General features: G+C 39.0%; 3 protein-coding genes across 5 annotated transcripts; 1 reads left to right on the plus strand and 2 right to left on the minus strand.

Moving 5' to 3' along the window:
* Positions 1-50,799: 50,799 nt before the first annotated feature.
* Positions 50,800-52,035, minus strand: LOC107537278 (spindlin-2-like). The gene has a single exon (XM_016213259.2). The coding sequence runs from the start codon at positions 51,994-51,996 to the stop codon at positions 51,163-51,165; it is 834 nt and encodes a 277-aa protein (XP_016068745.1). The 5' UTR covers positions 51,997-52,035; the 3' UTR covers positions 50,800-51,162.
* Positions 52,036-68,206: 16,171 nt separating this feature from the next.
* On the minus strand, positions 68,207-111,496 carry LOC107537279 (spindlin-2). Of its 2 annotated transcripts, none has more exons than XM_016213260.2 (2): positions 110,506-111,496; positions 68,207-69,348 (listed from the first exon to the last, which is right to left on the minus strand). In XM_016213260.2, the coding sequence occupies exon 2, from the start codon at positions 69,344-69,346 to the stop codon at positions 68,570-68,572; it is 777 nt and encodes a 258-aa protein (XP_016068746.1). In that variant the 5' UTR covers positions 69,347-69,348; positions 110,506-111,496; the 3' UTR covers positions 68,207-68,569. The 2 variants fall into 2 exon arrangements, 1 of the variants encoding a protein (XP_016068746.1); XR_001603221.2 differs by lacking the exon at positions 68,207-69,348 and adding an exon at positions 109,275-109,627.
* Positions 111,497-111,918: 422 nt separating this feature from the next.
* Positions 111,919-113,784, plus strand: LOC107537284 (spindlin-2). Of its 2 annotated transcripts, none has more exons than XM_016213269.2 (2): positions 111,919-112,153; positions 112,820-113,784. In XM_016213269.2, the coding sequence occupies exon 2, from the start codon at positions 112,841-112,843 to the stop codon at positions 113,615-113,617; it is 777 nt and encodes a 258-aa protein (XP_016068755.1). In that variant the 5' UTR covers positions 111,919-112,153; positions 112,820-112,840; the 3' UTR covers positions 113,618-113,784. The 2 variants fall into 2 exon arrangements, with proteins under 2 accessions (XP_016068755.1, XP_016068754.1); XM_016213268.2 differs by lacking the exon at positions 111,919-112,153 and adding an exon at positions 112,254-112,517.
* The last annotated feature ends 28,849 nt before the right edge of the window (positions 113,785-142,633 follow it).

Genomic DNA, 142,633 nt, shown 5'->3' on the forward strand with positions numbered 1-142,633 from the left:
CTGAAGTCAGAGAAAAGGGGGACTTGGAGACAGGTTCAGGGGGTGAGCCCAGGACGAGCTGCTGCTGCCCACCATTTCCCTGGCTGCAAGTCTCCTGGTACCCTTAGAAATAAAAAGTTCATGCCAGGGAAGGGGCATGGGCATGCTCTAGAGTGAGCCCACAGTGAGTCTTTGTCCTGAGGGTTTTTATCCTTTATTTTTTTCTGCAGGCTAGAATCTTAGTGGAGGGTTTCAGTAGAATATTCATCAGCACTCCATGTATATTTTTAATATGCTGATGCATTAAAATGAGCCTACATGGGAGTATATGGGAGTTTGGGATTATTCTTTGGTATGTTTTACTGCTTTACTTTTATCTTAGGTTTTTTTGGCTCTAATGGAGTTTTTTGTTATTTGTTCCCCAACTTCATCTGTTCTTGGGTTTAGCTGGCACACATGTCATTAATTGGGTCTTTGTTCTCTATCTTCCCAGGCCAGGGTGATTTAAACTATGTATTTTGTATTTTATATTTTTGAAAAAGAAAAGACAAAAAGAAATTATGTATTTTCTGGTTAGGGAGGAGGGTATAAACCATTTGCTCTCAAGTGTCCTTGGTTGGTCTTGTTTAACTTTCTTTTCTCAGTTTCCCCATTCAAATTGTCCAGGGATTTTTCTAGCTTCTTACTATCCTGCCATAACTATACTATATTTGACAATATAAACTTTAAAGAAAAGACATCACAAGAGACAAAGAAGGACATTATATAGTGATAAGTGTCAATTATCTACAAAGATATAAAAATTAAAAATATATGTGCAACCAACATTAGAGCATCTAAATATATAAAACAAAAATGGACAAACTAAGGGGAAAAATAGAGAAGTTTACAATACTAGTGGGAGACTTTAATATACAACTGTAAATAATGGATAGAACATCCAGACAAAACATCATCATCATCAACAACAAAAGGGAAGAGTTAAGCAACACTGCATACCAAACAATCTAACAAACATATACAGAACATTCAATGAAATAATAACAAATACAAATTCTTTTTAAGAACATTGCTCAGAATAGGTCACAAAACAGGTATGTACAATTTTAAGAAGATTAAAATCACATCATATGTATTTTTCAATCAAAATGAAATAAAACTAGAAATCAGAGTTATAGGAAAAAAAGGAAAATTCACAATGTGAAAATTACACAACACATTCTTGAACAAATATTGAGTTAAAGAAGAAATAAAATGTGAAATTAGAAAATATCTTGAAACAAATGAAAATTAAAGCACAACATACTAAACTTATGTGATGCAGCAAAAACAAGACTAACTGGCAAGATTATAGTGATACATATTTATATTAAAAAGTAAGAAAGAATCTTAATTACACCTCAAGAAACAAGAAAAAGCCCAAAGTTAGCAGAAAGAAAAATAAATAAATATTAGAGCAGAAGTAAATGAAACAGTGACAATAAAAACAACAGAAAACAAGACAACCTAATAGTTGTTTTTTAAATAATTTTTAAAAATGACAAAGTATTAGCTAGACAAAGGAAAAGAGAGAGAAGACTCAAATAAATCAGAATGAAAGAGGGGACATTCCAATTGATACCACAGGATAAAAAGGGATCATAAGAGTGTACAAACAAATTGGAATTTATTGCAAATGAATAAATTCATATAAACAAATAAACTACCAAGACAGCATCATAAAGAGATAGAAAATGTGAACAGACTTATGATTAGTGAAGAGATTAAATCAGTAATTAAAAACTTCTCAACAAAATAAAGCCCAAGACCAGATGCTTTCTGCTGGTGAATTCTCCCAAACATTTAAAGAAGGATTAATACCAATCCTAAAAATCTTCCAAAAAATGAGTTAGGAATACTTCTAGACTCATTCTTTGAGGCCAGTAATACCATACTACCAAAGTCAGAGAAGACAACAGACCAGTATCCTTCTTAAATATTAATGCAAATTCTCAGCAAAATACAAACAAATTTCATTGAATAGCATATTAAAATGATCATACACTATGACCCTGGGACAGAAAATGATGGTGCAACATGCTAAAATCAATCAATATCATATACCACATTGAAGAAACAAAATTAAACTCACATGATCATTTCAATGGATGCAGAAAAAGCATTTAAAAAATATAACGCACTTTCATAATAAAAACAGTCATCAAACTAGTTACATCAACACAATAAAGGCCATATATAAAAAGCCCAATTATACTCAGTGGTGAAAAACTGAAAGCTTTTCCTCTAAATCTAGAAACAAGACAATGATACCCATTCTTGACACATGTATTCAATACAATACTGAAATTCCTAGCTAGAGAAATAAGGCAAGAAAAAAGCAAAGATATCCAAATATGAAAAATGTAAAATAATATCTAATTATGGATGATGATGAGATCTTATATGTAGAAAACCCAAAAGACTCCACAAAAAAACTGTCAGAAATTTTAAATAAAACTAATAAATGGATAAATAAAAATCAATATACAAAATCCATTGTGTTTCTATATACTAACAACAAACAATATAAAAGAAAATAAAGAAATAATTCCATTTATGATAGCATCAAAAAGAATGAAATACTTAGAAATAAACTTAACTAAGGAAGTGAAAGACTTGTACACTGAAAACCACTCAACTCACTGAAAAAAGAAATGAAAGAGGGCACAAATAAATGAAAAGACACTCTATGTTCATGGATTGAAGACTTAATATTCTTGAAATATACTACCCAAAGCAATCTTACAGATTCAGTGCAATCCTTATTAAAATCCCATTGGCATTTTTCAGAAATATAAAAAAAAAATCAATTCTAAAATTCATTTAGAAGCACAAATGACCCCAAATAGTCAAAACAGTATTGAAAAAGAAGGACAGAGCTGGATCCCTCACATTTTGTTATCTCAAAACATATTACAAAGCTATAGTAATCAAAGCAGTATGATACTGGCATAAAGACTGATATATAGAGCAATGGAACAGAATAGAGAAACCAGAAATAAACCCATGCATACATGGTCAATTGATCTTCAACAAAGGTCCAAAAATACATAACAGGGAAATAATAGCCTCTTCAACAAATGGTGTTGGAAAAATTAGACAACAAAGTACAACGCATAAAGGTCAACTGTTCAGCAGGGGAAGATGGTGGCACTGTGACAAGGAGCAGAGAGTCCTTACTCCCAGCCACAGACTTAATTTACCGCTAAAATACTGTGTAACCAGCTTAAAAAAAAAACAGAGAATATACCTGAGTGGACACTTAAAAAACATTAAGATTGTCTAAGGGAGCTTTGGGACAACATTTGCATCATAGGAGTTCCAGAAGGGGAGGAAAGAGAGCAAGGGATAGAGAACTTGGTAGAGGAATTAATGACAGAAAACTTCCCTATGCTGGCAAGGGAGAAAGCCACACAAGTTCAGGAAGCACAGAGGGTTCCAAACAAGAAGGACCCAAAGAGACCCACTCCAAGACACATCATAATTAAAAAGGCAAATGTCAAGGACAAAGAGAGAATATTAAGGGCTGCAAGAGAGAGACAAGCAGTGACCTACAAGGGAACTCTGACAGAAGATTTCTCAACAGAAACACTTCAGGCCAGAAAGGAAAGGCATGAAGTTCTCAAAGTAATGAAAAGCAAGAACCTGCAACCAAGATTGCTTTATCCAGAAAAGCTATCATTTAAACTTTAAGGTGAAATAAAAAGCTTCCCAGACAAAAGAAGGTTAAAAGAGTTCAGTACCATGAAACCAGCATTGCAAGAAATGCTAAAAGGACTGCTTTAGGAAAAAGAAGAAATATTGAGAAAAGGTACATGAGCATAAAAGAAGAAAATGGCATTAAATAAGTATATATCAATAGTAACCTTAAATGTAAGTGGAATAAATGTTCCAGTTAAAAGATATAGGGTAGCTGAATGGATAAAAAAACAGGGCCCAAATATATAGTGTCTACAAGAGACCCACCTGAGAGCAAAAGATTCACACAGGCTGAAAGTGAAGGGATGGAAAAACATATTCCATGCAAGTGGAAATGAAAAAAAATATCTGGAGTGGCAATACTTATTTATGACAAAATAGACTTCAAAATAAAGACCATAACAAGAGAGAAAGATGGTCACTATGTAATACTAAAGGGATCAATCCAACAGGAAGAAATAACCCTTAAAAATATATATGTACTAAATATAGGAACACCTAAATATATAAAAAATACCTTGCTGGACTTTAAGGGGGAGATAGATAGCAACACAATCATAGTGGGGGAATTTAACACTCCACTGTTATCATTGGATAGATCATCAAACAAAAAATTAACAGGGAAACAAACATTAAATGACACACTAGATCTAATGGATTTAATTGACATTTATAGAACATTTCATCCCAAAGCAGTAAAATACACATTTTTCTCAAATGCCCATGGAACATTATAAAAAATAGACCACATGTTAGGGCACAAAGCAAGTCTCTACAAATTCGAGAAGACTGAAATCATATCAAGCATCTTCTTGGATCACAATGTGATGAAACTAGAAACCAACCACTATAAAAAAAACCCTCAAAAATATTCAAACACATGGAGGCTAAATAGCATGTTATTAAACAATGAATGGGTTACCAATGATCAAGGAAGAAATAAAACACTTCCTGGAAACAAATGAAAATGACCAGACAACAACCCAAAATCTATGGGACACAGCAAAACAGTCCTGAGAGGAAAGTTCATAGTAGTACAGGCATAGTTCAAGAAATAAGTAAAAGCTCTACTAAACCATCTAACACAACAACTAAAAGAATTAGAAAGAGAACAGCAAGAAAAGCCCCAAGGAAGTAGGAGGAAGGAAATAATAAAGATCAGAGCAAAAATTAATTACATATAGACTAAAAACACAATACAAAAAAGTCAATGAAACTAAGAGCTGGTTCTTTGAAAAGATATATAAGATTGATGCACTTTTAGCCAGACTACCAAGAAACAAAGAGAGAAGACCCAAATAAATAAAATCAGAAATGAAAGAGGCAATATAAGTACTGACCTAACAGAAATACAAAGGATCGTAAGAAAATGCTGTGAGCAACTATATGCCAACAAACTGAACAACAAGCATGAAATGGACAAATTCTTAGAAGCATACCACCTTCCAAAGCTGAATCAAAGACGCAGAAAACCTGAATAGGCCAATAATAACTAATGAAGTCGAAGCATTAAAAAGAAAAAAAAAAAACAACTCCCATCAAACAAAAGTCCTGGACCAGATGGATTTACAGACGAGTTTTACCAAACATTCAAGGAAGAATTAACACTTATTCTCCTCAAATTACTCCAGAAAATTCAAGAAGAGGGAAAACTCCCAAACTCTTTTTATGAGGCCAGCATCATCCTAATCCCAAAACCAGATAAAGACACTACAAAGAAAGAAAATTACAGACCAGTATTCCTGATGAACATAGATGCTAAAATCCTCAACAAAATAATAGCAAACCGGATACATTAAAAAGATCATACACCATGAAATTGACGTGTGGAAATCAATGGCATTTTTATACACTAACAATGAACTCTCTGAAACAGAAACCAGAAAAACAATACCATTTACCATTGAAACTAAAAAATAAGATACCTCAGAATAAACTTAACCAAGGATGTAAAAGACTTGTACTTGGAAAACGGGGACACTGAAAAAGAAATAGAGGAAATGAACAAGTGGAAGAATATACCATGTTCATGGATTGGAAGAATTAATATCATCAAAATGTCCATAGTACCCAAAGCAATCTATAGATTCAATACAATTCCTATTAAAATACCAACAGCATATTTCACAGAGCTAGAACAAACATTCCAAAAATTTATGTGAAACCAAAAAGACCCCGGATAGCCACAGCAATCTTGAGAAAGAAGAACAGAGTTGGATTGATCACTTTATCAGATATCAAACTATACTATAAAGCCATTGTATCAAAACAGCCTGGTATTGGTACAACAACAGACATATAGATCAATGGTACAGAACAGAGACTCCAGAAATAGACACACATCATTAATATTTGACAAAGGAAGCAAGAGCATACGATGGAATAAAGACAATCTCTTCAATAAATGGCACTGAGATAATTGGACAGCTACATGCAAAAAAAATGAAACTAGACCACCAACTTACACCATACACAAAAATAAACTCAAAATGGAGAAAAGACTTAAATGTAAATCACGAAACCATAAAAATCCTGGAAGAAAATATAGGCAGTGAAGTCAAAGACATCGCACATAGTGGAATTTTCACTGATACATGTCCTAGGGTAAGAGAAACAAAAGAAAAAATACACAAAAGGGACTACATCAAACTAAAAAACTTCTGCACAGCAAAAGAAATCAGCCTCAAAATACAGAGGAAACTCACAGTATAGGAGAACATATTTGCCAAGAATGCATCTGAAAAGGGGCTAATTTCCAAAGTGTACAAAGAAGTCATACAACTCAACAATAGGAAGACAAACAATCCAATTAAAAATGGGCAAAGGACCTGAATAGAAACTTCTCCAAAGAGGACATACAGATTGCCAAGAGGTGTGCAAGAAAATGCTCAATCAACGTCACTAAACTTCAGAGAGATGCAAATTAAAACCACAATGAGGCATCACTTCACACCTGTCAGAATGGCTGCCATCAACAAATCAACAAGTGACATGTGCTGGCGAGGATGTGGAGAAAGGGGAACCCTGATACACTGCTGGTGGGAATGCAGACTGGTGCAGCCACTATGGAAAACAGTATGGAGGTTCCTCAAAAAATTAAAAACGGCCCCACTGGGTGTGGCTCAGCGGTTGAGCATTGACCCAGGATCAAAGAGATTGTCATTCAATTCCCAGTTAAAGCACACGCCTGGGTTGGGGGCTCGATTCCCAGTTGAGGGCGTGCAGGAGGCAGCCAACCAATGACAACTCTCTCATCATTGATATTTCTATCTCTGTCTCTCTCTCTCCTTCTCTCTTCCTCTCTCTGAAATATTTTTTTTTTAATTTAAAAAATTAAAAATGAAAATGCCTTTTGACCCAGTGATCTCACTTCTGGGAATATATCCTAAGAATCCCGAAACACTAATCAGAAAGAATATATGCACACCTATGTTCATAGCAGCACAGTTTACAATAGCTAAGATCTGGCAACAGCCCAAGTGCCCATCAGTAGATGAGTGGATGAAAAAGCTGTGGGACACTTACACCGTGGAATACTACGCAGCTGTAAAGAAGAAGAATCTTGTACCCTTTGGGACAGTATGGATGGACCTGGAGAATATTATGCTAAGTGAAATAAGCCAAGCAACGAAAGACAAATATCACATGATCTCGCTTGTACCTGGAATCTAAAGAATTTAATAAACTGATGAACAGAATAGATTCAATGACATGGAAGCATAGATGAGACTGATGAATGTCAGAAGGATGGAGAAGGGTGAGTGGGTGGAGGGGGAGAGAGTAACCAAAGAATTTATATGTATATATGCACAACCCAAGGACATGGACAATGGTGGGGAAAGGGACTGGGGAGGGGGAAGGGATGGGGTGGAACGGGCCATTGGGGAGAAAAAGGGACATCTGTAATATTTTAAACAATAATAAAATTTTTTAAAAAAGCTGTGGGACATTTACCCAATGGAATACTATTCAGCAGTAAAGAAGAAGGTTCTCGTATTGTTTGGAACGGTACAGATGGACCTGGAGACTATTATGCCAAATGAAATAAGCCAGGCAGAGAAAGACAAACATCACATGATATCACTTATATGTGGAATCTAAAGAACTTGATAAACTGATGAATAGAATAGATTCAATGACATGGAAGCAGGGATCAGGCTGACGAATCTTAGAGGGAAGTAGGGGGCTGGGGGGAGAGAGATTAACCAAAGAATTTATATGCATGTATGTATAACCCAAGGGGAGGGGTGAAAGGCATCAATGGGGAGAAAAAGGTACATCTGTAATATTTTGAACAATAAAAATAAAGTTAACTATGTTACCCTATATACAAATATCAACCAAAAATGGATGAAAGACACAAATGTAATACTTGAAACTGAGAGGCTCCTAGAAGAAGATATAGAAAAAAAGTTTCATGACATTGGTCTTGGCAATGATTTTTAAGATATGACACCATGCCCGGCCAGGTGTTGCTCAACAATTGAGCGTCGACCTAGGATCCAGGCGATCAGGGTTCGATTCCTGGTCAGGGCACATGCCCGGGTTGCGGGCTCGATCAATGACTTTCTCATCATTGATGTTTCTATCTCTCTCTCCCTCTCCTTTCCTCTCTCTGAAATCAATAAAGATGAAAAAAAAAAAAAAAGATATGACACCAAAAGCACAGGCTACAGGAGCAAAAATGGACAAGTGGGACTACATCAAACTAAAAACCTCCTGCACAGTAAGGAAAATAATCAACAGAGTGAAAATGCAACTACATTTACTCATCAGTAACAAAACAAAACAAAAAAAAAAAAAAGAAGAAGAAATAAAAAAACAAAAAACCTAAATAATTTGATCTAAAAATGGGCAAAATATTTAAATTGGCATTTCCAAAGAAGGCATACAAATGGCCAATAGTTATATAAAAAGACACTCAACATCAATAATCTTATATTTCAGTAAAACTGAAGGGGAATAAAAGCTGATTTCACAAAAACAGAGAATAGAGTGGTGGTTGCCAGGAGCTGATAGGAGAGGAAAATGTGGTGATGTGGGACAAAGGTCACACATTTTTAGTTATAAAAATATAAGTTCTAAGGATCTAATGTATAACATTATAATGACTGTAGTTAATAATATGGTATTATATACTTAAAATTGCTGAGAGTTGATCTTAAGCATTCTCACCACAAAAAAGTTACCTACATTAGCTATGTGAGGTGATGAATGTTTTAATTATCTTTATCTTGGAAAGCATTATACAATGTATATTCCTATCAAATCATCACACTGTACACCTTAAGTATACAATTTGTCAATTACTCCTCAATAAAGTTAAAATAAAGAAAGGTGTGCAGAACTCAGCACACCAATCTATTTATTCTGATAAGCTGTCCTATATCTATACTCTTACATAAAAAACTGAAGTACGTACACACTTTAGACAAAATTAAATTAAATTCACATATACATGTTTCTGTTAAGTAAGATATGCATTATTATTTTATTTTATGAATTGTCACTTTAACTGGATTTTCCCATTACTTCAGATTGTATCAGGGAAGAAGCTTCTACTGTTCTTTCAAGAGAGTCCTACGTTGTGGTGAGGACGATCTGGTGTCACTGAAAAAATCTGAAGACCAAATTGCTCTGAAATGTATCATGTGAAGATAAATGAGCTACTTTTGAGCTAATGCAGTGATTCTAGACCTCCACTGTTTTTGAATCATCTGAGGAGCTTTAAAAAACATTGATGGCTGAAGTACAAAATGATAGTTACAAAATTGTCATCGGGATATAAAGTACAGCATAGGAAATATAGTCGATAATATTGTAGTAACTATGTATGGTGCCAGGTGGGTGCTAGAATCATCGGGGAGATCATTTTGTAAATTATATAATTGTCTGACCACTAATATAAAATAATATTGAATGTCAACTGAAATTGAAAAATAAAATTAAAAGAAAGAAAGGAAGGAAGGATGGAAGAAAAATCACCTATGCCTGGGATTGATCCCAAGAAATTTGATGTTGTTGCTGTGGAGTGCATCCTAGACCTCAAGTCTTTTAGAAGTTCTCTAGGTGATTCATTTTTTAAAAATTAAATTAATTAAATTTAATGCAAAATTAAATTAAAAGTATATTCAAAGGGCAGCAGCACTTCACTTATCTAGAGGTGATTAATACAGTAACCTTGGTTATTTGAAACACTCTCAGAAACCAGAAAAGGAACAAAATAAACAAAAAGCAAAAACAAATGAGAAAACAAAAAAGACTCTTCACAGCCAAAATAAATGTCACAGAATTCATCCCCTACAGCTTATATATTTACTCACAGCCAAACAAGACCTTCCTTCAGAGCTCATTTACTGCAAGGTGGGACAAAAATAGGTTTGCTGTTGTTCATATAGAAAAGAATACAATAATTAATGAATAATAATACAAGAATAAACTTTGTGTTTTGCATTCTCACAACTGTAAACCTACTTTTGCTCCACCCTGTATTTGTATAAACACAATTCAAGGGACAATTTGGGTGAAGAACTTTCCATTTCACAGCAGATTTGAAAGTGCACCTTAGAAGAGTAGGTGGGAAGGTTGCTGAAGACTTGACACTCTGATCAAAATGAGAGATGGCTGTTAGTTTGTGTTAAAGGCAGAGGCAAACCTAGAATAAAAAGTAGACAGGAGACCCCTGGCCAACGTGTCTCAGTTGGTTAGGAGACATCCCATGAACCGAAAGGTTTCTGGTTCCATTCCCAGTCAGGGCACATGCCCAGGTTGCAGGCTCCACCCGCTTTCACACTGATGTTTCTCTCTCTCTCTCTCCCTCTCCCCCCAAAATAAAAATATTTTTAAAAATAGACAGGAGAGCACAGCACATCCTCTGAGCCCAGTTAGTGTAATAGGAACAACCCTGTGTCCAGTCCAAGAATGGGGAAGGGGGTGAAAGGGTGGGGAGAGTATGTGCTATGGTCTGAATGTTTGTGTCTCTCCAGTCTTTTTTACTTTCAGTTTTATTTTGTATTGGTTTCAGGTGTACAGCTTTGTGGTTAGATAATCATATAATTTATATATTGTTACCCCGATATTTCCACTACCCACCTGGCACCATACATAGTTATTACAATATTATTGACTATATTCCCTGTGCTGTACTCTACATCCCCATGTCTATTTTGTAACTACCAATTTGTACTTCTTAATCACTTCATCTTTATAACCCAGTACCCAACACTCCTTGCCAATGTCACTATTGAGAGTGGCTTATGACCACAATTCAGACACAAGCAGAAAACCTCAATTAAATGAAAGAAAACCTAGCATCATCTAAATATAACCAGGTAGAATCTTGCTCAGTTTCCCTGTCAACCAGAGATGCAGAGGAAGATGTTAGACAGCAAACAAAATGGAAATGTTACATATTAAAATTTATGGAATGCAACAAAAGCAGTTCATAGCAATAAGTGCCTACCTCAAGAAACAATAAAAGTCTCAAATAAACAACCTAAATTTACACAAGGAACTAGAAAAAAAGGTTATAGAGAAATAAATGAAATAGACTAAAAAGACAATAGAAAAGATCAATGAAACTAAAAGCCAGTTCTTTGAAAATATATTTTAGATTTACATATTATTGTAGCTATAATTATTTTAATACTTTTTTCTTTTAAGTTTGATACTAGAGTTAAAAATTATTTACATACCACCATTACTGTATTAAATATTCTTAATTTGACTATACTTGCATTTACTAGTGAGTTTTATACTTTCAGGTGTTCATGTTACTAATTAAAGTTTGTTCTTTTCAATTTGAATAGCTCCTTTTAACATTTCTTGTCAGGCGAGTCTAGTGGTGATAAATGACTTCAGTTTCCGTTTGTATAGAAGAATCTTTCTCTCTCCTGCATTACTTAAGGATAAATTTTGTGGGTAAAGTAATTGAGGCAGGATAGTAAGAAGCTAGGAAAATTCTGGGTAAGTGAAATGAGGAAACTGAGAGAAGATAATTAAACAAAGCCAAACAATTTGAACAACTTACAGCCACCTAGTGAATGGTAAGACCTTATTGTTCCTAATCAAGGACACTTGAGAGCAAATGGTTTATACCTCTCCTCCCTAACCAGAGAATACATAGCACAAGTCACCCTGGTCGGGGAGATGGAGGACAGAGACCCAATTAATGCCATTTGTGCCAGCCAAACACAAGGACGAAGTCAGGGGAACAAATACCAAAAACCTGCTTAGAGCCAGACAGACCCAAGATAAAAGTAAAACAGTAAAGCAGACCAAAGAATAATCCCAGACTCCCCTATATGCTCATTTTGATGCATCAGCATATTAAAAGTGCACCTGGAAAGCTGATGAATATTCTATTGAACCTTTGCTCCCCTGTAAGATTATCACCCCCAGAAAAGAGATAAAACCCTCAAGAAAAAGAATAGCAGTGCAGGCTTGCTCTAGAGCATGCCCATGCCCCTTCTCAGGGATGAACTTTTTAGTTCCTCCTAAACTCTAAGGGTCCCCACAAGACTTGCAACTGTAGCAGGATAGTAAGAAGCTAGGCAAATCCCTGGGCAAGTGATACAGGAAAACTAAGAAAATTAAACAAGGCCAAACAGTTTGGGCAGCTTGCAGCCAGCTTGTGATTTGTAAGACCTTATCTTCCCTAACCAAGGACACTTGAGAGCAAACGGTTTATACCCTCCTCCCAAACCAGAAAATACATAGTTTAAATCACCCTGGCCTGGGAAAATAGAGAACAAAGACCCAATTAATGTCGTTTGTGCCAGCTAAACCCAAGGACAGATGAAGTTGGGAAACATAACGAAAACCTCATTAAAGCCAGACAGACCTAAGATAAAAGTAAAACAGACCAAAGAATAATCCAAAATTCCCATATACACTCATTTTGATGCATCAGCATATTAAAAATGCACCTGGCAAGCTGATGAATATTCTACTGAAACCCTCCACTAAGATTTTCGCCTGCAGAAAAAAAAAAGGGATAAAGGTCCCCAAGACAAAGACTCAATGTGGGCTCACTCTAGAGCATGCCCATGCCCCTTCCCAGGCATGAACTTTTTATTTCTAAGGGTCCCAGGAGACTTGCAGCCAGGGGAGCAGTGGGCAGTGGCAATTCAACCCATGCTCACCCACAGATCCTGTCTCCAAGGCCCAGTTTTTCTCTGACTTCCCAGCGAGCTAAAGCACCCCCACTAAGATCACTTCTTTCCTATAACATTTCTAGAGAGCAAAGCAGAGCACAGCCTAGGCTCTCCCCTGTTTTTTCTACCCTAATTCTTTCCTTTGTCTCACTGTTCCCAGCTTTAATAAACATACTCTCAAACCCATCTGGATTCATGTTGGGCAATCTTTCCCACACACTATAGGTTGGCTTGAGGCAGACCTGTTCTGGGCCTGTCCCTATCCAGTAACCCAAACAGGGGAGCAGGGGGCAATGGCAGCTCAACTCAAGCTCAGCCCCTGATTCTCTCTCCAAGGCCCCATTTTTCTCTGACTTCCCAGTGAGCTAAAGCAGCCCCATCCAGGCTCATTTCTATCACTGTGACCTTTACTTCCCAGTGAGCTAGGAGCAGCTCCACTGTGGCTCACTTCTTTCCTATAACATTTCTAGAGAGTCAAAACAGAACACAGCCTAGGCTCTCTCCTGTTGCTTCATTTTTTAATTTAATTTTTTTCTTTATTTTTTCCATCACCATTTATCCCCCTTATACCTTCTTCCACCTCCACACATCCCCTCTTCCTGCAGTCACCACAGTGTTGCCCATGTCCGTAAGTTCTTTCTCTTTTTTGCTCAATTCCTCCTCCCTCCCCCAACACTCCACCCCATCAGAGCTGTCTGCTTGCTCTGTATCTATGGATCTGTCTCTATTTTGCCTGAATTTTTCTACTGGACTCGTGGACTCCCCAAAAGGTATTTTCTTCTGTGGATGATTGTCAAAATTTATGTTCCATTGAGGGTGACGGTAGGCAACTGTTATTCCATCATCTTTTTTTTAATATAAATATATTTTTATTGATTTCAGAGAGAGAGGCAGGGAGAAGGAGAGAGAGAGGAACATCAATGATGATAGAATCATTGATGGGCTGCCTCCTGCATGCCCCCTGCTGAAGATCGAGCCCTCAACCCGGGCTTGTACCCTGGCCAGGAATCGAACCTCAGTTTCTTGGTTGGTGCTCAACCACTGAGCCACGTCAACAAGGCTATTCCATCATGTTTTTGATGTCACTTGCTTGTGTCAATATTTAGCTTCATTCACGTTTGTGGATGGAATAATTAGTCGCTTATCAGTTCTGTGAAATGTCAGAAATGGCAGTTGGATATTCCTTTCTTGTCCTACCACATATCACTTTGATTATTTAACAATGATAAAGTTCTACTGCAATTTTCTTAGCTCAGGGTTTAGATTTACTTTCTTTGAATGAAAAGAAAATCTTTCAGCCACTATTACCGAATGCTAAATGTCTTTGAAAATTCACTTTTGCTGCAGACTCCATAAAGTTACTTAATATCAGCCTAAAACTACAAGTGAAAACAGTCCTCATATATGCAAATTATACATGACAAAGTCATTCCAACAACTAACTTTGCTTGAATCACAAGTAATGCTAGTCTCCTTTGAATACTTCTTGTGCTGTGAAAAGTTACAACAATAACATCTCCACTACCCCACAAATTTCAGCAGATATATTTTCTGAGCTTAAAGTATACATGAAGCAGGATTTTTTTGTACCTTGCTGCAAGTGCAAAGTATATTTTCATATTTTAAAATCCATTTAACTATAAAATTGAGGAGCTTCTACCTAAGTTTCAGTTGGAAGTCACTAATCCAAAATGTAGTAGCATGCTAAAATCAAATATCAAGATAATAGTATAATAAATGTGAGGGTTTTTGTATTTTTATGAGTAATGAATATGCTCAATTAAAATTATGTGGACATAAATTAATAGAGTTTGGCAGTACTTGTCTGTGTAAAAATACCTTTTTAAAGATTAAATATATAAAATCTCAATATAAATCAGCATTAACAGATTAGCATTTGACATCTATTTTGATGTTAAAGAACACTAACTTTGAACACCACTTGACCAAGGTGTTATCTCAAAATGAATAATTCCATTCCTCTCAGTAATAAACCTAAATTACAAAAAATGTACTCAGATGTTAATCCACTTTGGATTTTTATTAATATCTATTTTAATTTTATTATTAATTTGTGACAATTTTCTCCTTGTTATGTAGTAACTATGGTAATAGCTTCAATTTAATCTCTTGAACCAAAAATTCTAACATTTACTATCTGGCCCTTTACAGAAAACACTTATCAACTTTTGTTTTTAAGATATATATCTTTTACTTGTTATCTTTTCTAAATACACCCAGGGATTTTAAACAGTAATTGAAATCTCAGGCAATGGCAAGAAATGAAATATATGTGAGTGTGAGTGTTTGTGCATTTAGTGATCAGAATCCTTTCCCTTATTGAGGAAGAAATTCTGGATCTTAGGGAAATAAAATCTCTAATAGATTCATTTTCATAAGCCCTTTGTCAGCTCTTCTTTGGGCCAAGCCTATGCTTTGTATTGTGTTTTGTTTTGATTTTTAATTTTTAGGATCTCAGTTGAGAAACTGCACCCACCATATCCTTCCAGGTATCTTACTTCGCTTGTCCTTCCTGTGAGAGGTATGTTATAGCATTTTCACTGCTAAAATAACACACATCAAACACAGGTAATCAAATTTTAAAAACTATTTTATTATATCAAACTGCAATAAATTCAAAATGTAAGCACATCTATTAAGGTTCAATGTGTGTAAATTCTGGAATAATTTTTGAAAAAGTTGCAATTATTTAAGAATCCAAAGAATTTGTGTGTTGTTTAAACTTTAGACCTCATGGATATAACAGCAGTGAATATTCTAAGAAGTTAGCCCAGAATATCTAAAATTATATCAAAAAATATCTGTTTTATTTGCACATAGAGTTAATCATGCATGCACTCATTCTTAAAAATGTAATAAAGATACAAAAGCAGGTCATTGTCTCACTTAATGAGACAAAGTGTGGTGGGTGAACGGGGAGGATGTAAAGGTGGGAATAGGAACAGAGGCATGAAATAAGTAGTAACTGAGAAGTGCTATTTTTGAAATATTTTAAAGTGAAGTTTTAAGAGAATAGTCAGAAAGCTCTGAAGTTGAGTTGCCAGACTTAACAGATGAAGTTACAGAATGCCTAATTAAATTTAAACTTCATATGAACAACTAATATTTTTAATAAGTACCTTTCAAATATTGAAAGAATGGTTATGCTCATACTAAAACATTCTTCATTGTATATCTGATATTAAAATTTAAGTGGGTGTATTTTATTTTGTCTGGAAACCTTGCTTTGAAGAATTTATAAGGAAATATCAGTAACAAAACAAGTTGTTAGGATGCCCCCAGGACCATAAAGGACTCCGGCCAATGTTACAGAAGAAGAATTGAAAGAAAAGTGTTCTCTCTCACATTTTGTTCCAGGAATTTTGGAGCTCAGCAAGCAATTACACCACTATGTACTGGGATTTTTTTAGAAAGGTCTTCTTTATAATGTTTATAATATGTCATCCTCTTTAAAAATCAATTAATTTAGTAATTTGTAAAGACATAGATTCAGCCAAAAGAAAGATCATTAATATCTTTTTGTTCAAAGAAGACTCCTAAGTTGGTTTCACATTTCCAAGCATATCATACATATGGAAACTTTCTGGAGATATGAAAGTACCCTATATTGGAAAAGGAGATCCTGCTCACAAAATTTATTTTCTATGCCCCTAAAAGAATGCTTGAAGGCATTCCAGAACCTTCACTTTTAAAAAGTGTTTTGATTATAATCTCTGTAGCTTTTAACACTTCTTTCCTACTCGAACTCTAACCCAAGAGATAGAACAATTTCTGTTCTTACACAGGGGTTAATTGCTATGTAGTTCACACACAGAGTAAACATTAAGGTCTTCAGACTGTTGAGTCAAACTGTTTGGTTTCAAATCCCATTTCTCCTTATTAGTAATGTCGTCTAGGTTAAAACAATGATTACTCTGTATTACAATTCCTGAGTTGTTATATGGAGATAATAATAACATCTACTCCACAGGGTTATTATGAGTATTAAATAAGTTAACTCAGAGGGAAAAACAGAAAATTTAGACCAGCCTTCCCTGGGTTGAAACTGGAAGACAATTCAAAACGCAACTGAAATCTTTAAAATCTTTTTAAAATTAAGAAAGAGCCAACTAATTAGTAAAATATTATTAGACAAAGATCCTTAAGAAAATAGAAATTTAGTGCTGAACTCAGCACTTGGGGTTGACTTGACTTAGCCCCAAAGGAGGGAAACAGTTGCTTTTCTAAATCCATGGCTGAGAAGTGAATTGTACTTTGGGTTATTTCATTGTGTTGTGTGGATAAAATTCAGAGTCTACAATCCACCAGAGTAGATGTCTTTGATCTTGATCCACAGTGGGCTGAACCCTATTAATAAGGGTAAATATGAACCAAACTAGAGCTCTCATGGACTATAGTCCGCTTAAATTCATTATGAAAGCCCAGAAAACATTAATACCTAAATTGATTTTAAAATAATACCAGATTTCTAGTGACTTAAGAAAGTTATATATTAAAAAATATTTGCAGGAAATTCCATCATCTTAGGCCTCAAATTTCTACAAATAATTTTAGAAAAACAAAGTCTAGTATAAATTCAAAGAAAAACAAAACAAAAACAGACACACCAAAAGAAACAAGAAACTATGAACAAAAAACCAGGAGAGAAAGTCAGACAACAAAAGCAAATCCACAGAGACTGTAAATGCCGGCACTGTCAGGCACAGGGTGTAAAACAACTATGCTCAGTATGTACAAGGAAATAAAAGCCAAGCCAGAAATTTTTAGGCAAGCAGTTCAAAACTATAATAGGGAACATTAACAACTGGGAAAAGTACTAAATTGAACTTATAGAAATGGAAAGAACAAAATAAAAGACTGAACATATGGGTTTGTTTATTAGTTATATCTGAAACTCTATTTGTGAACTAGAAGACTGGTAAGAAGAAAGAATTCAAATAAATTTGAAAAAAGATGGAAAATAAAGATGATAAACAAAATATAGAAGAATACGATAATTTTAAATTGGAGTCTCAGAGGGACAGGAAAACGAAAATGTAGCAAAAGCAATATTTGAAAAGATAAAGCCTGAGACTTGCCCATAACTCATTCCTAAAATGAGTTAATACACATAAAGCTCTGAGGACAATGCTAGACACATATAAAGTACTCAATAAATTCAAGATATTATTTATTCTATCTCATAATACTTTCTTGATGCTTCTTTGATATGACCTTTCCCCAAGTTCACAAACACTTCATTTCAGTATTTCTAAGCCATGTGTCATGCATTGAAATTTGCAAGAGAGGTTATGCAAAAGTTGGAAAAAGTGAGAACACTGGATGCTGTTGAGTGAAAGGTTTGGGTGGAAAATGAGTTAAACCCAGGAGGTTGATAGATTGATTGGGAGATCAGCATAGATTTGGGGAACTAGAAGTCTCCATTAGGTCACAGAATAGTTTTGTATGTGAAGAGGAGACAAGGTAAAAGATAAGAGCTTGGGATTATAATGTAAGATCTCTAATCATAAAACTTAGAGGTTGAACAGTATTAAGGAAGTCCAGTTCCATGGTACAACCATTGTTGTGGTTTGCCGAATAAAAGTGAAGGTAAAATATTCAATTTACATAAAGCCTTATTCACAGGGACATTGATACCACCCAAGATGAAAGCAAGAATAAGGTGAAATGGATAAATATAAGGTAAATGAATAAGCTCTTGATACAAAAGAATAAACTGACACTCACTAGATGATATACTATGTTGGGTAGCAAGTTTAAGCAAAGTGGCAGCTCTGGGGAAAGTAAGGTTTTGGGTGTGATAACAATGGGCTGCCAGGAAAAGATCAGAACACAATCTAGGTCTCTAAAGAAGAAAAGTGTGCACATGTAGCTTGGAAAGCCTGAGATACTGAGTTATGAAATAGTACTCATGCAGTACCAGAGCTTCCAGGTATTACATTGGCCCTTTGTTTCTCTTCCTGCTTCCCTTCACTGATACCCTTTTCATCAGGCAAATGAGAGATAAATCACACATCAAAAAAGAGTAAAACTATTTAATCCCTGAGCAGCAACACGGGTATATTGCAGTCCAGTTTGATGGATGAGGAAGCCTAAGTGAGGCTTAGCCCTTCATAGGGAAAGGAGGGTGTTGAGATTGGTCTCAAAGTTTTGTAGAGTAAGTGCTAGGAGCCCTGGCAGAAAGGGCACAACGAGGCCCTTTTTGATGACCCCAGGCACATAGTATGACATCACAATTATCTTCATCTTCTTTTTCACTCCCTGAGGAGCTTTCACCAAAGGCCACACAGCAGAATTCTGACCCAGAGGAGGGGTCTGAGTGGTTCACACAACAGTGAATCTCTTAGTCTGATTACTCTCTGAAAGGACTTTTGGGGAAGAGCAGGGTGGCAGCCAGGCAGAGTGCCCTCAGAAAGAGGAGCGATCCTCTCCAACTTTGTTGAAGAGGAGGTCCCCCTTCCCCAACCCATGGAATGGTTCTGGCCTGGAAATCTGCACCTGTGCAGCTGGTCCTGGCTGAGTGGGGGATTCAGGTATCTGGCCTGGAGGGAGCCTGAGCAGGAGGCCCAACCAGAAAGAGCCGGCCATGATGAAAGTTTAAAGAACCAAGGAGAGTGGTTTTTTAAAATATCCCCTCCTGCTAGGGTGGTGACAAGGGGGTGCCAGTGACTCAGGCAGAGCTGAGGCATTGGAAGGAAAGGAGTGCCCTCCCACCCCTCCTACAAGCTATGGGCAACACCCCCAATGAGAGTCTGTTTAAACCATCCCGATCAGGACCTGGATATCCCCACAGAGCCCAATTCCATGGGAGAAAGGAGAGCTGCACAGAACAAGGACATTCAAGATGTGAGTCCCAAGGCAGACCCAGCCTCTGGGCTAAGGAGGACTGCCCACTGTACTACTTGAGTTTCTGCCTTGCAGGGCGTAAGTCAGGTTGTCCAGGGCCAGGCAGGGACAGCTACTCACATTGGTCTCCACCAGAGAACTTCCGGGGAGGTGAGGGACCAACACACCAAAGGGCCAGATTCAACATCAGAGCAAAATCCATTGAGCTCCATAAATGGCAGATCCAAAGGGGGTTTTTTTGTTGTTAATTTATGTTTTGATTAATTTTTCTTTCTTTTTTCTCTTTTTTCTTTCACATTCTCTTATTTCTATCTTTCATTTTAGTTTATTTTTTCTCTTTCTCTTTCTTTTTTTCATTTGTAATTTATTTTTTTCAACTTTTTCTTTTCCTATTCTATATATTATATTATTATTTTTGAAATTATTATTATATCTGTTATTATTTATTTTTATTATTATTATATCTTTTTTTACTTTCTTTTATTTTTATACTTACTCTATTTCTTATCTCTTCCTTATTTTCTTTCATATTCTCTTTTTTCACTTCTTTTTCTTTCTCCTCTAATTATTTTTGTCTCATGTCCTTTAGTATTTTTTGTGTGTTTTGTGTTTGTTTGCATTTTAGTCTTTTTGTTGTGTTTGTTTTTATTATTGTTGTTGATTTGTTTTTTCCTTTTGTTTTTGGTGTGATATGGTTTTGCCTTGTTTTGTTCTATCAGCACCTGTGAACAGTTAGCATGATGTGCTCAGGGCTGAAATTCACAGTAAACAAGCCTGAGGGCTGAGCCCATCCAAAATGGGACAACATAATCAAAGCCAAAATTCAACAGTAGAGCCCACATAACCTACACAAGGGACATTCGTAGAGCACCCAGCTCAGAAGATCAAGGAGACTACAACATTGGGTCCCAAAGCAGGACACCACACCAAACTGGGAGGCATAGCAGTCTTATCCAATACACAAAAACACACACACACAAACAAAACAAACAAAAAATGGGGAAACAAAGAAACAAGCCATAAATGAAAGAACAGGAGGAACCTCCAGAAAAAGCTAAATGAAATGGAGGCAAAGAGTCTATCAGATATAGAGTACAAAGTAATGGTTATAAAGATGCTCAAACAATTCAGTGAGAACTATAAGAAACTTAATGAGGACTACAAAAAACTTAGTGGGAACTACATCAGGATGAACAATGATATAGAAACCATGAGTAAGAGCCAGTGGGAAATACAGAATGACATAGCAGAAATAAAGAGTACCCTAAAAGGGGAAAAAAGTAGATTACAAGAAGCTGAGGAATGAATCAGCGAATTATAAGACAAGATAAAAAAAATCCTATTTAAAATGTCCTACTTAAAAGTCATGAGGAAAAATGTAGGTGAATTGTTGGACAACATGACATGGAGCAACACCCACATCATAGGAATAACAGAGGGAGAAGAAAGTAAGCAGAGGATAAAGAACATGTCTGAAGAAATAGTAACAGAAAATGTCACTAACCTGGTGAAGGAAAAAGTCACACAATTTCAGGAAACACAAAGAGTCCCAATCAAAATTAACACTAGACTCACAGCAAGACACATCATAATTAAAACAGCAATAGTTAAAGACAAAGAAATCATTTTAAGGGCAGCAAGAGAGAGACAGTCAGCTACCTACAAGGGAGCTCCCATAAGGCTCTCAGCTGATTTCTCAACAGAAACACTACATGCCTGAAGGGAATGGCAAGAATTATTCAAAGTGATGAAAAGCAAGGACCTGAACCGAAGACTACAATATCAGGCAAGGCTATCATTCAAAACTGAAGGTGAAACAAGGAGCTTCCCAAACCAAAGAAAAAGGCTAAAGGAGTTTATTACCACCAAGTCAGCATTACAAGAAACGTTAAAGAGAGTGCTGTAATAATAAGAAGAAATATATAGAGAGAAGAATAGGCACAAAAATAAAAATGGGAATAAATAAGTACAAATCAATAATAACCTTAAATGTAAATAGATTAAATGCTCAACTCAAAAGACATAGGGTAGCTGATTGGATAAGAAAACATGACCCATATATATGTTGTCTACAAGAGATCCACCGAAAAACAAAAGACTCTCACAAGATGAAAGTGAAGGGATGGAAAACATTTTCCAAACAAATGGAATCAAACAAACAAACAAATGAAAGCTGGGGTAGCAATACTCATATGTGACAAAATAGACATAAAAATAAAGGCCATAACAAGAGACAAAGAAGGTCACTGCATAATATCAAAGGGATTGGTCCAACAAGAGAATATAACCCTTCTAAACATATCTGTGCCCAATAGAGGAATAACAAATATATTTTAAAGCTCCTAGAGGATTTTAAGGGAGAGATAGACAGCATTACAGTCAGAATAGGTGAGTTATCACCCCACTGGCACGACTGGATGGATCTTCCAGGTAAAAAATCAGCAAGGAAACAGCAACCTTAAATCACAAAATAAATGAGATGGATTTAAATGATATTTACAAAACACTTCACCCCAAATCTACATAATATACATTCTTCTCAAATACACATGGAATATTATCAAAGAGAGACCGTATGTTAGGACACAAAATAAGCCTTTACAAGTTCAAGGAGATTAAAATAACAACAAGCATCTTCTCAGATCACAATGGCATAAAACTAGAAATCAGCTACAAAAAAACCCCAAAAAACCTCAAAAACATTCAAACTCATGGAGGTTAAATAACATGTTATTAAACAATGAATAGGTATCAATGAGATCAAGGAAGAAATAAAAAAACACCTATAAACAAATGAAAGTGACAACACAAGAATGCAAAATCTATGGGACACAGCAAAAGCAGTCCTGAGAGAGAAGTTCATACCATTATAGGCCTACCACAAGAAACAAGAAAAAGCTCAAATAAACTATCTAACCCTACAAATGAAAGAATTAGAAAGAGAAAAACAAGAAAAGCCCAGGGTAAGTAGAAGGAAGAAAGTAATAAATATCAGAGTGGAAGTAAATTATACAGAGACAAAAAAAAAACCCCACAAAAATACAAAAGATCAATGAAGCCAAGAGTTGATTCTTTGAAAAGATAAACAAGATTGATGGAAACTTAGCCAGATTCATCAAGAAACAAAGAAAGAGGACCCAAATATAGAAAATAAAAAATGAAAGAAGAGAAGTAACAAATGACACCGCAAAAATACAAAGGATAGTAAGAAAATACTATGAACAACTATATGCCAATAAAATGGAAAACCTGGGCAAAATGGAAAAATACCTGGAAACATGCAATTTTCCAAAACTGAATCAGGAAGAATCAGAAAACCTGAATAGGCTGATAACAACTAATGAAATTGAAACAGTAATAATAATTTTAAAAAACTCCCAGCAAACAAAACTCCTTTACTGGATGTCTTCACAGACAAGTTTTACCAAACATTCAAAGAACTTAAACCTATCCTCCTCAAACTATTCCAAAACACTCAAGAGAAGGGAAGACTTCCATGCTCTTTTTATAAGGTCAGCATTATCCTAGTTCCAAAACCAGATTAAGACACTACAAAGAATGAAAATCACAGGCCAATATCCCTGATGAACATAGATACTAAAATCCACAAGAAAATATTAGCGTATCAGATCCAGCAACACATTAAAAAGATCATACACCATAATCAAGTGGGGAGTTTTCTGGGGATGCAAGGCTGGTACAATACTCACAAATCAATAAATGTAATACATCAGCTAAACAAATAAAGGATAATAATCACATGAGCATATCAATAGATGCAGAAAAAGCATTTGACAAAATCCAGCACCCATTCTTGATTAAAAAAAAACAACAAAAAAAAAAAACGAAAAACAAAACAAAACAAAAAACTCTCATCAAAGAGGGAATAGAGGTACCAAAACTCAACATAATAAAGGCCATATATGACATACCTTCAGCCAACATTATACTCAATGGGCAAAAACTATAAGCATTTCCCCTAAGAACAGGAACAAGACAGGGATGTCCACTTCCTCCACTGTTATTCAACATTTTACTGCAAGTCCTAGCCACAGTGATCAGACAAAAAGGAAAAAACAAAAGGCATCCAAATTGGAAAAGAGGAAGTAAAAAAGTCATTATTTGCAGATGACATGATATATTGTACATAGAAAACCCTAAAGACTCCACCAAGAAACTGCTAGATTTAATGAATGAATTCAGCAAAGTAACAGGATACAAAAATAACATCTAGAATTCAATAGCATTTTTATGCATGAATAGTGAAGTTTCAGACAGAGAAACTAAGAAAATAATCCCATTTTCCACTGCAACAATAAAAATAAGATACATAGGAATAAACTGAACCAAGGAGTAAACACCTATACTCAGAAAACTAAAGGACTTTGAATAAAGAAATAGAGGAAGATACAAATAAGTGGAAGCATATACCATGTTCATGGAATGGAAGACTTAACACTATTTTTTTTGTTTTGATTTATCTCTATTGTCGAAAGTATTAAACATGTCCCCTTTTTCCCTCATTGATCACCTCCACCCTGAACTCCCCATTCCAGGTCATCACCATACTATAGCCTGTGTCAACGGTTTATGCACATATGCATGTAAGTTCTTAGGTTATTCTCTCCACTCCCCCCCTACTCCCCCCTTCCCACTGAAATTCATCAGGCTGCTCCATGGTTGTATGTCTGTGGATCTGTTTTGTTCATTGACTTATTTTGTTCATTAGATTTCACATATGGGTAAGATCATGTGATACTTGTCTTTCTCTGGCTGGCTTATTTCACTTAGCATAATACTCTCCAGGTCCCACTATGCTGTCTCAAAGGGTAAGGGATCCTTCTTTTTAACAGCTGCATAGTATTCCATGGTGTAAATATCTGAGATGTTTGCTATGATTTCAATCTTCTTGAATTTGTAGAGACTAGTTTTGTGCCATAACATGTGGTCTGTCTTTAAGAATGTCCCATTTGCACTTGAAGAGAATGTATATTCTGCAGCTTTAGGGTGAAATGTTCTGTAAATGTCAATTAAATCCATCTGATCTAGTGTGTCATTTAGAGTCACTGTTTCCCTGTTGATTTTTTGTCTGGAAGATCTAACCAGTAAAGTCAGTGGGGTGTTAAAGTCTCCTACTATGACAGTATTGCTCTCTATCTTTCCTTTAAAGTCCTCCAGAAGTTGTTTTTTGTTTTGCTTTTTCAGCTTGTGTGTGTCTTTTGTTCTGAGGTGGAACTCTTGTATGGAGCATATATTTGGGCCATGTGTTCTTATCCATTCAGCTACCCTATGTTTTGACTGGGAAATTTAATTCATTTATATTTAACTACTACTGATAAGTACTTATTTATTGCCATTTTATTTCTTCGTGTCTATGTCTCTCATTCTCTCTATTTCAACTTCTTGTTACAGCAGTCCCTTTAACATGTCTTGCAATGCTATTTTGGTGGTTATAAACTCCTTTAGCCTTTTTTTGTCTGGGAAGCTCCTTATTTCACCATCTGTTTTGAATAATAACCTTGCTGGATAGAGTACTCTTGGTTTCAAATCCTTGCTTTTCATTATCTTGAATACTTCATGTCATTCCTTTTTGGCCTGTAGAGTATCTGATAGAAATCAGCTGACAGGCTTATGGGAGGTCCTTTGTAGGTAACAGATTGATTTTCTCTTGCTGCCTTTAAGATTCTCTCTTTGTCTTGAATTTTTTTTTTTTTTTTTTTTTTAATTCTGATGTATCCTGGAATGGGACTCTTTGGGTTCTTCTTGCTTGGGACTCTCTGTGCCTCCTAAACTTGTGTGATTTTTCCTTTAGCAGGGTAGGGAAATCTTCTGCTATTATTTCTTCAAACAGGTTCTCTAACTCTTGCTTACTTTCTAAATCTTCTGCCACTCCTATGATGTGAATATTGTTACATTTCATGTCATCCCACAGCTCCCTTAGATTGTCTTCCTGTTTTTTAATTGTTTTTCCTTTTTGGTTCTCTGATTGAGTGATTTTTTTTCTACCCTGTCTTCTAATTTGTTGATCTGATCCTCAACTTCCCCTAATCTGCTGTTCATTCTTTCCTTTTTTTTTTTTTTTTAATTTCTCCTATGTCATTCTTAATTTCCTTCATAGTTTCCATTTCTTTTATTCTTTCACTTGGGTCTTTTTTTTTTTTTTATCTCCCCATTTTGACTGCCTATTTGGATTTGTTTCTATGTATTAGATAGATATGCTAGGACTCCCAGTCTTTTGGATGGTCTCTGATGCAGGCCAATGTCAGGCACTCTTTGTAACTGGCCTTTAGTACCCTGTTTGAAACATTCACAGAACTTCACAGCTTGTGGTTCCCTCTGCTGGGGCTGGGTGAATTTGAAAAGGACCAAGATGTGCACCAAGGTGTGCATATCCAAGCTTGGGTCCAGAAGTAAACCAGGCAAAGACTCAAAGCACCCAAAAGCTGATTGCTATTTAGACTCTTATTGAGTCTCAGGTTTTAGAAACTCCACAGGGTGGGTTGAGAGGTTTTCAATGTGTGCGGCAATTGCTTCTTCCCAGGCAAAAGCTGCTTGGATTGTAAAAGTCTGCCTAAGAAAGATGTCCTCTACAGTATGGGTGAATGACTCAGCACAGGCATCCAGATGGCTGCCCCTGAGCTCCATCCCTCAAGCCAGTACCCACATCCTCTCCCCACATAGCTGCAGTCCACTCTTCCCTCGCTCTGCCAGAGCCCAAGGTCAGTGGCTGCACATGAAACTTTCTGTGTTGCCCCTTTAAGAGGGTGCCTGCATTTCTAGTTGTCTCTCCCTGGCAGACAGAAATCCCACTGATTTTCACAGCCAGATGTTATGTGGGCACCTTTCTCAGTTCTGGTGCACTGGACTGGGAAGCCCACTTTGGGGTCCCAGAGTTCTCAGTGGGAAACTCCCATAGCTGGGATATCCCTCCAGAACTTCAGCTGCTGCCTGTGGGAGCCCAGCCAGCCTTCTTGAGTCCCCATACTTCCTGCCAGTTTCTATGTGGTCTCCACTTTATGTCTTTGGTTATGAGGGTGCTCTCCATTTTGTCTTTGGTTGATTATTCAGGATAGTTTTTCTACATTTTAGTTGTAATTCCAGTTTCATCCTGGGAGAGTGTCACTGTAGCTTCCACTCAATCTGCTGTCATCTTGGAACCTCTCAGAATCAACATTATTAAAATGTCCATACTACTCAAAGCAATCTATAGGTTAATTTAATCCTTATTAGAATATCATCAGAATATTTTGCAGATCTAGAACAAATATTCCAAATATTTATATGCAACCCAAAAATACTCATAATATCAGCAGCAGTCTTGAGAAAGAAGAACAAAGTTGGAGGGATCACTATACCAGTTATCAACCTATACTACAAAGCCACTGTAATCAAAATAGCCTGGTACTGGCACAAGAACAAGCATATAGATCAATGGAACAGAACAGAGAACAGAGAAATTGATCCATACCATTAAGGTCAATTAATATTTGACAAAGGAATCAAGAATATACAGTAAAGTAAGACAGTCTCTTCAACAAATGGTGTCAGGGAAATTGGACAGGTACATGCCAAAGATAAAACCAGACCACCAACTTACACCATACACAAGAATAAACTCAAAATATATAAAAGAATTAAATGTAAATCATGAAACCATAAAAGTCCTAGATGAAAACCTAGGAAGTAAAATCTCAGACATCTCATGTAGGAGAATTTTCACTGATACATCTCCTAGGGCAAGAGAAACAAAGGGAAAAAAATAAACAAGTTGGACTTTATCAAACTAAAGACTTCTACACAGCAAATGAAAACATCATTGAAATGTAAAGGAAACCCACAGTATGGGAGAACTTATTCAATGATACATCTGATAAGGGGTTAATTTCCAAAATATATAAAGAAATCATACAATTCAACAAATGGAAGACAAACAATTCAATTAAAATGTGGGCAAAGGACCTGAATAGACACTTCTCCAAAGAGGACATACAGACATGTAAAAAAAATGCTCAGTGTCACTAATTATAAGAGAGATGCAAATTAAAAGTACAATGAGGTATCTATCACCTCCCATCTGCCAGAATGGCTACCATCAGTAAACCAACAAACAAGGGCTGACAAGTATGTGGAGAAAAGGGAACCCTAGTACACTGCTGTTGGGAATGCAGACTGGTGCAGCCACTGTGGAAAACAGTATGGGGTCTCCTCAAAAAATTAAAAATGGAACTGCTTTTTGACCCAGCAACCCCACTTCTGGAAATATATCCTAAGAATCCTGAAACACCAATCTGAAAGAATATATGCTCCCCTATGTTCATAGCAGCACAATTTACAAAAGCTAAGATCTGAAGGAATATATGCACCCCTACGTTCATAGTGACGTTATTTACAAAAGCTAAGATCTAGAAACAGCCCAAGTGCCCATCAGTAGATGAATGGATAAAAAGCTGTGGGACATTTACACAATGGAATACTATGCAGCTGTAAAAAAGGAAGGATTCTTACCCTTTTCAACAGCATGGATGTATCTGGAGACCCTTATGCTAAGTGAAATAAGCCAGTCAGAGAACTACAAATGTGACATGATCTCACTTATATGGGAAATCTAATGAACAAAATAAACTGATTAATAAAATAGGTCTAGAAGTATGGATGCATGGACTAGACTGAGAGATCTCAGAGGGGAGAGGGGTGGGAGGACAGGAAGAGATAATCCAAAGAATTTATAAGCCTATATGCATAGTCCATGGACACAGAAGAGTGTGGTGAAGGCCTGGTGTCGGGGTGGGGTGTGAGGTGGAGGGAAGGAAATGTGGGAAAATAGTGGATATCTGTAATAATGTCAACAATAAAAAATAAGTGTAAAAAAAATTAAAAGTATAAAATGGAAAAGAATACTTTGATATTATAGGTGGTCATGAGTCAGAATGTAAGGCAGAATTAAATCTCACAAGGGTCAGGGAAGAAGCCTGAGCAAGGGAGTTAAACAGAGAACAACCCAATAGCCCAGAAAACAGTTATGCCTAGATTCTAGATGGTCTCTTTTACACACGTACCCACATAATGGTAGGCTCCATCTGGTCTTTCTGGTCTTATTTGAGTCCTCCATTCTTAGGAGACCAGTCTCACTTTTGCCTTTTACTATGCTTGTTTCCATGACACTTAGGAGACACAAAGAAGGGTGTGTTTCCATCTCCTAGGAGACCTGACTATGAGTAGTAAGTGGCCTTGAGAACTACTGCTCCCCAAAGTTCCTTGTCCCATGAGGGATCCAGGTGTCTAATTAACTAACATTGGTGTCAGGTCTTTCAAATTCTTTTTTTAAAAATATATCTTTATTGATTTCAGAGAGAGGAAAGGAGAGGGAAAGAGAGAGAAACATCAATGATGAGAGAGTCATTGATCGAATCTGCAACCCGGGCATGTGCCCTGGCTGGGAATCGAACCCTGATCGCCTGGATCCCAGGTAGATGCTCAACCGCTGAGCCACGCCCTGCTGGGTTCAAATTCTTATCATTGTGTGGCTTGCTAGAGAATTTCCTTTTCATTTCTTAAGAAATATATCTTTATTGATTTCAGAGAGAGGAAGGGAGTGGGAGAGAGAGAAAGATAGAAACACCAATGATGAGTCATTGATCGGCTGTCTCCTGCACGCCCCCAACTGGAGATGGAGCCAGCAACCTGAGCACGTGCCCAGACCAGGAATTGAACCTCGATCTCCTGGATCTTAGGTTGATGCTCAACCGCTGAACTATCCTTTTCATTTTGTATGTGCCTACTAGATTTGTTGTTCTCAAATTTCGGTGTACATCGGAATCCCTTAAGAAACTTGTTTAAAATACAGATTTTTAAATCCAATCCAGAAAGATTAGAAATCAAACATGGTCCAGACATCTGACCTTTCACAATCTGTAAATGTGGTTTTAAAATGGGTTTTAAAACATTCTGTGGACCAATATTTTGTTTGTCAAACAAAAACATATCTGTAGCCAAAATTTAGTTATGGGCCAGCAAAGTCCTAATCTAGCCTAGGACCTTCAATTTTTTTTTAATTTATAATCTTCACCTGAGGATATTTTTTCCATTGCTTTTTCAGAGAGAGTGGAGGGGAGCGGGGAGAAGGGGAGAGAGAGAGACAGAGAAAGAGAGGGAAAGAGAGAGTGAAACGTATATGTGAGAGATATCAATTGGTTCCCTCCACCATGCACTCTGACAGGGGCAGGTGATTGAGCCTGCAACCTAGGTACATGCCCTTGGCTGGAATCCAACCCAGGACCCTTCAGTCTGTGGGCCAACGCTTTAACCTATGAGCCAAACTGGCTAGAGCAGGGCCTTCAAATCTTATTTAAATCTTAAAAAAAACACTATGTGGGAGTGACTTTTATTTTTCCTTTTTAAAACTATGTTTAAATAATTTTAGAAGCACATAAACTTTTCAAAAATAGTATCATTCACCTACCTTCCCCCAATGACATCTTACATGGCTATAATTGATCAAATCCTCATTATTAATGTTGATAACATACTGTAACTAAACAATGCAGCATATTCAGTTTTTACATAGGTCTATTAGCATTTTTTCCTGTTTTTGTGCATAGTTCTCTAAAATTTTACCATAAGCCTAGTTTTGTGTAATCACCATCAAATCAGGATACAAAATCACTTTATCACCCCCAAAGAAATTTCTTCTTGCCAGACCAGGCATGGCTCAGTGGTTGAGCATCGACTTGGGATCCAGGCAATCAGGGTTCGATTCCCAGTCAGGGCACATGCCCGGGTTGTGGGCTCGATCAATGACTGTCATCGCTGATGTTTCTATCTCTCTCTCCCTCTCCTTTCCTCTCTCTGAAATCAATAAAAATATTTTTTTTTAAAAAAAGAAAGAAATTTCTTCTTGCTAATCTTTAATAACCATATTATTTCTCTTTGTTCCAACCCCCAGCAAGATAAACTGTTCTCAATCAGTATAATTACATCATTTTGAAAATGTTATATATGTGGAATTATAGAATATGTGATATTTTGAGGTGAACTTTTGTTTTTCACTGAGACTAATGCCATTAAAATTCATCCTAATTTGTTTATTCAATCTTTTGTTATTGATGAGTAATGTTTCATTTACAAATTACTATAATTTGTTCATCCATTAACCTGTTGAAATATATTTCAGTTGTTTCCATCTGGGATTATTGTAAGTAAAGTTGTTATGAACATTTATGTAAAGCTTTATGAAAACATTTTATCTTATCTCTAGAATAAATGCGCAGGAGTACCATCACTGAGTTGTCTAACTGTACATAACTTTATAAATAAATTACAAACGTGTTACCTCAGTGACTGAACCATTTTATATTCCCATCAACAATATTTGAGGGATTTAGTAGCTATGCATCTTTGTCAGCATTTGGTATTGTCAGTATTTACAAATGTTAGCCATTCCAATATATGCACAATAGTATCACATCATGGTTTTAATTTTCATTTCCCTAATGGATAACAATATTGATTACCTTTTTATGTGCTTGTTTGACATCCATCATCTTCTTTGGTAAAGTGTTCATGTCTTTTGTCTATTACTTTATTCTGTTGTTTGTTTTTTGTGTGTTTTTTTTGTTTTGTTTCGTTTTTTGTTTTTTAATATATCTTTATTGATTTCAGAGAGAGTTAAGGAGAGGGAGAGAGATAGATAGATAGAAACATCAATGATGAGAGAGTCATTGATCGAGCCTGCAACCCGGGCATGTGCCCTGACCGGTAATCAAACCCCAATCGCCTGGATCCTAGGTTGACACTCGACCCCCGAGCCACGCCCGGCTGGGCTGTTGTTTGTTTTTTTAATACTGAGTTCAGAGACTTTTTTATGTAATGTAGATAAAAATCCATTTTCATGAATGTGATTTCCATATATTTTTACCAAGTTTAGGGCTTACCTATCCCATGTTTATTTATTTATTTATTTATTTATTGGTTTGTTTTGTTTTTTAAGAGAGATCACTTTCAGAGCAAAAATAATTAATTTTGGTGAGGTTGTTTTAAAATTTTTGTAATCATGATTTTCGTATCATGTTTAAAAATACTGTATAAGCCCAGGTTTTGAAGATTTTCTTCTTTGTTTTATTCCAAAGTATATATTAAGATCAAGATTTATTAAGTTACCTATGGGTTCCACTTTCCCAATATCATTTGTAAAAAAACTATCCTATTTCCAATGAATTACTTTTCCACCATTGTAAAAAATGATTGGCTGTGATCTGTTCTTAAAGAGCCTATAAAGCACCAGAACTTAGGTTCTCCTTCTAATGGTAACTCCTTCTGCTATTTACTTTTACCTTGATTTTAAAGAGACAGCAAAGAATTCCACGATGGCTGTAGAGTAGCTGGAGGCTGTGTCTACTTGCTCCCAGCTTCAAACTGGATTTACAGCTAAATTATAGAGCAGTCAACTTGGAAAACAAATTGAAATATAGCTGATCTGAAATATTATAATCAAGGAGCACAGAGGAAACCATGTAGAGACTGGGCAGAGACACAGAAAGGGAGAGCCTTTCACTCAGGGGCAGCTGAGAAGCCCTAGGTTTATCACCGCTGCAAAACCCCCTCCCTCTAGGAGCATAGAGTCCCAACCCAGAGCAACAGAAACAGTAAGAGGAGCCCGAGTAGCATCAAGCTTTGGGAATCAGTGGGGATTCTGTACACCTGGGAGACTCGGTGGGCACCATCCCAGGGAAGGGGCACTCCCATTGTAGCATCAACCTGGATAGTTTTCTTCAGACTCTGACTGCTAGAAAGGCCTGTTTTGGGGTCTGCTGGATACACAGCAGTGACTTTGAGGGGTCTTATGTTCAGTGGACAGAAACCTAGTCAGTGACTAAACTGTGTGGTTTGGTGGGGAGGAATGGTCTCTCTCACCTTCGGTGCCCGGTTGGTGCCCCTCTCCCCACCTGTTAAGCTGCTTGGCCTGTCTTGTCCTGCTGTTTTCTGTGACACGGTGGAACAGCACAATACTGGGATTTTTCAGTCCATGCTGCTGGTTTTGATGTTGCAAGGGAGCAGGAATTTTGGCCCATTCTGCTGGATTAGGAACCTGAGCGGAGCTGGGAATTTTCGCCCCGCCCTGCTGAGACAAGCTGTGCAGAGATCCGAGTGCCACGCAGGCCTGATTTTCAGCTCCCTCCTGCTTGGCCTGGTGGTGCAGGGATGTTGGGGAGCCACGCAGAGCTGGTTTTTTTGGACTGTATCCCCTGGGGAGGCTTCTGTCCAGGAGCCAGAGGAGCAACTGCTGAGCTCTGGGGCTGCATTGCAGGGAAGTGGATTCAAGCTCCCCTGCGAGTCAGCCCATGTTGCCCTGGGACAGAGAGGAAGTGCCCACCCCCCTCCTACATGTTGTGGCACCATTTCCATTGGGAGGCTGTTTGGATCAGTCCTGCCAGGTTCCAGATACCACCACTGGGCACAGTTCCATGGGGAAGGGAGAGCAGCTCAGAGCAGGGACATTCAAAGTGTAACACCTTTGGAGGTTATTGTCCGGGACTGGACTGGAAACATCCTCAATAGGAGACTTTTTTGATCTATCCCCTGGAGCCCAGGGTGTCTGAGCTTCCTCCTTCAGAGGAGATGGCTGCTGTACCCAACCTGAACCTTCAGCGAACCCCACTGGTGAGGGAAAGTAGAGTTGGAGATTCTGGCAGAGACTGAGAGATTTGGCTTTGAAGCAGAGACTAATTACCCTCTTTGAGTACAACCTCATGGGGGAGATGGAGTAGCTGACTGGCGGAGGTGGCAGAGAGCCTCAACTATCACAGATCTGCTCTCAGCTCTAAGCTGGAAGACACCAGCCTTTTTACACAAACTGACCCCTCACATGCACGCACAGTTCTAGTAGACGCAGACACAAACAGTGACTGACAGTGACCTGCACCTGAAACCAACCCTTGTAGACCCAGAACCAACAAAACCAAAGGTGGGCTTCAGACCACACTAGAGCTCATCCCAGCTAGCCACACAAGCAGCACACCCAAAGGGGAATTCCAACAGGTACCATTCCCTGCTGAAAACAACCCAGTCTCAGGAGGCAGCTCCTGCACAGTGTCTCATACATGATGGTTGAGGTTTACCCCTGTAGTAACTCAGCCTGATGGGTTAACTTCAACAACAAAAGGGACAACAGTGATCAAGCCCCTACTACAACAGGAGGTGCACGTAACCCATAAGACACATTCCTGGAGCACAAAGCTCAGGTGATCTGGAAGACTGTGCAACTGAGCCCAACAGGACACATCAAGAATGCACCTGCACAGGAGCTTGCACACTGTGGTTGGGTTTGAGTCTCACAGTCAGCAACCCTGAAGGTTAATCCCACCCACAAACAAGCCAAGAGCAATCAAAACCCAGTTACAAAAGAATGGCCTACATAACCCATACGAGGGACATTCCTAGGGCACTCAGCTCAGGACATCAAGGAGACTGCACCACTGGGCCCCACAAGACACCTACCACATATGGGCACCCCACAAAGACTGGGAGTCATAACAGTTCTATCTAATACATAGAAACAAACACAAAGAGATAAACTAAATTGGAAGACAAAGAAACAGGCCCCAAATGAAAGGAGGAATCTCCAGAAAAAGACCTAAATGAAATGGAGGCAAGAAAATTATCAGATATAGTGTTAAAAATAATGGTTATAAAAAATGCTCAAAAAACTTAGTGAAAACTACAACAGCATGAAAAAAGACATAGAGACCATGAAAAATAGCAAGTCAGAAATGAAGAATGACATCAAGAATACACTGAAAGGATTAAAAAGTAGGTTCGATGAAGAAAAGGATAGAATCTGTGCTTTAGAAGACAAAGTAGAAAAAAATACCCAATCAGAGCAGGAAAAAGGAAAGATAATTAAAAGCATGAGGATAGCTTAAGGGAACTTTGGGACAACATGAAAGGTAACAGCATCTGCATCACAGGGATACCAGAGGGAGAAGAAAGTGAGCAAGGGATAGAGCAACTGTTTGAAGAAGTAGTGACAGAAATTTTGCCTAACCTGGTGAAGGAAAAAGTCACACAAATTAAGGAGGCACAGAAAGTCCAAATTAAGATGAACCCAAAGAGATCCACACCAATTCACATCATAATTAAAATGCCAAAGGTTAAAGACAAAAAGAATCTTAAAGGCAGCAAGAGAGAGACAGTTACCTACAAGGGAGTTTCCATAAGGCTGTGAGATGATTTCTCAACAGAAACAATTCAGGCTAGAAGGGCTTTGCATAAAGTATTCTAAGTAATGAGAAGCAAGGACCTGCTCCCAAGACCATCTATCCAGCAAGGCTATCATGAAAGAGAGAGAGAGAGAGAGAAGTAGGTATAAAAATGGCAATAAATAAGTACCTATCAATAATGACCTTAAATGAAAATTAATTAAATACACCAATCAAAAGACATAGGGTAGCTGTCTGGCCAGTGTGGCTCAGAGGTTGAGCATCAACTTATGAACCAAGAGATCACTGGTTTGATTTCTAGTCAGGGCACATGTCTGGGTTGCAGACTCAATCCCAAGTAGGGGGCTTGCAGGAGGCAGCCTATCAATGATGTTTCTCTCCCATCTATGTTTCTCTACTCCTCTCCCTTCCTCTCTCTCTAAAATGAATAAAAACATTTTAAAAAGATATAGGATAGCTGAATGGATAAGAAACCATGACCCATATATATTCTGTCTACAAGAGTCCCACCTCAGAACAAAAGATTCACACAGGCTGAAAATGAAGGGATAAAAAAATATTCCATGCAAATGAAAAAAAAAAAAATCTGGGGTAGCAATATTTATATCCGATAAAATAGATTTTTAAAAAGGCCATAAAAAGAGACAAAGAAGGTCACTACATAGTACTAAATGGATTGGTCCAACAAGAGGAAATAAATAACCCTTGTAAACCTATATGCACCCAATATAAGAGCACCTACTATATATTAAAAAACAAACAAACACCTCTTGGTGGATGTCAAAGGAGAGAACAACAGCAGTACAGTCATAGTAGGTGTCTTTAATACTCCACTGCACCACTTGTTAGATTTTCCAGACAAAAAATCAACAAGGAAGCAGTGACCTTAAACGACACACTAGATCAGATGGATTTAATTGATATTTACAGAACATTTCATACCAAAGCAGCAGAATATACATTCTTCTCAAGTGCCCACGGAACATTCTCAAAGATAGGCCACATGTTATGACCCAAAATAACAAATTCAGTAAGACTGATATCATATCAAGCATCTTCTTGGATCACAATGGCATAAAACTAGAAATCAACTACAAAAAAACCCCACCCTCCAAAACATTCAAACACATGGAGGCAAAATAGCATGTTATTAAACAATTAATGGGTTACCAATAAGATCAAGGGAGAAATCAAAAAGTACCTGGAAACAAATGAAAAGAACACAAACAACCGAAAATTTATGGGACACAGAGAAAGCAGTCCTGAGAGAGAAATTCAAAGCATTACAGGCCGACCTCAAGAAGCAAGAAAAAGCTCAAATGAACAGTCTAACCCTACACCTAGAAGAATTAGAAAAAGAATAACAAGCAAAGCTCAGAGTAAGTAGAAGGAAGGAAATAATAAAGATCAGAGGGGAAATAAATGGCATAGAGACTGAAAAGAAAAATACAAAAGATCAATGAAACCAGTAGCTGGTTCTTTGAAACGATAAACAAGATTGATGAACCTTTAACCCAACTCAACAAGAAAAAAAGAGAAGACCCAAATCAATAAAATCAGAAATGAAAGAGGAGAGGTAACAACTGACTGCACAGAAATACAAAGGATTGTAAGAAAATACTACTAACAACTATATGCTAAGAAATTGCACAACCTGAGTGAAATGGACAAATTCCTGGAAACATACAATCCTCCAAAACTGAATCAGGAAGAATCAGAAAACCTGCAAAGACTGATAATAACTAATGAAATTGAATCCATAATTTAAAAAAAAAATCCCAGCAAACAAAAGTCCTCGATCATATGGCTCCACAGGCAAATTTTCCAAACATTCAAAGAGGAAATAAAACTTATTCTCCTCAAACTATTTAAAAAATTCAAGAGTAGGGAAGGCTTCCAAGTTATTTTTATGAAGCCAGCATTATAGTAATTCCAAAGCCAGATAAAGACACTATAAAGAGCCCTGACCAGTATGGCTCACTTGGTTGGGCATTGTCCCATGCACTGAAAGGTTGTTGGTTCAATTCCTGGTCAGGGCACATGCCTGTGTTGTGGGCTCAATACCTGGTGGGGGGCTTGCAGGAGGCATCCAATCAATGTTTTGCTCTCACATCGATGTCTCTCTCTCTCTCTCCCTCTCCTTTCCTCTCTCTCTAAAAGCCAATTAAGAATTTTTTTAAAAGGCATTACAAAGAAAGAAAATTATAGGCCAAAATCCCTGATGAACATACATGCTAAAATTCTCAACAAAGAAAATTAGATCTGGCAATACATTTAAAAGATCATACACCATGATCAAGTGGAACTTATTCCTGGGATGCAAGGTTGGTACAATATCCGCAAATCAATAAATATGATACATCACATAAACAAAATGAAAGGTAAAAATCACATGATCATATCAATAGATGCAGAAAAAGCATTCGATAAAATCCAGGACCCATTTATGATAGAAACTTTCAGCAAACTGGGAATATAGGGCCCATACTTCAACATAATACAGGCCATATATGACAAACCTACAGCCAACATCATACTCAATGGGCAAACACTAAAAGCATTTCTCTTAAGAACAGGAACAAACAGGTATGTCTGCTTTTACCGCTCTAATTTAACATAGTACTAGAAATCCTAGGCATAGCGATAAGACACGAAGAAGAAATATAAGACATCTAAATTGGAAAGGAGGAAGTAAAACAGTAATAATCTGAAAATGACATGATATTGTATATAGAAAACCCTAAAGACTCCACCAAAAAAAACTACTAGACCTAATAAATGAATTTGGCAAAGTAGCAGTTTGCAAAATTAATATTGAGAAATCAGTGGCATTTTTATACACCATTAATGAATTACCAGAAAGAGAAACATAAAAAACCAGTCCCATTTAATATTTCAACAAAAAATAATGTACCTAGCAATAAATATAACCAAAGTGATAAGAGCGCTGTACATGGAAAACAATAGGACAATGAAGAAAGAAATTGAGGAAAACACAAATAAGTGAAAGCATGGATTGGAAGAATTAACATCATTAAAATGTCAATAATACCCAAAGTAATCTATAGATTCACTGCAATTCGTATTAAAATACCAATGGCATATATCACAGTTCTAGAACAAATATTCCAAAAAATTATATGCAACCAAAAAAAAGGCCCCAAATAGCCTCAGCAATCTTGAGAAAGGAGAACAAAGTTGGAGGATTCACAATACCGATATCAATCTATACTACAAAGCTATTGTAGTCAAAACAGCCTGGTACTGGCACAAGAACAGGCATATAGATCAATGGAACAGAACAAAGAGCCCAGAAATCAATCCATATCACTGGTCAATTAATATTTGACAAAGGAGGTAAGAGCATGCAGTGGAGAAAAGACAGTCTCTTCAATATACAGTGTTGAGAAAATTGGACAGGTACATGCAAAAAAATGACATTAGACCACCAACTTGCACCAAAAATAAGAATAAACTCAAAATGGATAAAAGACTTAAATGTAAGTTGCAAGACCATGAAAATCCTAGAAGAAAACATAGGCAATAAAATCTCAGACATCTCTTGTAGCAAAATTTTTACCAATACATCTCCTAGGGCAAGGGAAACAAAAAAATAAACAAATGGGGCTACATCAAACTTAAAAGCTTCTGCACTGCAAAGGAAACCATTAACAAAATGAAAATGGATCCCACTGTATGGGAGAACATATTTGCCAATGATAAATAGGATAAGGTGTTAATTTCCAAAATATATAAAGAACTTATACAACTCAACACCAGGAAGACAAACAATCCAATTAAAAAATGGGCAAGGGACCTGAATAGACACTTCTCTAAAGAGGACATACAGATGGTCAATAGACATGTGAGAAAATGCTCAATGTCACTAATCATCAGAGAGATGTAAATTAAAACCACAATGAGATATCACCTCACACCTGTCAGAATGTTCCATCGATAAATCAGCAACAAGTGCTGACCAGGATGTGGAGAAAATGGAACCCTAGTGAACTGTTGGTGGGAATGCAGACTGGTGCCCCCTTACATACGGCTCTGTGATTACTAGACATTGAGTCACTCACTCCAACAAAATCCTGGGGTATTAGAGATCTATGTAGTGTTTGCCACATGTATAATAAAAAGGACTTCGATGCTGTCTTGGATATTCTTTTCCATCACAGCTTCATGCTGAGTGGTAGCCTTGTTAGGAACTAAACATATGATTAGACAGTCCACAGGCACACATTTTCCCAATGGGACTTACTACTGAATGCAGTGCACACTTATTACATCTAGACCAGTAATCCCCGCTCAAGACAGTCGTTCAATGGACAGCTCCACCAAGTGTCAGCAATCATGAGGAGTTTCCCCTGTTTCCCAGTGCAGCAAATCAAGGAAAGTGATGAACTCAGTTTGGTATGACAAGGCAATGAGAGTGTTTTAGATATCAACAAACTTTCCCCTTTCTTAGTGATCATTGTAACTGTCCCCTAAAATCTTTTGCTTTAGAGGTACAGTTCCAGTCCAGTGACCAAAAACCATAGATGTGGCATAGTTCTCGTATTCTTCTAGATTGAGTTTGTACCAAGCAGCATGGAATGTCACTATACATGCTCAGCTTGATGAACTTAACTGGAATGTATTAATAGATGAATGATCCAGTTAACATGTGGAAAATGATGATAGTGCTGTGGAGTTATAAAGATTTCTGGGTTAATCTGAGGTATAATAACTGTGGGTTTTTTTTAAATTACCTTTATTGTTGAAAGTATTACAAATGTCCTGTTTTTTCCCCCATTGATTCCCTCCACTCTGTACCCCTCCCCCAGGCCTTATCCCACTATTGTCTGTGTCCATGGGATATGCATATATGCATATAAATTCTTATGTTAATCTCTCCCCACCCACTCCTGCCTTCCCTCTGAGATTTGTCAGTCTGTTCCATGCTTCTATGTCTCTGGATCTATTTTGTTCATCAGTTTATTTCATTCATTAGATTCCACATATGAGTGAGAGCATGTGAAACTTGTCTTTCTCTGACTGGCTTATTTCACTTAGCATAATACTTTCCAGGTCCCACCATGCTGTCTCAAAGGGTAAGGGATCCTTCTTTTTTTACAGCCACATAGTATTCCATTGTGTAAATGTCCGAGAAGATGCTTGATATGATTTCAATCTTCTTGAACTTGTAGAGACTTGTTCTGTGTCCTAACAAGTGGTCTATCTTTGAGAATGTCCCACGTGCGCATGAGGAGAATGCGTATTCTGCAGCTTTGGGGTGAAATGTTCTGTATATGTCGATTAAATCCATTTGATCTAGTGTCATTAAGAGTCACTGTTTCCTTGTTGATTTTTGGTATGGGATACCTAACCAGTAAAATCAGTGGGGTGTTCAAGTCTCCTACTATGACTATATTGCTCTCTCTCCTTTAAAGTTCTCCAGAAATTTGTGGCGTTTTTTTGTTTGTTTTTTTCCAGCTTGTGTGAGTCTTTTGTTCTGAGGTGGGTATCTTATAGACAGCGTATATCTGGGTCTTGTTTTCTTATCCATTCAGCTACTCTATGTCTTTTGATTGGATCATTTAATCCATTTATATTTAAGGTTATTATTGATAGATACTTATCTATTGACATTTTATTTCTCTATGCTTATGTTTCTCATTCTATTTCAACTTCTTAATACAGTAGTCCCTTTAACAGTTCTTACAATGCTGGTTTGGTGGTGATAAACTCCTTTAGCCTTTTTTCTTTGTCTGGGAAGCTCTTTATTTCACCATCTATTTTGAATGATAGCTTTGCTGGATAGTGTAGTCTTGGTTTTAGATCCTTGCTTTGCATTACCTTGAATACTTCATGCCATTCCCTTCTGGCCTGTAGAGCTTCTGATGAGAAATCAGCTGACAGCCTTCTGGGAGCTCCTTTGTAGGTAACAGCTTGCTTTTCTCTTGCTGCCTTTAAGATTCTCTCTTTGTCTTGAATCCTTGGCATTTTAATTATGATGTGTCTGGGTGTGGGCCCCTTTGGGTTCTTCTTGTTTGGGACTGTGTGTGTCTTCTGAACTTGTGTGACTTTTTCCTTCACCAGGTTAGGGAAGTTTTCTGCCATTATTTCTTTAAACAGGTTCTTTAACCATTGCTTACTTTCTAGATCTTCTGGCACTCCTATGATGCAAATATTGTTATATTTCATGTTGTCCCACAGCTCCTTTAGACTGTCCACCTGTTTTTTAATTGTTTTTTCTTCTTGGTTCTCTGAGTTATTTTTTCTACCCAGTCTTCTAATTCACTGATCCTATCCTCAGCTTCCCTGAATCTGCTGTTCATTCCTTCCAATGTTTTGTGTATTTTTTTAATTTCTACTATGTCATTTTTAATTTCCTTCATAGTTTCTATATCTTTTGTCATGCTGTTGAGCATCTTTATGATCAGTATTCTGAACTTTACATCTGATAGACTGCTTATCTCCATTTCATTTAGATCTTCTTCTGGAGAATTCTTTTGTTCTTTCACTTGGGTCTTGTTTTTTTTGTCTCCGCATTTTGGTTGCCTGTTTGGATTTGTTTCTATGTATTAGATAGATATGCTAGGACTCCCAGACTTTTGGATGGTCTCTGGTGCAGGCTAATGTCAAGCTCTGTTTGTGACTGGCCTTGAGCACCTTATTTGGAGTTTTTCACACTCCACAGCTTCTGGTTTCCTTTGCTGCAGCTGGGTGTGTTTGGACAGGACCAAGATGTGCAACAAGGCCTGCTTTTCCAAGCCCTTGGTCCAGAAGCAAATCAGGCAAAGATTCACAGCATGCAAAGACTGTTATTCAGTTTCTTACTGAGCCTCAGGTTGTAGAAACTCCTCAGGGTGGAGCCAGAGGTTTTTAAGCAGGGTGAGGCAAATGCTTCCCCCTTAGGCAAAAACTGCTTAGAAGGTAAATGTGTGCCTGAAAAAGATGTTCTCTGCAGTATGGAGAATGACTAAGCACTAAGGTTTAGATTGGTGTCCTCTGAGTTCCATTTCCCCAGCCCCACCCCCCCCCGATTCTCCTCACACTGCTCTAGTCCACTCTGCCTTCTCTCTGCCAGAGTCCAAGGTGAGTGGCTGCACACAAAATTTTGTGTGTTGGCCCTTTAAGAGGGCACCTGCATTTCCAACGGTCTGTCTCTGGAAGATAGAAAACCTGCCGCTCTTCACAGCCAGATGTTATGTGGGCATCTTTCTCAGTTCTCGTGCTCTGGACTGGGAAGCCCACCTTGGGGTTTAGACTGCAGAGTTCTCAGTGGGAACCCCCTACAGCTGAGATATCCCTCAGGACCTTCATCTGCTACCTGTGGGAGCTCAGCCAGCCCTCTCATCCCTCCGCACTTCCTACCAGTCTCTATGTGGTCTTTGTTTTATGTCCTTGGCTATGAGGGTGCTCTCCAGGTAGTATTCAGTTGATTATTCAAGATGGTTTTTCTATATTTTAGTTGTAATTCCAGCTTGGTACTGGGAGAGTGTCACTGTAGCTTCCACTCAATACATCACCATCTTGTATAATAACTGTTTTAAAAGAGGACAGGAAGCCTGCAACTTTTGGGTAATGGGATCTCAAAAGCAAATGGCAGGATGTTGGGGTAATTTTGAGAAAATGATAAGCAAGGCCAAGACAAAAGATAAGATAGCATATGATAAATATATATAACCTTTAAAACTTTGTAGTTTGGAAAAGGCACAAGACGGAAGGAGTGAAAACAGTTGACACAGGTAGTCCTTCAGTGGTCAATATTTAAAGGGCCATTCTTACACACTGCATAGTTTTTATTTATTTATTTATTTTATTGTTCAAAATATTACAGATGTCTCCTTTTCCTCCTATTGTCCTCTTCCACCCCACACCCACTCCCCTCCTCAGGCCTGCACCACACTATTGTCTATGTCCATGAGTGATTGAGTGATGCATATATGCATATAAATTCTTTGGTTTATCTCTACTCCCACCACCACCTTCCCTCTGAAATTCGTCAGCCTGATCCATGCTTCCATGTCACTGAATCTATTCTGTTCAGTGGTTTATTATGTTCTTTACATTCCACATATAAGTGAGATCATGTGATGTTTGCCTTTCTCTGCCTGGCTTATTTTGATATAGAATAAAATTAAAACCCTCCCTTTTACTTTGTTTATGAGAAGCACCTGGCTGCTGGCTTCTCTGTTTAGAGTGGAGTGAGTTAAGACTGCATTCTTCCTTTCCCTTTCTTCCTCCTCCTGTTGTCTATTAATTGGTTTCAGGGTGATTTAAGCTATAAATCCCTTTTGCCTCCTGCCCCCTATCATCCTATCACTCCCTGTGCACCAACCCCCATCCTGTGTGCTCAGGCATGCTCAACTAGGAGTATCCGAGTAGAGATAAGACTAGCCTGTGACTATGTTTAGAAAGCCTCTTTGTTCTGTTTTAAACTCTGAACCTTTATAAACTGTAAACTGTCTTGTAGAAGGGGCTCAGACTTTAGAGTTGGACTCCTCTGGGCCCGCCGGCATAAAATAAACCTCCTGAACCCCCAGCCTCCAAGTGCAGCTTGGTCTTTCCGTAAGGTGAACATCTCTGGTTCTGCAACAATATGTGGGATATAAAACTGAAACTTATGGAAACAAACAGCAGTGCGGTGGTTGCCAGAGGGAAGGGGGTCAGAGATAAAGCTGGGGTCTTAATATATGGTGACAGGAAAAGATTTGACTTTGGGTGGTGGGCACACAATGCAATATACAGATCTTGTAACATAGAAACCCACACCTGAAACCTATATGATCATATTAACCAATGTCACCCCAATAAATTTAATAAAAAATAAAAAGAAATGATTCAAGGCTTCAGTTAGCTAGCAGCTTTACTACAGGTGGCAGAGTAGTTAATAGAGTTTCCCTGAAATATGTAAAATACACTTTTTCATTTAAAGATTGCCCTGTACGGGTGGCTCAGTTGGTTGGAGAGTCATCCCACACATCAAAAAGTTGGTGTGTTTGATTCCTGGTCAGAGCACATACCTAATTGTGGGTTTGATCCCTGGTCAAGCAAATAGGGGAGGCCACTAAATCCATTACCAAAGAAAACACTTTGTTTATCCAAAGAAAACAAAAACACTAACTTAAAATGATACATGCACCCCTATGATCACTGCAGCATTATTTACTATAACCAAGATAAGGAAGACAAATACTGCATGATTTCACTTACAGGTGGTATCTAGATGCTGAAGCCTTCCACAGGTCCTGTAGAATAGTGACTGGGGTATCCATCTAACAGAGCCATAAAAGTTTGGTTCTCTCCCCTCACCATGATTCCTCAGCCTACTTAGATGGATACATATGGCATTTGATCTCCACTGTGGACAGAGAGGACTCAGCTTCATCTCTAATCATTTTTCTCCTCATAGTGGTAGCTGTGGTTGAGTTAAAGGAGAGGGAAGGTTCAGGAAGCAAGAAGGTAGAGAGTAGTCCTGTAGTATTAGAAAGGCTTTGCATTATATGTAAGATGTGAAACCATAAAATTCCTAGGAGAAAATATAGGCAATAAACTCTTTGATATTGCTTTTAGCAATATCTTTTTTGATATGTCTCCTCAGGCAAGGGCAACAAAAGTAAATAAATGGGACTACATCAAACTAAAAAGCTTTTGCACAGTAAAGAAAATCATCAACAAAACAAAAAGACAGCCTACTTTAATATCCGAAGTATATAAGGAACTCATAACACTCAAAAAGCAAACAATCCATTTAAAAATGGGCAGAAAACCTGAATAGGTATTTCTCCAAAGAGGACATACAGATGACCAAAAGACATGAAAAGATGCTCAAAGTCACTAATCATCAGAGAGATGCAAATTAAAATCACAATGAGATATCACCTCATACCTGTTATAATGATTGTCATCAATAAACCAACAAATAACTAGTGCAGGCAAGGATGTGGAGAAAAAGGAACCCACGTACACTGTTGGTAGAATTATAAATTGCTGCAACCACTATGGAAAACAGTACAGAGCATCTTTAAAAAATCAAAATGGAGCTGCCATATGACCCAGCAATTCTGCTTCTAGGTACTTATCCAAAGAAAACAAACACTCTAATTAAAAATGATACATGCACCCCTATGTTCATTATAGTATTATCTACTATAACTAAGATAAGGAACACAAATACTTATAGGCAGTATCTAAAAAACTAAGCAAAACATATGAATAAATAAACCAGAAAAACAGACCCATAACTATAGAGAACAAGTTGACAGTTACCAAAGGGGAGGAGGTTAGGTGGATGGGTGAAATAAAAAATAATAAATAAATGAAAGAAAGAAGAAAGAAAGGAAGAGAAGAGGAAGGGAAGGAGAAAGGAAGAAAGGAAGAGAGAGAGAAGAAAGAGAGAGGGAGTGTTCCAGTGCCATAGAAGGAGAGAGCAGCTCTGTACCTTTAGGAAGGCTTTCCATTTGCTTTCAATTCCGTGTGACATAGTGGCTGCTTGTGTCTCATGCAATCTCAGTTTCCATGTTTTCGGATGACTCAATGATCTATATCAGGTGGCAAAATCCTCATGGCTAACATCATCTATTTTAGCCTTAGACAATGTTTTGACTCAGCAAGCACAATAACATTATTTTTTCAGTAAAAATGGGTTTCAAAAGCACACTGGCTGACTTGGCTCACACAGCAATAAACTTATGTGATAAATTCACAATAACCTAGAGTGTCTGCTACCTCATTAGTAAAATAATATCTCTTATTTTCTCACATGATTTCAAGATAAGAGAAAGGGAAGTTTTCCAGGGCTATGGGATTGATTAACAAGAATTTATCTACTTTCTTTGATTCAGTTTCTTATTCTTTGGTAGTTAACTTCATTAGTAAAATCTTGGGCAGTAAGAGCCCAAATACTATTTAATGACTCATATATGATATACATAGGAGATAGGTTGTCTTAGAAAATCTCTCCAAGAGGGCCAAAATTACCTTAAGCGGACAGTAACCACTACTAAAACCGACCAGACAAACAAAAAGTAATTGAGTGATTTGCTGTCATCTCTGAAAGTATTTAAGATTTGTATGATCACGTGGTAGATGGGCTGAGTAATGAGACAGCCCTACTGTTTAAATTCTTCACTTATAAGCATTTTTTGCCCAATCCTCACATCTCCAACTTCAACTAGCAAAAGTTCTGCCCGTGGTTCTTGTGATTTAAGTTCCTTTAACTCGCAGTGTCATTGTGTGTCTCTCACTGTTATCTGAAGACAGATAAAAAATTCTACTTACCCAGGATCACTCTTAGCACTATTTGTTACAATGGAGCGAGCCTGAGGTTAATGAACAGATGGAGGCCTCACCAAGAGTTGAATTTGCAACAAACAATGCATAGTTCCAGAGTCTGCCTTTCAATCTACTCCCTGGTATGCATCCTGCAACCACTTCTTCAATTCTTCCTTCCTTAATAAGAATTTATTATTCACAGCAACAGTGATAGCCAGAGTATCAGCAATTTCATCCTAAATCCCTGAGCCCCACTTACCATAGGGTGATGCAAAATGGACCCCTGACATATCTGTATAATAGATAGCATTAGAGGAAAGGAAACTTTACTTTAATTAACCTCATCTTTTATAATGGGCAGTAAACATGCCTTCAGACATTATGGTTATTATATTGTGACAAGCATTCCTGACCATTGTTACAAAGGGAACCACTATCTCATCTTACAAAGATGTTTGTTATCCAAACATTCTTCAAAGTAAGGCAGCAAACAAGACATTCATCGGTTGCTTGCAAAATGTATAGAAACATGAAAGATCCATACAGAACTGTCTTCCAACAATGTAAAAAGTAAAATTGCTGGAAATATCCCATCTTCAAACTCACTATATAATGGCAAATTTATCTCCATATGATCTCCTAACAACAATGTATAGATTCTTCCATTTGTTTATCTATTGACAAGACATTTTCAAACTTCATACATGTTGCTAATCTGATGCATATGAAATTGCAGGTAATTTTAATTTCCATTTTTCTGATTATTGGTGAGACACATAGAGTCAAGAAATATTGCTGAGCACCAAATATGCACCAGATCTTATTTTAAGTATCTGGGATACATAGGTGAAAAAAAGAAGGAAAATCACATACTTACGTACTTTATATTCTGACAAGTGTAAAAACAATACACTTATTAACAAAGTAAATTATATAGTACCTTAGAAGATGACATATGTTATGGAAAAGAGATAAGGTAACTGGGAGCAGATTAAGATAAGGCATGTTAATTGACAATATGATGTATTTTTTGAAATGTCTGTTAATATTTTTGCTAAATTCTCTATAATCTGTTTGATTCATTCTTACTGAATATATTTTTATTTACTTCACTCATTTTAACAATTGAAATTTATAGTCTAATCTTTTTTTGCCCAAATGTTTTCTGGGATGAATTTTAAAATGAGATGGGTTCATATATTAGTGTAATCAAATTTGTCAAAAATTTTATCAATATCTATGCATTTTGTCCCTTTAAGAAATTTTCCACATTCCCATTAGAAAAACTATAAACAGTCTCTTCCATTTTAACCTAAAAATTTTATAAATGTTTCTTTCCAAATTTAAATATTAACCTTTATCCACTTGGAATTTATTTTTTGTACAAGGTGTGATGAAGAGCTATGTTTACTATTTGGCCTATGAAAAACAGATTAATCTAGCACCATTTATTGAATAAAAAGAAATTTCTCATTCATGTGAAATGTTACTTATTATGATTCCAGTTTCATGCATGCCAATCAGTTTCTAGGTATCTCCTCTGTTTCACTGATATATGAGTCCTGCCTGTTTTAATCCTTACAATCCACACAAAATAGTCTCTAGAGTTTTCCAGAAGGATCTGGTTAAAATGTGAGAAAAATCACGTGACAACTCTTAAAAATACCCCCCCCCCCAATCACAATCAATGTAAAAGTCAAAGTCATTCCAGCACCTCCAAGGCTCTAAGCTATCTGCTTCTCCCGGATCCCAACCACCTCTCTGAACTCACTTCTTTTTTTAATCCTTACCCAAGGTTATTTTTTCCATTGCTTTTCAGAGAGAGTGGAAGGGAGGGAGAGAGAGAAACACTGATGTGTATCCTCGAATAGGGCTGCAACCAAGGTACCTGCCCTTGATCTGAATCAAACCTGAGACCCTTCAGTTCCAGGGCCGACTCTCTAACCACTGAGTTAAGCTGCCCATGACTGAACTCACTTCTTGATATTCTCTACCTCGCTAGCTCAGCTTCAGCCATGCTAGTATCCTCAGTGTTTCTGGAACATGGCAGGTCACAAGTGTCTTGGGAGCTCACCACTCGCATCCCCCTGCCTGGAATGCTCCTTCCCCAGACATGCACAGGGCCAGTCCTCTCATTGCCTTTAGGTCTTTACTCAAAAGCCATGTTCTCAGTGAGGCTCTCCTGGCCTCCCTATCTAATCAATTTCACACTCCTGTCTGGAATTTCCATTCCCCATTCTTGCTTTCCTTTTTTGCCTTCTTAACACTTATCAACTTGAAAATGCTTTACATTTACTCACTTTATCTTGGCTACTGTCTGGTAAATGAAAATGAAAGTTCCATGAGGGTAGGATTATTTTGTTTCTTTTGATCATTACCACATCGTAAGTGCCTGTGCCTAGAAGACTGCCTGACAGAGCGTTACCTGTAGTGACTATTGATGCGATGAAAATAAAATAATCAAATTAAAAACAAACTCAAAATAAGCCCAAAGGGGAGCTAGGCAGTTTTCCCTGGGCCTCGCCTCAAAGCGATACACACAAATGACTCTGGGGGACAACTGGGCATTTTATTTATTAGAGTGAAGAAGACCAGCTGTGGGCTCAGCCAACTTGAGAGAGCATTCTGAGTCTATAATGGGCTGAGCCCTTCCTCAGACCCAGCTGCTTGTATCCTTGTAGGAATGTGGACCATAATCCTTAGTTTGCTGTTGTTTTTTTACAGGTGAGCCAGAAATAAGAAATCACCCAAAAGTCTAAGTAGCTATATAAACATAGCAAACTATGTTAGTAGAAAACAAAATCAGGAAGATCAAATGAGGCATGACAGCTGGCTGAAATTGGCTCATGGGTGTCCTGCAGGTGATTGTCACACTAAACTGAGTAATATATGAAAGAAAATAAATCCCTGCTATGGTGAGGTGGGCTTGCCTTGTGTCATTCTTGAAGCAAACAGCTTCAGGTCATGTTGGGTGCAGAAGGAGCAGGCATTACTAACTTCTTTCAACATTTGGAAGCTCCCGCCTCGCCCTCCCACTGCTATGCATGGAGTTAAGTTGAATCTGGACAGTAGGGAGTAACCAGAACTCTACCGTTAAGGCGGGGGTATATTTTGGTGAAGTGTGAGATGTGTAAACCACAGAGAGGGTTCTGAGGGGAACCTCCATGGTGGAACTGGGGAAAGGCAAGGAGGAGAGGAAGAGAAGGGCCCATGTGTCCGGACACCATATCTCTGAGGGACTTTAGTGCGGTTACTGCAACCTCTCACCAACAACCACTACACCTCTATGTGGCAATAGTGTCCAAGGAGTTAGTTAAACCAAGCCACAAACCCCAGCCTGACTTCCCCATGCCATCTATCTCACCTGGAAACACAACTGCACAGACTTCCATCACTGCTCCCCATGTGCTTGGGGTGGGCAAATCTGGCCAGGAGTTCCCTGTGAAGAGTCAGTAGCCACCTTGTTGGGATACAATAAGCCAGCTTGTTCGGATACAGTCAACAGTGGGGCTTCTGGGGGCAGCAGACCTCAATTTGGTGGAGCACTGGCTGGAGCCACCTGTCGTTTCAGGCTGCTACTGAGAGAAGCATGGACTGTCATGCTCCACGCCCTGGAGAGAAACAGTAGGTGCAATCCTCTGATGCCTCTCCTCTCTGTAGGGAGGTAAGGTACAGCCCAGCCAGGGACAGGACAATGAAGGGACTGATGTACATGGCTTCTGCAAGGTTCATTTTTTGTGCATAAAATACTTTCCAAATGCAGTGGCCCAGCTTTTAAGTTCTGAGAGCCCCACTGACCCAATCCCCACAGAAACTGTTTATACGGTGTAGGGTAAAGGAACGAAGACCTTCAGGTCCCTGATTTACTACACCTGGGTCCTCTGGGAAATGTGAGGCCACCCACAGCCACATGCTTAAGTGCGCAGCGTCAGTGTGTTTAGGCTGAGGGTTGGGGGCTCTGCTTTGCAGTTGTGGCATGAATTCCCTGAAATAAAAGTTTTAGGTATAACCTTGGCTCCTGCTTAACCCTTGAGTCATCCCTGTCAAAATACCCTTCTAGGGAACCTCCAATCCATCTGGTTTCTTTGAAAGTTGCCACATCCTTTGTGCACAGAGCCAGGGACAGCGATGTGGATACTGTCGGAAGTCCAAGTTTTTCCTGGGCCTTGCCATCTCTCATGAGTCCCACTCCCCACACCTTTTTCTGTATTCTCACTGCCTTGGTCAGTCTTTCTTCTTAGAGTTCCTCCTTCCTCAGTATCCCTGGCCCTTGGCCCCTCATACATGCATAGGCTCTCCCTTAGAGTATCCTTTAGCCTCTCCCCAAATCCCTGCCAACTTTGTCTTTCTCCCTTGCTCTGGACCCCTTCTGAGCTTTTTTTGTGCCCCTCTCTACTCAATTTATTCTGTCTGTTTTCCTCTAAGCCCCAAGGTCTCCCTCTCCCTCTGTTATTCTTCACCACCTCCCAGTTGGGTGCCTCCCCCTCCTAAGACATCCCTCCTCCCAGGGAGCCCCTCCATTTCTGGCCCCTCCCCACTTCTTCCTAAGCAGTCACTTCTCCTTTCCCCTCCCCCCACAGCCCATCTCTGGTTTCTTCTCCTCCCTCCTCCCTAGACTAGGCCAGCTAAGTCTTATTCCATTTTTAGATGACTGATTAGATACTAGCTGAACTTTATTCACAGCCTGAATTTACAGCTGTCCCTTCCTTTCATGCCCCATCCACCAAACACACCCAATCTGTTCAACATGATAAAGTCCTTACACACAGCAAGTCATGTCCACACACATTTGTATTTTTCAGAACAAAACAACAGTTATGCTGGCAAAGATGCTGAATTAACGGGGACCCTTAAGCTTCCAAAACACTGAAAAGCAACATTATTTTGCATGTCCACAAAGTATACATCTGTTTTCACAAATGTGGCAAAGTGTACCCTAACAGTTAGGACTTTTTCACCAAATCATAGACATAGATATGGAAATCATCATCAAACTTGATGAAGTACACAGAGGGTTTGGCTTCCACTTGGTGAATGACCATGCCAATCCGTTTGGAGCCATCTTCTTTGGTATATTCCACATGTTTGCCTATCAGGCCATCTACAACTCCTCCTGTTTCCCTTTCTGCTGGAGGAGACTCGCTGGACTCTGGCATGATACGGAGGTCTCCTTCTTTATAGTCATCTAGAAGCTGGTACATGTACAAGACAGGATCTTTCTCATAGGTAATATAAAACCAGGCTTTCATGATTGGTGCTTGCGCTAGGACCATCCCTCTCCATTCATCCTTAGAACCATGCTCGCCCTCAAACATATGTTCCACGGCTTTACCAACTATGGTATTTGCAAGGTTTGCATCAGTGATTTGAGATGATGCCACCCTGTCAGAAAGAATTTTAAGAGACAAAACTCTTTCATCTCTGTGAAGTTCCAGTCCATAGACACAGTCAATTCCATCATATTTCACCAGATAAAGAGAGGGATTTATAGGCACCTGATCCAGAACGGTTCCTTTCCACTGGGTGATGGGCTCGTCCCCTTCCTTCCATCCGTGTGAAATTCTGCAGCCCACGATGTTCCTGCGGGGCTGGGATGAAGGTCTGCCCCTCTGTTTCTTTTGGAAGGTTCTTTTCTTCGTCATGTTTGCAGACCCAGCGGCCCGTCCCGCTGGTGCCCTGGTTTGTAGCCCTTCAGCTTCCTGTGCATTGGGGGTCTTCATGCCTGCAGCCAGCGGGAGCAGAGAAGATAAGAGAGAAGGTAAGAAGACATTCAACATGCCATAAGGCGAAGCTCTCCCCACAGCGACATCTCTACGGACCCAGCGCTGGCAACAAAATTTTCCCTATGAGCCTGTAACCACTGCTGGAAATCCTGGCTGCATGCCTGCAAGTGCTCTCCCTCCTAGGTTCCTTTAGGCTGCAGAAAGGGCAGCAGTGGCAGTGGTGCTGGCTGGAGTTAGGAACTCAGCAGGAGGGGACAGGCTACCTCCCCGTTCAGAGTCCCTCGCCTCCACCGCCCACTACTGGTGCCCACTCTAAATCCCCTGCAAAGCGCCTATCCCTCCCCTGCTTTGACCCGCGGGCACTCACTGTCCTCCAGCCGTGGGCACCCCAGCCTCACTCGGAGTCAGCCTCCATCCCCTATCTCCTGCAGGAGTCCACCCCGTCTCTCTCCTCCAACCAGCTACCTACCAATGGCCTTGCCTGCCTGCCGTCCACCTCCCGAGATCGCGGGCTTCACGTGCCCAAATCGGACTCCTCGCTCCTGCCTTCGCTGTGAGTCTGTGTGGAAGGAGAATTAGGGGGCGGCGAGCGGCGAGCTTGCAAGAGCTGGTTAGAGAAGCTCCGTAGATGAGGAGCGTGTCTGGGAGGGCGTGCCGGCAGGCGAAGAGGGTGGCGGCTGTGTCTCCAGCACTGTGCTCACGGACCCTCTGCCTCCCAGTCGGCGGCAGAGGCCCCTCTGCCACATTGGGATCCCACCAGCCGCTACTGCTGCAGTGGTCTCCTCCCCCACTCCGTAGCTCAGCTTCCTGCCAGGAGAGAGGCCTCCTCTTCCTGCCAAACACAGGGTGCCCCCGCCCCCAAGTCTCAAACCCACCCCTGCATTTGGCAGGGGAGGTACTCCTGATCTCCTGTCCCCGCCCCTTTCCGAAATCAGTAGTTGCTGGGCCGAGGACTCTTCCCGTGTTCTGTTCACTTCAGGGCTCTTTAGCGCCTGTGCTCACCTCTACACCCAACCTCTCAGTCCCCTTGCCTAATCTGCTTTTCATCTTCCAGGAATTTGTCTTGTCTTTTTTTTTTTTTTTTTATTGCCCTTATGTAGTTATCCTTTATACATAAATCTGCCTTTCCTGTCATTTGTAAGGATTTGGATAGGAAGAGAGAAATGTGCTAATTCTCAGTCTGCCATCTTGACCCAATCTCTACCTAATGTTTCCTGAGTGGTCATTCTTGGATTTACTTCTTAAGAATTACCCCTGCCTTTCTTTTTCTTTTCTCTTTTTCTACTTTATTGCAAATGAAGTGCACAATGTTAACACTGCGTAAATTTCAAAAACTGATATGAAGAAAATAACCAACTGAAATTCCAATTCCCATTCCCTGGAGCTCACAGCAAAACATTAATACTCATTATGTCTTTTGCCCTTTTTTCCTAGGCTGTCACAAAACTGGTATATTTTGCATACATAAGTTCCTGCTCTGTTTTTTTCCATATAGAATAAGCATTTTCTCAGGACATTTAAAAAAACAAAAACACAAAAAAACATTATTTCCCTTCTCAGTCCACAAATACTTCTTGAGCACTTATTACATATCTGACCATTTGTCTATAAAATTCAATTTTACAATGACCACAATTTAACTTTTCCCTCATTACTGAACATTTGGAAAATGTATCCGCAATAAATGGTAATGTGATCTATTTATCAAAAAGTAGAGCTTAGGAAAAAAATAACTTTCTAAGAAACAGGTAAAATGACAGTTTTATAATTCAGTAGAAAAAGATTGGTTATTCTTTAAGCAATGCTACAGTGATTTTTTAAATATTTGGGGAAACAGAAATAACACCACATATATTTAGGCAAATAATTTTTAAAATATGTTTTTATTGATTTCAGAGGGAGGAAGGGAGAGGGAGAGAGATAGAAACATCAATGGTGAGAGAGAATCATCGATAGGCTGCCTCCTGCATGCCCGCTACTGGGGATTGAGCCCGAAACCTGGGCAGTGCCCTGACCAGGAGTCAAACCGTGATCTCCTGGTTCATAGTTCGATGCTCAACCACTGAGCAACACTGGCCGGGCTGGGCAAATAATTTTTGACAAAGGAGACAAAAACACACAATGGAGAAAAGAAATCTTCTTCAATAAACGGTGCTGGGAAAATTGGAAAGCCACATGCAAAAGAATGAAACTAGATTACAAGTTTGTCCCATGTACAAAAATTAATTCAAAATGAATCAGAGACCTAAATATAAGATCAGAAACAATAAATTACATATAAGAAAACATAAGTACTTAACTTATGGACCTTGGTCATAGAGAACATTTTATGAACTTGACCCCAAAGCAAGGGAAGTAAAAGCAAAAATAAATGAATGGGACTATATTGAACTAAAAAACTGCAAAAGAAATCCTCAACTAAACAAAAAGGCCACCAACCAAATGGGAGGAGATATTTGCAAACAACAGCTCCAACAAGGGGTTAATATCTAAAATATGTAAAAAATACTCATAAAACTCAATACCAATCAAACAAAAATCCAGTTAAAAAGTGGGCAGAGGACTTGAACAGACACCTCTCCCAAGAGGACATACAAAAGGCCAACAGATATGGGAAAAGATGCTCAACTTCACCATCTATTAGGGAAATGCAAATCAAAACTCCAATGAGATACCACCTCACACCTGTTAGAGTGGCTATTATCAACAAGATGAGTAATACCAAGTATTGGAGAGGTTGTGGCGAATAGGGAACCCTCATTCACTGCTGGTGGGATTGGAAACTGGTACAACCACTATGGAAAACAGTATGGTGGTTTCTCAAAAATTTAAGAATAAAACTACCATACAACCAAGCAATCCCTCTTCTGGGCATCTACCCGAAAAATTCGAAAAACATTTTTCGCAAAGATATATGCACCCTTATATTCATTGGAGTATTATTCGTGGTGGCTAAGACATAGACATAACCAAAGTCATCTTTGATAGAGGACTGGACAAAGAAGATATGACACATCTATGGAATATAACTCAGCCATAAGAAAGGAGGAAATACTGCCATTTGTGACAACATGGATGGACTTTGAGAATATTATGCTAAGTGAAATAAGTCAGTCAGGAAAAGCTAAGGACCATATGATTTCACTCATATGTGGGATATAAAACTGAAACTCACAGACAAAAACAACAGTATAGTGGTTACCAGTGGGAAGGAGGTAGAGGGGAGGTAGAGGGTAGAAGAGGGCCAAATATATGGTGACAGAAAATGATTTGACTTTGGGTGGTGGGCACAGAATGCAATATACAGATCTTGTATCATAGAAATGTACACTTGAAACCTATATGACCCTATTGACCATTGTCACCTCAATAAATTTAATAATTTTTTTTAAAAAGAAAAACACTCAGGAAAAATTGTTTACACTAAATTTATCCCTAAATCAATATTTGATTTACTAAAATGTAAAATTCAGCAAAATAAAACATTAGAAAAAGCAAATGAACAAAACAAAATTTCAGTAAACCATATGAATATTTAATAGTTACTTATGGTATCTGAATCAGGTGACTGATCAGATGTTAACAGAACAGCTAAGCTTAAAACAATAAAATAATTCCTAAAAGGAAAAATTTTAAAAATTTTGATTCAACAAAGTATGAAAGAACATTAAAATATTAATGACATTGAGCATGAGGAAAGAATTTCACATCTAGTACTGCGGCAAATGAGAAGTTGATACAGTTTTTTTTGTGGAAAGCAATTTTCATATATACTGTAATTCATGTGAGGGTTTATTTAGTTCTGGTTAACCCTTATTCCTGGGATAGCACCTTTGGAGTCCCAACCAAAAGTGAAAGGTGTTTATCAGGGCTCTTGGCCCCAATTTCTGTATCCTTAGCTTCAAGGGGAATTTATAAGCTCTTCTGAGCTTCTAAGCCTTTCAGCAGTTCCCTCCTGAATAGGTAAACTTCCCCAGGGGGAAAAACATCCAACACGTTTACTGTTTATCTCTTTGACCTGTCCTCCCTCATATGCTGGTTGGGTAATTATTTCCTATCTTCTTGGTTTTCAGATGTCTTTGAGCAGATTTATTATTATTTTCAATGTTTTTATTCATTTCAGAGAGAGGAAGGGAGAGGGAGAGAGGGATAGAAACATCAATGATGAGAGTCATAAATTGGCTGCCTCCTGCACGTCTCCGACTGAGGATTGAGGCACAACCCCGGGGGATGTGCCCCGACCCGGAATTGACCTCTTGGTTCATGGGTCAGTGTTCAACTACTGAGCAACACTGGCCAGGCTGAGAAAATTTATTTTTAACTATTTTATCCAGCTTTTATTGTTTCTTTTTTATGTTTTAATCTATCTTTATTGAGAAAGCTGTTTTGAATTCCTTAATCTCCTATCACTAAAATCCAAAATGAAAGGTTAAGTCAGTGGTGATGCATAGGCAGACTAAATAGCCATCTCAGATGGGTGAATAAAGGAAAATTAAATTTATTAAAGGGGGATGGGGATACCCAAAGGGAAGGGCTACACAGCACTGAGCCAAAGGGTATTGCGTCCATGATGGCAGCAAAAATATACTTGGGAATGTGAAACAAGGAGGGGCATAGAAGAAGCAACAGGAGAGCCTAGGCTGGGCTGCTTTGGCTCACTGGGAAGTCAGTGAGAGAAAGGGCCTTGGAGACAGGTTCAGGGGGTAAGCCTGGGATGAGTTGCTGCTGCCACTGCCCACTGCTTCCCTGGTTGCAAGTCTCGTGGGGTCCCTCGGAGGGAAGAAGGGTGAAGGAGATGGCGCTGGTGTGCTCCCCTGGTGGAGAGTGCACCCTGGGTCCTTTGTTCTGAGCATATTTATCTCTCTCTTGCAGGTGGGAATCTTAGGGGAGGTCTAGGGGAGGGTCTTAATAGAATATTCATCAGCTGTCCAGGTGTGCTCTTTTAGGGTCGGTGCCAGGGTAGGGGGTCATTGGTCAATGTATGTGGTCCTGAGTCAGCCACGGGGTGCTATTTGTTTGGTTTCGCTGCTTATCTGGCCTAGAGCTTAAATACAACTGAGGCCTAGATGTTAACTTTAGGGAGAAATGCTCAGGGGGTCTAAACCAAATGACCAGTGGTATGCTGGGGGAGGATAAGTTACCCTGGGGACTAAGTTCTTGTTTTCCCAGTTTTGCCCCTTGCTAGCCATCCAGGGCTTCCTGCCCTGGTCAGTCTCCATACCCTAGTTTCTGTACCTGGGTTTCTGTACCTGGCCCATCTGACACAAAACTCTATATTTTATTATAAAATATATGTGTTCAACTATTTGTAATAGCTCCAACCTGGAAACCACCCAAATTTTCATCAACAGTAAACTGGGTATTTTGTGGTATATTCATACAATGAAACATCATACAGGAGCGAGAATGAGAAAATTACAACTACATGCAACAACATGAATGACTCTCACAAATATGTTGAAAAAAAGAAGACAACAAACAGGCACACATTTTTACCTTTCTAATATATTTAAATTTTAAAAATAAGTTAATCTATTGACTTAAATTTTATAATAGCAGTTATTTTTTGCAAGAGCATTTTCCAAATAGATGGTGATAATTCACATTCCATCAGCAATTGATGAATGTCTCTACAAGACATTTTTAAATGGCGTATATAGCAAGAGGGGTTCATATAGAGCAGCAAAATGTGTTGAATTGTAACATCATTTGGCATTGCAGCCTAGTATCTAATCACACTTCTGGTAATTGTATTCCCCATTTATCTTCTGTGAACAACCTAAGTCTAACCTTGCAGAGCACTGAAATACTGTTAGAATGACTGTTTTAGGACTAGGCACCCAAACTAGTCAGAGTGAATTGGCACAAACTCCTGGATATAAGATAGACTATCTTTTTTATTTAACATGAGTGAACCTAAAATGTGAGAATCAAATTGCTCCATTGCCCTTACCATCATCTGGAGACTGAGGCCAAAAGCATCACAGAGAAGAGACTGGAGCCAAGCTAAGAGAGAGACTGTTATCCTAGTGACACATTTTGTACCTGTAGGCAGTCATGGCCACTGACTTCCCAATATATATATCCCTCTTTAAAAAGTTACTCTAAGGTAATCATGATAATACCATCCCTCCCTTCACCCCCATAAGTGATTGGTTTAGCATTTGTCATATGATATAATCCTGAACGATTAAACATGACAACCTGTTGGCTGAAGGACTTCTGAAAAAAAAAAAAAATCTTTACTCTTAAGAGAAATGGGAAATGTTTCATTTTTTTTTTATTTAGGATAATGCTATGCATACATATGACCTTTGGCATCTCTGTAACCAGCCTGAGGGCAAAACCAGCACAATGAAGATAGCAGAAGAGAGAATGGGAATACTCTGAGACCTTTGAGTATTTCATTTAGCTGCTGATTATATCATTCCTGGAGTCTTACTTTTGACTCCAATTTATGAGATAAGAAATTTCATTATAGTTAAAGCAAACCTGAGTCTGGGTTTTCTATTACTTGCAATCGAATCTAAAATGGCAAAGTGTTTAGTAAATGTGTATCTGTTTAGTAAATGTGTATCTGTCCTTAATACATAAAATTACACACATAAAAATAGGAAGCTTTATATAGTGTTAGGAATAAGTAAATTTGAAGATAGAGGTAAAATAAAAAATTAGGAAAATATTAACATCTAACTTAACTGTATTTGTTGAGTGATTTTTAATGGAATTTACTTATATAAATTATAATGTATGTAATGTATATATGTAAATTAGCAATTTATATACATATCAGTATAATCACATTTAAAAAAATAATTCAAAAGTTATTTTTCCAGAAAAATAAAACATTTGAAAAAATTGATTTTTCAAAAAGTTATTTTTACCCCAGCCTGGCTCAGCAATTGTGCATTGACCTATGATCCAGAAGATCGGGGTTCGATTCCCGGTCAGGGTACATGCCCAGATAGCGGGCTCGATCCTCAGTTGGGGGAGTGCAAGAGGCAGCCAATCAATGACTCTCTCATCATTGATGTTTCTATCTCTCCCTCTCCCTTCCTCTCTCGGAAATCAATAAAGATATATATTTTTTAAAAAGTTATTTTTGTGAACTTGACTTTTAACTTTTGCTTGATATAAGTTTTAACTAGCTGCTAGATATTTATTCATAAATCACTGACATTTTTCTTTTCACCACTTGACATAATAATTGATGGGTTGAATAATTAAATATATATCATTTTTAGTTAATTATAAAATCTCAAGTCACACACAAGGCCTGGGGGACAAAATATAAATGTGATCAATGCCAGTAAATAGGTGCAAACAGACCATTTCTAATGATATGACTTCAAGAATGAGCAATGGCTTGAAAGTCCTCCAATCACAGCCATCTATTTGCCATGGTTTTGTAGCACCTATCTTCCATGCATTTAGTATATCTTCCGTGAACTCAGTGTCAATGTTGTTTCTTGTGATATCCATGAAAACCTACAGAGAGTAATTAAATTCTAAGGAATAAGATTTTGCCAGATATAGTTGAGCTTTGGAGGGCCACAAACCATTCTAATAGTTAAGATTTTTTTTTTTTACCTCCCACGCAAGGATCAGCTTTCTCCTCCTTGTGGGCAATATCATCCTAGTTGAGAGTACATGATCTAAGGCTTGCAGAGTAAAGCAAGAACATTGGATGGTATATCAACTGTAATAGAAAGGTTTTGTGGAGTTTTAAGTAGGAGGGTGATATAATCTTATTTATATTTTTAAAAGATTGCTACTTCTATTAAGAGGAGAATTGAAAGAAAGGCAAAGAGACCTTAATTCCCAACACCCAATGTAATCATATTTAAGGCTTTATTTTATTTTCTAAATCTTTTAGTTTTTGAGACACCTTTCTCTCTCCATGCTACCAAAGGATCAGGTCATACGCTTACTGCTTTCATTTTCAGTTTTTTATTGTTGCTCTCTGGGGATTTTACTCACAATCTTTAAAGCTCAGCTATACATTTAAAAGGAGGTCTGTCGAGATGGGGGCGGACTGAGTAGAAGCCACACTGACACTCTCCCAGGACCAAACTGGAATTACAATTAAAATATAGAGAAACTGTCCTGAATAATCAACTGCAACTGAAGACGGGCTGGAGAGCACCCACACAACCAAGGAAAAAAGGTGGAGACCGCATAGAGACTGGTAGAAAGTACAGAGGCGCGAAAGGGCTGGTTGAGCTCCCACAGGCAGCAACTGAAGTTCCAGAGGGATATCCCAGCTGTGGGGGGTTCCCACTGAGGGCTCTGGGCCATAAACCCCAGGCTAGGCTTCCCAGCGAACAGCACCAGAACTGAGAAAGAAGCCCACATAACATCTGGCTGTGAAAAGCAGCCTGGTCTCCCAGGGAGAGGCTGCTAGAAATGCAGGCACCCTCTTAAAGGGCCAATGAACAAAGTTTCCTGTGCAGCCACTTACCTTGGGCTCCAGCAGAGGGAGGGTAGAGTGGGCTAGAGCTGTGTGAGGAGAACCTAGGGTTATGGGCTCTGGAGATAGAGATCAGAGGGCACCCCTCTGGGTTCCTATGCCAAGTCATTCCCCTATACTGCAGAGGACATCTTTCTCAGGCAGACAATTGCTGCTTTTACCTGGGAGGGGGTGCAATTGCCCCAACCTGTTGGAAAACTTCTGGCCCTACCCAGAGGAGTTTCTACAGCCTGAGGCTCATTAAAAGAATCAGATTAATCAGCCTGCATCAGAGGCAGACCTCAGAGTGCTTTGAGTCTTTGCCTGATCTGCTTCTGGACCCGGGCCTTGGAAAAGCAGACTTTGGTGTGGATCTTGGTCCTGCCCAACTGCACCCAGCCCCAGCAGAAGAGACCTCAAGCTGAGGGTTGTTGATAGCTGCAAACAGGGTACTCAGGGCCAGTCACAAACTGCGTCTGACATTGGCCTGCACCAGAGACCATTCAAAAAGACTTGAGAGTCCTAGCAGATCTACTTAATACATAGAAACAAACCCAAATAGGCAGACAAAATGGGGAGACAAAAAAAGCAAGCCCCAAATGAAAGAATAAGCGAAGCCTCCATAAAAAGAGCTAAATGAAATGGAGATAAGCAATCTATCAGATATAGAGTTCAGAATACTGATTGTAAAGATGCTCAACAGCAAGAAAAAAGATGTGGAAAATATGAAGGAAACTAAGAATGACATAGCAGAAATAAAGAATACATTGGAAGGAATAAACAGCAGATTAGAGGAAACTGAGGACTGGATCAGAGACTTAGAAGACAGGTTAGAAAAAATCACTCAGAGTTCCAAAAAGAAAAAACAATTTAAAAACAGCAGGACAGCCTAAGGGAGCTGTGGGACAACATGAAACATAACAATATTCACATCATAGGAGTACCAGAAGAGGTCAAAAGTAAGCAAGGGTTAGAGAACCTGTTTGAAGATATTAGCAGAAAACTTCCATTACCTCTCAAGGAAAAAGTCACACAAGTTCAAGAGGCACAGAGAGTCCCGACAAAGAAGAATCCAAAGAGGCCCATGCCTAGACACATCATAATTAAAATACCAAGAATTCAAGACAAAGAGAGAATAGTAAAGGCAGCAAGAGAAAAGCCATCTGTTACCTATGAAGGAGCTCCCATAAGCCTGTCAGCTGACTTCTCATCAGAAACTCTACAGGCCAGAAGGGAATGGCATGAAGTATTCAAGGTAATGCAAAAGAAGGATCTGAAACGAAGACTACTCTATCCAGCAAGACTATCATTCAAGATAGATGGTAAAATAAGGAGCTTCCCAGACAAAAAAAGGCTAAAGGAGTTTATCACCACCAAACCAGCATGGCAGGAAATGTTAAAGGGACTGCTGTAATTAGAAGTAGAAATAAAAAGAGAAACATAGGCATAAAGAATTAAAATAGCAATATATAAGTATCTATCAATGATAACCTTAAATGTAAATGGATTAAATGTTCCAATAAAAAGACATAAGGTTGCTGAATGGATAAGAAAACATGATCCATATATATGCTGTCTACAAGAGACCCCCCTCAAACCAAAAGACTCACACAAGATGAGAGTGAAGGGATGGAAAAAAATTTTCCATGCAAATGGAAATGAAAAAAAAAAAAAAAAAAGCTGAAGTAGTAATACTCATATCAGACAAAATAGACTTCAAAATGAAGACCATAACGAGAGAAATGAAAGGTCACTGCATAATACTAAAGGGTTTGATCCAACAAGAGGATATAACCCTGGTAAACATATATGCACTCAATATAGGAGGACCTAAATTTATTTAAAAACTTCTAGAAGACTTTAAGGAAGAGATCAACAGCAAGACAGCCATTTTGGGGGACTTTAACACCCCACTGATTTCACTGGATAGGTCTTCCAGACAAAAAATCAACAAGGAAATAGTAACTCTAAATGACACCCTAGAGTAGATGGATTTAATTGACATTTACAAAGCATTCCACCCCAAAACTGCAGAATACACATTCTTCTCAAGTGCACATCAGTAGATGAGTGGAGAAAAAAGCTGTGGTACATTTACACATGGAATACTATGCAGCTATAAAAAAGAAGGGTCTTTTATCCTTTGGGTCAGTATGGAGGGAACTAGAGAGTATTATGCTAAGTGAAATAAGCCAGTCAGAGAAAGACAAGTATCACATGACCTCACTCATATGTGGAATGTAATAAGCAAAATAAACTGATAAACAAAATAGATCCAGAGATATAGAAGCATGGAACAGACTGATGAATCTCAGAGGGAAGGCGGGGATGGGGGAGTGGGTGGGGAAAGATTAATCAAAGAACTTACATGTCTACAAGCATAACCCATGGACACACACATTATTATGTGGAAGGCCTGGGAGTGGGGCAGATGCGGTGTAGAGGGGATCAATGGGGGAAAAGGGGACATCTGTAATACTTTAAACACCAAAGATAAATTTTAAGTAAGTAAATAAATAAATAAAATAATATGGTCAAATGTAAGTTAAAACAGGGCCTTCAAGGATTAAAACTTCTTATGTAAGTATTAATTAATAAATAGGTGATTATTCTTACTGCTTTTTCATTTGAAAAATAAAATAATAAGAGGAAATCTGTCATATTTTATCTGATTTTAAAGCAATTTTAGTGAAAGAATGTTCCTCTAACCACATTTTAGTCTTTTTTGAACCAGTGATTTTATTAACCACTTCTGTGGTAAACCAGTGGTATAGTACTTTCCCTTCATGATGGAGACAAGAAGATTATAAGAGAATCAGAGGAGTCTTGCTCACACTTTGTGAGGGCCCTTCTTCAATACCTACCATTGCTTCTTTAATGAGTGAACTAGGAAGTTCATGGTTTATCTCAGAAGCCTCTTGAACTGATTTTTAAAAGCACATTAAAGCCACACTGAAAATATTAATACCCTAAACTATAACCCACTGCAAATTATGCTCAAATATGTTGTACAAATATTAACTGCACAAAGTTAAGAAGTGGTGAGCGAAATGGGTGAAGGGAGTCAACATGTACAAACCTCCAGTTATAAAATATATAGATCATGGGAATGTAATGTACAGCATGGTGACTATAGTTAATAATACTGCAATGCATATTTGAAAGTTTCTAAGAGAGTAAATCTTAAAAGTTCTCATCACAAGAAAGAAATTTGGAACTATGTATGGTGATATATTTTTAACTACATGACTTAATGGTAATTATTCCACAATATATACAATTATCAAGTCATTATGCTGTACACATGAAATTAATATGATGCCATATTTCAGTTATGTACCTTAATACAAATTATTTAAAAAAGATATTTCATTTTGTTTCTCTTACCAAGTACAATGTATAGTGGCTGTCAAATAGGACCTGCATTCCTTTGGCTTCATACCTCCCAATGACTTCTTTAATTGCTAAGTTTGAGAGGTGTTAAATATGTGAGAAACCTTCTGAGTTGTCTCTTGGATTTATCTCTCTTAAGCAGAAGATGCAATCTAATTTACTCTCAAACAGAGAGAGTAAGCTTTGGGAGCCAGGGGCATCTGTCCCTGTCTGGAAGGCCTGCAGTTATCTTGCTCTGCCTATGACTGGGTGAAGTATGAGGAAGTCCTTGCAATGGATTCATAGCAAAGGATGTCCTCCCAATCCAGCTTTTATGAATTATAAAGGAAATATTTTGACCTCCATTTTTGTGATTATTGTGCCTGTCTCTCAAATGGTTACAAAACTTGCAAAGAGAAAAAAAGGGTTTTATTTATTAGTCCTTTGAAACCTCAAATGAATTTTATGTTGAGCTGTGGCACAATTTCAATCTGGAAGAGAACATATATCCATTGCAAGTATGCCAGGACCTAGCACCAGTTCTCTAAGAAAAATACAGAATGATGGTTACTACCCCTAAGATAGGAAAGGAGACTGTTGGCATTCCAAAGTTGCACTTTGCAATTGTCTCCAATAATAACCTGGGAAAAGAGTTGGAAGACTCTGGCCACATCCCTTTAAAGGTAATGCATGCACAAACCAAGACTGATTGACTGTGTAATCCCATCACTAATAACTAATCATTAATATCATGTCCACCTCATTTTAACTCACTTATACTTAGAAAGGACAATAACGCTTGGGCTTGGGAATGTAGAATGGGTTGTGACATAAAAATGCATTTTGAAAAATTCTACATTGGTATAGGCATCTGTCCTTTACTCAGACACAGTATAAGTTCAAGGCCTGTCTGAATTCTGCCTCCTCTGACCACCTAATTATTTTAAATTCTGTACTAACTGTTTTAATCCATGACAAACACTGTTTGGAGTACCTGCTCCCTATTATGATGATACCACCTTTTAATTTTGAACTGGTTCAAATGGAAAGTTAGAGAACATTCCAAGGGGGTGAACCTGAGAGTAACAATTTACAGTGTTGTTGTTTTCTTGTCAGTGTCTCATGCTCTGGTAGGTCACTTCATCAACATTATACACCCAAACAAAAGCAGTAAGAATCCAAATCCTTCATCTGCTTTTACCCTTGGGAGGTTGTGTGTTTCAAGGATATCAGAAAATGTACTGTTGTCATTGACACCTGCTGTATTTCTCTTCCACCAGTTATCTTCTCTAAGGTCAAATTATGGAGCTATGCTTCAAAATATAGCAAGAATTCAAACAATTCTTATCACACCCACTGTCACCAGACTGGTTTAAACCATGGTATCTGTTACCTGGAATATTGGATAGTCCCAAATTGATCTCCCTTTTTCCATCCTTATACCTCACACAGACTACTTTCTGAAGTTTCCAGAGTGATCCTGTTAAAATACGAGACAAATCACATCACACTTCTGCTAAAAATAATCAAATGGATCCCCATCACACTCAGTGTAAAAGCCAAAGTCATTCCAGCACCTCCAAGGCTCTAAGCTTTCTGCTTCTTCCGGATCCCAACCACCTCTCTGAACTCACTTCTTTTTTTAATCCTTACCCAAGGTTATTTTTTCCATTGCTTTTCAGAGAGAGTGGAAGGGAGGGAGAGAGAGAAACACTGATGTGTATCCTCGAATAGGGCTGCAACCAAGGTACCTGCCCTTGATCTGAATCAAACCTGAGACCCTTCAGTTCCAGGGCCGACTCTCTAACCACTGAGTTAAGCTGCCCATGACTGAACTCACTTCTTGATATTCTCTACCTCGCTAGCTCAGCTTCAGCCATGCTAGTATCCTCAGTGTTTCTGGAACATGGCAGGTCACAAGTGTCTTGGGAGCTCACCACTCGCATCCCCCTGCCTGGAATGCTCCTTCCCCAGACATGCACAGGGCCAGTCCTCTCATTGCCTTTAGGTCTTTACTCAAAAGCCATGTTCTCAGTGAGGCTCTCCTGGCCTCCCTATCTAATCAATTTCACACTCCTGTCTGGAATTTCCATTCCCCATTCTTGCTTTCCTTTTTTGCCTTCTTAACACTTATCAACTTGAAAATGCTTTACATTTACTCACTTTATCTTGGCTACTGTCTGGTAAATGAAAATGAAAGTTCCATGAGGGTAGGATTATTTTGTTTCTTTTGATCATTACCACATCGTAAGTGCCTGTGCCTAGAAGACTGCCTGACAGAGCGTTACCTGTAGTGACTATTGATGCGATGAAAATAAAATAATCAAATTAAAAACAAACTCAAAATAAGCCCAAAGGGGAGCTAGGCAGTTTTCCCTGGGCCTCGCCTCAAAGCGATACACACAAATGACTCTGGGGGACAACTGGGCATTTTATTTATTAGAGTGAAGAAGACCAGCTGTGGGCTCAGCCAACTTGAGAGAGCATTCTGAGTCTATAATGGGCTGAGCCCTTCCTCAGACCCAGCTGCTTGTATCCTTGTAGGAATGTGGACCATAATCCTTAGTTTGCTGTTGTTTTTTTACAGGTGAGCCAGAAATAAGAAATCACCCAAAAGTCTAAGTAGCTATATAAACATAGCAAACTATGTTAGTAGAAAACAAAATCAGGAAGATCAAATGAGGCATGACAGCTGGCTGAAATTGGCTCATGGGTGTCCTGCAGGTGATTGTCACACTAAACTGAGTAATATATGAAAGAAAATAAATCCCTGCTATGGTGAGGTGGGCTTGCCTTGTGTCATTCTTGAAGCAAACAGCTTCAGGTCATGTTGGGTGCAGAAGGAGCAGGCATTACTAACTTCTTTCAACATTTGGAAGCTCCCGCCTCGCCCTCCCACTGCTATGCATGGAGTTAAGTTGAATCTGGACAGTAGGGAGTAACCAGAACTCTACCGTTAAGGCGGGGGTATATTTTGGTGAAGTGTGAGATGTGTAAACCACAGAGAGGGTTCTGAGGGGAACCTCCATGGTGGAACTGGGGAAAGGCAAGGAGGAGAGGAAGAGAAGGGCCCATGTGTCCGGACACCATATCTCTGAGGGACTTTAGTGCGGTTACTGCAACCTCTCACCAACAACCACTACACCTCTATGTGGCAATAGTGTCCAAGGAGTTAGTTAAACCAAGCCACAAACCCCAGCCTGACTTCCCCATGCCATCTATCTCACCTGGAAACACAACTGCACAGACTTCCATCACTGCTCCCCATGTGCTTGGGGTGGGCAAATCTGGCCAGGAGTTCCCTGTGAAGAGTCAGTAGCCACCTTGTTGGGATACAATAAGCCAGCTTGTTCGGATACAGTCAACAGTGGGGCTTCTGGGGGCAGCAGACCTCAATTTGGTGGAGCACTGGCTGGAGCCACCTGTCGTTTCAGGCTGCTACTGAGAGAAGCATGGACTGTCATGCTCCACGCCCTGGAGAGAAACAGTAGGTGCAATCCTCTGATGCCTCTCCTCTCTGTAGGGAGGTAAGGTACAGCCCAGCCAGGGACAGGACAATGAAGGGACTGATGTACATGGCTTCTGCAAGGTTCATTTTTTGTGCATAAAATACTTTCCAAATGCAGTGGCCCAGCTTTTAAGTTCTGAGAGCCCCACTGACCCAATCCCCACAGAAACTGTTTATACGGTGTAGGGTAAAGGAACGAAGACCTTCAGGTCCCTGATTTACTACACCTGGGTCCTCTGGGAAATGTGAGGCCACCCACAGCCACATGCTTAAGTGCGCAGCGTCAGTGTGTTTAGGCTGAGGGTTGGGGGCTCTGCTTTGCAGTTGTGGCATGAATTCCCTGAAATAAAAGTTTTAGGTATAACCTTGGCTCCTGCTTAACCCTTGAGTCATCCCTGTCAAAATACCCTTCTAGGGAACCTCCAATCCATCTGGTTTCTTTGAAAGTTGCCACATCCTTTGTGCACAGAGCCAGGGACAGCGATGTGGATACTGTCGGAAGTCCAAGTTTTTCCTGGGCCTTGCCATCTCTCATGAGTCCCACTCCCCACACCTTTTTCTGTATTCTCACTGCCTTGGTCAGTCTTTCTTCTTAGAGTTCCTCCTTCCTCAGTATCCCTGGCCCTTGGCCCCTCATACATGCATAGGCTCTCCCTTAGAGTATCCTTTAGCCTCTCCCCAAATCCCTGCCAACTTTGTCTTTCTCCCTTGCTCTGGACCCCTTCTGAGCTTTTTTTGTGCCCCTCTCTACTCAATTTATTCTGTCTGTTTTCCTCTAAGCCCCAAGGTCTCCCTCTCCCTCTGTTATTCTTCACCACCTCCCAGTTGGGTGCCTCCCCCTCCTAAGACATCCCTCCTCCCAGGGAGCCCCTCCATTTCTGGCCCCTCCCCACTTCTTCCTAAGCAGTCACTTCTCCTTTCCCCTCCCCCCACAGCCCATCTCTGGTTTCTTCTCCTCCCTCCTCCCTAGACTAGGCCAGCTAAGTCTTATTCCATTTTTAGATGACTGATTAGATACTAGCTGAACTTTATTCACAGCCTGAATTTACAGCTGTCCCTTCCTTTCATGCCCCATCCACCAAACACACCCAATCTGTTCAACATGATAAAGTCCTTACACACAGCAAGTCATGTCCACACACATTTGTATTTTTCAGAACAAAACAACAGTTATGCTGGCAAAGATGCTGAATTAACGGGGACCCTTAAGCTTCCAAAACACTGAAAAGCAACATTATTTTGCATGTCCACAAAGTATACATCTGTTTTCACAAATGTGGCAAAGTGTACCCTAACAGTTAGGACTTTTTCACCAAATCATAGACATAGATATGGAAATCATCATCAAACTTGATGAAGTACACAGAGGGTTTGGCTTCCACTTGGTGAATGACCATGCCAATCCGTTTGGAGCCATCTTCTTTGGTATATTCCACATGTTTGCCTATCAGGCCATCTACAACTCCTCCTGTTTCCCTTTCTGCTGGAGGAGACTCGCTGGACTCTGGCATGATACGGAGGTCTCCTTCTTTATAGTCATCTAGAAGCTGGTACATGTACAAGACAGGATCTTTCTCATAGGTAATATAAAACCAGGCTTTCATGATTGGTGCTTGCGCTAGGACCATCCCTCTCCATTCATCCTTAGAACCATGCTCGCCCTCAAACATATGTTCCACGGCTTTACCAACTATGGTATTTGCAAGGTTTGCATCAGTGATTTGAGATGATGCCACCCTGTCAGAAAGAATTTTAAGAGACAAAACTCTTTCATCTCTGTGAAGTTCCAGTCCATAGACACAGTCAATTCCATCATATTTCACCAGATAAAGAGAGGGATTTATAGGCACCTGATCCAGAACGGTTCCTTTCCACTGGGTGATGGGCTCGTCCCCTTCCTTCCATCCGTGTGAAATTCTGCAGCCCACGATGTTCCTGCGGGGCTGGGATGAAGGTCTGCCCCTCTGTTTCTTTTGGAAGGTTCTTTTCTTCGTCATGTTTGCAGACCCAGCGGCCCGTCCCGCTGGTGCCCTGGTTTGTAGCCCTTCAGCTTCCTGTGCATTGGGGGTCTTCATGCCTGCAGCCAGCGGGAGCAGAGAAGATAAGAGAGAAGGTAAGAAGACATTCAACATGCCATAAGGCGAAGCTCTCCCCACAGCGACATCTCTACGGACCCAGCGCTGGCAACAAAATTTTCCCTATGAGCCTGTAACCACTGCTGGAAATCCTGGCTGCATGCCTGCAAGTGCTCTCCCTCCTAGGTTCCTTTAGGCTGCAGAAAGGGCAGCAGTGGCAGTGGTGCTGGCTGGAGTTAGGAACTCAGCAGGAGGGGACAGGCTACCTCCCCGTTCAGAGTCCCTCGCCTCCACCGCCCACTACTGGTGCCCACTCTAAATCCCCTGCAAAGCGCCTATCCCTCCCCTGCTTTGACCCGCGGGCACTCACTGTCCTCCAGCCGTGGGCACCCCAGCCTCACTCGGAGTCAGCCTCCATCCCCTATCTCCTGCAGGAGTCCACCCCGTCTCTCTCCTCCAACCAGCTACCTACCAATGGCCTTGCCTGCCTGCCGTCCACCTCCCGAGATCGCGGGCTTCACGTGCCCAAATCGGACTCCTCGCTCCTGCCTTCGCTGTGAGTCTGTGTGGAAGGAGAATTAGGGGGCGGCGAGCGGCGAGCTTGCAAGAGCTGGTTAGAGAAGCTCCGTAGATGAGGAGCGTGTCTGGGAGGGCGTGCCGGCAGGCGAAGAGGGTGGCGGCTGTGTCTCCAGCACTGTGCTCACGGACCCTCTGCCTCCCAGTCGGCGGCAGAGGCCCCTCTGCCACATTGGGATCCCACCAGCCGCTACTGCTGCAGCAGTCTCCTCCCCTTTTCCGCACAAAAATGCGCTCTTAGTATTTGTCCGCAAAGAGGCCTCCCCTTCCTGCTATACACTGCACAGCCAGCCTTTCTTGCCTAGGAAAAGAGCCTAGGCTTCTCCCGGTTCCAAAATTCATACCTTTGTGACCTATTGGTGCTCCTTTCTTCTTTTATTCCCCACCTTCACCCTCTCATGCTTTCTAGCTCCACCCCTCAGTTCTCTGCTAGAGTGGTTTTCCATTCTTAACACATTCCTCACATTTTTGCATGCACAGATATTCACACAGAAATACCTTACTTTACTCAAAACATATATGGATTCAGAAATCCTTTATATCCATACACAAATATATGTGTGTGCATACATATGTACATTTTCTGTATAATATTTGCAGATATTCATGTTCACAAACACATATTCCGAAATATACACCACTACCTAACCGCGACAGACATAATTCTTTGTATGCACATACCTAGAAATACCCATAATAAGAGTATCTTGAAATCACGGGTAAGCTTTTAAGTTTGGAGACCTAATTTTGGGGAAAAAATTTATTCTCTAATGTAATTGCAATTTATAACAAACTATATCTATTTTTACTTAAAGTGGCATCCATTTTGTATCTTTTGTATTTTTTTTGTTATTTATAATTTTTTGTCCATAGTACCCCATAATCCTGTAAAATATCAATATTATTATGGTTCTTTATCAGGTAGGATGTTATCAATTACATGCAAGTTGAAAACCGCCTCATATTGATTTAAAATAAAAAGAATTTATTGGTTACTTATTTGAAAAATATAATAGGTGTTAGATTAGACTTAATCTAAGTGCTCAGTATTATGAACTGAATTCTGTTCCCGCTAAATTTATATATTGAAGTCCTAGCCCCCTGCACCTCAGAGTGTGAAAATATTTGGAGGTAAGATCTTTAAAGAGGTAATAAGTAAAACGGGGTCACATAGGTTCGCCTTAATCTAGTATCAGTGGTGTCCTTATAAGAAGAGATTTGAACTCAGATACACATGGAAGAATGACCATGTAAATACTGAGGGAGAGTCCTCAGGAAAAAATCAACTCTGAGGACACCATGATCTTGGACACCTAATTTCCAGAATTGTGAGAAAATAAATTTGTGTTGTTTAAGCCACTGAGTCTCTGGTCTTTCTTTCTTTCTTTCTTTCTTTCTTTCTTTCTTTCTTTCTTTCTTTCTTTCTTTCTTTCTTTCTTTCTTTCTTTCTTTCTTTCTTTCTTCTTCTTTCTCTCTCCCTCCCTCCCTCCCTCCCTCCCTCCCTCCCTCCCTCCCTCCCTCCCTCTTTCTTTCTTTCTTTCTTTCTTTCTTTCTTTCTTTCTTTCTTTCTTTCTTTCTTTCTTTCTCTTTCTTTCTTTCTTCCTTCCTTCTTTCTTTCTTCTTTCTTTCTTTCTTTCTTTCTTTCTTTCTTTCTTTCTTTCTTTCTTTCTTTCTTTCTTTCTTTCTTTCTTTCTTTCTTCTTTCTTTCTTTCTTTCTTTCTTTCTTTCTTTCTTTCTTTCTTTCTTTCTTTCTTTCTTTCTTTCTTTCTTTCTTTCTTTCTTTCTTCTTTCTTTCTTTTTCTTCTTTCTTTTCTCTCTCTCTCTCGATCTCTCTCTCTTCTCCCTCCCTCCCTCCTTCTCTCTTTCTTTCTTTTTCCTTTTCTTTCTTTTTGTGTTAATCCTCACGAAGGATATTTTTTCCATTGATTTTTCTTAGAGAGAGTGGAGGGGACAGAGGAGACATATTGATTGGTTGCCTCCTGAACAGACCCTGACTGGGGATGGAGCTTGCAATCGAGGTGCATGCCCTTGACCGGGAATCAAACCCTCGACCACAGGCCAACGCTTTAACCACTGAGCCAAAGTGGCCAGGGCTATAGCAACTTTTTAAAATTCCATTTGACATTCAATATTATATTAGTTATAGCAACTTTTGATCAAAATTCTGCTTTACTTTGATTGGGACCATCATAGGTCATTTGCCTGTCCTTGTAATATGGACAAAGATAACACTATGTCCACTAGTCTTAGATACAGTTTATATACTTATTTCATAAACAATCACATTAACAAACTGGTACCATTTGACTAATTGGCTTATACTAGTCAAGTACCATCCTTGAAGTAAGGGATGGGGTCAATCCCACCAAAAGGACATAGGTAGTACACAATCAAGGAAGACTGAAGTGGATATTGGTGAGGTAATCAACAATGCCCACAGCAATTCCAGGTTTTTATTTTGAAAGACAATCTAAAAGTTTTTTATTCTTCTTCAAAAATTTGTGTTTTTCTGATACTATTCCTAGATATGCCACTTAACTGCCAGTTAATTACAGATTTGTTCATATTTCTTTGTCTAGGTCAACAATTTACCCACTTTCAAAACTTTTATTTCTAAATTCTTTCAACTCGTTGGTATATTTACATTTCTTGTGAAATCGTCTGTCTTTGGAGTTCATTTATGAAAATTGAACCAGCTCCCTTTACAGTTATCCTTCTAGAGTCATGATTTTGAATTGTCTGACCTCATAAAGGTAATTAGTAGGTACAGATTGGTACATTAGGTGTTCCAGGGCATCAAAGCTTGCATTTAACTTAGAAACCAATGCAAATCTCCTCTCCTGAAATACAGCTTTCTGACCTTCTGTGGAGGGTCAGTCTTCAAAGGGAATCTGGAATAACTAGCAAGTCCTAACCTATGTACCTTTTTGGGAATTAAGCTGATGCAGGAAGAATTTGATAATAGGCTCATTTGATAATAGGCCCAAAGTCCTGTAAGAAGGACTTTGATGTTACTTTAGAAAGTATTTTTCCTAGTACCACTACTGTTAAGCTTGATGAGGAGGAACACACGAGGCCAGATGAAGAAGGTAAAAGCAATTTTATTAGGGCATCTGAATACAGATGGTTAAAGCATCTGAATACAGATAGGCTGAGTTCCAAGTGGAGTCAGTGCCCAGTGGTTGGTGAAGAAGTCTCTTTAAAGGGTGTAGGGAGGGAACTTTTTGGCCAGCATGTGGTTTTTCGAAGGGGGAGTAAAAAGTTATTGAATGTAAGGAACAGGTTGTTGCTTGAGGTCATCTAAAAGTTACTTTCTTATGCAGGGAGTGAAAGTTACCAAGCATAACGAACAGAACGTGACTAGCGAAATGAATTCATCTAAAAGTTACATTAGCATGCTGGGGAGGGCTGAGCCCTCAATAACATTAAGTTTTTGTCCAAACCTAATATTCCAGCCTTTTTGTTTTAAGGAGTGGGGGCGGAGGTCATTTCTTCCGTGACTGCTTCTGGCTGGAAGGGGGTGTCGGGATCCCCCACCAGGGAGTGGAACTTCTGTAGTAGTCAGCCGGTATGTGGTATGGACCCCTTGAAGCCTGGGCAAGGGTCTGATATCATGCAGAGGTTTGTAGCAACATCATTTCTCCAACAGACTGGTTCCTGAAGGCTCACAGATGATCTTGGAGGAATGAGGAGACTTGGAGTGGAATACGGGGACAAACATTAAAGACATTAATAGAATGATTATGAGAGTTGTGAGAGGGAGTAAGAGAGAAAGTAGCCAGGATCAGGCATTCTGGGACAGGTAAGTAGGGTCTTTAGGAGTTGTAAAAGAGGTTTGTAGCCTATGTTTCAAGAATTTTGAATAGTTTTTAAGATTTGGAGGGCTTGATCCTGGGGAAAGATATATTTCCCTTGAAGTTTTAGCCAAGGTTGTTCTTGGACAGCCCCTTGAGCAAGGAGGGATTCCTGCTCCTGGGGACTGTATTGTGGATTGAGGTGGGAGATGGCTAAGAGCTGAGGCCTTGGAGGCTCTTTTTGTGCAGCTGTCTTAGCTTCATGGTCTTCCCTGTTGTTGCCCAGTATTATGGGGCTGTTTCCAATCTGATGCCCTTTACAGTGTATAACAGCTGGCGCTCAAGGAAGGTGTGCTGCTTGTAAGAGTTTGAGAATTAAGGGCGCAGTAGTGATGGGAGAGCCTTTTGTTGTTAGGAATCCCCTTTCTTCCCAAATATGGGCATGTGAGTGTAAGATGTGAGATGCATATTTAGAATCTGTATAGATATTAGCCGTTTGACGAGTGGCTAAGGTTAGAGTACGGGTGAGAATAATTAATTCTGCTTTTTAAGAAGTAGTCCCTAAAACAGCCTCAAAATACAAAGGAACCCCATGGTTTGGAAGAACATATTTGCCAAGGATGTATCTGATAAGGGGCTAATTTCCAAAGTGTACAAAGAACTTATACTACTCAGCAAGAGGAAGACACACAATCCAATTTAAAAATGGGCAAAAGACCTGAATAGACACTTCTCCAAAGAGGACATATAGATGGCCAAGAGCCATATGAAAAAAGGTTTGACGTCACTAATCATCAGAGAGATACAAATTAAAACCACAATGAGATATCACTTCACACCTGTAAGAATGGCTACCATCAACAAAATCAACAAGTGATACATGCTGGTGAGAATGTGGAGAAAGGGGAGCCCTGGTACGCTGCTGGTGGGAATGCAGCCACTATGGAAAACAGTATGGAGGTTCCTCCAAAAGTTAAAAATGGAGCAGCCTTTTGACCCAGTGATGCCACTTCTAAGAATATATTCTAAGAATATTGAAACACTAATCAGAAAGAATATATTCACCACTATGTTCATAGCAATGTTATTTACAAAAGCTAAGATCTGAAAACAGCCCAAGTGCCCATCAATAGATGAGTGGATAAAAAAGCTGTGGGACATTTACACCATGGAATACTACGCAGCTGTAAAGAAGGATCTTGTACCATTTGGGACAGTATGGATTGACCTGGAGAAAATAATGCTAAGCAAAATTGTTGCAGAACCGAAGACGTTCACCTTACGGAAAGACCAAGTGCCACTCAGAGGCTGGGGGTTCAGGAGGTTTATTTTATGCCGGTGGGCCTAGAGGAGTCCAACTCCAAAGTCTGAGCCCCTTCTACAAGAAAGTTTTCAGTTTATAAAGGTTCAGAGTTTAAAACAGAACAAAGAGGCTTTCTAAACTTAGTCACAGGCTAGTCTTATCTCTATTCTGATACTCCTAGTTGAGCATGCCTCAGCACACAGGATGGGGGTTGGTGAACAGGGAGTGATAGGATGATAGGGGGCAGGAGGCAAAAGGGATTCATAGCTTAAATCACCCTGAAACCAACTAAAAGACAACAGGAAGAAGGAGGGGGAAAGAAGAATGCAGTTTCAACTCATCCCACTCTTTAAACAGAGAAGCCAGCAGCCAGGTGCTTCTCATAAACAAAGTAAAAGGGAGGGTTTTAATTTTATTCCATATCAATAATGTGAAATCATATGGTCCTTAGATTTTTTGACTTATTTCACTTAGCATAATATTCTCAAGGTCAATCCATGTTGTTGCAAATGGCAGTATTTCCTCCTTTCTTATGGTTGTGTAGTATTCCATTGTGTACATGCACCATATCTTCTTTATCCAGTCCTCTATCAAAGGTCACTTTGGTTGTCTCCATGTCTTGGCCATGAACATAGGGGTGCATATATATTTGCAAATACACGTTTTTAATTTTTTCGAATATATATCCAGGAGAGGGATTGCTGAGTTGTATGGTAGCTCTATTCTTAATTTTTTGAGGAATCACAGACTGCTTTCTATAGTGGTTGTACCAGTCTGTATTCGCACCAACAGTGAATGAGGGTTCCCTTTTCGCCACAACCTCTCCAACACTTGGTATTCCTTGTCTTATTGATAATAGCCACTCTAACAGGTATGAGGTGGTATCTCATTGGAGTTTTGATTTGCATATCCTTAATTGCTAGTGAGGTTGAACAGCTTTTTATACATCTATTGGCTGTTTGTATGTCTTCTTGGGAGAGGTGTCTGTTCAAGTCCTCTGCCCACTTTTTGATTGGGTTGTTTGTTTGGTGTTGAGTTTTATGAGTTCTTTATATATTTTGGAAATTAAACCTTCGTTGGAACTACTGTTTGCAAATATCATCTCCCATCTGGTTGGCTGCCTCTTTGTTTTGGTGTAAGTTTCTTTTGTTGTGCAGAAGCTTTTTAGTTTGATATAGTCCCATTCATTTATTTTTGCCTTTATTTCCCTTGCCTTTTGGGTCAAGTTTATAAAATGTTCTCTATGACCAAGGTCTATAAGTTTGGTACCTATGTTTTCTTCTATGTAACTTATTGTTTTGGGACTTATATTTAGGTCTTTGATCCATTTTGAGTTAATTTTTGTACATGGGGACAAACTGCAGCCCAGTTTCATTATTTTGCTTTTGGCTTTCCAGTTTTCCCAGCATCATTTATTGAAGTGACTGTCTACTCCATTGTGTGTTTCTATCTCCTTTGTAAAAAATTATTTGCCCATATACATGTGGTTTTACATCTGGGCTCTCTGTTCTGTTCCACTGATCTATGTGTCTGTTTCTGTGCCAATACCATGCTGTTTTGATTATCGTAGCTCTGTAGTATAATTTGAAGTCAGGTAGTGTGATACTTCCAGCAAGTCCCACATGCTGAAGGGTATTTCCAGTGGATATGTACAAAAATCCAAACTGAACTGACTGGAAAAGAACTCTCTGTCAATGAGAACCTGTAAAATCTGGAAAAGAAGACCACTTACTCAAATCCCCATATTACCAATATAAGAAATCAAGGATCACAAACAAAAATATGACACCACCAAAGGAAACTAATAATGCTCCAATAACCTAAATAAATGAAAATTTATGAACTGTCAGGCAAAGAATTAAGAATAAATCTCTTAAAGAAAGTTAATGAACTATAAGAATACACAGACAAATTTTGAAATATAATTCATGAGAAAAATGAGTTCAACAAAATAGAGATCATTGAAAAACAAATCCTAGAAATGAAACATATGTCAGAACAGAATAATTCAATGGAGAGCTTCAAAACCAGACACAAACATACAGAAGAAAGAATCAGTGACCTAGAATACAGGAAAATTGAAATTATTTAGTCAAAGAAACAAAAAACAAAAAAGAATTGAAAAGTGGAAAAAACCTACAGAACTTATAAGACACCATAAAAAAGAAACAATATATGCATTATAGGAATTCCAGAGGTGAAGAAAAAAGTGAAAAATACCGAGAGTATACTGAAGGAATAATGACTAAAACTGCCTAAACCTGGGAAGAGAAATGAACATACAGATTAATGAGGCCCAAAGAACTACAAATAAGTGGAATCTGAATAGTGTTCTACTGAGAAACATTACAATTTTTTAAATCATTGAAAGTGAAAGACAAAGAATTTTGAAAAAAAGCAAGAGAAAAGAGGTAAGTTGCATACAGGTAACCCCCATACAACTATGGGTGGATTTATCAGCAGAAACTTTTCAGGTCAAAAGAGAATAATATATATTAAAATATGGAAATAATAATAATAAAAAAACTATCAATGAAGAATTCTATACCCAGCAAATTTGTCCTTCAGGAATGAAGGAGAGTTAAAGACTTTCTCTGAACGAACAAAAGCTGAAAGCTGAGGAAGTTCATCACCACTAGACTTACAAGAAATGCTAAAGGGAATTCTTAGAGTGGAAGTAAAAGGATGCTTATTGTACCAATAAAAACATAAGAAAGTAGCAAAAAAATGGTAAGGGTAAATCTATAGTCAGTTAAATTCTGTAATGTGGTAATTGTGGTGCATAATTCACTTAAAACTTTAGTTTGAAAGTTAAAAAAACAAACAGTAAAAATAACTGTAACTACAATAATCTGTTACTCAATACAAAATATTAAAAAATGTAGCCAGGCCGGAGTGGTCCAGTGGTCAGCATTGACTTATGATCCAGGAGGTCGAGGTTTGATTCCCAGTCAGGACACATGCCCAGGTTTTGGGCTCGATCCCCAGCAGGGGGCGTGCAGGAGGTAGCCGATCAATGACTCTCTCATTGATGTTTCTCTCTCTCTCTCTCTCTCCTTCTCCTTTCCTCTCTCTCTGAAAATAATAAAAATATATTAAAAAATAAATAAAAATAAATAAATATGAACTGGGAGGATTCCAAGATGGCTGCAGAGTAGGTGGAAACTGCACCCACATTCTCCTGGCCCCAAACTGGCTTTACAGCTAATTTACAGAGCAATCAACCAGAATAATCAACTAAAGGGTAGATGAACTGAAATATTATAACCACGCATTTACAGAAGAAGCCACACAGAGACTGGTAAGAGAGGCAGATACAGGGAAAGGTGTAGTGGCTGAGAAGCAGGAGGGATATCATGGCTGCAAACCTGCTTTCCCCTAGAAGCATGGGGTCTCAAACTCACACAGGGACCCCCAACCTAGAGCAACAGAGAAAGGAAGAGGAGTCTGTGTGGCGTATGGCAGCAAGAATCAATGAGGATTCAGTCCCACAACAGGAAAATGTTTCAGTCAGCCCTGCCAAATTCTGGATGCCCCTGCTGGGTGCAGTTCTGTGGGCGGAAGGGAGAGCAGCTCAGAGCAGGGGCATTCAAAATGTGAGATCCTCAGAGGCTATTGTCTGGGACTGGGATGAAGTGCTTAGCCTCCTCCTTCAGGCAGGGCTGGCATCATCCTCAATGGGAGACTCTCTGATCTTTCCCCTTGAGCCCAGAGTGGCCAAGCTTGCTCTTGCAGAGGGGATGGATGGTTGCACACAAACTGAACTTGAAGGGAACCTTGTTAGGGGGAACCAGGGTTGGATACTCTGGCAGAGACTGAGTGTTTTGTCTTTGAAGCAGGGGCAACTTTCCCCTCATAGAGTGCCTGACTGAGTGATCCCTAAGTAGTCACCCCACTAGACCTGTACTTCTGACTCTGGTTACTTCACCCTACTGAGCTCTAACCTGTGGAAATGGCTGTGGATTGTGGCTAGCCTGGGCTCATCATACAGTCTTTCTTCAGAAGGCTCTGGAGAAGGGGTGGGGAAACTTTTTTCTGCCAAGGGCCATTTGGATATTTACAATATCATTCTTGAGCCATACAAAATTATCAACTTAAAAATTCAGCTATGTAAAAAAGCTCCTAGGTTTATTGAATTTTGAGTCCCACCTGCGGTTGCCTTGGCAGGGCCAGACCAAATGATTTTGTGGGCTGTATACAGCCTGCAAGCTGGACGTTCCCCACCCCTGCTCTGGAGGATGACCAGGCAATCTCAGAGGGAGGCAGAGTAGCTGACAGGTAAAGGTGGACCTCAAAGAGCCTTGGTCCTTTCACAGAATAGTTCCCAGCTTTAAGCTGGAGGAAGCCAACATTTTACACAGGGTCGTCCTTCCCTCACACACCCAGGCCCAGTAGAGGCAGAAACAGTGAACAGCGTGGTAGCTCCAGACAAGTAGCCCAAGGCTGGTTATACATAACACTTGACATCGACCTGTACCTGAACCCTACCCAAGTGGACGCAGAATCAACACAACCAGTGGTGGGCTTCAGACCACACCAGAGCTCGACCCAATTAGCCACTCAAGTGGCAAAACCAAAAGGGGGATTCTGGCAGGCGCTAGACCCTGTTGAGAACAACTCTGCTTTGGATGGCAACCTCTGCACACATCTCATACATGGTGACTGAGGTTTACCCTTACAGTCACACATCCTGAAGGATTGACTCCACCCATGAAAGGGCACAGCATTCAAAACTCAACTACACCAGAGGGTGCACATAAAACACAAAAAATATTCCTGAAGCAGGGAGAACAGGTAATTGGGAAGATTGTGCCACTGAGCTCAACAAGACACCTTCATCATAATGCCATCATAACAAATTTGGGAGTCATAGCAGATCTACCTCATATACAGAAACAAAATGGGGAGACAAAGAAAACTGTTCCAAATAAAAGAACAAAAGCAGTCCCCAGAAAAAAGAATTAAATAAAATGAATGAAATGGAAGTAACCAAAATATCAACTGCAGATATTAAAACAATGCTGATAAGGTTGCTCAAGACCTTAGGGGAAGAATGGGTGATCTCAGTGAGAACGTAAACAAAGAGAGAGTAAGCATTAAAAAGGACAAAGAAGCCAAAAAAAAAAAAAAAAAAAAAAAGAACCAACTAAAAAATGGGCAAAGGAACTGAATAGACACTTCTGCAAAGAGGACATACAGATGGCCAAGAGACATGAATAAATGCTAAACGTTGCTAATCATCAGAGAGATGCAAATTAAAACCACAATGAGGTATTACCTCACACCTATCAGAATGGCTGCCAGCAACATATCAACAAATGACAAGTGCTGGCGAGGATGAGGAGAAAGGGGAAACCTGGTTCACTGCTGGTGGGAATGCAGACTGGTGCAGCCACTATGGAAAATAGTATGGAGGTTCCTCAAAAAATTAAAAATGGAATTGCCTTTTGACCCAATGATCCCACTTCTAGGAATATATCCTAAGAATCCTGAAACACCAATCAGAAAGAATATATGCACCCCTATGTTCATATGGCCCAACCAGTGAGGCTCAGCAGTTGAGCACTGACCTATGATCCAGGAGATCCCAGTTCAATTCCCAGTCAGGGCACATGTGCGAGTTGTGGGCTGGATCTCCAGTAGGGGCCATGTAGGAGGCAACCAATCAATGACTCATCATTGAGGTTTCTATCTCTCTCCCTCTCCCTTCTTCTCTCTGAAATCAATACAGACATATTTAAAAAAAAAGAAGTATATGCACCCCTATGTTCATAGCAGCACTATTTACAATAGCTAAGATCTGGAAACAACCCAAATGCCCATTAGTAAATGACTGGATGAAAAAGTTGGGGGACATTTACACCATGGAATACTAAGCAGCTGTAATGAAGAAGGATCTCTCATGCTTTGCGACAGTGTGGATGGACCTGGAGAATATTATGCTAAGTGAAATAAACTGGGCAAAGAAAGACAAAGATCTCATGATCTCACTTAAATGTGGAAATAAAGAACAAAATAAACTGATGAACAAAATAGATCCAGTGACATAGAAGCATGGAAAAGACTGACAAATCTCAGAAGGAAGGTGGGAGTGGGTGGGGAGAGATTAACCAAGAATTTATATGCATATATGCATAACCCATGGACACAGACAATAGTGTGCTGAAGGCCTGGGGAGGGGGTGGGGGTGGGGGGTGTCGGGTAGAAGGGATCAATGGAGGAAAAAAGGGGAGACATCTGTAATGCTTTCAAAAATAAAGATAAATTTAAAAATTAAAAAAAAATACAAAGAACATAGAAGCCATAACAAAGAACCAGTCAGAAATGAAGAACACAATATCTTAAATGAAGAATACACTAGAAGGATTCAACAGCAGTTTAGATGAAGCAGAGGATCAAATCAGTGTATTAGAGGACAAGATAACTATAAGCACCCAAGCAGATGACCAAAAAAGAAAATAGAATTTAAAGGAATGAAGAGCCCAGCCGGCGTGGCTCAGTGGTTGAGCATCAACTTATGATCCAGGAGATCGATGTTTGAATCCTGGTAGAACACATGCCCGGGTTTTGGGCTTGATCCTCAGGGTGTGTGCAGGAGGTAGCCAATCAATGACTGTCATAACTGATGTTTCTCTCTCTCTCTCCCTCTCCCTTCCTCTCTCTGAAATCAATAAAAAAATATTTTTTAAAAAAGGAATGAGGAAAATCTAAGAAACCTTTCACACAACATCAAGTGTAACATCATCCACATCATAGGAGTTTCAGAAGGAGGAGAGAGTAAGCAAGGGATAGAGAACCTATTTGAAGAAATAATGGCAGAAAACTTCCCTAACCTGGTAAAAGAAAGAGATACAGGTCCAGGAAGCACAAAGAATCCCAAACTAGATAAACCCAAAGAGGCCCACACCAAAACACACCATAATTAAAATGGCAAAGAGAAAGAGAAAGACTTAAAGGCAGCAAGAGAGTGTCAGTTAGTTACCTATAAGGGAGTTCCCATAAGGCCGTCAGCTGATTTCTCAACAGAAGCATGTCAGGTCAGAAAAGATTCACATAAACTGTTCAAAGTGATGAAATCAAGGGCCTGCAATCAAGACTACACTGTTCAGAAAGTCTTTCATTTAAAATTGAAGGTGAAATAAAGAGCTTCTCAGACCCCCTAACCCCTAAAAAAGGCTAAATGAGTTCATTACCTCCAAACTTGTATGGCAAGAAATGTTAAAGGGACTGCTTTAAGATGAAGAAGAAATAGAGAGAGGAAAAGAGGTGTAAAGAAAAAAAAAAGCAATAAATAAGTACCTATCAATAATAACCTTAAATGTAAATGGATTAAATGTTTCAATCAAAAGATGCAGAATAGCTGAATAGATAAGAAAACATGACCCATATGTATCCTGTCTATAAGAGACCCACTTCACAACAAAAGATACACACAGACTGAGAGTGAAGGGGTGGAAAATGTACTCCATCCAAATGGTGAAAAAAAAGCTGGGATAGCAATACTTTTATCAGACAAAAGAGACTTGAAAACAAAGGCCATAAAAGAGACAAAGAAGGTTACTACCTAATACTAAAGGAATTGATCCAACTAGAGAGATAGAAAGCAATACAGTCATAGTAGGGAACTTTAACACCTCACTTTGATCAATGAATAGATCTTCCAGACAAAAACTCAACAAGGAAATCACAACCTTAAACAAAACAGTAGATTGGATGGGTTTAATGGATATTTACAGAACATTTCATCCCAAAGCTGCAGAATATACATTCTTCTCAAGTGCACATGGAATTCTCAAAGACAGATCACATATTAGGGCACAAAATAAGACTTAACAAATTCAAGAATATGGCAATCATATCAAGCATCTTCTTGGATCACAGTAGCATAAAACTAGAAATCAACTACAATAAAAAACTCAACACATGGAGGCTAAATAGCATGTAATTAAACAATGAATGGGTTAACAATGAAATCTAGGAAGAAATTAAAAATTACTTTGAAACAAATGATAATGAGCACAGAACAATGCAAAATGTATGGGACAGAGCAAAAGCAGTCCTCAGACAGAAGTTCATAACATTACAGGCCTACCTCAAGAAGCAAGAAAAATCTCAAATAAACAATCTAATGTTACACCTAAAAGAACTAGAAAAAAACAACAACAAGCAAGCCCACAGAAAGTAGAAGGAAGTAATAAATATCAGAGTGGAAATAAATTGCATAGAGACTGAAAATCAATACAAAAGATCAATGAAACCAAGAGCTGGTTCTTTGAAAAGATAAACAAGATGGACAAACTTTTAACCAGACTCATCAAAAAACATAGATTGAGGACCCAAATAAATAAAATCAGAAACGAAAGAAGAGAAGTAACAAATGACATCACAGAAATACAAGAACTGTAATAAAATGCTATGAACAACTATATATCAATAAAAATTGGACAACCTGGGCAAAATAGATAAATTCCCAGAAACATACAAACTTCAAAAAATGAATTAGGAAGGATCAGAAAACCTGAATAGGCAGATTACAACTAGTGAAATTGAAACAGTAATAATGGTAAACAAACAAACAAGCAAAAAAACAACTCTCAGCAAACAAAATATTTTTACCAAATATTCAAAAAAGAACTAACACTTATCCTCAAACTACTCCAAAAAATTCAAGAGGAGGGAAAACTTTCAAGTTCTTTTTACCAGGCCAGTATTATTCTAATCCCAAAACCAGATAAAGGCACTACAAAGAAAAAAAATTACACACCATTGTCCCTGATGAACATAGGTGCAAAAGTCCTCAACAAAATATTAGCAAGCTGGATCCAGCAATACATTATAAAGATCATACACCATGGTCAAGTGGGATTTATTCCAGAGATGTAAGGTTGGTACAATATTTGCAAATCAATAACTGTGCTATATCACATAAAATGAAAGATAAAAATCACATGTTCATGTCAATAGATGCAGAAAAAGCATTCAATAAAATCCAGAACCCATTTATGATAAAAAAAAAACTTTCGGCAAAGTGTGAACAGAGGATGATGCCTCAATGTAATAAAGGCCATATATGGCAAACCCATAGCTAATATCATACTCAATGGGCAAAAAGGAAAAGTGTTTCCCTTAAGGCCAGGAACAAAACAGATGTCCGTGTTTACCACTCTTGTTCAACATAGTGCTGGAAGTCCTAGCCACAGCAATTACATAAGAAGAAATAAAAAGCATTTAAATTGGAAAGGAAGAAGTAAAACTTTCATTATTTGCAGATGACATGATATTGTACATAAAAAAACCCTAAAGACTCTACCATAAAAACCTACTAAGTCAAATAAATGAATTTGGCAATGTAAAAGGATTTAAAATTAATATTCAGAAATCATTGGCATTTTTATATACCAATAATGAACTATCATAAAGAGAAACTAAGAAAACAATCCCATTTATTATTGCAACAAAAAAAATAAGTTTTAGGAATAAATTTAACTAAGGTGGTAAAAGAGTTGTACTCGGGAAAACTAGGACACTGAAGAAAGAAATTGAGGAAGATACAAATAAGTGGAAGCATATATGGTGTTCATGGGTTGGAAGAATTAACATCAATCTCTGCAACTGCCCTTCCATCTGTTGATCATCAAATTGTTCACATCTATGAATTTGTTCCTGTTTTGTTTGTTCTTCTTCTTCTTTTTTTACATTCCACATATAAGTGAAATCATATGGTACTTAGCATTATACCTTCTAGGTCCATCTATGTTTTCACAAATGGCTAGATTTTTTTTATGGTTGAATAATATTCCATTTTATGTATGTACCGCATCTTTATCTATTCCTCTATTAATGGGCATTTTTAGTTGCTTTCATATCTTGACTATTGTAAATAATGCCACAATGAGTATAGGGGTGCATATATCTTTCTGAATTAGTGTTTTTAATTTTTTATGACTAAATACTCAGATGTGGATTTGCTAGGTCATATAGTAGTTCTATTTTTAATTTTTTGATGAACCTCCATACTGTTTTCCATAATGGTTGCACTAATTTACAATCACACCAAAGGGGCACAAGGGTTCCCTTTTCTTCATACCCTTGCCAAAACTTGTTTGCTGATTTATTGATGACTGCCATTCTGACAGATATCACAATCAGTCTATACCTCATTGTGGTTTTACTTTTCATTTCCCTGATGATTAATGATGTTGAGCATCTTTCCACATGTCTATTAACCATCTGTATGTCCTCTTTGAAGAAATGTCAATTCTGGTACTCTGCTCATTTTTCAATCGGATTGTTTGTGGGTTTTGGTGTTAAGTTGTATGAGTTCCTTATTTATTTTGGATATTAACTCCTTAATAGATTTAGCATTAGTCAACATCTTCTCCCATTCAGTAGATTGTATTTTCATTTTCTTGATGGTTTCCCTTGCTACGAAAAAAATTTTTAGTTTGATGTAGTCCATTTGTTTATTTTTTCTTTTGTTTCCTTTGCCTGAGGAGACGTATCCAAAATTTATTGCTAAGAGTAGTGTCAAAGAGTTTATTCTTTAATAATAAGATATTAATATATCTTATTATTATATAATAAATATATATAAATATAATATGTAAATATATATTAATATATCTTTATTGATTTCAGAGAGAGGAAGGGAGAGGGAGAGAGAGAGATAGAAACATCAATGATGAGAGAGTCATTGATCATCTGCCTCCGCATACCCCCGACTGGGGACCAAGCCCCAAACCCGGAAATGTGCCCTGACTGGGAATCGAACCATGATCTCCTGGATCTTAGGTCTTTGCTCAACCACTGAGCCACACCTGGCCCGGCTATATATTTTTTAAAGTACTATGGTTTCAGGTCTTACATTTAAATCTGTAATTTATTTTTTTAAATCCTCACCAGAGGATATTTTTTCCATTGCTTTTCAGTGAGAGTGGAAGGGAGAGAGAGGAAAAAAAAATTGATGTCAGAGAGACACATCGATTGGTTGCTGGGGATCGAGCCTGCAACCGAGGTATATGCCCTTGGCCTGAATCGAACCCAGGACCCTTCAGTCCACAGGCCAATGCTCTAACCACTGAGCCATACCAGTAGTATAAGTCTGTAATTCATTTTGAGCTCATTTTGTATATGTGTAAGAAAGTGGTCTAATTCCATTTTTTGCATGTATCTCTCCAGTTTTTCCAATACCATTTATTCAAGAGACTGTTTTTACTACACTGTATATTCTTGCCTCCATTGTCATAGATTAACTGACCATATAGGTTGTGGGTTTATTTCTGGTCTCTCTGTTCTGCTCCATTGAACTATGTGTCTGTTTTTATGGCAGTACCATGCTGTTTTGATTACTATGTCTTTGTAGTATCGTTTGATATCAGGTAATAAGATTCCCAGAACTTTGTTCTACTTTCTCCATACTGCTTTTGCTATTTTGGGTCTTTTGTTGTTCCATATTATTTTAGGGTTATTTGTTCTGGTTCTCTGAATAATGCCATTGGTGTTTTGATAGGGACTGCATTCTATCTGTAGATTGCATTGTGTAGCATGGTTATTTTAACATTGTTAATGCTTCCTATCCATGAGCATGGTATATCTTTCCATTTATTTATCCTCTTCAATTTCTTTCAGCAATATCTTATACTTTTCCACCTACAGGGCTTTTACTACCTTGGTTAAATGTATTCCTAAGTATTTTATTCTTTTTAAAAAATATGTGTTTTTTTTTATTGATTTCTAGAGAGAGAGGAAGGGAGAGAGATAGAGAGAAACATTTATGAGAGAGAAACATCAATGAGCTGCCTCCTGCATGCCCCCTTACTGGGATCGAGTCTGGAACCCAGGCATGTGCGCTGACTGGGAATTGAACCAGTGACCTCTTGGTTCATGGGTTGACACTCAACCACTAAGACACACTGGCTGGAATATTTTATCCTTTTTGATGTGATTGTTAATGGGATGGTTTTCTTAATTTCCCTTTCTGATAGTGTGTTATTGGTGTATATATGCAACCAATTTCTGAATATCAATTTTGTATCCTTCAACTTCACCAAATTCATGTAACAGTTTTAATAGCTTTTTGGTGTAATCTTTAGGGGTTTCTATCAATATCTTCATGTCACCTGCAAATAATCACAATGTTCCTTCTTTTTTTCCAATTTTGATACCTTTCTTCCTTTCTTTTCTTTCTTTCTTTCTTTCTTTCTTTCTTTCTTTCTTTCTTTCTTTCTTTCTTTCTTTCTTTCTTTCTTTCTTTCTTTCTTTCTCTTTCTTTCTTTCTTTCTTTCTTTCTTCTTCTTTCTTTCTTTCTTTCTTTCTTTCTTTCTTCTTTCTTTCTTTCTTTCTTTCTTTCTTTCTTTCTTTCTTTCTTCTTTCTTTCTTTCTTTCTTCTTTCTTTCTTTCTTCTTCTTCTTTCTTCCTTCCTTCCTTCCTTCCTTCCTTCCTTCCTTCCTTCCTTCCTTCCTTCCTTCCTTCCTTCCTTCCTTCCTTCCTTCCTTCCTTCCTTCCTTCCCTTTCTTTCTTTCTTTCTCTTTCTTTCTTTCTTTCTTTCTTTCTTTCTTTCTTTCTTTCTTTCTTTCTTTCTTTCTTTCTTCTTTCTTTCTCTCTCTCTCTCTCTCTCTCTCTCTCTCTCTCTCTCTCTCTCTCTCTCTTTCTTTCTTTCTTTCTTTCTTTTTCTTTTTCTCTTTTTTTTGTCTTATTGCTCTGTGAGGTTTCCAATACTATGTTGAATAAAAGTGGTGAGAGTAGACGTCATCTTTTTCCTGATCTTAAAAAAAGTTTTTCAGGCCCTGGCCAGTTTGGCTCAGTGGTTAGAGCATTGCTTCTTGGACTGAGGGGTCCAGGGTTTGATTCTGGCCAAGGGAACACATCTCAGTTGCAGGCTCTGCCTCAGTCAGGGTGAGTGCAGGAGGCAGTTAATTGATGTGTCTCTCTCACATCGATGTTTCTCTTTCTCCCTTCCACTCTCTTTGAAAAGCAATGGAAAAAAATATCCTAGCGTCAGGATTTAAAAAAAAATTTTTTTAGCTTTTCACCATTGAATATGGTGTTACCTGTAGGTTGGTCTTATATGGCCTTTATTATGTTGAGGTATGTTCCCTCTGTTTTTATTATAAATGGATCTTGTATTTTAATATTTTGTTGAGTTTTTTCATCTATATTCATCAGTGATATTGGCCTATAATTTTATTTTTTTGTAGAGTCATTACCCTGTGATCCATGTTGATGTCCACAGCCATGGGGTAGCACACAGCCATAGCTACTGCTTTTCAATGGCTGCTATAGTGGAAGTCCTTACTATTTCTTAATCACCACACTGTGAGTGTGAGACCTGCCCACTTCATATCTCTGCTTCTCCAACCTGTCTCAATGATGTTTCTTCTTTATATCCTTAGTTATAGGAATTCTGTTCATCTAATCTTCAGATGGCTCTCAGTGATGGTCGTTCCATAGTTTAGTTGTAATTATGATATGATTGGAGGAGGAGGTGATCTCAGTTTACCTTCTCTGCCATTTTGACTGCAAATTTATAAGCAGTTTTTAAATAAAGTTAAATATACCCTTACATACATCTCACCAATCCCATTCTTATCTATTTATTCAAGTAAATTAAAATTTATGTTCACAAAAAGCCTGCACTCAAATTTTTATAACAGCTTTATTCCTAATGGCCACCAACTGAAAACAACTCAACTGTCCTTCAAAGTGTAAACGAATACACAACCTGTGATACATCCATACAATGGAATACCACTCAGAAATAAAATAAATAAACTCTTGATTCACTTACATCATGTATAAACCTTATATTTTGCCAAGTGAAAGAAGCCAGATCCCAAATGCTACATACTTTGATTCCATTTACAGTGAAATTCTAGAAAGGCTAAATATATAAGCACTGGAAAGAGATGAGTGGTTTTCATTGGCTGGGAGTGGGAGAAGGTGCTGTTTAAAAAGGGGAGATATGAAGGAATTTTAAAAGGGCATGGAACTGTTCTGTATGGTGCTATGGTGGTGGACATAGGATTTCGTACATTTGTCAAACCCTTAGAAATGTATGTCAAAAAAGAGTGTATTTTACTGCATGCAAACTAAAAGAAATAACAGTATCAGGAGAACCAAAGATAAAGACAAATAAATCCAATTATATTACAAACAAATGTTGTACGCACACTGAAAGGGATGGGGGGAAAAATGTGTAACTAAGTGACTTTGGAAAACATGATCTTATCTGAATATTGAGAGGTTAGAGACAGAAATAACTGTACACTGACACCAATTAGTACAGTATTTTGTTTGTAAATTAGTAAGTTTGTTTCTTACATGGGTATGGGTTAGCAAATCTAAAACTACATGTTCACATGTTAAACAAATAAGTAAAAATATTGCAGATAATGAGGCTCAGGTTTCTTACTGCCTTATAAAAATGTTATAAATAAGCAAATGATGAATAATGGAGTAAGCCCTGTGGTCAAAAGAACACAAGAACCAACCTGAACATGTTCTCAATTGTCAGTGGGAATAATTTGAGCAATAAAATAAATAAGGTATTTGATTACTCAGAGAATACATTAATATATTTGAGTAACACTGATGTCAATAAATGTTTGAATAAATAAATAAATGAGAGAAAAGGAATACCTCTGCAATTAACTATGAAGAGTTCAATATTTTACCTTACATAGTACTGAGACAGAGATTGTTATGCTCATCAATTATTGTATTTTTCCACTTTCCTCTAAGTATTCACCTAATTTAAATTTTCTAGATACCTTCCAGTTACTCTGAGACTCTGCGTCTGGCCAGATGGAATTTTAGTAGAAATCATAGGTGCCATTTAAAGTCCTATCTCAGAGTTTCAATATGGCGGCAGATTGAGTGGAGGCTACAATGACACTCTCCCAGGACCATACTGGAATTACAACTAAAACATAGAAAAACCATCCTGAATAATCAACTGCAACTGAAGACGAGCTGAAGACCACCCTCATAACCAAGGACAAAAAGTGGAGACCACATAGTCACTAGTAGGAAGTGCAGAGGTGCGAGAGGGCTGGCTGGGCTCCTACAGGTAGTAACTGAAGGTCTGGAGGGATACAATAGCTGTGGGGATCTCACTGAGGACTCTGGGCTCTAAACCCCAAGCTCGGCTCCCCAGCCCAGAGGACCAGAACTGAGACAGGTGCCCACATAACATCTGGCTGTGAAAAGCAGCAGGGTTTCTGTCTGCCAGGAAGAGAGAGCTGGAAATGCAGGGAACCTCATAAACCACATAAAGTTTTGTGTACAGCCACTCACCTTGGGCTCTGGCAGAGGGAGGGCAGAGTGGACTGGAGCTGTGTGAGGAGAATCTAGGGTTGTGGGCTCTGGAGATAGAGATTAGAGGGCATCTGTTTGGATTCCTGTGTCAAGTCATTCCCCCATACTGCAGAGGACATCTTTCTCAGGCAGACAACTCCCAAGCAGCTTTTGCCTGTGGGGAGGAAGCAATTTCCCCAACCTGCTGGAAAACCTTTCCCTGTACCCCATGGAGTTTCTATAGCTTGAAGCTCATTAAGAGAATCAGATTAATTAGCCTGCAGGCACAGGTGGACCTCAGAGTGCTTTGAATCTTTGCATGATCTGCTTCTGAACCCAGGTCTTGGAAAAGCAGACTTTGGTGTATATTTTGGCTCTGTGCAAATGCACCCAACCCCAGCAGAGGGGATCTATAGCCATGGGTTGTTGATAGCTCCAAACAGGGTACTCAAGGCCAGTCACAAATAGCATCTAACATTGGCCTGCACTGGAAACCTACAAAAAGGCGGAGTCCTAGGAGGCCTACCCAACACACAGAAACAAACCTAAACAGGCAGCTAAAATGGGGAGACAAAAAAACAAGTCCCAAATGAAAGAATGAGAATTATCCAGATGAAGAGCTAAGTGAAATTGAGATAAGCAATCTATCAGATATAGAGTTCAAATATTGATTGTAAAGATGCTCAACAGCATGAAAAAATATATGGAAACTATGAAAAATGACCAGTCAGAAATGAAGAAAGATATAGCAGAAATAAAGAATACATTAGAAGAAACAAACAGATAAGAGGTAACAGAGGATTGGGTAAGTGATTTAGAAGACAGGATAGAAAAAAATCACTCAATTAGAGATCCAAAAAGAAAAACAATTAAAAAACAGGAGGACAGTCTAAGGGAGCTGTGGGACAACATGAAATGTAACAATATTTGCATTATAGGAGTGCCAGAATAAGCAAGGGATAGAGAATTTGTTTGAAGAAATAATGGCATAAAATTTCCCTAACCTGGTGAAGGAAAGAATTACACAAGTTTAGGAGGCACAGAGAGTTCCAAGACACATCATAATTAAAATGCCAAAAATCCAAGAGAAAGAAAGAACCTTAAAGGCAGCAAGAGAAAAGCAATCTGTTACCTACAAAAGAGCTCCCATAAGGCTGTCAGCTGATTTCTCATCAGAAATTCTGCAGGCCAGAAAGGAATGGCATGAAGTATTCAAGGTGATGAAAAGCAAAGATCTGAATCCAAGACAACTCTATCCAGCAAGGCTATCATTCAAAATAGATGGTGAAATAAAGAGCTTCCCAGACAAAAAAACGTTTCAGTGTGTTTATCAGCGCCAAAACAGCATTGCAAGAAATGTTAAAGGGACTGCTGTAATTAGAAGTTGAAATAGAATGAGAAACATAGACATAAAGAAATAAAGTGGAAATAGATAAGAACCTATCAATAATAACCTTAAACATAAATGGTTTAAATGCCCCAATCAAAAGACATAGGGTAGCTAAATGGATAAGAAAACATGACCCATATATATGCTGTCTACAAGAGACCCACCTCAGAACAAAAGACTCACACAGGATGAGAGTGAAGGGATGGAAAAAATATATCCATGCAAACGGAAATGTAAAAAAAGCTGGAGTAGCAATATTCATATCAGACAAAACAGACTTCAAAATGAAGACCATAACGAGAGACAAGAAAGGTCACTACATACTAAAGAGATTGATCCAAGAGGATATAACTCTGATAAACATATATGCACATAATATAGGAGCACCTAAATTTACCAAAAAACTTCTGGAGGACGTTAAGGGAGAGATTGACAGCAATACAATGATACTAGGGGACTTAACACCTCACTGACTTCACTGGATAGGTCTTCCAGACAAAAAATCAACAGGGAAAAAGTGACAAACTAGATCAGATGGAATTAACTGACCTCTACAGAACATTCCACCCTAAAGTTTGTAGAATATACATTTTTCTCTAGTGGACACAGAACATTTTCAAAGATAGACCACATGTTAGGACAAAAAACATGTCTCTATAAGTTCAAGAAGATTGAAATCATGTCAAGCATCTTCTCAGACCACAGTGGCATGAAATTAGAAATCAACTACAGTACAAACACTAAAAAACATTCAAATACATGGAGGCTAAATAGCATGTTTTTAAACAATGAATGGGTTACCAAAGAGATAAAGAAAGAAATAAAAAACTTTCTGGAAACAAATGAAAGTGAGCACACAACAACCCCAAATCTATGGGACAGAATGAAACCAGTCCTGAGAGGGAAGTTCATACACTATACAGGCCTACCTCAAAAAATAAGAAAAACTTCTAACAGACTCTCTAACCCTTCAACTTAAAGATTTAGAAAGAGAACAACAAGAAAAGCCCAGAGTAAGTAGAAGGAAGGAAATAATAAATATCATAGAAGAAATAAGTAACATAGAGACTAAAAAAAAAGATACAAAAGATCTATGAAACCAAGAGCTGGTTCTTTGAAAAGATAAACAAGGCTGATGAAACTTTAGCCAGACTCATCAAGAAACAGAGAGTACCCAAATAAACAAAATCAGAAATAAAAGAGATGAAGTAACAACTGACTCAACAGAAATACAAAGGATTGTAAGAAAATACTATGAACAAGTGTACGCCACCAAGCTGGACAACCTGGGTGAAATGGACAAATTCCTAGAAAATTACAACTTTCCAAAACTCAGTTGGGAAGAATCAGAAAACCTGAATAGCCTGATAATTACTGATGAAGTTGAAGCACTAATCAAAAAACTCCTAGCACACAGAAGCCCTGGTCTGGACAGCTTCACAGGGGAGGTCTGCCTAACATTCAAAGAAGAACTAATACCTATCCTCCTCAAACTATTCCAGAAAATCCAAGAGGAAGGAACATTTCCAAGCTCTTTTTACAAGGCCAGCATTAGCCTAATTCCAAAACCAGATAAAGACACTACAAAGAAAGGGAATTACAGGCCAATATCCCTGATGAACTTAGACTGTGAAATCGTCAACACAATATTAGCAAATCAGATCAAGCAATATATTAAAAAGATCATACACTATGACCAAGTGAGATTTATTCCAGAAATGCAAGTCTGGTACAATATTCATAAATCAATAAATGTGATACATCACATAAACAAATTGAAAGACAAAAATCACATGATCATATCAATAAATGCAGAAAAAGCATTCGACAAAATGCAACATCCATTTTTTATAAAGTCCTATTGCAAAAAAGACTAGAGCTATGTCGAACAATATGGTTGCCTCTAGCCACATGTGGCTATTGAGCCTTTGAAAGGTGACTAATCTGAAATGAGATTTTCTTTAAGTGTAAAATACACACAAACACACACATTTAAATATCTCATTAATAATATTTATATTTAATTGTATGATTAAGTTATAATATTTTGAGCATGTTGGATTAAATATATTATTAAATTTTATTTTTACCTCTTTTGTTTTTGCTTTATAATGTGATAATTTATAAATTTTAAACTACACATATAACTCATCTTTTTTTCAGCTTTATTGAGACATAACTGACATATAACATTATACAGGTTTAAGGTATATAATGTAATGATTTTATATATGTACACATTGCAAAATGGTTACCACAATAAGGTTAGTAAACACATTCATCACCTCACACAATTACATTTTTTGCATGTTTGATGAGAATTTTTAAAATTAGCCAGTTTCAAATATACAATACGTAATTATTAACTATAGTCACCATGCTGCACTTACATTTTCAGAACTTATTCACCTTTTAACGAAGTTTGTACCCTTTGACCATCTTTACCCGTTTCTCCACTCACAACCACCCACAGCCCTCGCAATCATCAATCTGTTGTTTCTATGAGTTTGAGTTTCTTAGATTTCACATAGAAGTGAAACTATACAGCATTTGTCTTTCTCTGACTTATTTCACTTAGCATAATGCCTTCAAGGTCCATCCACATTGTCATAAATGTCATTTTCTTTTTTTTATGGCCAAATAATATTTCATTTTATATATATATATAAAATATCACATCTTATTTATACATTCAGTCATCAATGGACACTTAGGTTGTTTCCATGTCCATAATGTTGCAATGAACATAGGGGTGCAGATATCACTTTGAGATAGTGATTTCATTTGCTTCAAATGTATTACCAGAAGTGGAATTGCTGAATCATATTGTTGTTCTATTTTTAAACTTTTGAGGAACCTCCATACTATTTTCTATAGTGTTGTTACCAATTTACATTTCCACTAACAGTGTACAAGTGTTCCCTTTCTTCACATCCTCGCCAACACTTGTTATTATCTTTTCAATAATAGCCATTCTAACAGGTGTGAGATGGTATTTCATTGTGGTTTTGGTTTGAATTTGATGATTAGTGATGTTGAGCAGCTTTTCATGCACCTGTTGGCTATCTGAATATCTTCTTTGAAAAAATGTCTGTTCAGTTCCTTTGCCTATTTTTTATTTGAATTGCTTTTGTTTCTGTTTTCACTAATGAGTTGTATGAGTTTCTTATATATCTTGGAGATTAATCCCTTAGTAGATATGTGGTTTGCAAATGTTTTCTCCCATTCTGTAGACTGTCTTTCCTTTTTGTTGATTGTTAATTTTGCTGTGCATAATTTTTTAATTTGACATAGCCACTTTTATTGATTTTTGGTTTTGTTGTTTGTGCTTTGTCTGTCATAACTATAAAGTCATTACCAAGACCAATGTCAAAGAAGTTTTTCCCTGTTTTCTCTAATCCATTTTGAGTGAATTTTTATTAATAGTGTAAGATAGAGGTCCAATTTCTTCCTTTTGCATGTGAATGTCCAGTTTTCCTAGCACCATTTATTGAAGAGATTCTTTTCTCTATTGAATGTTCTTGGCTTCCTTGCACATGTGACTCATCCTAACATTTCCATTGGACAGTGCTGCTCTAGAAAACACCTCTTACATTTCCCTTTCTTCAATTGTTGGCCAGCTAGATGGAGAGTATCTGGTTAAGGATCATGAAGTCAAAGAAAATGGCTGAGGTTTGATGGGACTGAGGTGGCTTCTTCCTTGAATTATCAATTTTAGGAACTCTGCCCACTGACCAGAAACACATGCATTGGACTATTGCATGTGTGAGAATTTTTTATATTACACAACTAATATTGGGATGGTGTTTGTAAAATAAGTAAGTGTACACTGATAATGCAAGTAGCATGGGAAAGAGTTGAGCAAGGTAAAAAAAGGATCAGAGGCATTGAGGTAGGTATTTTAAATGAGGTAGCCCTCATCATGAATATAAGGAACGGAGAACTGAAGATAGTGAAAGAGAATATTCAGTAAGAAGGAATACAAGTGCAAAGTCCTGGAAGTTGGGGAACATTTTGCTTGTTCAAGGAGTACCTACAATGCCAGTGTGGAAGGAGCACACTTAGATGATAGGTTGAACAATTTGGCATTGCTAATATTCTACCTATTTTGGCCTATGAACACAGAAATTTTATATGCTTCAATGTGTATATGTGTTATATGTGAGAATAGTAGATGATATCAGAAAGATAACAGAGTAAGTAGGGGCAGAAGAACTGGACCATGTACAGTCTTGCAAGAAACTCTAGGTACTTTGGTTTTTTCTCTAAGTAAAATGGGGAGCCATTGTGGGTTTTTACTGATGTGTGATATCAGACTATAAAGGAACATGAGTATAAGCAATAAGTCTAGTAAAGATGCCTTTGCAATACACTGGTTATAGAATGAAGATGGCTAAAATTAAGGTGGTAGTAGTGAAAATGTTTAAAATGGTCATATTTAAGACAAATTTTGAAAGTAGGGTCAACATAATCATGACAATTACATGGGGGCTGTGAGAAAGAATTACATTCAATTTATACCCTGAGCAAATGGAAAGATGGAGTTTCCATTTACTGTGATAGGAAGGTAGGTCTGCAGGTGAAGCAGGTTTTAGGGGAAATATAACACTCTCAGATTGGATATATTGACTTTGTTAGGCAGCCCCATGGAGATGTGAAGTAGGTAACTGGATTTACAAGTCTGGAGTTCAGCCGAAAGATACAAATTTGAGACTTTTCAACTTACATATGACATTTAAAGTCATAAGCCTGGATGAGATAGCCACAGGAGAGAGTGTAGACTGAGCCCTGGGTCACAGCAACATTAATCAACATTAAGAGATGGGAGTAATAAGGAGGAATGAATGAAAAAGACAAAGAAGTAGCCAGTGAGTTACTAGAAAAACCTGGAGAGTGTGTGATCCTGAGAGTCAAATACAGAAGTTTTTCAAGGAAAATGGATGATCAAAGGCTGCTGACTGATAAAGTAAGAAGGAGAATAATAAGTGAAAATTAAAAAATTAAGAGCAGTTTTTATGGCATGTTGGAGAAGTGGGCAGTGGAGCAAGACTAGTAGAATTGGAATGGGTTTCAGAGAGACAATGGGAGGAAAAAAAATGAAGACAATGGATAGGCAACTCTCAAGTTTTATTGCAAAAAGGAGTAGAAAACTAAGGTGGTAACTGGAAGGGTAAGTGGAATCACAAGAGAGTATTTTTGAAAAGGAAAAGGTAACGACATGTTCTTATGCTGATATAAACCAATAACATAATGCTTAATGCAAAAATAAGCAAGTTGTAGAAAACAGAAACAACACAGCACAATTTATGCTTTAAAAATTTCATCAATAATACCATACTTGGAGGAAACAAGATGGCGGCATAGGTTACAGCTATACCGGCCACCTCCCACAACCACATCAAAATTACAACTAAAATACGGAACCACCATCACTCAGAACCTCCTGAAATCTGGCTGACCAGAAGTCCTACAACCAGGGAACTGAAGAAGCACTGAGACTGGTAGGAGGGCTGGAGACACCAGTGAATAGGGGCTGAATCCCGGAGATGAGGCCGTGGGCCCACACCCGGTGACGCGGTTTAAATCTGGGAGGGAATCTCGGTGGTGGAGGTTTCCTGGAGGAGTGAGGCCCACACTGAGCCCCCAGCTCAGGGCTCCAGGGCCAGGAAGAGAAGTCCCCACAACCTTGGGCTGTGAAAACCAGTGGGGACTGTTGCTGAGGGACTTGGAGCTGCAGGAGTCCCAGGTAGCTCCTCTTAAAGGGCCCACGCATGGACTCACTCAGACACACTCCCTCTGAGCCCTAGCGCTGGCAGCAGCTTGAAAAGAACCTGGGACACTTGGGGAGGAACTAACCTGACTGAAATTGGAGCAAGAGGTGGAGGGGCAGCTTTCTCACAGGCAGAAGGGCTGACAGAGGCCACTGCTCCTTTGGTAAGTCCTCCTCCCACAGAGCCCGCAGGCAGGCGCCATATTTGAATCATCAGCACCTGACTCATACCTTTAGCCTCACCCCAGTGATTCCCAGAAGCCCGCCCCACCCCACACTTGCAAGCTCATCCAAGCCATTTCCAATGGCTTTTCTGTGCAAGTGGCCTCTCAAGCCTTATGCTTAGGACTTTCCTAAAATCTCTCAAACAAGCAGCAGTGTGTCCCATACGGCTTCATAAGTGGCCCCAGGCCTGGCACTAGTGGCAGCCTACATTGGTTCATGGCTTGGCCTCTCCTGGACACCTCCAAGCCCAGCACAAGGAGCAGCCAACTACGGAGTGCTGTGTAGCTCATGCTGGGTGGCCCTGGGCAAGGCACTGGCACAGGCTCTGACTTTGCACCTCCCAGGAGGCCCCAGAGACAGTGCACCTGGTGGTCAGCCTCCACCACTCTGGATTACAACCCTACCACATCCACGAGTGACACACTTAAGGGGGGCACTTGGTGAACACCAAAGCTCCACTGAAGTAAATCCTGCTCCATAGGGGTGTCTCCAGCACAGCAGCTCTTTGGCTGTAGTTGCAGCTGGCCTTCACAGCTGATTGGTCGGGGGGTCAATTCCTCCCAGGGATGCCAACAGCAACCAAGGCTCAATTACAACAGGAGAGTGCACACAGCCCACACAGGGGAGCACCTAGAAGGCTCAGCTCAGGTGACTGGGGAGGCTGAGCCACTGGACCCTAAAGGACGCCTACTACACAAAGCCACCCTACAAATTCCAGGAGACATAGCAGCTCTATCTAATATATAGAAACGAACACCTGGAAGCAGTCAAAATGTGGAGGCAAAGAAACATGCCACAAAGGAAAGAACAGAAGAAATTTCTAGGAGAGGAACTAAATGAAATAGATCCAAGCAAGCTAACAGAGTTCAGAATTTTGTTTATAAGGATGCTCAACCATATTAGTAAGAGTTTTACAAAAATAACTGAGAAAATTGACATAATAAAGTACCAATTTGAAATGAAGGCTACACGAACTGAAATGAAGAATAATTTACAGGGCATCAACAGTAGAGTAGAGGACGCTGAGAATCAAATCAGCAATTTGGAACATGAGGAAACAACAAACACTCAACCAGAAGAGAAAAAAAGAAAAAAAAAGGATCCAGATAGTATAAGGAGCCTCTGGGACAACTTCAAGAGGCACAACATTCATATTATTTGCGCGCCAGAAGGAGAAGAATAAGAGCAAGAAATTGAAAACCCATTTGAAAAAATAATTACATAAAACTTCCCTTACCTGGGGAAAGAAATAGACTTACAAGTCCAGGAAGCACAGAGGGTCCCAAGCAAGAGGAACCCAAAGAGGCCCACAGCAAGATACATCATAATTAAAGTGCCAAAGGTTAAAGACAAAGAGAGAATCTTAAGAGCAACAAGAGAAAAGCAATTAGGTACCTACAAGGAAGCACCCATATGACTGTCAGCTGATTTCTCCACAGAAACCTTGCAGGCCAGAAGGGAGTAGCAAGAATTATTCAAAGTGATGAAAAACATGGAACTACAACCTAGATTGCTCTGCCCAGCAAAGCTATTATTTAGAACTGAAGGTCAGATAAGGAGCTTCACAGATAAGAAAAAGCTAAAGGAGTTCATCACCACCAGACTAGCACTACAGGCAATGTTGAAGGGTCTTCTTTAAATGAACAAAAGAATCTGACAAACTAAAATGATCCAGAGACATTGACACAGGCGATCATATTTCAGAGGAAAGAGGGAAGGGGGGTGGAGGGTGGGAAGAGGTTAACGAAAGAAGTTATATGCATATATGCATAACCCGTGGACACAATCAATAACAGGGTGAAGGCCTGGGGAAGGGGTGGGAGCGACGTGGAGGGAGTCAATTGGAGGGGGGGGAAATGAGACACCTGTAATACTTTCAACAATAAAGATAAAAAGATAATACCATACTTCATCTAATTTAAGACAAAGTTTTCCACATATTTTGTAGATAAAAATGTAGCATTCTACTATTTCCATTTGCTTTCCTTATTTTTTCTATTTTTCCCATTTCTTTTTAGTTTTTCATATTCTAACATCTCTAAATGTGATCTGTGTCTTACAATTCATGACTTATCATAGTTGAATTGGCAGTCATTTTCTTTATTAGTATACAAAATAAAAGTGTGTCTCAAAATTAATAGTATATTACACTCAATGATATTCAAAATATATTTTGTATAGGTACATAAATAAAGAAGGCAAAAAGGCAAATTCATAACAGGGATAACTATCAGAGGAGAACTGTGGTTGTGAAGGCTTGTAAATCTTTATGAGCATTATTCTAATAATTTAAAAGGGCAATGGATGCCCATATTTTATGTGTAAATAAAATTTTTACATAGAATATGTGAAACTGGCTAACTTTAGAGTCAATGACATACAAGTAAATGAAAAAAAAAGATTAACAATTGAAAAGAAATATGTGAAGATAAACTCACACAACAGGAATACTGAATGGCCAAAAAAAAAGAAAATTAGTATAAAGTCATAATAATCAGAAAAATGTAAACTAAAACAATGAGTTGCCATTCCTCACTCACTAGTTTGGCACACACCAAAAGGATGATATATCAAGAATTGTCTAGGATATGGACAAGATTGAATACCTACAATGTTGAGTATACCATAATTTGGTATATCCAATTAATGTAGCAATTTGGTACCATTTATGAACTTTGAAGTGCTTATACATACAACTCAATTTTTCTTCTTTCAGTGCATACACACAGATACTCTGGAACAAGTACAGGAAGATATTTATTGCAGCATTATTTTTAAAAATGAAATTTGAAATGAACCAAAATGATCATCAAAAGCAGAACAGATATTTGAATATATTGTTTAATGGGTGGCAAAAATGTCACATATGTATACTCTGCAAGAGTTTGAAGGTCACAAGAAATGTTAGAAATGTAACACAGATAAATTTAAGAAACCAAAATATTGAGTAATAAAAGCAAGATTTAGAAAAATAACATACCTCTGATAAAACTTATGTTTAAAATAAAGGTCAGCAAAATTAGATTAAGAGAAATATTGGAGTTCTATTTCAGAGTTGTTGGCAATGTAATCATTAAAAAAAACCAACACAGACATTTTCTTGAATGTAGTAAGAGTGGATTTATATAGTAAAAAAAAAAAAAAGTTCTAGAAAACGTTGTTTAACTAAATACATTATTGGTTAGTTTACAACATGTAGAAATGTCATATTCCTATCAGCTGCACAGTATATACAGCTGAGTCCCAATGACCCATATCCCAGAAATGTCAGGTATGGGCTATTAAAAAAGAATAACTTTCCTATGTATTTTATTGCATTTGGAAAATTATAACACACTGAAGAAATAAATTGAAAAAGATACAAAGAAGTGGAAGCATATACCGTGTTCATAGGAACAATTAAAATGGATAGGAAGAATTAAAATGTTCATACTACTAAAGCAATCTACAGACTCAGTGCAATTCCTATCAAGATACCAATAGCGTATTTCATACAACTAGAACAAATAATCCAAAAATTTATATGGAACCACAAAAGATCCCAAATAGCAACAGCAATCTGGAGAAAGAAGAGCAAAGTTGGAGGAATCATGCTACCTGATAACAAACTGTAATACAAGGCCATAGTATCAAACAGCATAGTACTGGTATAAAAAGACATATAGATCAATGAAACAGAATAGAGAGCCCAGAAATAAACCTATGCCTTTATAGTCAATTAATATTTGACAAAGGAGGTAAAAACATAAAATGGGCTAAAGATAGTCTATTCAATAAATGGTGTTGGAAAAATTGGAAAGATACATGCAAAAAAATGAAACTAGACTACCTTCTTACACTGCACACAAGAATAAACACAAATGGATTAAAGACTTTAATGTTAAATGCAAAACCATAAAAATCATAGAAGAAAATATAGACAGTAAAATCTCAAACATTTCTTGTAGCAATATTTTCTCTGATATATCTCCTCGGACAAGGGAAACAAAAGAAAAATAAACAAATGGGACTACATCAAACTAACAAGTTTTGCACAGCAAAAGAAACCATCAACAAAATGAAAAGACAATCCACTGAATGGCAGAGCATATTTGCCGATGCATCTGATAATGTATTAATAACCAAAATTTATAAAAAAGTCATACAACTCAACAGCAAAAAAAACCAAAAACAAAACAAAAAACAAAACAAAACACAAAAAAACCCAATCCAATTAAAAAATGGGCAAAGGACCTAAACAGGCACTTCTCCAAAGAGGACACACAGATGGCCAACAGCCATATGAGAAGATGCTCAACATCACTAATCATCAGAGAGATGCAAAGTAAAACCACAGTGAGATAGAACCTGTCAGAATGGCTATCAATAAGTCAACAAAGGAGTGTTGGTGAGGATGTGGAGAAAAGGGAACCCTTGTACACTGTTGGTGGGAATGCAGATTGGTGTAGCCACTGTGGAAAGCAGTATGGAGTTACCTCAAAAAATTAAAAATGGAACTGCCTTATGACCCAACAATTTCACTTCTGGAAATTTATCCAAAGAAACCCGGAGCATTAATTCAAAAGAATATATGCACCCCTATATTCACTGCAGCATTATTTATAATAGCCCAGATTTGGTAGCAGCCCAAGTGTCCAGTAGATGAGTGGATAAAACAGCTGTGGTACATTTACACAATGGAATTCTACTCGGCTATAAAAAGGAAGAAAATTTCACCCTTTGAGACAGCATGGATCGACCTGGAGAACATTATGCTCAGTGAAATAAGCCAGAGAAAGACAAGTACCACATGATTTCACTCATATGTGGAATTTAATAAACAAAGTGAACTAACAAGCAAAATAGAGACAGACTCAGAGAGAGCAGGCAGACAGCTCTGGTGGGGAAGGTGTTGGGGAGGTGGAGGGATTGAGCAAAAAAGAAAAAAAAAAAAAATAGAACACACTGAGGTGGACAATAGTGTAGTGATTGCTGCGGGGAGAGATGTGTGGATGAAGGTGGAAATGGTTATGGGGGGATAAATGGTGATGGGGAAATTTTAATTTAATTAAAACAAACAAAAAATAAATAAAACAAAAAAATTAAGAATTATTTTTGCCCTGAGAGTATGGAGTAATTATTCTTCATAACGTACATTTAAAAAATAAGTATGAGACAGAAAGTGCATACTATTTGTTTGTGTGTGTGTATGTATATGATGGTTGAATACACAAAAATTGAATAATAAATATTAACAGAGAAGAAGGAAATAGGATCAGGGCTTGAGGATAATAATTTTATTGGTAATATTTTATTTCTACTTTGAAATGCTTCAATAATAATAAGTAAAATTAATTTTTAATGGAGAACAGTACTTCTAATGTTGCTATATATTAGTTTACAAATAATTTTTAACAACCTGTTGTGGCGCGAGAGAACCGAAAGACCACTGGAGCCGAATTAAGGTCAAATAGAGAGCAATTGATTAGCCGGCTGGCGACTGATCCCTATTCCTCCAAACCGGAGTTTTCGGAGATCAGCCCTGGCTTTCAGTTACACTTTGCTTTTAAAGGGGGTTGTTTTGCACTTCTGCAATTGGCATTTCCTGATAGCTTAAGGGCGGTGCAAGCGGGCAAACACAGGAGCAGACATGGCGGTTAGCGATAAGTGGAACTTAACGGCAGGCAGTACATTCTGCGGTCAAGGCTGTAAATCTTATCCTATCTTTTAGGTTGGGAAGAACAAGAAGTTGACTCAGAGGACAGCCAGCTGGTATTTTTCCACCGAGGAATTTACTTCTATAATTGACCCATTCGAGATAGTGTTTATTGTCAAATTTATGTGTCATCACATTCCCCACTGGTTTTTCTGGGGGAATCAAATCATTGTTTCCTCATCTAAGTTCTGGATTCTCTGATAATGGGTACTCAGAACCATGAGTTTTACAGATTGAATTCTGTCTTTAATATATTTTGTTAGGCAGTTAATGACTATTGAACCAAAGGGCAGTCCCGATAATAATAATAATAGTGGTCCTGCTATTGCTGAGAGGAGGGTTGTTAGCCATGGGGACCAATTATAGAGACCTTCAAACCAATTGTCTTTGTTCTTCCCTTTCTTTAATTCTTTGTCTGACTAGAGACAGGTTATCTCGTATTACCCCCTAATGGTTAGCATAAAAACAACAAGTTTCCCCTAGGGCCACACATAAACCTCCCTGTTTTAGAAAAAAGAGATCAAGTCCTCGTGTATTTTGTAGTACTGCTTCAGCTAAGGAATTTAGGGATTCTTCTAAGTGTGAGACAGAGTTCTCTAGATCAGACAAGTCTTGATCTATTTGTTGACTTAGCGCCTTAAAGTTCTGGTCCCCAGTGACTAGAGCAGTCGTTCCTATAGTTGCGGATCCAGCTATTCCTAAACCGATGAGGAGAGGGATTAATATGGGTGCTCGTTTCTGCTTTCCTGCCTGTATTCCAAAATGTTCATGACCACCTTCACCGGAATAGAAATAGACCTGTGGAATGACATGAGTTAGTATACATAGACCAAAATCCCTAGTATGAGGATTGATGCAAGGGGTGAGTCCAGTAGTACAGGCGAACCAAGTCCCAATAGGGGCTACAAGAAATAGAGGGCTTCCATTATCTTGGGTGTAGTCTGAGTCCTGTAGAGTAATAGTCCGCCAACAAGAGTCCTGATATGGTGATTTAGCCAAGTTATAACTCAGAGATGATAAGCATAGTCCTTGCCCTTGTAGGTCTCCTAAAGTTAGTTTTGGCTCTTGTCTCCATCTATGGGCTTTTTCTTTCTGGGCTTCTTCAATGGATAAGTTCTTTACCTCGGTAGGAGAGGACCCAAGGGAGCTGTTGGATCCAATTCCTACGTAGTAGGGTGGTGAAGGATTCAAGCAAAACCAGCAATCTTGAGTCATTTCTGGATTGGTATCATCTACGAATCAAAAAATGGCTTCTAAGATGTTTAGGAGGGATTTGCTCGATGGCTGAGGCCTTATCTCAGGCTCAGCAGAGCTAGTTAATTCACAAAATGAATAATCAGTTGAAGTGGGAAGCCGTGAAGGCTCAGAGGTTGCTAGGTATGGAATGTGCTCCCTCTCTTGTGGAGAGTTGAGGACAAAATTAGGGCACATGGGCTTAGGAGTGTGTTTAATAGGAGTCTTCTGGATTGTGAAGGTCGTTTCAGGGTCTTTATATGCTACATATAGTCGCAGACCCCACATTTTTCTTGTAAGCCAATCAGGGTCGTTAGGTTTGAGTATAGTTATTATGCTGGGGTTACAGTTATTAACTTGCGAACAATGTTCTGGCCTGGGAGTAGTTAGTCTTTGTAGCTTTATGTCAGGGTCAGTATTTCTCCAAAGTGCTAAGGTTACATAACTCCAGGAGGCACAGAAATGGTCAGATATAGAGGCACAATGGGGACTCTCTTTATTTGGACACGCGTAGTGTTGGGTATGCCAGAGTCCCCTTTCAAATCTGAGAGATTCACATCTATAATTATCCCCACTAGTACCTGAATATGAGCTTGCTATAAGACTTGGGTTTTTGGTTACTGATAAGGTTGCCCCGAACAGATTACAAAGATCAAAATATAGATCTGGGGCTCCATATGTCGAATTTGTGGCAATTATGTGTCCATCAGAAGTTTGGCTGGGTCCATACGTGTTGAGTCGGTCGGTGGGGATTTTCTAGAGTTATAGTGGCCCATGTTAACAAGATTAGGACCGACAGAGTTTTACGTTTAAGGGGTCTTCTGTTCATTGGAGGGTCCATTTTTCTGGTATCTGATCAGGGTGTGTCTTTTTTACCTGAGTGTAATGAATCCAGAAGCGGCGGCCAGAGACCTTAAGGGCTATAGGCGTGGTAAAGATTACGGGTAGCAGCCCAGTCCATCTAGGTTCAAGGGAAGTAGGCTGAATTTTCTTGATCCACACCCAGTCACCAGTTTGATGTCGTGGAGGTCTGTGTTACCTGGAGGAGAAGGCTTGGTACGACAGTTGTTTATCATTTGATGGTTTTTCTGCTGGATCAATTGTAAAGCCTGTAAGGACTTAAGATAATGGTTACTTAATTCAGCTAAAGCCTCCTCTCCTAACTTAGGGAGGAGAGGAGGTGGTCTCCCATATATTATTTCAAAAGGGGATAGTCCTTTGATGTAAGGGGGTACATCTAACTGGTAATAAGGCAAAAGGAAGGAGGCTGACACAATTTTTGCCTGTCTCTAATTTTAATTTGGTAATTGTTTCTTTTAAAGTCCAATTCATCCTTTCTACCTGTCCTGAACTCTGAGGCCTATATATACAGTGTAATTTCCAAGAAATGTTTAGAATTTTAGCTATGGTTTGAGTGATTTGAGCAATGAATGCCGGGCCGTTGTCAGACCCCATCACTAAGGGGAGGCCAAATCGGGGAACTATTTCTGTAATTAGTTTCTTGGCCGCTACCTGAGCTGTTTCTGACTTAGTAGGAAAGGCTTCAGTCCAATCGGAGAAGGTATCAATAAAAACAAGGAGATATTTGTATCTGAATTTCCCCGGGGCTACTTCAGTAAAGTCTATTTCCCAATGTTCTCCTGGACTGCCTCCTCGAGTTCGAATTCCTGGTTCTCAGCAGTATTTAAGTTTCCTTTTAATTTTCTTCCAAATTCTTTTTCTTCCTCAGTATATGAGGGGATATCAGGGAGGCTCCGGGGTGGCAGGATAGGCAGAATCTGGAGAGGCCCCACTGGTTTTTGGGCAGCTTCTCTTGCGATCTGATCTGCAAAGGTATTTCCCCGAGCTATAGGATCATCAGTTGTCTGATGTCCTCTGCAGTGAATGATAGCAACTTTTTGGTGTAGCCATATGGCCTCAAGTAAGGCTAAGATCTCAGCCTTATTTTTAATTTCTTTGCCTTCTGACGTGAGGAGTCCCTGCTCCTGATAGAGAGCCCCATGCACATGCACAGTAGCAAAAGCGTACCTGCTGTCTGTATAGATGTTCACAGTCATCTTTCCCCCAGCGTAGGGCCTGTGTTAGGGCTACGAGTTCCACCCTTTGAGCAGAGGTCCTGTGCCCTAATGCTTGTGCCCAGAGTACCTTATCGTGAGTTACTACCGCTGCTCCTGTGTATCTGGTACCATCTGCCATGAAGCTGTTCCAGTCAGTGTAGAGATCAGAGTCAGTGTCTGGCCAGGGAGTATACTTGAGGTCTGCACGTAGATGTGAGTCTAGGACCTCTAGGCAATTATGGACAGGTTCAGCTAGGTCATCATCAGGCAACAGCATGGCCGGGTTCAGTGCTGTAGTCTTTAGGAATTGGATCCTTGGGGGGTCCAACAAGAGCACTTGATATTGGACAATTCTGGTGTGGGAAATCCAACGTTCTGGGGGACTTCTGAGGAGAGCCTCAACTGCATGGGGTGCTATAATTTGTAAGTCCTGCCCCAAAGTCAATTTAGAGGCTTCCTTTGTAAGAGTTGCCATAGCAGCTATGGCCCTTAAACAGTATGGCCATCCGGAGGAAACAGGGTCTGTCCTCTTGGAGAGATAGGCCACTGGTCATCTCCAAGGGCCAACGGTCTGTGTTAGTACCCCTTTAGCAATTCCCCGGCTCTCGGAGACAAACAGTTGGAAAGGCTTGGTAAGGTCAGGTAGTGCTAATGCCGGAGCACTAGTGAGGGCCTTTTTTAGTTCTTGGAAGGCATCACCCTCTAATTTAGTCCATATTAGCTCGTCTACCTTCCCCTCCAGTGCTGGCGTATAGGGGCCTTGCTATTTCTGCAAACTGGGGTATACAAAGGCGACAATACCCGATTGCCCCTAGAAATTCCTGAACTTGCTTGTCTGTGGTCGGGGAATTTTTAGTATAGCCTCGATGTGGCTAGTGGAAAGGAAACGTTTTCCCCCTTTCAGTTCATATCCTAGATAGGTTGCATTCTCAGTGCATAACTGAGCTTTCTTTGCTGACACACGGGGCCCGAAGTTCCCCAATTCTTCTAGCAAGTCTCTAGTAGCCTTCTGGCATTCAGGTATAGTCTTAGCGGCTAGCAAGAGGTCATCTACATATTGCAGGAGGGTTACTCCTGGATGCTCCTGCAGGAATTTGGAGAGGTCCTGACTTAGGGCCTCATCAAACAAAGTTGGAGAATTTTTGAATCCTTGGGGAAGTCGAGTCCAGGTCAACTGTCCTGAAAATCCACCCTCTGGGTCAGCCCATTCAAAGGCAAAAATGGGTTGGCTTACCTTAGCCAGTGGCAGAGAGAAGAAGGCGTCCTTTAAGTCGAGGACAGTGTAGAAGGAGTGGTTAGGTGGTAAAAGGCTGAGGAGCGTATACGGGTTTGGCACGGTAGGATGTATGGTCTCAACCCGTTTATTTACCTCTCGGAGGTCTTGCACAGGTCTGAAGTCCTCAGTTCCGGGTTTTTGTACTAGTAACAGTGGAGTATTCCAGGCAGACTGACAGGGAACAAGGCTGCCTGTTTCACGGAGTCGTTTTATGTGCTTAGCGATGCTGTTTCTAGCCTTTAAATTAATGGGATATTGGTGGACTCGAACCGGAGTAGTGGAGCTGGTTAGTTGTACAATAATCAGGGGCTGGTGAGAGGCCAGCCCAGGTGGATTGGTTTCAGCCCACACATGGGGAACGGCCTGCTGTAATTCTTAGAGAAAGGAGCTAGGTTCAGAGGGCCCAGAGCCTCAAAAAGGATGTATTTTTCAGAGAGCGGGCAGGAAAAAAGTATGGTCAAGGGCCTGTCTCCTACAGTAAGAGTTGTCGCATCCCCATGAAAAGATATGGTGGCATGTAATTTCTGGAGCAGATCTCTGTCTAATAAGGGGTAGGGACAGTCTGGCATGACTAGGAAGGAGTGAGTAATCATCCCCTTCCCTCGGTCTGTTATGCCTCCCTGAGTCCATGGATATGACTTAGTTTTTCCTGTAGCCCCTTGTATAGAGGTTTTGTCTTTTGAAAGGGGTCTGTCTCCCGGAGGACAGAGAAGGTGGCTCCCGTATCTACTAAGAATTTGACTGGTTTGCCCTCCACATTTAAAGCCACCTTGGGCTCCCCTGGGCTTAACTGAAAAGAGCCCTGGCCCCCTCATTCATCATCCTCAAAGAGGATGGGAGCTCTTGGATGGGTCAGACGGTCCTTCCTCTTGGGACAGTCGTTTTTCCAGTGTCCTTTCTCCTTGCCGTAAGCACACTGGTCAGAGTCTAGGTTCTGTCTCTGTCCCCTATTATTCAGACCTTTTTTTCTGATTCCAATTTTTATTTCCTCTTTGTTTAGGTCCTTCGTTTATTGCTGCTACCAAAATTTTGGTCATTTTCTTAGTCTGAGCAGTATCTGAGTCATCACAATTATTGAAAACCCACTGAGCTATTTCTACTAGTTCACTTAAATTTTTCCCTTCAAAGCCTTCCAATTTTTGTAACTTCCTCCTAATGTCTGAGGCCAACTGAGTCAAGAAAGCAATATTAATAGCTTTCCTATTCTCAAGGGCTTCCGGGTCTATGGGCATAAACAATGGGTAAGCTTCCATTAGGCGCTGGAGGAGAGCGGCGGCGAATTCCCCTGGCCTCTGGACGGTTTCGCTTACCTTGGATAAATTGTGGGTTTCTTAGCTGCTCCCCGGATGCCTCGCAATAGAGTCAGGCAATATTATTCGAGACCCTCCTTACCTTGGTCAGTATTGGGGTCCCAATTAGGGCGAACGATAGGTAGTCGGTAGCTGAGGTGGGCAGGATCAGAGGTGGGTTTCTCCGTCTGGTCCGAGGACAGTTTTGGCTGCTTCCCTATGAATTCTGTCTCTTTCCTCAGATGTAAAAAGGACCTGTAAGAGCTGCTGGCAATCCCAAGTGGGCTGGTGGGTGTGAAACACAGTTTCTAACAAGGAGATTAACCCTTGGGGTTTGTTGGAGAAAGAAGGGTTCTGCTGTTTCCAGTTATAAAGATCACTGGTGGAAAAAGGAACATATATCATAAAAGGTCGTTGGGGATCTCCTCCGAGTGGAGGGGCCATTTTCCGTAAGGGCAATATGGCTGCCGAAGATGAGTCAGGCAGTATTGCTTGGGGGAAGGGGGGGGGGGGTAAGGCGTTTCTCCACCGGTATGTGGAGGGCTCAGGGATTGAGCTTCGGAGTTCTCCGGTTCCCTCCTTGGAGGGGGAGGCCTGTAAGGTGGTGGTCTTATAGGGTCTAAAATATCCTCAGTGGGGCCCTGGAGTACGGGATATAATCTCCTCCGAGGTTTAGGGGAGTCACCGTTCTCTGGGTTGGTTGAGGTTTAGCTAAGAGCACCGAGTTCCCGTTCTTCTGAGTTTCTGGACATTGACATTTTTTAATGTACCAGGTCTATCAGTGGCAATATCAATCCAAGTATCTATATGTGGTATCTGATCTGGGTGTCCAGAGTCCCCATGAATTTTTTGACGGACCTGGAAAGCTAATTGTAAATTGAAACTACCTTCAGGCGGCCAGTCAACCCCGAAGGTAGACCAATCGAGTTCACATAAGGTCTGGAGGGTCCCTGGACCTACTGGAGCACCATATCCCCGTACCCTTGCCTTAAAGTCCTTGAAATTATCTAACAGACATTGCAATGGGGTCTTGGTGCTAGACTGACTTTGGCCCATGACAAACAACTAAGGGAAAGACAGACAGGCAGTAGCAGACAATTAGAAAGGCCACAACACAAATGCAGAACCACAAATAAAACCCAAACCGAAGTTCCCTGTGACGTCTCGCGAGGGGACCTGGCTGGGGAAGTAATGCTGCGTCCAGCCTTCCCCTGCCCCCAATAGGCGCCACCAGAACAGACAGAAAAGTGAACTCACCGGTGAGATCCGATCCGGGCGGCTCGTAGGAGTCCAGACTGCTCTTTCAAAAATTACTTTGAAACAATTTTTTCTGGCAGGCTAGGGAAGCTGGGAGGGCAGGCTCAACCCCGGGCTGAGGAACGTCTCTCAGAGGCCTTCCACTAGGCTGGCTGCCTCGCAGTTTCGATAGCCGGTCTGAGTGGTGCGGGACTTCCCTTTAGGGAAGAATTTCGCTGGGACCTCCAACTGTTGTGGCGCGAGAGAACCGAAAGACCACTGGAGCCGAATTAAGGTCAAATAGAGAGCAATTGATTAGCCGGCTGGCGACTGATCCCTATTCCTCCAAACCGGAGTTTTCGGAGATCAGCCCCGGCTTTCAGTTACACTTTGCTTTTAAAGGGGGTTGTTTTGCACTTCTGCAATTGGCATTTCCTGATAGCTTAAGGGCGGTGCAAGCGGGCAAACACAGGAGCAGACATGGCGGTTAGCGATAAGTGGAACTTAACGGCAGGCAGTACATTCTGCGGTCAAGGCTGTAAATCTTATCCTATCTTTTAGGTTGGGAAGAACAAGTAGTTCACTCAGAGGACAGCCAGCTGGTATTTTTCCACCGAGGCTTGTGGAATTTACTTCTATAATTGACCCATTCGAGACAGTGTTTATTGTCAAATTTATGTGTCATCACAAACCGATTTTGCAAAATGATCTCAGATTTCTAAGAGATTAGAAAGAAAAAAAAGCAAAGGAAATAATGAGTGCTAATATTTTACTGTGAGCCCAGGTGAATGAGAAGTGGATTTAGGGTAGATTATTTTCAAGTGAATTTTCTGAATTTTACAGTATTCACATTGTGTATGCAATTCTTTTTTCAAGCGGTAAGAAAGAAAGGAAAAAGAAAAAAATTATCCTCAAAAAGTAAAGTCTGGAAATGACCAGAGAGTAAAATTTACCTAGAGATTGATTGGGTCAAGATGGCAGCTTGAGCACTAGAGCATTTCTCCTATGCTACCACAAATCCCTTTTAATGACAGGAAAGGAAGGTTTCGGTAACTCCAGAAAAGCACAGGGGAAAAGAAAGGGCGAATTCCTAGAAGATGGAAAGCAGATGGGGCTGGGGCACCAAGGTGGGGGGTGGGGCGGGGGTGGGGACCTTGGGGGCCCTGAATTGGAGAATAGGACGCTAAGTGGTTAGGTAGGGGGGTTGTGGGTTAGGCTGCGCCTGATTTTGAAAGGGGGCGGGCCGGGGAGCAGAGTAGCGCTGCGGGAGCCCAGGGCTGAGGTGGGCGTGAGACTTGGGGGAGGGGAGCGCACGTTGTTTGGCAGGAAGGGGAGGCCTCTCTCCTGGCAGGAAGCTGAGCTACGGAGTGGGGGAGGAGGCGGCTGCAGTAGCGGCTGGTGGGATCCCGATGTGGCAGAGGGGCCTCTGCTGCGGACTGCGAGGCAGAGGGTCCGTGAGCACAGTGCTGGAGACACAGGCGCCATCCTCTTCGCCTGCCGGCACGCCCTCCCAGACACGCTCCTCATCTACGGATCCTCCCCAACCAACTCTTGGGAGCTCGCGGCTCGGCGCCTGCAGATCCACTTTCGTCACAGGTTCACAGCTAAGGCAGCAGCGAGGTGTCCTCTATTTGGGCACCTGAAGCCCGCGATCCCCGGACGCGGGGAGGTGGGCACTGGACTAGAAAGCTGGAGGATGGGGGTTGGTTTGTGTCAGGCAGAACAATTGGGGTCGGTGCTGGGATGGGACAGGAGAGAGAATGAGAAGAGTGACTTGGAGACTGGAGATGGGACGGGGAGCCAAAAAGCACCTGGATGGTGTACAAAGGTGGCTAGAAAAGGAAATGGGTTTGTTGTGGGCACTCAGCAGGGAAATGGGAATGAATAGGAAGGAGATGAAGGAGAGAGACAAGAACACCAGGCGGAAGGCATCATTATGGTAATTAAGAGGGATGAAGTGCAGACTACGATGGACAAGGGACATGTGGACTACATTAGTGGAAATGAAGAAATGAGGTGGAATCTAAGAAATGGTGAATATTTGTGTTTGGTGTAAGTACTCTAGGATAACAACAGAGGATCAGGCATTATGCAAAGGAGCCTGATCACTGTTTTTGGGGCCTCAATCAAAACAACCACCACCTCTCTAAAACTCTAGCACAGCCAAAGGAGCCTGGAGGGAGGGCACTGTAGGCAAGCATCCAATAATATCTTAGTAGCGAGCATTCCTGCTGGACATTTCTGAATAATTTGGGCAGCAAGGTACCTGGTGCACAGCGACTTTGTGATAGAGAAAAATAATTCATGCTATAATACACTAAATGTTTCTTCCTAGCCTCTTTCCTCCCTTGCAGGTATGAAGACTCCTCACAAAAAGGTAGCTGCAGGGCAGGAGACCAGGGAAGCTGTCAGTCACCACACCGGATCTGCAAATACGAGGAAGAAAAAAACCTCTCAAAAGAAACAGAGGGGCAGACCTTCATCCCAGCCCCGCAGGAACATCGTGGGCTGCAGAATTTCACACGGATGGAAGGAAGGGGACGAGCCCATCACCCAGTGGAAAGGAACCGTTCTGGATCAGGTGCCTATAAATCCCTCTCTTTATCTGGTGAAATATGATGGAATTGACTGTGTCTATGGACTGGAACTTCACAGAGATGAAAGGATTTTAAAGCTTAAAATCCTTCCTGATAAGGTGCCATTTTCTCGAGTAAGAGATGTGCGCCTTGCAAATACAATAATTGGTAAAGCTGTGGAACATATTTTTGAGGGCGAGCATGGTTCTAAGGATGAATGGAGAGGGATGGTCCTAGCGCAAGCACCAATCATGAAAGCCTGGTTTTATATTACCTATGAGAAAGATCCTGTCTTGTACATGTACCAGCTTCTAGATGACTATAAAGAAGGAGACCTTCGTATCATTCCAGAGTCCAATAAGTCTCCTCCAGCAGAGAGGGAGCCAGAAGGAGTTGTAGATGGCCTGATAGGCAAACATGTGGAATATACCAAAGAAGATGGCTCCAAAAGGACAGGCAAGGTCATTCACCAAGTCAAAGCCAAACCTTCTGTGTACTTCATCAAGTTTGATGATGATTTCCATATCTATGTCTATGATTTGGTAAAAAAGTCCTAACTGTTAGGGTATACTTTGCCACATTTGTGGAGGCAAATTATGATTTAGAGACACACAAAAAATGTACCTTTTTAATGTACAGAAAGCTTTAGAGTCCCTACCAACCAACACCAATGCCAGCATAACTGTTGATTTGTTCTGAAAAATACAAATGTGTGTGGACATGACTTGCTGTGTGTAAGGACTTTATCATGTTGAACAGATTGGGTATGTTTGGTGGATGGGGCATGAAAGGAAGGGACAGCTGTAAATTCAGGCTGTGAATAAAGTTCAGCTAGTATCTAATCAGTCATCTAAAAATGGAGTAAGACTTAGCTGGCCTAGTCTAGGGAGGAGGGAGGAGAAGAAACCAGAGATGGGCTGTGGGGGGAGGGGAAAGGAGAAGTGACTGCTTAGGAAGAAGTGAGGAGGGGCCAGAAATGGAGGGGCTCCCTGGGAGGAGGGATGTCTTAGGAGGGGGAGGCACCCAACTGGGAGGTGGTGAAGAATAACAGAGGGAGAGGGAGACCTTGGGGCTTAGAGGAAAACAGACAGAATAAATTGAGTGGAGAGGGGCACAGAAAAAGCTCAGAAGGGGTCCAGAGCAAGGGAGAAAGACAAAGTTGGCAGGGATTTGGGGAGAGGCTAAAGGATACTCTTAAGGGAGAGCCTATGCATGTATGAGGGGCCAAGGGCCAGGGATACTGAGGAAGGAGGAACTCTAAGAAGAAAGACTGACCAAGGCAGTGAGAATACAGAAAAAGGTGTGGGGAGTGGGACTCATGAGAGATGGCAAGGCCCAGGAAAAACTTGGACTTCCGACAGTATCCACATCACTGTCCCTGGCTCTGTGCACAAAGGATGTGGCAACTTTCAAAGAAACCAGGTGGATATTTTGATAGGGATGACTCAAGGGTTAAACAGGAGCCAAGTTTATACCTAAAACTTTTATTTCAGGGAATTCATGCCACAACTGCAAAGCAGAGCCCCCAACCCTCAGCCTAAACACACTGACACTGTGCACTTAAGCATGTGGCTGTGGGTGGCCTCACATTTCCCAGAGGACCCAGGTGTAGTAAATCGGGGACCTGAAGGTCTTCATTCCTTTACCCTACACCGTATAAACAGTTTCTGTGGGGATTGGGTCAGTGGGGCTCTCAGAACTTAAAAGCTGGGCCACTGCATTTGGAAAGTATTTTATGCACAAAAAATGAACCTTGCAGAAGCCATGTACATCAGTCCCTTCATTGTCCTGTCCCTGGCTGGGCTGTACCTTGCCTACCTACAGAGGAGAGGCATCAGAGGATTGTACCTACTGTTTCTCTCCAGGACGTGGAGCATGACAGTCCATGCTTCTCTCAGTAGCTGCCTGAAACGACAGGTGGCTCCAGCCAGTGCTCCACCAAATTGAGGTCTGCTGCCCCCAGAGGCCTCATTTGTTGGCTATATCCCAACAAGGTGGCTACTGACTCTTCACAGGGAACTCCTGGCCAGATTTGCCCACCCCAAGCACATGGGGAATAGTGATAGAAGTTTGTGCAGCTGTGTTTCCAGGTGAGATAGATGGCATGGGGAAGTCAGGCTGGAGTTTGTGGCTTGGTTTAACTAACTCCTTGGACTCTGTATTGCCCCATATAGGTATAGTGGTTGTTGGGGAGAGGATGAGGTAACCCTAGTAAAATCCCTTAGAGATACGGCGTCTGGACACATGTCCTCTTCCTCTCCTTGCCTTTCCCCAGTTCCGCCATGGAAGTTCCTCTCAAAAACCCTCTTTCTGGTTTACTCACCTCACTAAAATATGCACTTGCCCATAATAGAAAAGTTCTGATGACTCCTCAATGCCTGTATTTACCAAACTCCATGAATAGCAGGAGGATCGGGAAGCAGGGAGCTTCCAGGAGTTGAAAGTAAGGTTAAGTCATCTTCATTCTCCCCCCAATATGACCTGAAGCTGTTTGCCTCAAGAGAGGCACAATCAAGCCCACCTCACCATAGCAGGTTTTAGGTTTTTTAATAGATCATACAGTTTATTCTGGCAAATACCTGCAAGTCACTAATGATCCAGTTTCAACCAGCTGTCTTGTTTGATCTTCATGTTTTTATTGCTTTCTGTGTTTAAATTAGCTAGTTATACATTTCAGATGATTCATATTATAAAAATGTTTATTTCTGGCCCACTTGAGAAAAGTCATAAACAGTAAACTAACAATTAGGGCCCAACAAGGTTCCTTCAAGGATACAAGCAGCTGTGTCTGAGGAAGGGCTCAGCCCATTATAGACTCAGAATGCTCTCTCAAGTTGGCTGAGCCCGCAGCTTGTCTTCTTCACTCTAATAAATAAAATGCCCAGTTGTCCCCTGGAATCATTTGTGTGTAGCTTTGAGGTGAGGCCCAGGGAAAACTGCTTAGCCTGCCTTTTGGCTTACTTTGACTCCATTATTTATTTATTTATTTTATATTCATCGTACCAATAGGTACTACAGGTAGGCTTTCTGCCAGGTAGTCTTCTAGGCACAGGCACTTATGATGTGGTAATGATCAAAAGAAACAAAATAATCCTACCCTCATGGAACTTTTATTTTCATTTGCCAGACAGTAGCCAAGATACAGTGACTAAATATAAAGCAATTTCAACGTGGTAAGTGTTAAGAAGGAAAAAAAGGAAAGCAAGAATGGGGAATGGAAATTCCAGACAGGAGTGTGAAATTGATTAGATAGGGAGGCCAGGAGAGCCTCACTGAGAACATGGCTTCTGAGTAAAGACCTAAAGGCAATGAGAGGACTGGCCCTGTGCATGTCTGGGGAAGGAACATTCCAGGCAGGGGGATGCGAGTGCTGAGCTGAGCTCCCAAGACACTTGTGACCTGCCATGTTCCAGAAACACTGAGGATACTAGCATGGCTGAAGCTGAGCTAGCGAGGTAGAGAATATCAAGAAGTGAGTTCAGGGAGGTGGTGGGGATCCAGGAGAAGCAGATAGCTTGGAGCCTTGGAGGTGATGGAATGAATTTGGCTTTTACACTGAGTGTGACGGGGAGCCAATCAAATATTTTCAGCAGTGGCATGGCATGCTTTTCCTTATATTTTAACAGTATCACTGACAATTCGATAACTCTGGAAAGTAATTTTTATGGAGTATAAGGAGTAAGGTCAAATATGTCAGTGAATCAGAGCAGGGACCTAGAAACAGATTTGTAAGTAGAAAACGAATTATAAAGTGACATTTTAGATGAATGAAAAAAAGTGTTTAATCCAGTAAGTGGTGCTGGATTAATGTGTTTGTGTGTTTTTTTCCTTTGGCAAAAATAAACTTAAGCCACTTTATCACACTTTACACACAAAATAAATTGCAAGTGGAAAATAGTTAATACCTAGATTTGGAAAGTAACATTTATAAAATTTCTAGAATAAAATGAAAGAGAATGTTTATATTATTTACTTGTGAAAATAGGGAAGATTTTGTTTAAAGGCAAAAAATGCACAGGTATTGAGGGAAAAGTTTGATATGTTTGATTAAAATATGCAAACCCCTAATTTCAAAATCATCATATACATGGTGGAGTAAAATGCGATTAGGCTACAAATTACAATATTTAAAATGACAAAATAAATAAAAAATATGTTCAATGAGAAAAAACAAACAGTCCATAGAAAACTTGGGTAAAAACATGAATAGGCAATTCACAATAGACCACATGGTCAATAAACATACATTACCTTAATATGCTCCCTGTTACCTTATTGTATCTTCATAACATATGTAATCTTGTATCATACCACATAATTTCCTTAGTTAATATGTTTATTGTTTTCCTACAAGAATGTAATCCTTGTAAGTGCATGTTTTTTCTTCTTTCACACTCACCAATGTATCCCAAGTCCTTAGAAGAATATCTGGCTTATAAATATTTGTTGACTACATGAATCTCATTGGTAAGTAAGAAAATAAATTAAATAAAATGATTTCACACACATCAGAGCAGCAATACATGTGAAGTTTGAAAATATGTATTGACTAGTTAAACAAGGGAGAGAGCCTGTACACTGTAGGTCTTACTTTAAGTCAGAGAGAAACTTGCCATTATCTTATGTTTGAAGATGGCATATTACCAGCAATTTCATATTGTTGCAAGGCAATTCCACATTTGTCTGATATGTTTCTGTACTCTTGGATGAAAGACACTAACTATTCTTTCTTTTAAGCTATCTTTCTAAAGGTGTTTGAATAGCAAGCAGCTTTGACAGATAGAGATAGTATCTCTCTCTGAAGTAAAGAGCAGGTTTGCTTAGAGCCTGTGGAAGATAGAATGATTTCCTCTGGCGCAAAGGGAAGGAATGCTTATTCCAAGATAATAAAGATAATGTCTCCTTCAAGAACAAAGGGAAGGGGCACTTACTGCCCATTATAAAAGTTAGAGCTTCCCAAACTGAGTTTCCCTTTCTGGGAATGCAACCAACTTTATATGTAGGTGTCATATGACCATTTTATATCACCCTGTGCTAAGTGTGACTCAGACTTCCTGGGCATAAGTACTGATATTTGGGCTATTGCTATTGCTGTGAATAATAAACTATCCTTTGTCTCTGACCCAGAAGTCTCCTGTCTTCTACCAGCACCCAAGAAACTGTAACAGGCTACCTTGTTAATTCACAAATAGGGTAAAATTTTATAATCTTCACAGTTCTTGATATTTGTAACAATGAGGATAAAATGCTGATAGAAACATGATTTTCTGCAAGAGGAAGAATGAGGACCTCACCAGCCAATTAATGGAATTTGAGGGTAATTTATAATAATTGGTGGTGAACATATAGACTATGTGATAAATTGTCTCACCTCTTTTAATGAGGAGGAGTTGGGGAAGTGGTTGCAGGGTGAGAGCTGTGGGCTCCCTGTCTTTAATGGTGATTAAAAGTCATATGCACCTGTCTGAATATGCTGGGGAATTTTGGTGAAGGGAGAGAATCAGACTTCTCTAGCCCTGTGAGATATGGATGCTCAAGTCACTTATACTCTGACCTGCCAAAGGAAATGGCATAAAAAATGAGCTAATGGGTTTGGGTTTGGTTTACAGTGCAGAAAAGAAGCCAATATGACCTCATGAGTAAAACCTTTTGGGTTTTCTGTTCACTCTAAGTGTTACCTCTAAATCTTAAATGTATTAGGAACAGATGCTTGTGTTTCCCTACCCATAGGTGCCAGCTAAGATTCAGCCACATGTAGAGAAGTGTTGGTGAGACACGTAAATCACTTTAACACTATGCTCCCTGACCCTTCCTGAGTATATAGAAACACAGGAGGAAAAAGAATTACAGCTGAGATTAAATATTTAAAGGAAGCACAGGTAGTAAGAGGTTCAAGGACAGCCATGTGCAAAAGTCTAAGGGGAACTGAAAGCTTATAGTGGATTATTGTCAAATAAATTCTGTTTCTCCTAAAGTCTCAGCTGTTGGAGACAATGTGACTAACTGGACTAATGGCACATGGTACAATGTTTTACACATTGACAAAACCTTTCTTACACTACTGACACCTAAAGATCAGATTTTCTTGCATTCATATGAACAGATCTCCAACATAAGTTTCTTGTACTTCAGGGTTACCTAAACTCCACTGGCCGCAATTTGATAGGTCCAAGTTTAACACAAGTGCTTCTACACTGATTTTCAAAACTTTCACTATATACTTGATGTCCTGATTGTTGTAAATCAGAAGTCTCAGCCCGAACAGCCCATGCTGTGGCATCACACATCTGGGAAGAATGGCTAAAATCTCCAAGAAAACTCAGGAGCCTACTTGCCAAGCAATGATGCTCAGTACTATGTAGGAAGGTTTATAATTCTCAGCCCTTCAGGCAGGCAAAAATTGACTCTTCACCCTCCCCTACCACCAAAAAGGAGGCCCAGCACCTAGCTGGATTCTTTGGATACTGAAAACTCTTTGCGATTACATGGGCATCCTATTTGGCTCTTATATCAAATACCCACAAAACAGCATTTTTTGAGTGGGGCTCCGAACAAGATTGTGGTATGAAAACTGTCCAGCAAACTATGTAATGCTTTCTGTCTTGGGGTCCCACAATTTTAATGACCTCTTTGGGCTCTAAGTCTCTGGGACTGATAGCTCTCCAATTGGAGTCTCTAGCAAAGTGAAGCAATCTCTGCCCGCTTGCAAAGAACTAACATTAATAATTTTTAAAAATATTCATGACAATGATATCTTTTATGTTGATATAAACATATACTGTAAGCATAAAACATACATAGGAATAAAAAATAACCTAGAAAAGGGACCTTACCAGAACCCAACCATGCCGATACCCTGATCTCAGACTTACAGCCTCCAGAACTGTGAGAGAAAAATTTCAGCTTTTATAAATGCACACCTTATGGTGTTTTGTTATATCAGTTGAATAGACTAAGACATATAATATGTATATACACAATGAAATATTAGTCAAAATGGAATGAAGTTCTGATACATGTTGCAACATGAACCATGAAAAAATAGTGCTAAGTGAAATAATCCAGACACGAAAGGACACATTGCATGATTGCACTTATAAAGAATAGTTAGAGAGGATCCAAGATGGCAGCAGAGTAGGTGGAGGTTATACTCACCTTCTAAGACCAAATTGGCGTTACAAGTAAATTATAGAACAGTCAACCTGAATAACCAACTGAAGACTGGTTGAAGAAGTCTTATAACTAAGAAAAAGCCATGTCAAGACTGGTAGGAAGGATGGAGATGTGAAAGCAGCTGAGAATCTGGAGAGATATCTTAGCAGTATAGGTCCTGCCTTAGGAGCAAAGGGTCTCAGTCCTATGCTGAGTTCCCAAGCCCAAAACACCAGTGCCAGGAATTTTATTCATCAGAGTGAGACCGGAGACTGCTATTTTATTGGAGCCATTTTATTTATTTAATATCTAACAAGCACATATAGAGTGCTTGCTATGTGCTAGAACTATTCTAAATTCTTTACAAATATTAAATTGTTCAGTCTTCAAAACATCTCCACAAAGAAAATAATTTTATCATTGCCAGGCACCCTCTTAAAGGGCCAATGCAAAAAATCTCCTTAGCATGCACTCACCCTTGGCTCTGGCAGAGCAACAGTGGCACAGAACAAACTGGGGTCATACAGGGAGAGATTGGGTTGTGTGATTTCAGGGAGAGGCCTAGAGGGACAGCTGCCAATGTCCCTGTGCTGAGTGCCTCTCCCACACCACCCACAGATGCTAAATTTCCTGGGTGGATTACTCCCCGCCATACAGCATCAGCCTAAAGAGATGCACTGGCCCCACTCTTCCAATTCCCTGTGGCCTTGTCCTGCCAAGCTTGCACCCTATGGAGGAATCAGCTAGCTGTAGCCAGCCTGGACCCACATTGAAGTCTTTCTTGGAAGGTTCTCGAGGAGGTCCAGGCAGATTCAGGGGGTGTCAGAGATGCACAGGGAGAGACTGAGTGGAGTGGTTATAGGGCCAGGGCCATTATTTCCTCATGTGCCTGACCAGCACTGCCACCCCATAGCATTGGCCTGGGGAGATGCCCTAGCCCAATGCTCCTGAGTCATTGTGGCTCTGTACTCCCAAGCTTGCACCCTGTGGAGGAGTCTGTTGGCTGCGACCAGCTTGGGTCTGGGTTGCAATCTTTCTTGGAACGATCTCAAAGAGGTCTGGAAATACTCAGGGTGTGTCAGAGACACAGAAGGAGAGACTGAGTTGTGTGGTTCTAGGGCAAAGGTCAGTTTACCCCCATGCACCCTAACTGGCACCACCATTCCTGTGCAGAGCCCTCACTCAACATGGCCAAATCTTAAATTGTTTTAACCTGATGAACTCTAATGGCCTAAACCTGACAACTCCCTGAGACCTCACCACACCACAAAGGTACAAAGGCCTTAGGTAGGTGTTGGGTGACCTTGGTGTACCCTGAGACAATTGCTGAGTGGCCACAGACCCAAACAGATACCAATTTTAAATCTGTATCAACCTCTGTGACTCACTGAGAATCTGCCTTGTGTAACTGGCGTAATGATAGAGGCTCTTTCAGTGGCTGAGCCTCACAGATAGTTGGCAAGAGTAAGCAAATCTCAGGGAGCCTTGGACATTTTGTTGACTTGTCACAGACTTGATACTGGTGAAAGCCAGCCTTGGTACACAGCATGGCTCTTCCCATACACTCAGGCTCAGCAGAGGTAGCCGCGAACAGTGGATGGCTTTATAGCTCTTTATAGCTCATGGTCAGTCACAGGCAGCATCACAGGCATTGACCAGTCCATCACAGGAGGCCCCAGAACAAAAACAAAACAAAACATGATGGCTGGCTTCAGGCCACATCAGAGTGCGACCTGATTACCTCCACAAGTGGGACATGCAAAGGGAGATCTCAGAAGGCACCAGAAACCACTGGGACGAATTCTGCTTCATGGGTCCAGCCCCCAACACAGCAGCTTGTATACAGAGATAAGAGTCAGTCTTCAAAGTCAAGCAACCTGAGGGTAAACCCCGCTCATGGATAGACAAATGGCAATCAACATGCAATTACAACAAGAGAGCCCATATAACCCAGACAAAGGACATTCTTGGAGCACCTAGCTCAAGTGATCAGGGAGAGTGTACCACTGAACCCCACAGCACACCTGCTACATAAGGCGACCATACCAGGACTAGAGAACATAGTGGATCTACTTAATATACAAAAATAAATACAGAGACACAGAGAAAACTGGGAAACAAAGAAACATGCCCCAAATTGAAGAACTGGAGAAATCTCCAGGAAAAGAACTAAATGTAATGGAGGAATGCAATCTGCAAGATATAGAGTTAAAAACAATGGCTTAAGGATGCTCAAGAAATTTATGGGAAGAATGGATGAACTCAGTGAGAGAACTTCAACAAAAAGATAGTAATCATAAAAAACAACACAGCATAAAAGAGGATCAATCAGAAATAAAGAATACAATAAATGAAATGAAGAATACACTAGAAGGAATCAACAGCATTTTGAATGAAGCAAAGAATCAAATTCGTGATTGGAAAGACAAGGTAGTAAAACACACCCAATCAGAATAGCACAAAAGAAGAATTTTAAAGAATGAGGATAGTTCAAGGACCTATAGGACAAGATCAAGGGTAACAACATCTGCATCATTGGAGTACCAGAAGGAGAAGAGAAAGAGCAAGGGACTGAGAATCAATTTGAAGACATAATGAATAAAAACTCCTCTAACCTGGGGAAGGAAAAAATAAGTCCAGAAAGCACAGAGAACCCCCAAAAAGATGAACTCAAAGAGGCCCATACCATGACACAACATAATTAAAATGGCAAAAGTTAAAGACAAAAAGAGAATCATAAAAGCAGCAAAAGAAAGAAAGTTACCTAGAAAAGAGAATATAAGCTGTTTCCTCAACAGAAACATTTCCGGCCAGATGGGATTGGCACAAATATTCAAAGTGATGAGAAGCAAGGACCTACAACCAAAACTATTCTACCTAGCAAGGCTACATTTAAAATGGAAAATAAAATAAAATTGAAACAATAAAAAGCTTCCCAGAAAAAATAACTAATTAAAGGAGTTCATCACTACCTAACCAGTATTAAAATAAATGTTTTTTTAAAAAAAGTTAAAGAGGAATATAGTTATAAAGAATAAAATGGTAATAAATACATATGTATCAATAATTACTGTAAATGTAAATGGTTTAAATGCTCTAATCAAAAGACATAGGGTAGAGGGGAAAGATGGCGGCCAAATAAGCAGACCTTTCTTGTACTTCCTCCTAGGGCAGGCTGGGAACACAATTAAACTAGGGAATATTCACCCAGAATTACTGACTGAGGTCCAGCCAAGGAGGAGACATATCAAGGGAAGGACATAAAACACCTGGAGACTGCACCTGCACAACAGCTCACACTATGTGATTGGGGGTGAGCCTCACAGTCAGCCATCCTGACAGAAGATTCCTCCCATGAATGGGATAACAACATTTGAGACCCAGTTACAACAGGATAACCCAAATAACTCACACAGGACATTCCTAGAGCACCCAGCTCAGGAGATCTAAAAGACTGCAGCACACAATCCCACAAAAAACTTGTTATATAAGGCCACCCCACAAAGACTGGGAGGCATACCAACTTGTTCTAATACATACAAACAAATAAAAAGGTGTAGCAAAAATGGGGAGACAAAGAAAAAACCCCAAATGAAAGAAAAGGGGGAAATTCCAGAAACAGAGTTAAATGAAATGGAGGCAAGCAATTTATCAGATATAGAGTTCAAAGTAATGGTTGTGAGGATGCTCAAGGACATTAGTGAGAATTTCAAGACACTTAGTGGGAACTACAACAGCATGAAAGAATAAATAGAAACCATAAATTAAAATCATTTGGAAATGAAGAATAACATCTGATATCAAGAATACACTGGAAAGAATCAAAAGTAGATTAAATGAGGCAGATGATCGAATCAGTAACTTGGAAGACAAGGTAGAAAAAAACCACCCAATTAGAGCAGCAAAAAGAAAAAAGAATTAAAAGGCAGGAGGATAGTTTAAGGGAACTTGGGGACAACATGAGCTGTAACAGTATCCACATCATAGAGGTACCAGAAGGAGAAGAACATGAGCAAGTAATAGCTCTATTACTTGTTTAAAAAGAAATGACAGAAAACTTTCCTAGCCTGGTGAAGAAAAAAGTAGCATAAGTTCAGGAAGCACAGAGAGTTCCAATCAAGATGAAACCAAAGAGACCTACTCCAAGACACATCATAATAAAAATGACAAACATTAAAAACAAAGAATCTTAAAGGCAGCAAGAGAGAGACAGAGCACAGCCGGTACACTTCAGTGGTTGAGCATCAACCCATGAACCAAGAGGTCAATGGTTAGATTCCTGGCCAGGACACATGCCTGGGTTGCAGGCTCAATACCCAGTAGGGGTGTGCAGGAGGCAGCCAGTTGATGTTTCTCTCTATCCTTCTCCCTTGCTCTCCCTCTAAAATCAACTTAAAAAAACAATTTTTAAAAAAAGACAGTAAGTTACCAACAAGGGAGTACCCATTAAAGAATGTCAGCTGATTTCTCAACAGAAACACTTGAGACCAGAAAGGAGTGGCATGAAGTAATGAAAAACAAGGATCTGAATCCAAGACTACTCTATATCCAGCAAGGCTAACATTTAAAATTGAAGGAGAAATATCCAGCTTCCCAGACAAAAAAAAAAGGCGAAGGGAGTACATTACCACCAAACCAGCATTGAAGGAAATGTTAAAAGGAGTGCTTTAAGAAGAAGAAATACAGAGAGAGGAACATAAATATAAAGCAAAAAATGGCAGTAAATAATTACCTATCAGTATCCTTAAATGTAAATAGATTAAATGCTCCAATCAAAAGACATAGAGTAGCTGAATGGATAAGAAAACATGAGAGGATTAAAGATGGCGGGGGGGGGGGGGGGGGGGGTGTCTAAGTGGAAGCTACACTGACACTCTCCTGGGACAAAACTGGAATTACAATGAAAATATAGAAAAACCATCCTGAAAAACCAACTGCAACTGAAGATGAGCTGGAGAGCACCCTCATAACCAGGGAGGAAAAGTGGAGACCACATAGAGACTGGTAGGAAGTGTGGAGACACAGAGACACATGAGGGCTGGCTGGGCTCCCGCAGGCAGCAACTGAAGGTCCAGAGGGATATCTCAGCTGTGGGACGTCCCCATTGAGGACTCTGGGGCATAAACCCCAGGGTGGGCAACCCAGCCCAGAGCACCAGAACTGAGAAAGGTGCAATCATAACATCTGGCTCTGAAAAGCAGCAGGGAGAGGCACTGGAACTGCAGACACCCTCTTAAAGAGCCAACACACAAAGTTTTGTGTGCAGCTACTCACCTTGGGCTCCAGCAGAGGGAGGGAAGAGTGGACTGGGGCTGTGTGGGGAGAGTCTGGGGCTAAGGGCTCTGGAGACTGAGATCAGAGGGTGCCTGTCTGGATTCCTGTGTAAGTCATTCCCCCAGACTGCAGAGGTTACCTTTCTCTGGTAGACAGTTTTCGGCTTTTGCCTGAGAGAAGAAGCAACTGCCCAATACTGCTGGAAAACCTCTTGACCTACGCAGAGGAGTTTCTACAGCCTGAGGCTTGTTAAGAGACTGATAACAACCAGCTGCCCCACCCTGTGGAGTTTCTAGAGCCTGAGGCTCATTAAGAGAATCAGATTAATCAGCCTGCAGGCAGAGACAAACCTCAGAGAGCTTTGAGTCTTTGCCTGGTGCGAATCCTGGTCCTGTCCAAATGCACCCAGCCACAGCAGGGGGGGCCTCAAGCTGAGGGTTCTTGATAGCTCCCAACAGGGTACTCAGAGCCAGTCACAAACTGCGTCTAACACTGACCTGCAACGGAGACCCTCCAAAAAGACTGACAGTCTGAGCACACCTACCTAATACATGCAAACAAACACAAATAGACAACCAAAATGGGGAGACAAAAAAAGCCCCAAATGAAAGAACAAGAGAAGTCTCCGGAAAAAGAGCTAAACGAAATGGAGATAAGCAATCTATCAGATATAGAGTTCGGATACTGATTGTAAAGATGCTCTACACCATGAAAAAAGATATGGAAACTATGAAGGAAACTAAGAATGACATAGCAGAAATAAAGAATACATTGGGAGAAATAAACAGCAGATTAGAGGAAGCAGAGGGTTTGATCAGAGAATTAGAAGACAGGGTAGAAAAATAATCACTCAATCAGAGATCCAAAAAAGAAAAAACAGGATAGTCTAAGGGAGCTGTGGGACAACATAAAAGATAACAATATTCACATTGTAGTTGTACTAGAGAAGGTCGAAAGTAAGCAAGGGTTAGAGAAACTGTTTGAAGAATTAATGGCAAAAAACTTTCCTAACCTGGTCAAGGAAAAAGTCACACAAGTTTAGGAGGGACAGAGAGTCCCATGCAAAAATAATCCAAAGAGGCCCACACACAGACACACCATAATTAAAATGCCAAGAATTCAAACAAAGAGAGAATCTTAAAAGAGGCTAGAGAAAAGCAATCTGTTACCTACAAATGATCCCCCTTAAGGCTGTCAGCTGACTTCTCATCAGAAACTCCACAAACCAGAAGGGAAAGGCATGAAGTATTCAAGGTAATGAAAAGCAAGGATCTGAAACCAAGACTACTCTATCCAGAAAGATTATCATTCAAGATAGATGGTGAAATAAAGAGCTTCCCAGACAAAAAAAGGCTAAAGGAGTTTATCACCACCAAACCAGCATTGCAGGAAATGTTAAAGGAACTGCTGTGATTAGAAGTAGAGAGAGAGAGAAACATAGGTATAAAGAATTAAAATGGCAATAGATAAGTATCTATCAATAACATTAAATGTGAATGGATTAAATGCCCCAATAAAAAGATATAGGGTGGCTGAATGGATAAGAAAACATGACCCAAATATATGCTGTCTACAAGAGACCCACCTCGGAACAAAAGACTGATCACACAGGATGAGAGTGAAGGGATGAAAAAAAATTTTCCATGCAAGTGGAAATGAAAAAAAAGCTGGGGTAGCAATACTCATATCAGACAAAATAGGCTTCAAAATGAAAACCATAATGAGAGACAGGAGAAGTCATTACATAATACTAAAGGGATCAATCAAACAAGAGGGTATAAACCTGATAAATATATATCCACCCAATATAAGAGCACCTAAATTAAAAAAAAGCAAAACACTTCTAGAGGACTTTAAGGGAGAGATTAACAGCAATACAGTCATACTAGGGCACTTTAACACCCTACTGACATCACTGGATAGGTTTTCTAGACAAAAAATCAACAAGGAAACAGTAATCCTAAATGTTACATTAGTTCAGATGGATTTAATTGACATTTACAGAATATTCGACCCCAAAGCTGCAGAATATACATTCCTCTTAAGTGCACATGGGACATTCTCAAAGATAGAGCACATGTTAGGACACAAAACATTTCTCTACAAGTTCAAGAAGATTGAAACCATATCAAGCATTTTCGGAGACCACAATGACATGAAATTAGAAATCAACTACAGTAAAAACACTAAAAAACATTCAAACACATGGAGGCTAAATAGTATGTTTTTATTTTTTATACCTTTATTGATTTCAGAGAGAGAAAAGGAGAGGGAGAGAGAGAGATAGAAACATCAATGTTGAGAGAGTCATTGATCAAGCCCAGAACCAGGGCATGTGCCCTGACTGGGAATTGAACCCCGATCGCCTGGATCCTAGGTTGACGTTCAACCGCTGAGCCATGCCCAGCTGGGCTAAATAGCATGCTTTTAAACAATGAATGGGTTACCAAAGAGATCAAGAAAGAAATCAAAAACTTCCTGGAAACAAATGAAAATGAACACACAACAACTCAAAATCTATGGGACACAATGAAAGCAGTCCTGAGAGGGAAGTTCATAGCACTACAAGCCTACCTCAAAAAACAAGAGAAACTTCTAATAGACACTCTGACCCTTCAACTTAAAGACTTAGAAGGAGAACAACAAGAAAAGCTCAAAGTAAGTAGAAAGAAGGAAATAATAAAGATCAGAGCAGAAATAAATGACATAGAGATAAAAAAAAATACAAAAGATCAATGAAATCAAGAGCTGGTTCTTTGAAAAGATAAACAAGATTTATGAACCCTTAGCCAGACTCATCAAGAAACAAAAAGAGAGGACCCAAATAAACAAAATCAGGAACAAAAGACATGAAATAACAACTGACTCAACAGAAATATAAAGGATTGTAAGAAAATACCATGATCAACTATACGACATCAAGCTGGACAACCTGGGTGAAAAAGAAAAATTACTAGAAAAATACAACCTTACAAAACTCAATTAGGAAGAGTCAGAAAACTTGATTAGGCTAACTGCTGATGAAGTTGAAGCAGTAATCAAAGGGTTCCCAGCACATGAAAGCCCTGGTCTGGCTGGCTTCACAAGGGAGTTTTACCAAATATTGAAAGAAGAACTAACACCTAATCTCCTCAAATTATTTTTAAAAATCCAAAAGGAAGGATCACTTCCAAGCTCTTTTTATGAGGCCAGCATTAGCCTAATTCCAAAACCAGATAAAGACACTACAGAGAAAAATAATTACAGGCCAATATCCCTGATGGACATAGAGGCTAAAATCCTCAACAAAATATTTGCAAATCAGATCCAGCAATATATTTAAAAGACCATACATCATGACCAAGTGGGATTTATTGCAGGAATACAAGGCTGGTACAACACCTGCAAATCAATAAATGAGATACATCACATAAACAAACTGAAAGACCAAAATCACATGATCATATCAATAGATGCAGAAAAAGCATTTGATAAAATCCAACACCCATTTATGATAAAAACTCTCAGCAAAGTGGGAATAGAGGGATCATACCTCAACATAATAGAGGCCATATATGACAAACCTACAGCCAACATCATACTCAATGGTCAAAAATTAAAACCATTTCCCCTAATAACAGGAACATGACAGGGTTTCTAATTTCACCACTTTTATTCAATATAGTAATGGAAGTCCTAGCCACAGTGACCAGATAAGAAGGAAACATAAAAGTCCTCCAAATTGGAAAAGAGCATGTAAAACTGTCATTATTTGCAGATGGCATGATATTGTACATAGAAAATCCCAAAGACACCACCAAAAAACTACTAGATTTAATAAATGAATTCAGCAAGGTAGCAGGATACAAAATTAACACCCAGAAATCGATGGCATTTTTATAAACCAATAATGTACTCTCAGGAAAAGAAACTAAAAAAACAATCCCATTTACCAAAGCAACAAAAATATTAAGATACTTAGGTATAAATTTAACCAAGGAGGTAAAAGGCCTGTACTGAGAAAACTACAGTTCATTGAAAAAAAAAATAGAGAAAGATATAAACAAGTGGAAGAGTATACCGTGTTCATGGATTGGAAGAATTAACATCATTAAAATGTCCATACTACCCAAAGCAATCTATAAATCCAATGCAATCCCTATTAAAATACCAACAGCATATTTCACAGATCTAGAACAAACACTTCCAAAATTTATATGGAACCAAAAAAGACCTAAAATAGCCACGGCAATCTTGAGAAAGAAGAATAAAGTTGGGGGAATCACAATAACAGATATCAAGTTATACTACAAAGTCAATGTAATCAAAACAGCCTGGTACTGGCAAAAGAACAGACATATCAGTGGAACAGAATAGAGAACCCAGAAATTGACCCATGCCATTAGGGTCAATTAATATTTGACAAAGGGGGGAAGCACATACAATGGAGTAAAGACAGTCTCTTCAATAAATGGCGATGGGAAAATTGGACAGGTATATGCAAAAAAATGAAACTAGACCACCAACTTACAACATATATAAAAATAAACCAAAATGTATGAAAGACTTTAATGTAAGACGTGAAACCATAAAAATCCTAGAAGAAAACATAGCCAGCAAAATCTCAGACATCTCCTGTAGCAATATGTTTGCTGGTAAATCTCCTAGAGCAAGAGAAACAAAGGAGAAAATAAAGAAATGGGACTACATCAATAAAAAATCTTCTGCACAGCAGAAGAAACCATCAACAAAATGAAAACGGAGCCCACTGTATGGGAGAACATATTTGTCAATGACACATCTGATAAAGGGTTAACATCCAAAATATATAAGGAACTCATACAACATGAAAAAAGGAAGACAATCCAATTAAAAAATAGGCAAAGGACCTAAATAGACACTTCTCCAAAGAGGACCTACAGATGGCCAGGAGACATATGAAAAAATGCTCAAACTGACTAATCATCAGAGAAGTGCAAATTAAAACCAAAATGAGGTATCACTTCACACCTGTCAGAATGGCTACCATCAACAAATCAGTGAATGACAAGTGCTGGAAAGGGTGTGGAGAAATGGGAACCCTAGTACACTGCTGGTGGGATTGCACACTGGTGCAGCCACTATGGAAAACAGTATGGAATTTCCTCAAAAAATTAAAAATTGAACTGCCATTTGATTCAGTGATCACACTTCTAGGAATAGATACTAAGAAACCTGAAACACTAATTAGAAAGAACTTATGCACCTCTATGTTCATAGAAGCACAATTTACAATAGCTAAGATCTGGAAACAGGCCAAGTGCCCATCAGTAGATGAATGGATAAAAAGGCTGTGACACATTTACACCATGGAATACTATGCAGCTGTAAAAAAAAAAAAAAAAAAAAAAAAAAAGATCTCTTATCCTTTGGGACAGCATGGAGAGAACTGGAGAGTATTATGCTAAGTGAAATAAGCCAGTAAGAGAAAGACAAGTACCACATGATCTCACTTATATGTGGAATGCAATAAACAAAATAAACTGATGAACAAAATAGATCTAGACACATAGAAGCATAGAACAGACTGAGGTATCTCAGAGGGAAGGTGAGGGTGAGTGGGTGGGCGGGTGGTAGAGATTTTTCAAAGAACTTAATATGTTTATAAGCATAACCCTTGGACACAGACATTGGTATTGGACAAGATTGGGGGTGGTTTGGATGCGGAGTGGAGGGGATTAATGGGGGTAAAAAGGGGACATCTGTAATATTTTCAGCAATAAAGATTTAAAAAAAATAAAAATTAAAAAAAGAGAATATGAGTGAAGGTAATAAGACGAGAATTTTTTTAAAAAACACACATTTATATGCTGTGTACAAGAGACCCACGTGAGAACAAAAGACTCACACAAAATGAGAGCGAAGGAATGGAAAAGAAATTTTTTCTATGCAAACGGAAACAACCAAAAAAAAGCTGGAGTAGCAATACTTATATCTGACAAAACAGACATCAAAGCAAAGGACATAAAAAGAGGCAAAGAAGGCCACTACATAATACTAAAGGGATCAATAGAACAAGAGGATATAACACTGGTAAACATGTATGCACCTATATAGGAGCACCAAATATGTATAAAAACGATGATGGAGGACTTTAAGAGAGAGATAGATAGCAAAGCAGTTATAGTAGGGGACTCTTAACACTTTACTGACATCACTGGATAGATCTTCCAGACCAAAAATCAGTAAGGAAACAGTGACCTTAAACAACACAATAGATCAGATGGATTTAATTGACATTTACAGAACTTTCTACCCCAAAGCTTCAAAATATCCATTCTTCTCAAGTGCACATGAGACATTCTCAAAGGTAGACCACATGTTAGGACTCAAAATAAGTCTCTACAAGTTCAAGAAGATTGGAATCATATCATGCATCTTCTTGGATCACAATGGTATAAAACTAGAAATCAACTACAATTAAAACACTCAAAGGCATTCAAACACATGAAGGCTAAATAGCATGTTATTAAACAATGAATGGTTAAACAATGAGATCAATGAAGAAATCAAAAGTTACCTGGAAACAAATGAAAATGAACACACAATAAGCTCAAATCTAAGGGACACGGTTAAAGCTGTCCTAATAGGGAAATTCATAGTATTACAGACCTACCTCAAGAAGCAAGAAAAATCTCAGATGAACAATCCAACCCTACACTGAAAATAACTGGAAAAGTAACAGTAAACAAAGAACAGAGTAAATAGAAGGAAGGAAATAATAAAGATTAGAACAGAAATAAATGACATAGAGACCAAAAAAACAAAACAAAACAACAAAAACACAAAAGATCAATGAAAACAAGAAATGGTTCTTTGCAAAGATAAATAAGATTGACAAACCTATAACCAGACTCATCAAGGAAAAGAGAGAGGATCCAGAAAAATAATCTCAGAAATGAAACAGGAGAAGTAACAACTGACACCACAGAAATGCCAAGGATTATGAGAAAATAATATAAACAATTATATGCCAACAAATTGGACAACCGGGGCAAAATGGATACATTCAGAAAAAATCAGAAAATCTAAATAAAACAATTACAATTAATGAAATAGAAACAGAAGTAAAAACAAAACAAAGACAAAACCAAAAAAAACCTCCCAGCAAACAAAAGTCCTGGACTGGATGGCTTCACAAGTAAATTTTATCAAACATTTAAAGAACAACTAACACCTATCCTTCTCAAGCTATTCAAAAAAATTAAGAGGAGAAAAGACTTCGAGCTCTTTTTACAAGGCCAGCATTATTCTAATTCCAAAACCAGATAAAAACACTACAAAGAGATTTTTATGGGCTATTATCTCTCATGAACATAGATGCTAAAATCCTCGACAAAATATTAGCAAACCAGATCCAACAAAACATTAAAAAGTTTATATACCATGATCAAGTGGGATTTATTCCGAGGATGGAAGATTGTTACAGTATTCCGAAATCAAGAAATGCGATACACCACATAAACAAAATGAAGGATAAAAATCACGTAATCATATCAATAGATACAGAAAAAGCATTTCATAAAACCCAGCACCCATTTATGGTAAAAAAGTCTCATCAAAGTGAGAATAGAGGGAACAGAACTCAATGTAATAAAGGCCTTATATGACAAACCCACAGCCAACATCATACTCAATGGGCAAAAACTAAAAGTGCTTTCCTTAAGATCAGCAACAAGACAGGGCTATGTACATACTTTCACCACTCTTATTTAAGTAGTACTGGAAGTTCTAGCCACAGCAATCAGAGAAATATAAATAAATAAGAGCCATCCAAATTGGAAAGAAAAAAGTAAAACTCATTGTTTTCAGATAACATGATACTGTGTATAAAGAACCCTAAAGATTCTACCAGAAAAAAACTACTAGAAGTGAAAAATGAATTCAGTAAAGTAGCAGGATAAAAAATCAATATTCAGAAATCAGTTGCACTTTATACACTAACAATGAACTATCATAAATGGAAACTAAGAAAACAGTTCCAAAAAAAGGGAAAAGAAAACAGTTCTATTTACAACTACATAAAAAAATTACCAAGAAGGTAAAAGACCTTTACTTGGAAAATTATAAGACACTGAAGAAAGAAACTGAAGAAGATACAAATAAGTGGAAGCATATACTGTGTTCATGGGTAGGGAGAATTAACATCATTAAAATGTTCATACTACCCAAACCAATCTATAGATTCAATGCTGTTTTTATCAATATACCAATGGCCTACTCACAGAACTAGAACTAATAGTCCAGAAAATTATATGCAACCACAAAATAAACCCAAATAGCCTCAGCAAACTTGAGAAGAAAAAAATAAAGTTGGAGATATCACTCATGCTGCCTGATATCAAACTATACTATAAGGTCATTGTAATCAACCAGCATGGTACTAGCATAAAAATAGATATATAGATCAATGAAACAGAATAGAAAGCCCAGTAATAAATCCACATCTATGTGGTCAATTAAGATTATTCAGAGGAGGTAAGAACATAAAATGGGGTAAAGACAATGTATTCAATAAATGGTGTTGGGAAAATTGGACAGGTACACCCCCCAAAAAAAATTAAAACTAGGCCACCTTCCTACACCATATGCAAGAGTGGTCTCAAAACAAATTGAAGAGTTAAATGTAAGACTCAAAAACCATAAAAATTTTAGAAGAGAACATAGGCAGTAAAATGTCTGACATTTCTCTTGGCAATATTTTTCTGATACATATCCTCGGGCAAGGGAAACAAAAGAAAAAATAAAGAAATGGACTACATCAAACTAAAAAGTTTTTTCACAGGAAATGAAACCATCAACAAAATGAAAAGACAACCTACTGAATGGAGAAGATGTTTACCAATGACACATCTGGTAATGGGTGATTAACCAAAATTTATAAAGAACTCATAGAACTTATATGCATATATGCATAACCCATGAACATAGACAACAGTGCAGTGAAGGCCTGGGGAGGGGCCAGAGTGGGGAGGAAAGGGTCAATGGGGGAAAAAGGGGGACATCTGTAATATTTTCAATAATAAAAAATAATTCAGACAATACCAGAAGAACAAACAACCCAATTAAAATGTGGGCAGAAGACCTAAATGGACACTTCTCAAAAAAAGCTGCTCAACATCACTAATCATCAAAGAAATGCAAATCAAAACCACAATGAGATAATACCTCTCACCTGTCAGAATGGTTATCATCAATAATTCAACAAACAAGTTTTGGCAAAGATGTGGAGACAAGGAAACCCTCGTGCACTGTTGGTGGGGATATAGATTGGTGCAAACACTATGGAAAATCATGTGGAGGTTTTTCAAAAAATTAAAAATGAAACTGACATGACCCTGTGATCCCACTTCTGAGAATACATCCAAAGAAAACCTAAACACTAATTCAAAAAAATGTATACCCCCCCCCATATTCATTGCAGCATTATTTACAATAGCTAAGATATGGAAGCAACCCAAGTGCTTATCAACAAATGAGTGAATAGACAAGTTGTGCTTACATATATACAATGGAATACTACTCAGCCTGAAAAGAATGAAATCTTACTTTTTTTTTTCTTTTTTTTTGAAATCTTACCTTTTGTGACAGCATGGATAGACCTGGATGATATTATGCTAAGTGAAATAAGTCAGAGAGAGAAAGCCAAATTCCATATAATTTTACTTGTGTTGAAATCTAATGAACAAAATAAACAAACAAAATAGAAAGAGACCCATAGATATAGAGAACAGGCTGACAGTTGTTAGAGGAGAGGAGGTTGGAGGGCTGGGTGAAAAAGGTGAAGGTTTAAGCAGTACAAATTGGTAGTTCAAGGAGAGTCACAGAGCCCTGGTCAGATGGCTCGGTTAGTTGGGGTGTTGTCCCATACACCAAAAGGTTGTGGGTTTGACTCCCAGTCAGGGCACATACCTAGCTTGTGGGTTCGATCCCTGGTTGGGGCATGTATGGGAGGCAACTGATCGGTGTTTCTCTCTCACATAAATCTCTCTCTCTCTCTTTCTCCCTTCCTCTCTCTAAAATCAGTAAATGTATCCTTGGGTGAGGATTAAAAAAAAAAAGGAATAGTCACAGAAATGTAGATTAAAGCATAGAGAATATAATCAATAATATTGTGATAACTATGCATGGGACCAGTTGGGTACTTGGAGCAGCAGTAAAGTATATGATTTTCAAAAAACTGTGCTGTACATCTGAAACAAATACAGAATAATACTGAATGTAAACTGTAATTAAAAAATAAAATAAATAATAAATAAATAAATAAATAAATAAATAAATAAATAAATAAATAAATCTCACAACAATACAGAACCAAATGGTTTCAACGGTGAATTTTACCAAACATTTAATGAAGAATTTATACCAATACTTCTTAAACGCTTTAAAAAAATTAATAATGAGAGTAAACTTCCAAACTCATTTTAGAAGGCCAGAGTTACTCTGATAGTTACTCTGAAAGAACACTAAAAAAACTCCTACAGGTCAACATCGCTGATAAATATAGATGCAAACTTTTTTCAATAAAACATGTATTAGCAAGCAAAATTCAGCAACCCATTAAAAGGATTATTCACCATGACCAAGATAAATGTATCCCTGAGATGCAAGAATGGTTCAATATAGGCAAATCAATACATTTCATACATTGTATTAATAGAATGAAAGGGGAAAAACCATATGAACATCTCAACAGATGCCCAAAAAAAAGCATTTGACAAAATTTCTTCACGCTAAAAACTCTTTACAAATTAAGTATAGAGGAACATATGTCAACATAATAAAGGCCCTACATGACAAGCTCATGACTAACATAATACTTACTCAGTGGTGAAAGGAACAAGACAGCCCTGGCTGGTTTAGCTCAGTGGTTGGAACATTGGCCCAGGGACTGAAGGGTCCCAGGTTCAATTCCAGCCAAGTGCACATACCTCGGTTACAGGCTTAATCCCCTGCCCCTGTTAAGGCATGAGTGGGAGGCAACCAATCGATGTCTCTCTCTCACATCAATGTTTCTCTCTCTCTCTCCCTTCCATCCTTTCTGGAAAGCCATGGAAAAAATATATACTTAGGTGAGGATTTTTTAAAAAAAGAAAGGAACAAAACAAAGGTGCTCACTCTTGCCACTCATATTCAACATACTACTCAAAGTTTTATCCATAAGAATCAGGTAGTCAAAAGAAATAAAGGCATCAAAATGGAAAAGATATAACTTAAATTGTCTATATTTACAGATGATATAATTTTGCATGTAGAAAATTCTAAAGACTCCACCCAAAAATTGTTAACAAATTAACAAATTCAATGAAGTTGCAGAATACAAAATTAGCATGCAAATATCAGTAGCAGTTCTCTACACTAACAACAAATATCTGGAGAAAAACTAACCCATTTATGATAACATGAAGAACAATAAAATAGGAATAAATTTAACCAAAGAGATGACAGACCTCTACACTGAAAACTATAAGACATTAGTGAAAAAAATCAAAGAAGACACAAATAAATTAAAGGGTATCACATGTTCATGGATTGGTAGAATTAATATTGTCAAAATGTCAGACTACTCAAAGCCATCTATAGATTCAATGCAGTCCTTATAGATATTCTGATGGCATTTTTTAGAGAAGTAAAAAAAAAATCCTAAAATTTATATCAAACCACAAAATACCCAGAATAGGCAAAGCAATCCTATGAAAAATGGACAAACTGGAAGGCATCACACTTCCTCATTTCAAACTATATTATAAAGCTATAGTAATAACAAAAACCACATTAACTCTGGCCCGTGTGGTTCAGTTGGTTGGAGCCTTCTCCTGTGCACCAAAGGGTCATGGGTTCAATTCTGGTAAGGGCACAGGCCCGGGTTGCTCCGGACCAGTACGGAAGGCAAACAATCTCACATCCATGTTCCTTTCCCTCTCTCTCTGCAATAAAAAAACCCCCAAAAAATATCCTTGGATGAGAATAAAAAACAAAACACATTACAATATTGGCATTAAAACAAGCACATTGATCAGTGGAACTGAATAGAGAATCCAGAAACAAATCCATGCATATATGGCCAGTGACAAAAATATTCAATGGAGAAAAGACAGTCTCTTCAATAAATGGTGCTGGAAAAATTAAATATCCATATGTAAAAGAACAGTTTATTTCTTTTTAATGTGTCTGTCCAGTTTTCCCAAAAAATTTTGTTGAAGAGGCTGTTCTTTCTCCCATTGTATATTTTTGGCTCCTTTGTCATAAATTAAATGACCATATATGTGTGAATCTACTTCTGGACTTTCTTATGCTCCATTGATTTATATGTCTGTTTTTATTCTAATACCATAGGATTTTGATTACTGTATCTTTGTAAAGTAGCTGGAAATCAGGAAGCACAATGCCTCCAGCTTTGGTTTTCTTTATCAAGATTGCTTTGTCTATTTGGGGATTAGTGTTTCCATACAAATTTTAATATTGTTTGCCCTATTTCTATAAAAAATGTTATTGAAGTATTTATTATAATTCCACTGAATCTGTACATTGCTTTGGGTAGTGTGAACATTTTCACATAATTAATTCTCTCTTGTTTTTAAATGTATCTTTATTGATTTCAGAGAAGGGAAAGGAGAGGGAGAGAGAGAAATAGAAACATCAATGATGAGAGAGTCATTAATCGGCTGCCTCCTGCACACCCCCGACTGGAGATCGAGCCTGCAACCCAGGCATGTGCCCTGACCGGGAATCGAACGCCGATCACCTGGATCCTAGGTCGATGCTCAACCACTGAACCACGCCCAGCCGGGCTAATTAATTCTTTTTAAAAAATTAGATTTACTGAGGTAACATTGGTTAATAATATTATATAAATTTCAAGTGTACAACATTATAATTTGATATCTGTGTACTTGATTGCTTTCTCACCACCAAAAGTCTAGTTTCCTTCTGTTACCTTTCTCTGTTGTTATTTATTTATTTTATAATGGTATTGTTTTATTTTTTATTGTTGACATTATTACAGATGTCCCCTATTTTCCCCCTACTTCCTCCTTCCACCCAGCCCCTGCCCCACCCCAAGCCTTCACCACACTGTTGTCTGTGTCCTAGAGCTATGCATATACACATATAAGTTCTTTGATTAATCTCTTCCCATCTCCCAGCACCCTCCCCTCTGACATCAGTCTGTTCCATGCATCCATGCCTCTGGACCTATTTTGTTTGACAGTTCATTTTGTTCATTAGATTCCATATATAAGTGAGATCATGTGGTACTTGTCTTTCTCTGACTGGTTTATTTCACTTAGCGTAATGATCTCCAGGTACATCCATGCTACTGCAAAGGGTAAGAGATCCTTCTTTTTATAGTTGCATAGTATTCCATTGTATAATTGTACCACAACTTTTTTATCCGCTCATCTACTGATGGGCACTTGGGCTGTTTCCAGATCTTAGCTATTGTAAATAGCGCTACTATGAACATAAGGATGTGTATACTTTTTTCTGATTGGTGTTTCAGGGTTCTTAGAATTTATTCCCAGAAATGGGGTCACTGGATCAAACAACAGTTCCATTTTTAATTTTTAAAGTAAATTACATACTGTTTTCCATAGTGGCTGCACCAGTCTGCATTCCCACTAGCAGTGTACTAGGTTTCCCTTTTCTCCACATCATTGCCAGCACTTGTTGTTTGTTATTTATTGATGATAGCCATTCTGGCAGATGTGAGGTGATACCTCACTGTAGTTTTAATTTGTATATCTCTGATGATTTAGAGACTTCGAGAATTTTTTCATATGTCTCTTGGCTATCTGTTATGTCTTCTTTGGAAAAGTGTCTATTCAGGTCCTTTGCACATTTTTAAATTGGATTGTTTGTCTTTATTTTGTTGAGTTGTATGTGTTCATTATATGTTTTGGAAATTAACCCCTTATCAGATGTATCATTGGCAAAGATGTTCTCCCATACAGTAGGCTCCCTTTTCACTTTGGTGATGGTTGCTTTTGCTTTGCAGAAGCTTTTTAGTTTTATGTAGTCTTATTTGTTAATTTTTTCTTTTGTTTCGCTTTCCCTAAGAGATGTATCATAGAAAATTCTTCTACCTGAGATGCCTGAGATTTACTCCATTGTATGCTCTTGCTCCTTTGTAAAAAATTAGTTGACCATAATGGCATGGGTCGATTTCTGGGGTCTCTGTTCTGTTCCATTGTTCTATATAACTGTTCTTGTGCCAGCACCAGGCTGTTTTGATTACAATAGCTTTATGGTATAGTTTGACATCTGGTATTGTGATCACTCCAATTTTGTTCTTCTTTCTCAAGATTGCTGTGGCTATTTATTTAGGTTTTTGTTTTTATGGTTTGTTTTTTTTTTTTTTTTTAGTTCCATATAAATTTTTGGAATATTTATTCTAGATCTGTGAAATACATGATGGTGTTTTAATAGGGATTTCACTGAACTTATACATTGCTTTGGGTAAGCATGGACATTTTAATGATGTTAATTCTTCCAATCCATGAACACAGTATATGCTTCTACTTATTTGTATCTTCCTCTATTTCTTTTTCAATATCCTATACTTTTTCAAATATAGCTCTTTTACCTCCTTGATAGTTTATTCCTAGGTATCTTAATTTTTTATTGCAATTGTAAATGGGATTGTTTTTTTAGTTTCTCTTTCTGAGAGTTCATTATTGGTGTATAAAAATGCCATTGATTTCTGGATGCTAATTTTGTATCCAGCTACTTTGCTGAATTCATTTATTGAATCCAGTAGTATTTTGGTGGAGTCTTTGGGTTTTTCTATGTACAGTATCATGTCATCTGCAAATAGCTTTACTTCCTCCTTTCCAATTAGGGTGCCTTTTATTTTTTTCCTTGTCTGATTGCCATGGCTAAGACTTCCAGTACTGTGTTGAATAAGAATGGTGAAAGTGGACATCCCTGTTTGTTCCTGTTCTTAAGGGAAATGCTTTTAGTTTTTGCCCACTGAGTATGATGTTGTCTGTAGATTTGCCATATATGGCCTTTATTATGTTGAGGTATGATTTCTCTATTTCCAATTTGCTGAGAGTTTTCACACAAAAATGGGTGCTGGATTTTGTCAAATGCTTTTTCTGTGTCTATTGATAAGACCAAGTAATTTTTCTCCATTTTGTTTTTGTGATGTATCACATTTATTGATTTGTAAATATTGTACGAGCCTTGGATCTCCAGAAAAAAACCCACTTGGTCTTGGAGTATGGTCTTTTAAATATACTGCTTGGTGTGATTTGCTAATATTTTGTTAAGGATTTTAGCATGCATGTTGATCAGAGATATTGGCCTGTAATTTTCTTTATTTGTAGTGTCTTTACCTGGTTTTGGAATTAGGATGATGCTGGCTTCATAAAAAGAGTTTGGAAGTCTTCCTTTCTCTGGAACTTTTTGGAATAGTTTGAGGAGGATAGGTGGTAATTCTTTGAATATTTGGTAGAACTCACCTGTGAAGCCATCCAGCCCAAGACTTTCGTTTTGGGAGACTTTTGATTACTGCTTCAGTTTCACTAGTTGTTATCAGCCCACTTAGGTTTTTTGATTCTTCCTGATTGAGTTTTGGAAAATTGTATGTTTTTAGGTATTTTTCCATTTTGCCCAGGTTGTCTGTTTTATTGGTATATAGTTGTTCATAGTATTTTCTTACAATCCTTTGTAATTCTGTTGGGTCAGTTGTTATTTCACCTTTTTCATTTCTGATTTTATTTATTTAGGTTCTTCCTGTTTCTTGATGAGTCTGGCTAAAGGTTCATCGATCTTTATCTTTCCAAAGTACCAGCTCTTGGATTCATTGATCTTTTGTATATATAATATAGTCTCTATGCCATTTATTTCTACTCTAATCTTTATTATTTCCTTCCTTCTACTTACTCTGGGTCTTTCTTGTTGTTACCTTTCTAATTCTCTTAGTTGTAGGGTTAGATAAATTATTTGAGCTTTTTTTTGTTTCTTGAGGTGGTCCTGTAATGCTTTGAACTTCCCCTCTCAGGACTGCTTTTGCTGTGTCCCATAGATTTTGGGTTGTTGTGTGCTCATTTTCACTTTTTCTTAGATAGTTTTGATTTCTTCCTTGATTTCATTGGTAACCCATTCATTGTTTAATAACAATAAATGATTAGTTTCCATGAGTTTGAATGTTTTGGGGTGTTTTTATTTTAGTTGATTTCTAGTTTCATGCCATTGTGATCCAAGAAGATGCTTGATATGATTTCAGTCCTCTTGAATTTGTAGAGACTTATTTTGTGTCCTAACATGTGGTCTATCTTTAAGAATGTTCCATGGCCTCTTGAGAAGAATGTATATTCTGCAGCTTTGGGATGAAATGTTCTGTAAATACAAATTAAATCCATCTAATCTAGTGAGTCATTTAAGGTTGCTGTTTTCTTGTTGATTTTTGGTCTGGAAAATCTCTCCATTTATGTCAGTGCGGTGTTAAAGTGCCCTGCTATGACTGTATTGCTGTCATTCTCTCCCTTACAGTCCTCCACGAGTTTTAAAATATATTTTGGTGCTCCTATATTGGGTATATATATGTTTACCAGGGTTATATCTTCTTTTTGGAATGACCCCTTAAGTATTATATAGTCACCTTCTTTGGCTCTTGTTATGGCCTTTATTTTGAATTTTAATTTGTCAGATATGTAAATTGCTACCACTGCTTTTCTCTAGTGCTTTTTTTTGCATAGAAAACTTTTTCCGTCCCTTCATTTTCAGTCTGTGTGAGTCTTTTGTTCTGAGGTGACTCTCTTGAAGACAGCATATATCTGGGTCATGTTTTCTTTTTATTTATTCATTTATTTATTTTAATCCTCATCTGAGGATATTTTTCCATTGATTTTCAAAGAATGTGGAAAAGAGAGAGAGGAGAGAGAGAGGAACATTGATGTGAGAAAGACACATTGATAGATCACCTCCAGCTCTTGCCCTGACTGGGGTGGAGCCTGCAACCGAGGTATTTGCCCTTGATGGGAATCAAACCTGGGACCCTTCAGTCTGCAAGCCTTTGCCTCAACTGCTGAGCCAAACCAGCGAGGGCTGGGCCATGTTTTCTTATCCATTCAGCTACCCTAAGTCTTTTGATTGGAGCATTTAATCCATTTACATTTATGGTT

Source organism: Miniopterus natalensis, chromosome X (assembly GCF_054644295.1).
Source record: "Miniopterus natalensis isolate mMinNat1 chromosome X, mMinNat1.hap1, whole genome shotgun sequence".
In the NCBI taxonomy this organism is placed as follows: Eukaryota; Metazoa; Chordata; class Mammalia; order Chiroptera; family Miniopteridae; genus Miniopterus; species Miniopterus natalensis.

What these genes read in the sequence shown, in the direction of transcription:
- LOC107537278 (XM_016213259.2), bottom strand. Translation starts at nt 51,996, where the DNA reads ATGTTGAATGTCTTCTTACCTTCTCTCTTATCTTCTCTGCTCCCGCTG.
- LOC107537279 (XM_016213260.2), bottom strand. Translation starts at nt 69,346, where the DNA reads ATGAAGACCCCCAATGCACAGGAAGCTGAAGGGCTACAAACCAGGGCA.